Source organism: Crocodylus siamensis, chromosome 4 (assembly GCF_052110815.1).
Source record: "Crocodylus siamensis isolate JL-2025a chromosome 4, ASM5211081v1, whole genome shotgun sequence".
NCBI classification, from domain to species: domain Eukaryota; kingdom Metazoa; phylum Chordata; order Crocodylia; family Crocodylidae; genus Crocodylus; species Crocodylus siamensis.
The window spans coordinates 137,997,024-138,140,789 of record NC_143398.1 but is presented as its reverse complement, the minus strand read 5'-3'; the positions used below and the strand labels follow the sequence as shown (position 1 = coordinate 138,140,789).

The 143,766-nt window shown below is 46.0% G+C and overlaps 2 protein-coding genes and 2 pseudogenes across 2 annotated transcripts; 1 reads left to right on the top strand and 3 right to left on the bottom strand.

Moving 5' to 3' along the window:
• Positions 1-38,796: 38,796 nt before the first annotated feature.
• On the bottom strand, positions 38,797-54,312 carry AKAP3 (A-kinase anchoring protein 3). Its single transcript, XM_090041126.1, has 3 exons — positions 54,220-54,312; positions 43,368-45,596; positions 38,797-38,952 (listed from the first exon to the last, which is right to left on the bottom strand). The coding sequence occupies exons 1-3, from the start codon at positions 54,310-54,312 to the stop codon at positions 38,797-38,799; spliced, it is 2,478 nt and encodes an 825-aa protein (XP_089897252.1).
• Positions 54,313-67,446: 13,134 nt separating this feature from the next.
• On the top strand, positions 67,447-90,406 carry NDUFA9 (NADH:ubiquinone oxidoreductase subunit A9). The gene is made up of 11 exons (XM_090043888.1): positions 67,447-67,649; positions 72,061-72,234; positions 74,692-74,789; positions 74,981-75,072; positions 79,158-79,299; positions 81,246-81,348; positions 82,065-82,132; positions 82,239-82,315; positions 86,446-86,541; positions 87,406-87,472; positions 90,144-90,406. The coding sequence occupies exons 1-11, from the start codon at positions 67,589-67,591 to the stop codon at positions 90,309-90,311; spliced, it is 1,146 nt and encodes a 381-aa protein (XP_089900014.1). The 5' UTR covers positions 67,447-67,588; the 3' UTR covers positions 90,312-90,406.
• Positions 90,407-100,205: 9,799 nt separating this feature from the next.
• Positions 100,206-100,332, bottom strand: LOC149866557 (U2 spliceosomal RNA; annotated as a pseudogene).
• A 2,226-nt stretch (positions 100,333-102,558) lies between these two features.
• LOC149866556 (uncharacterized) lies at positions 102,559-121,742 on the bottom strand (annotated as a pseudogene).
• Positions 121,743-143,766: the final 22,024 nt, after the last annotated feature.

The following is a 143,766-nucleotide window of genomic DNA, read 5'->3' as shown; positions in this document are numbered from 1 at the left end:
AGCACTTTTGTAATGAACCAGTTCCTACACAACTGTACAGTTTATAAAAGACTCACACCTGGAAAATTAATTTAATTTTTCTTCCGCTCCAAACCAGAAATGTTTTTGATCAGCTTCTTTTTGTCCTGCTCAAAAATCTTCCAAGTTATTTTCCTATAAACCTGTGTAAGATCTCCATCAAAGCCACTTGCTCTCATTCCTCTGAGTAGCTCATGCATAAACTTACACCTTTTTTATTATTATTTTGGTTCTGAAATTGACTTTGGAAAAAAAAGAGTAGCTAAAATTCTTGGAGTTATTAATCTAAATCTCCTAGCTCAGGAAAGGAAAAAAAGGGGTGGGGGGAGGGGGGGCAGAGGGAGGAGGGTTGGCTCACATTTCTGTTAGAGACAATAATCAATGCCCTGACAAGCATAGATGAAAAAAAATGTGTCAAAAACCCGCTTTATATTTTAAACAGACCATGAAAGACGTTCAAATTCTTCATCTGGACAAAAAGAGTGAGTGAGAGAGAGATTTCCTGCTACCACTCAGTGAGAGGGCGCTTCACGCTTCCCTTTGGGATGTTACACGGCCAATTGTAAAGCCATGTCATGTGAACAGATGGCAGCAAAGGATCTCAGCTTTCACTGAGAATGGGTTAAAGATCTGATGCCTGGAACGGTGGGCTAGACAGGGCCCAGCAGCGGGGGCTTTCTGTCCTGTGACAGCAAGACGTCTCCAAGGCCTGCTGGGGTGGCAAGAATCCTTACACCAGCACCTCGGCAGGTTCTCAGCAGACCGGCACCAGCTAAGCCTCAGACTTGTATAGGCACTTCACATTTAAGAGCATGTCTAATCCAATCACCAGCAGATTGGAAGCTATCTGTGTACCTCCCAGATAGTTTATTCTTGTGGGCTTGAAAACAATCTTCTCCTCGTCAGCCTTCCCTGTTGTCTTCCTATCAATCTGTGTAACCAGTGGAGCTCCCCCCTCGGGCACAGGGAGCTAATCCTATTTATTCAGTCCATCAATTTAACAGCTTTAAATATTCACATCGGTTAGATGGATGCGCCCGAAACATTAGCGGCATCACTTGGTAAGTCAGAGAAGGGGGATCGGTGGGAGGCTGCCTTCCCATGCTGGCAGGAGTAGAAAAAGAAGTCATTCAAAGTGCTGAAGATGCCAGGCAGGCTCATATACACACATACACGCCTGTGCATGCATGCACACACACACACAAAAGTATACTACACATATGCAGCTCATTACCCGCCACTATCCCCAAGCACATAAATGCCAGCTTTGTTTTGCTCAGTCAGCACCCCTTTCTCTTAGCAGTTCAGCCCCTTTATACTCAGGCTTTAAAGTGAATGGTGGAACAAGCTTCTGTCCTCACCTGATCCAAACCATTCCTAAAAGCTCAAGTCCATTTAACTCTTTAGGAGCTGGTTCTTGGTGGTCTTGCTGAGTGTGTGCCTGCCTGGGCCTATGCAAGCTCCTAGCATGTAAAGCACCTCACAGTCAGAAGATCTGTGCTGCGGTCACGTAGGTGTAAATGGAAATGCAGTGTACAGGATAACAGGGAATCTGGTGCAATGGATCTTTGTTTCAAAAATGATTCTCAGCCACCCTCTTTGAATGCCTGATTAAAGTAGCCACATAATTATGAAGTGTATTTGCTAACCATGCTCCATACTCCTCCTGGTAATTCTGGCTTCACTAGATCACACGTTCAGGGGCTCTGTGCATTTCCCTGTTCCTGTCCCCTGCGACCTCTCTGTGTGACACGCTCCCACCCGCCTCTGCATCAGGGGCTGCCTATAACTCTCTCCCTTCTCCCTCGTATCTCCCTCTCCATGTGCCACCCTCCCATTATTTCCTTTGCCCTTGTATCTCCCATTCTCTCCCCTGCCAATGGCTCTGTATACACCCACATTGCCCTCCCCCAACCAGATTCACCCTATCCTTCCTTAAATCCTAGGGCTCAGTGTAATTCCCCATCTTCCTCTTGCCTTTGCTGTTCTTATTTCTTCTGTCTCTCAATCTGGCTGCAAACATCAACTCAGTGGGGAAAGTGAGGCTGTGCTATGATGTGGTGTTGTGCAGGTTGGCATGAAAGGCTGCCATCAACCAGTTCTTTGATGCCCAGAGCTAGCACAAGTGGCAGGTGGGAGGTGGGGAGGAAAGAAGCCACTGTACCTCCCATTACTTCCTCCCAGTGTTTGACTTTCCCTTGACCTCTGCACTTTAAGGACTAGGAACATTTCCCGGAGTGGGAGAACTAACTGGAAGCACCATCCAAAAGCTGTGGCATCACATTCAAACAGAGCAAGGCCACTGGGTTGATTGTCAAGCCCTGCAGACTTGGCCAGTGAAGCCAGTGGAGCTTGCTGATATACGGGAGCTGTGTAGATTCCTATTTTAGAAGTTCCAGTGTCAGCATCCTTTACTTCAAATGTGAGGGCTCTTATGTCTGCTTGCACTGGATTGGGTTAGTTTCACTGTCTTGGTGCTGGTCAGGCAGTACATTCATAAGCTGCCCTCAGTTGCCTTGCTAGAGACTCCCATAGGGTTAGAGGAATCCCAAGTGCATGTAGTTACAACAGAGGTGTGTGTTAGGGGTGTTTCCTATGCCTGCTCTACCATGGCTGGCAGATCTGAGGGGACCATTACCAGCTAGACTGGCACTTGGGCAGCTGCAGATCCCAGGGCACGGGGGATAACAGGATCAAAGAAGAGAACCGAGTAGCCCTAGGATGTTTTCTAACCATTGCTGTCTAGAGCTAGGCCTCAGCAGAAGATACAGATTGACACCATCAGCATGGAGTACTACAGAGGGAGGCTCAAAAAGGGCAATGCTGCTTCCAAATGGTCCTTGTGCCCACTCCAGTGTGCATGAGGCAGCCTTTGTCCTTTGTTAACACTGTGGACTTCTATAAGCTCTGCATGTGCCCTTATGTCTTTCAGCAGTTCTGCAGTGGGACTTTTGTCACATGTAAGACAAGCCATTCCTCTTTTGCCATAGCTTCAAATCAGCCATACAAACTAGGAATAGTCCTTCAAACCATTTCTTAGGCCAGAGCCATGGAAACTAGCAGAAAGCCAAACCTACCTCACATGCCTTGGATGCCTGCAAAACCCAGAACCATCTAGATAGATTCAAAATTAAACAGGAACCTTCACATCAATATAAAGATTGATTTGCATCCTTATGAATCCTTATCTGGTAAAAAGAGCCTTGATTCTGCTTCTGAAGACCTCCAGGTACCTTTTAAAGAGAACAGCAGAAATTCATTTTTTTAAAAAAAAGCATAAATATTTTAGACAGAAACAGGACAGCATATTACTGTGAATCAGAGAAACTTCAGCAATGCACCAAAAGTATCGCAGAGCTAATGAGATCAAGCAAGCTCCCTCTGGTTTACTAAAGCTCCACGGAAGAATTCAGCAAAGGATAAGGTCCAAAGAGTATGTTCTCTTCAGCTGACTGCATGCTGTACACCAGACGCACCCCGTGGAATCCTGAAATAATTCTTGAAGCGTGAGAATTATTTTCCCTCTAATGTTTCTCTCCCATATGAAGCCAGTGTATGTGAGCCTGATCCAAGATGCACTTGGCGTTCTTTGCATTAACCCAGGGAACTTTTGGGCCCTGGATGCCCAAAGGCAAATTTTTAAGAGTGCCTGGACAGTGAGACGCTCCCTTTACAGCAGGGGCCCCTACTAGCTATTTAATGTGGCATCCTTTCAGCTGCCACATTGTTTTATATCTTAATCCCATGAACTTGAATAGATGTTTTAAAACGTGGGAATATAAGCATTGCTATATTGGACCAGGTGAAGGTCCAGTTTAGCATCCTGCCTCACTCTGTATCCCATTGTGCAGTTCCATTTTCTGCTCTTCTTCACTGCTCCTTTAATACTCTACCAGTGCATAGCAGCAGAGACTTTGTTTCACTCATCTTTTCACATCTGGTCCCAGTAACATTTCTCTCTGTTTGTTATACCCAATTCCAAGATGGGCGCTTCATTAGACAAGGGATTCAGTGGGTTCTTGCTCATTGGTGAGTGCTTTTGTATCTTGCTCATGTTCCTAAATTAAATGATACGGGAAGCAGGGGGGAAAATCAAATTCAAGAGCCTTCTGGGCAGCTCCAATATCTGAGGTTGCATCCAGTGTGGAGCTGGGAAAAGAGAGCGACCCTGGGAATGATGGGGCATTAGAAGAGTAGAATGGAGCAGGAGTTGTGCTAGGGAAGTGACTGCACTGGAAAGGGAACCTCACAGGCAACTGGGTGGATGTCAGAGGTGAAGATTAGGAAGGAAATTGGTGGGAGCCCCAAAGAGAAAGAGAGGGGTATGGTTGATGCGAGTGGGAAGTGAAGGAAATCCAGGGAAACTGGGACAGAATGAAGTTGGTAGGCAGGAGACATGGAGGGTGGGTGAGAAACATAGCTAGGAATTCAGGAAAGGAGAATGTGGGAAGTGTGAATGTCAGGATTGAGGCTACTAAGCTCAGGCTACCCTCACCCACTAAAAGTAGATTTAATAGAGTTCATAGATCTCTAGGGTTGGGAGGGACCTATTAGATCATTGAGTCTGACTCCCTGCTCTGGGCAGGAAAGAGCGCTGGGGTCAAGTAATCCCAGCCGGGGGTTAGTGTGGTGTGGAGTAGTGTGGAGAGAACAAGGGAGAGAAAACTACTTAGTAAAAGAGCATGAGTGACTGAGTTCTGGGGTTTCACTGACATTCTTCTCTAAGAACATGAGGCTACCACAACTTACCAAGGAGGAGAATAGGATAAAACCCACCAGAGTATTGATCCTGATGTAAAAAAGAGATTATAATGAAGGCTAAAAATATTTTAGAAACAGAGCAGACTCAGACAAATGTTATTAGTCACATATCTAACACAGTCATTGCTGCATATGTTCTGTGCTACATGAGTCATGACCACATGTGAAAGCCATCAGCAAAACAAGATAATCTGATCTGGAAGGGCTAGAAACCACCTTGGGGGTGTTGTTCTGTACCCCATGTTCTCTTGGAAACCTAGGTTGAATTTGGTTTCATATGCAGAGACTAGTTCAAACTCAGAGAAACTTTGGTTTCTGTGGCTTTTGAATTAGGTCCATGGTGAACACAATAATGGAGTTGAGGCCTGTTGCATGAAGTTCAGAGTAGAGTTTTGCTCATCTTCTTACTCCTTAACATGACTCAGCTTATTTAATCATCTTGATAGTGTCATTCTTCAAGTTCTTTCAGAGATGGCCACATAGACTCCATTTGTTTTTGAGAGTAATCATATACTGAGAATGAGCAATTTTCAATTATACCAGCATAAATGTAGAGTTCCTCCAGAGATGGACTGTGCTTATGAAGCCATAGTATGGGACCAGAAATTAGGAGAATCGGTGTTATTTTTGGTTACAACACTGCTACACAGTGGGTGCGTCTACATGTTCTTTTATGCGTCTTAGTTACTATGCATTACATTTAGTACTTGGATAACCAAGCAATCAATATGCAGTAACTGGCACTACTGCACAGTAGTACCGGTGCACGGGTTTTCACAGATGCTAACCGCGCAGTAGCGTATTAGCACGGGTTTTGCGCAGCACACTACTGTGTAGTGTTATTAGGCTACTGCACATTAGCATCTTGTGTAGACGCACCCTATGTGACCATCGCTAATTTACTTAGGGTATGTGTACATGATACAATGCAGGATTTTGTAGAGATGCCCATGCTAGCTCTGACTGAGCTTGGCCTACTTCTCCACAGAGCTCACTAGGCCAGTCAGAGAGCCACACTAATGCAACTATACTGCTTCCAGTACCCAAGCCAGCTTAGGTGTGGCTAGATGGCACTGCATTGTATCAAGCACACATACCCATACATTGCTGTTCACAACATTGCTGAATGGATATCATAAGTAAGTGTTCTCTGCGTAGTCTAAATTTCATCAGTGAACATATTAGCCCAGCTGTGATATATAATTTTGATATTTTACATGAAGGGTGGCAGGATACATTTATCAGCAACTTGCTGGGACATTTGATCTGTAAAGAGCCAAAAAGGGAAGAACACCATTTACATAAACATCAGAGCTTCAAGCATTTACCAGATGTTCATTAAACACTGAAAAATCAACCCTGTCCCTCTGCTTACTTTAAGAGATCTAAGGAGATCACAGCCTAAAATCAGGCTTTGGCTATGGTAAATCACGTGATCCTGTTAGTCAAGGAGGCTATGAACTTTGGATATGGGTTGGATATAAGCTTAGCTTTGAGGTTCAGGTTGCTTTTAGAATGGCTGGTGCTGAGCTTTGTGAATAATTCTTGTGGGTTTTCAGGCAATGCAAATCTCCCATGGTCAGCTGTGCTGGCAAAATTGTTGCCACTTCAAAATTAAGCCAGAATAAAAGTGGTATAGTGAATATAGATTTCAGAACCTGAGGAAGCCAAAGGGTTGGGACTTGAGGTTCTAGTTTTGCCCCATTTCTTTTCAACATAGTCTGAAATACTGAAGTAGTTAACCATCGCCTAAAAAAATACCTTTTCTGGTTGTCAAGCCCTAACCCCTACTCCAAAACTGAAAATTGTACCACTAATAAAATCTTAACAGATACAAAGTCATAGAGCCTTAATAAATCTCTAAAGAGATTTGAAAAAAATGGATTGAGCGTAATCTATGCACAATTTTGGACCAATTCAAGACACCAATACAGTTAATGCAGTAATAATCTCTCTTATCAAGATGCAGTTTTACCAGGGCAGAAATTGTTATACTTTTTCAAATTTTGGAAAATATACTGCTGAAAGTAGCTTTGCATCTGTATAAATCCATCTAGACTAGGATTTATCAACAATTTTACCATATAAATTTCTAAATGGGCATAATTATTTTGGTTAAAATTATGTTTAGCCAAGCCTTAAATGGAAATAGTGGTAGGGAGGCTAAGGAGACATAGCTCCTTAGAGTGATCAGAGCATAGGTAAACTATGGCAGTGGCAGCAGCTGGGTTAGCAGCAGAGCGGCTGCTGTTTTTGTACTCCTACACCCCCCAAGTTGCCCAGGGCTGGTGCTCCCTTAGTTAAGCTACTAGGTAGACTGTTTACAGCTGAGACAGAAAGCCCTTACATAAGCTTGCTTTTCTATCCTATGGGCCAAATTCTCAGCTGGTGTCAGTGGGCCTGACCCCATTGCCAATTGCTTATGAATCCTATGATTTAGTCCAGCTGAGAATCCATCCTATTGTCTTGATGACAATGCTAAGCACTTCCACATGCCCTGTGCATGCTCCTAGCTCCAGTAAAGTCTGCAGCCACCCGGTAGGGAGGGAGAGGTCAAGCAGGCAGGCACTTTTGTGGCCACACAGTAATTGAACAGGAAGTTCAAGAAAGAGAATCCTTCCTGGAGCTGTATTCAGTTTTCTACCCAGTTCATCTGCCTTTGGTTATAAGTGCTTGATCTCCATAGGAAAGAGATTGTGGAGCAGCTGAGTCACATGCTCCTATTCTTGGGAAGCTGTTTTCAAGTGCTTTGATGTGAAGAGGTAAAGGTCAAATGCCCCACACCCTCCTAGCCATCCCTCAAGCACATTTAGTGCCTCACATTGCTTGAAGCAGGGTTAATCTCCTTTCCTTTCCTTCCTTCCCCACCCAGCAGACCTTGCTATCAGCTTTAAATTTAACTGGAGCAAGATCACACATACCACTGGGCTTCCCTTCTCTGAAAATAGTAAACCAAGTGTCCCTGGTTAGCTGCAGAAGAAAAGACACAGACTACAGATCCCTGATGACTGCGGTGGTTCTGCACACTACTGTGAGCCAGTACAAGCAGGCAAATTCCAAGAACATGCAGTCATCAGCAGCTCTGTGAAGACAGGAAAGTGGTTGCAAATGCTTTCTGCTTTGCACAAGAAAGAGAGAGAGATGAAACCACAGTCTGGCTGTAACCTCACTTCTGGCTTTCTGATAATCTGCTGGTTAGAAAACTTGCTGAAGCTCTGTTGTACCAGTAGCTAGGCAGATGCAAAAATAAACTGGGCAGATGCAGAGGAAGTTGTTTTGTCACTGGTTAAGTCCTGTGAAGGTACACAATAGAAACAGATACAAGAGGGAATGGAGAGAGAGATCCCTCCCCAACTCTGTCCCTTCCTCCCCCTATAGCTGGATGAATGTGGTATGCTGGGATACAAAGACTTCTTAGATCACATGATGTAACCATCCACTTCAAGCCAATGCAGAACTAGTTTGCCACAGCACTGCGCTCCTTAGGACATTAAGCAGTGAAATCTCTAGTGACTCAAGTAATGGGGCATCCACCTCATCCCTTAGGAGATTATTCTGAGCACTAAGAGACCTCATTGTTCAGAAGATTTTTCCTGATCTTTTGCCTAAATTTTCCATTTCTTAGCAACAGCCTTGTCCTCATTGGTATTTGGTATTTGTAAGCAGATGAGGAAACATGATATATTTTGTCATCAAGACAGAAAAGCTAGAGAATGAGGCTGACTCTTCTTGAACTTGAGTCTCTAGTCTAAAGTTTATCTTAGCATTGTGATAGCAGCAGATCATCCACCCTACCCAAATGTGAAAAGAAATGAAATTGAGGAGCAAAGGTGACTTTAAAGCTCCTTTGGTGTTTTAGTGTATTTTGGATCTCAGACAGGAACTGGTTTGGTTCCCAGGACAATTTAAAGCAGCCCCAGGGCTATTCTAATGTGAGCCAGTTTGTGCCCATCTTTATGCCAGGTGAGATCAGTTGGATCACAGCATGCTGTAGTTGCAACTCTGCTTTCTCTTGCATGCCCTAACCTGGGAGCTGAAGGAAGAGCTTCAGGCAGCATGGAGGTGGTACCACTTGGGAATCCCCCAGTACTAGGATATTTCCTTAGAAGCTGGTTGTGCTATGCAGCCATGTAAAGAGGCCACAGAACACAGAATCTGGACACCTCTATCAGAATAACAGATTTTATATTTTCATTATTAGGAGGATTTACTGAGATCTGGATTTGCCGCTGTAGGTGTCCTTTGAAAACTTGCCAAGTTTGTTTTAGAACCACAGATAACATGACTGTGGTATTGTGGTATTCCTTGTGCTATGCTTCCCATTCCAGCAGAGATCTCTGCATTTATATCAGCGGAGGATCCATTCCAGTGAGTTTAGGGACAGAATGAAATAAGTGAACTTTCACAACAGAACAATTAACCCAGAGGCTAATGTACCTGTGTTGTTCAGTTTCAGAATGAAAGTTTTGGTTTACATGACGCTGCTCCAGAACTTCTGGTCTTATTGCACCAAATAACTGCAAACTCTATGGTGTCTTTCAGCGAATATAAGTTACATTTGCTGTAGAAAATAATGGCTCTGACACGACATACTTCTTCTTTAATTCTCTCCATAAAAGTAGGTCCAACTTCAAGCCTTGGTTAGCGTAAGTCTTTCCTGCTTTTACTGCTGTCTATGTTTCTCTACCCAGTGCACCACAAGTGATAAATACCCTAAGTGAGACAACAGCGTGAATGTCATTATGTCTTGAATAGGGCTGGAAAATGGAAGAGTGTCTGCATTAGAAGTACAGGTACCAGTTACTATTCCAAACCTGGAACCTGTCTAGGGAGTCTTGGAGATATTCTGCAAATTTGGAAGAGGAAAACTCCATGCTTTTGTTGTACACACCACTTCTTCCCTAGGGTCTGATTCACCTGATAGACATTGTACATAGTATATTGTTTTCTCTGTCCACCTAGTCTCCATTCCACAAAGCTGCTGTGGCAAAATGAAGGGCTCCTTTAAGGATCCAAAAGGAGTTGCTTGCCCTGCTTGGCAATGAGGTGCTGCTAGGAGAAATGAGTGGATTCCTGAGTGGAGTCCCATCTGGGAACATTTAAAAAGGGCCCTATCTGAGAAGGTGGGGGGTAGTGGTGAAGGAAGTTGTTGCTACTCAGAGAAGCTGAATGACCTTTGAGGCATAAATCAAAAGGGCATTTTCTTCTGATTTTTGTTGAATGCAGTAGGTAGAGTGGTCTGAACTTTTGTGTTATAAGATGTTTTCAAATAAAGGGACCTGGTTTTGTTGAACCCTGAGAGAGGTATGGCTATGCCTGGCAATACTCCAGCTGCCAGAAGGAACACCCAGCTCAGACATCTCTCCTAGAAACCCACACAGTGCCATTAACTTTGCCGATCCCTCACTTGGGAGTGAATACATGCACACATGTGACCATACTGTTGAAGGACTGAGGCTTTATTTAGGATGTGAATTTTTAGAAAGGACCCTGGGTGCTTCCTCATCCTGCCCAGAGCTAAGTGCATTGTTAGCACTCAGCAAATAATAAATTAATGTAACAGTTCAAAAATTCTTCCACCAACCACAAATTCTTCTGTCTCTGGTGCAGTCCCAGACTGGCCAGAGTGCTGAATCAAGCATGTGAGGTGTTAGGGGGTGGTCTGTAGGTCCCCACATGCCAGATCCAGTGTCTGTTCTGGCTGGTTCAGGACTGTGCTGCATGTGCTGAGGGTGACGCCTGCCCTGGACCAGCTGGAGAAGATGCTCCATATGGCTTGCATTTCAAAACTGGCTGGAGCAGTCACTGCGGGTACCATATCTGGCATGTGGGGCTTGGGGGAAGTCCACAGTCCTGATCCAAGCCATGGGGCTTGCCTACCCTATTCATCCAGCCAACAGACCAGTCCTACACCACTCCTCCAGCCTGCAGGGCCAGATGAGTTTGATACCCCTGCTGTAAGAGAACAATTAAAAATCACATGGTAGCATTCTCATTGGCTGGGGGAGAGTGAGAGAAATAGCTGCAGAATCTTGGAGGCAGGTTTTTCCTGGATCTTTCTAAGAAGCCACTATCTTAGAAACATCTGAATACATCAAGAACCCAGTAGATAGCTTACTATTCAGTTGGTGCTGTACAGTTTGAGTTGCTGAGGACTTAATCACATCCTTGATATGTACTGTCTTTAGATACTTTTCTCTATCCCCTGCCTAAATATTCAGGGGCTGGATCTAATATGTACAGGCAGTCCTCGACTTACAATGTTTTGAGTTGTATCATTTTGCACTTACAACTTTTATAAATTGACACCCTGTTTCAACTTTCTGGTGTCAGTTTCGACTTACAACGCTTGATCTGATGCGATGCCATGCCAGCGAACAAGTTTGCTGTGTCGCTCACTTCCCTGGAGAACATCTGTCCAACCTTCCTTGGACACTTTCTTTAAGAAAGCAGACAAGGCTCCACAAAAACCTGCAGCCAAGACTCCTGAGAAGACTCCAACCAAGAGCTCTTCAAAAAGCTCAGCAAAGTCACCTCAAAGAAGGCCTTCCAAATCAATATGATTGCTATTTACAATATAAATATATTAATGTAGCTTTATTACTCATCTGTAATTGATTGAATACAAAATTCTGAAGTATTTTTGGTGAAAATAGGGTCTCGGGCCTTGGTTCAGAAACCAATACCCCATTTATAACATTGTTTCTTATGAGAAAATTGGTTCTGAGTTACAATGTTTCGACTTAAGACATGGTTTTCAGGAACCAGTTGTGTTGTAAGTCTGAGGACTGCCTGTATGCTATTGTTGTGGCATTGACAACAATATTCTCATAATTCTATACTGATGCATAAGGCATAGGGATGGTGTCTATCAGTTTCCTGTGAGTAGCATCACATCCACCAGACAAAATACTGAACCTGAGTCTCATTTCACTTGCACTGAGGTAACTGCAGCAGCTTCAGTGGAGTTACTTGCATTGTGTGTGGTCAGAATCAGCTCCATTGACACTGTTTCATCTCTGCCTAGAACACATGCTATTCTATTCCTGTTATTGTATCTCACCAACTCCAAGATCTCAGGGTTGTGGATGTGGGGGATACAATCACAAATGCAGGTCTACTGCCTTCATCAGAGAGTTTAAAATGTTATCGCCTTCCTTAGTATTTTAGAGGTTGCCCCATACTGCTTTTTGAAGAGTGTAGTATCTCATAATAGAGATAACTTCCAGTGCTTTGGGAATACACCCCCATCATGAGATTCCCAGTGTACCACAAACAGCTGGCATTATGCTTACATTTTTTTCCACATTAGGATACTGATGGTGTCACAGTTTCACAGTTTGTGAGAATATAGTCACTGAACACAGCCAACCTTGAATAGCCAAGGCCTGCTTGCTCACAAACAGGGGATTTTTTTTTTTGCTTTCTGCAAAAGTGCACCCTTTTGAATAAGGGAGTCCATTCCACTATGATGACTATGTTTACTGTGAAAGCTGAAGATGACCCCTGTGACATATAGGCTGCCAAACACTTTCTCTTACAAATGACTGGTGACTTTTATTTTTTTGGAGACAGTCTAAAAACCTGATTGTTTACAACAGGTCTCTGTGGCAGAAGCCCTTGGGCTAGAGATATGAGGCTTATTTGTTTCCAAGAATCCTGTTCAGATTGAGCTGATGTCTTGTTTGTTTTAAAATTCCCATTTCCTTTCCTCACCTGAGGTCTTTAGGAACATTCTGGCTGTCTGCCAAAAGAACAATCCGCTACAAGCATCTGAAAAGAGCAGGCCTGTGCTGTTGCCAAAGCAGCAACAAAGGTCACACTGGGCAGACCTGAGGGCTGCCTGAGCATTTATTGCAGCAGAAGGCAGAATAAAGATAATGAAACTCCTGGGCCTGACACATGGCCAGAGGAGACCACCATGTCTCTGTGGCAGCAGCCTTCTACTGCCAGTCTTGACCCTAGTGATTCCTGTAGAACAAGCAGTAGCAGTCCGTGCTGAAATACAGAAGGGTCCAGGTGCAAATCTTACCAATGAAGTGTGGTAGGTTGATCTTGCAGTAGACCAGGACAGAATTTGGTTCGCCTTTTCAGTGGAACCTGGGAAATTATATACACAGACCCTACAAGAAAATAATGCTGCAGGGCCTGACCAAACAACCCCTAACGGGGCCTCCTTGTGTGTACATTCTGTCACCCAGTGTGTGCCTTATGGATGAGCATTATGTTACCATCGGTAACAATATGATCACATTTTCCAAAGGATTCCTACCCCACTCAGTGCACAGGTGGATACACAATGGGACAGAATAAGGATAGCATAGGCAACTGTAGATCTGTCGATTCCTACCTTTTGAGTGTTTGTTTTTCAACCCATGTAGGGTGCTTGTTGCATAGCTTTCGGTATGCAATTCATGTTGTACTCAGACCCTAGTGGGCAAACACATCATAAAAGAGAGCCTTTTTCCTGTCAAAACAGCTTATTATCTAAGTAAAAACAAGAGGTGGGAGGAAAGGTATGCAAAGTGATGTGACCGCCTTCATCCAGCAAGTCAATGGCTAGCTTAGGAATAGGACCCTTGTAGTTCATTCCTAAATACAGTGCCCTTGCTGCTAGGAAATCCTGCCTTCCCAACAAAATAAAATAAAATAAAAGCAAAATCAAACCCCTGTGCATTGGTTACTAGGTTATCATGATGTTCCTGCTTTGTTGATAAACCTGAGTCCAGTTTGTAAGGTATAGATGGGTTCTGGGGGGGGGTGGGGAATGAATAGAATGATCAGATTTCTATTTGTGCAAGCCATCTGGTCTCTTTTGGATATTCAGGCTCACTGATACATATCCCTGATAACCTGGGGAAAATTATACTCTCTTTCCTTGGCCTCACTTCATGAGGCTATTAAAGATCTGAAGTCCTGGAAGTTTTTAACCTTAACCCTGATGCTCTCTGTGACCTTGGTCCTGACCCTACTCTAAGCTGGGAGAAGAAACATGCTAAAAATAAAGATGCTGGTCAGATCTCCAGCACATCTTAAACATGCAAGACAAATTCTTTTCTGTTACATTTACCTGCTGTAATATATATAAAAAAATCTTGATTTGGGCAGAGAAGGGGTGTGGTCTTCAATTTCCTTAACAAACAGGATAAAAGCTCCAGAGAGGCTGATGCTTATATGTATCCTTCAGAAATAACAGATTTATATCCAGTAGTCAGCTGTCCTACAACATTTCCCCCCAAACTGTTCACAGACACATTTCAAAATCCTGCCGAGCGGGATACAGTGTAGACTTCTACAGCACCAAAATACTAATGTTCCATTTTCAAAAGTGACTGAGGCACGTAAGATCCGCGGACTAGTAGTGTCAGGGATGTCAAACTCACTGAGCCCCCTGGGCTGGATCCAGACTGCAGAGCTCCTTGTGGGCTAGATCTGGACATGGCAGTGGTGCCCATGGGGGTTAACGCAGCTATTGCCTGCCACTGACCCATACCCGCTATTGAGCTCTGTACCCCAGATCTCAGTGGCTGGTCCCACTCCTGATTGCCTTATCCCTGAATTTCTAGCGTCTCTTGGAGCCCCACTGGCCAGACATGGCTCAGTGAGTCATAGGTGCTCATGGGCTGTACTTTGACATCCCCAATCCATGGGATTGATCCTGGTCACAGCTGAAAGAACAGAATCAGCCCCTCTATTCAGTTCCAATTCTTATTTGAATTCTAACACTTAACTACAGTAGAATCTAAGGCTATTTTGGATAATTCTTGGCTAGAAATGTGGCTCGTAGTTTAACAGTTAAGACTGTTTCTTATCAGCCACTGTATTATGGTAGACTGGCAATGTCTAAATGGTAAGAGTGAGGTTTTAACTACTTCATTAAATCAGAACCCTAAAATTAGCAAAAATTTCCCACTTACCTGTGACCCCTTGGCAGGGTTTACAGGGACAGAACTGCATGGCTCAGAGCCGGATGCCCCAGAAATTAGGAGAAAGCAGTACTTTGGAAAGACTACAGAGTGAAAAAGAGACACTTCTGTTCTCTGTTGCTAATCAAACTACTTGCAAAACGGTGCTGTCAGTTCCTTTGCTCTGCCCGAGTTTCCTGATTTTCTTTTGATCAAAATCACAAACTCAGATGGCATTTAGATAGAGATGCGTTTAGGGGTGGGTTGCACTAGAATATACAGGTATTATTATAGCGTGAAAAACAATAAAGGAAGCTAGCATGAGATCTTATGAGGTACTGAGCAGCTACAACCCAGACTCTTTATTATGCAATAATTTCCTTGCAAGCAAACACATGCCTATTATTATTATTATTGTGCTGATTGTTGATATCCCACCGACATGAACAATTTAGAGAATTCCAAGTATTATGCAGCTTTCCTGCCAGCCCAGAATAGACTGACACAGCTTCAGTCCCCTATTTAAGAAGATTAGCTGGATTTTATTTGCATAAGAATTTAAAGTGACAAAGCCACTCACCACACCCAGGAAACGATCATTAAAAATGAGTTATTGCACATTCTTCTATTGGTTGTGTCGTTAACTGTACAATGCAAAAGCAAATACCAGATTCAACAAGCTATTCCTTGAAACATGCTTTCCCTCTTCTCCAGGTTAGAACTAGTACAGTCTTAAGCTCTCATTTCCCATACCAGCAAAAATGCAAGGATCATGCATAGACAATACACAAGTGTCCTTAACTAGAACTGATCCATGAATAGCTAGCTGATATTTGCATGCCTGGCATTACCCCTGCTCAGCCTTTGCACTCTTGATTATATAGGTCTGGCTGTACATAATCCAAATAGAGATTCCAAGAAATAAGGCTACAATAATTACATTATATTACGCCTGAATCTCACCTACAGGAGAACCTCTTTATATCACTCTAGCAGTGCAAGGAACCTTTAAGTAGATGTAGCCAATTTTACACTGGAATATGTTACCCGAGCAGTATAACAGGGCCTAAGCAACAGCAAGAATTTAGGCCCACTATTTTGTCTTCAAAAGTAAGTGAAGTAGACAAAAGCAGCGGCACACAGATGTGTGTGAAGTGAGTGCAAGAAATGTGGAGAAACAGGAAAGGCTGATCTCTCCTAAGAAGCCTCTAGCTCACTCAGCACTTAGAATATCCTGTATTCGGTATTATTATGTACTGTATATCAGTATTATTTTCAGCACTTAAACTATCCTGCTGAGATCAGAGCTTTGCTGTGTTAGATGCAAGAACTAAGTGAATTTTGGTCCTCTTCCTCTGTTCAGAGCTTCCATACATGGGCCTACAAGCTCAAAGATTTGAGTCAGAGTAATCGGATGGTTTACCTGGACAAATGTTATGTTTTATGTTATAATATAACGTAATCCAGGCAGCAAGGATGTTAAAAATCACAGTGGCTTTTAATGGAACAAAGAGCAGAGATTTTTATTAGGATACTGTCTTTCTAAAAGTCATTTTAGCTGGAACACTGCATTTCCTAGGGTAGGAGGAGAAATAGAATGTTAATTTTCCTTCAACTATGAAACATGTCTTCCCTCTGCAGGCACTTATGGGCATTACTGCTTACATCACTATCCAAAATAAATCCTTAACTGTAATTTTCCAGCTACATAAGGCCAGATTTCCTGATCTGAGCATCCAACAAAATTGGTACTAATCTTCTAGTACCAAAATAAGTGGCTAGGTTCTCAAAAGGAATTTATCTAATTGGGTGGGTGGGTTGAAGGATGAAAAACATGTATGCTGAATTTCTATACTTCATCATTGTTGTCATTTTAAAGTGTTTAAAAGTGAATCGTTTTTCATGTTTCCAAACTTTTAACACATTTTTTTAAAAAAATACACTTTCATATTTAATTAAAATATTTATAAAATGGATAAAATATTTTTGTTTATAAAAACCTGGTTTGGTAAATAAATACTTTCTATAAACATGTCAGTTAGGGTTTCTTACAAACATTTGAAAATATCCAGAACAGAATGTTTTATTTTTTTAAAGCAACTTATGAGTCCTATTGACAAGTTTCTGCAAAATAAAAAGTGAAAAAAGAAAGCAAACCAAACAACCCCCACAAAGGATTATTTTTAAATAAACAAAAAAAAAATGTAGCTTGAAAAATTTCCGCCAGCTCTGGTGGTGAGCTCTTCTGAAAATCTGGGGATAGGTGTCATAGTGAGGTTCTTGGGGGGCAATCACGTTTGAACATGTGAGGTGTATTCCATCTGCTGGGTTCCTAAGTGGACTAAGGCCTTTAAGTGTGATCCTATTCTACTCTGCTCAGGTCCCTCTTTTGTAACACACCATCTTAACTCTAAGACTAAGTCACAGAAAGCAGCGAGGTGGAACAGGACGCACCTTTTTGAATTGTTTCAAAGGGATTTGAGTAGGGTGGACATAGACCACCTTTAAGTGCTTAGTAGATGGAGTAGAATCTGGCCCTTAGCCCTTATTCTGATGCCTTATAAAAAGAGAAGAGCCCTTTTGAAAGTCTGGTTACTTTAGGGATGCTGAGCACTGGAGGATCTGTCTCTGACATTTTTTAAAAAGGTAGTAGCAATAAAAACTGACTATGGTGGTAGCAACAGAGGCCTCTGCCAGGAATCGGGGCCCTCCATACACAGATAAAAAAAGGCAAAACAAAACTGGAGACAATCACAACTCACATACACAGGCCAAATCCACCCATATTTCCAGTATTCATCTGAACTTGGTACTATTTCTCCCATAAATGCCTGTGGTATCTTACATACTAACATACCAAACCCAGTGCTGTTGTTCCCATAGCCATGATGTAGTAAGAGACTATTGGTCTGATCCTGTAACTCCCTACTCACATGAATGGTCCCACTGTAGCCAAGAGATCTACCACTGTGCACAGAGGTTGCTCATATGAGTAAATATTTACAAAATAATGTGTTAGTGTGTCAGTCCTTTCCCTATTGCAAGAAGCAAATCATAAGGGTCTCCCCTTTTGACAGAACCCTAGTGACCAGATAATTGCAAGGTACCCAGATCCCTTCACAGTGTTTTCTAGGCTTGCAGTCCCAGTCAGTTAATTAGCACTGCCCAGAGCAGATCACAGCAGTACTCCACTGGTAATCTCTCTCCAGAATAAAGGCAAAATACTTGTCCTATTTGAGATAGCTATTAAGGGATTAGGGCTGGGTTATCTGGAGTCCAGACTGACTGCTCTTCCACATTCCACCATGTAACTTGATAGGGATGCTACAACAAAAGGAGACAAGAGCATTTATGGTTTTCTCAGGAGCTAGCTGTGGAACACCTTGCCCAAGGAGGGCCATTCTAATCTTCAAAGGCTAACTCTACTTCTGTTAAAAAGCCTTCTCTTAATGGTATGGCCGTCAATGCCAGACTGCACAGGGCAGTGAGAAGGGAATGACTGGAAGGAAGAATGAAGCACTAGAAGAAAAGGAAGAGGAAGAGGAAGAGAAAAAAGGGAGATAAGGACAGATGAATGGGATGGACAGAGTCCACTTTGCGAGTGGGTGAGGCAATGATATAATGCTTGTGTGGCACTTACATAGTTATGGTGATACAATTGTTGAATAGCTTGTCAAATGGCTGAGTTGTCCTGCTTTTCAGCAGGAAAGGAAACATACGCTGATTTGACCCCTCAACAACCCTAAATTATCTCAAAGGTGGTAGTGCTATAGTAGCTGTAATGGCCTAGCATGCTATGATTTCCCCATTTTAAACAGCAAATTTTGATATCTTCCATGTTGCACTACTGGTGGAACATTGTTGTAGCTGCAATAGCTCTGCATGTTGTGAAATATCCATTTTAAACAGTAGGTTTCAAAGTCTTTCACACTGAAGTTGTCTTGTAGTATTGTTGTAGCCATGATGGTCCAAACAAGACCTTGCTTTTTTATGATATAGAATTTGATACAACTCATTTCAATTAAATGTGACAGCCGAGGGAGTGGTTTCATAGTTTCATAGTTTCTAGGGTCGGAAGGGACCTGAGCAGATCATCAAGTCTGACCCCCTGCCCTGGCAGGAAAAACTACTGGGGTCAAACGACTCCAGCAAAGTGTTCATCCAGCCTCCTCTTAAAGACCCCCAGGGTAGGAGCCAGCACCCCTTCTCTTGGAAGTTGGTTCCAGATCCTAGCTGCCCTGACAGTGAAGTAGCGCCTCCTGATGTCTAGTCTGAATCTACCCTCTGCCAGCTTGTGACTGTTATTTCTTGTGAACTTGTGGTCCCTGTCTGGTTTCTGCTGCAGAGGAGGCTGCATCATCAAGTGATCACTGCAGTTAGTGTCCTTTGTGGAAGTTTTATTGAACTAAGGACTAAGCCTGGAATTTTTAAAGGGGCTAGAGGGCAAGTGGAGGTGTGTGATGGCAGAATGCTTAAAGCATCTTTCTTTGGCTTCAGAAGCCATGAGTTGTTGTGCCCAGGGCGGTGACCAGAAGACACAGCTATAAATTAATCTCTGGTCATTATGCCTGAGAGTTAATAGAGTCTGGATATGATGTTAGCCATATCACTGCCTTGTGTTCCATAAATAGGCATGCCTTTACCCTACTAGACTGATAGCTTACCAAACTGAGGTGACCTTGACCTAAGCGGAGGTGGATGCCTAATTTCCACTGACTTGCAGTGGGTGGCTGGGCATTTAACTCCTCTTTGAAAATTCCAGGCTGAATGGGCAATGACAAACCTCTCCTTCCTTGTCACAGGAAGTGGTATCCCACAAGAAGACCTAACTGGTACGTCAGCATAAGAGGAAATTGCATTTTCCTTGCCATATCTGTACCTCTTTGGGGGAAAGGAAGCTTTAGAATCTGAGGTTGCCAAACCAGAAACTAATTCACACCCTAAATTCTCTTTAGAAAGGTCCTGACTTTGCTGCATTTCTCTCTACCATATCTTGGCCATCTTGGCAAAGTGCTTGGAGACACAGGAAAGTGAAATGCTTTATTCTTGACCATGCTCCCCTAAGGCTGATAGTGATAGTATTGTTGCCTTTTGCAGGGCAGGATCCAAGCCTGTGTGATAGGGTGACCATCTGTCCTGTTTCTGCCAGGACATTCTGGGTGCATCTACATGTGCCATTAGCATGGCTGAATACACTCCAGCTCAGTCCATACCAGAGTTTATTGTTCCCAGGTGCAGTATTTATATGTGTGCCCAGGACTTCTGCATGTTAAGCCAAGGCAGTGCAGTCCCGGGTGGCAGGGTACCAATGGGCTGCTGGCTTGGGGGGGCTGGCTGGGGCACAAGGGTGTTACAGTGCAAGGCGAGCTGGCAGGCAGCCTCACACTATAGCACCCTCACGCCACAGCCAGCCCCGGTTAGTGTCTATACATGCATTGTGGCACACTAAATAACTGCCATAGGATAGTACTTGTGTTGAGCAGTACTATCCTATGGCAGAGTAATTAGTTTACTTTGGCCTAATAGCACTGCATGTTAGACAGTGATACTTCACTGCAGAAGTAATTAGTCAACTCTGCAGTGAAGTGCACGTGTAGATGCTCCCTCTTGTTTTGAATACCTGCCCTGGGCATCCCTGTGGTTTCGTGAATGGATGCTTTGTCCCATTTTCAGTGGACTGCTCAGGACTGGTGTTTAAAATGGGACTGTGCTAGTGAAAATGGGATTGTTTCACTCCCCTGCTGCTGGGCACTCCATGCCTCCTCTCGCTGTTCTCTTAGTTTTCTGTGTTTTTCAACCCACCTCACTCCTGCTCTCCATCACACAGCTGAGATCAGAGCTCAGAGAACAGGGTACCATTGTGAAACTGTAGAAATATGGTTACACTACTGTGTGAGGAATGATGGTCTTATTCTTAAGTCTTGCATCAGGGTTCAGGAAAACAGGTTTCCATTCCTAACTCTGGTAGAGCATCCTGCAGTGACAGTCAGCGATCACCTAGAGGGAAATTCTGTCTTCACTGAAGTGAATGGGAGTTTTGCTGCTGAACTCAATTCCACACTGGTGACATGTAGGGGGTGCACGTGCACACCCTGAGATTGGCTGCAATGCTGTTGGTGGCAACTGTGGGCAGTTATCAATTGCCACTCCCCCCGCCTCTGCCGCCGACACCGCTGCAGCCTCCTGTGGGCAGTCCCCACTCAGCCTGCCCTCGCTGCCGACATCACCACGGCTGCCTGCGGGTGGTCCCTGCTCACTGCCACCATGCCCCCACTGCCGATACCACCACCATCGCCTGTGGGTGGTCGCCATGCCCCCTCAGCCTTGGGAGGCATGAGAAGTTCATGCAGCTCCCTGTATTTACTTCCTTTGCCTGCTTTGCTTATTCAGACTGTAAGATCATAAACTGTCTCTTCCTATATGTTTACCATTAATTTTGGATGACTTTTAGAGCATCATTAATATCAAGAGATAACATAAAAACATAAAACAATACTGTAACTGAATAGGACTGAATGTGGGAGCTGAAGGAAGAATTTTATGCCGTAATTTTTTTTCTTAAACATCTTCTGCACACGCATTAAAAATCCTGTGCATGAATGAAATTGCTGGTTGTCTTCATCATAGGCCATAAGCCAGAAAGGAGAAATAGAAGTGCAGAGCTCTGTGACCCAGAGAGCCAGATTGGTGACTGAGAGGGCAAGGTGATTTAATGTTGAGAGCAGGTCAAAACAGAAATTTTAGCTTCAAAGCAGCACAGGGTGATTCTAAAGCCCAGCACTCACAAGTAGCACTTACCAGAGGTATCATATAAACGTAACCCTGCTGTCATTGTTCCTATTGGATAGGAAATGAGGTGAAGGCCATGACCTGAGAAAGAGAGGTCAGATGTTACAGGCTAGCAGACAAAGGAAGTGACAATGGGGAAAAGTTCTTCTTTGAAGAACTACCAGATGGTAGTTAATCTAAGTCAGAGGAGAAAGCACAGACACCAAATCTCCACAGACTCCCCGAATCTGACACTCAGACGTTACAAAGGGGATGGCTCATTCCTCCAACTGTTACAAGGGAGACCACACAGCACAGCTCATAAAGTTAATCATGGCATTGAACTGATTTAGAAAAGAAATTCTCAGGACTAAGCATTTAACCTGTGGTGTTGTTAGGTGAGTTATGGGTCCTATTTAGGAACTGGGGCCTCACGTATTCTAGGAGGACTGCATTTCTTCTTCCCTAACAACACCAAGTCCAATCCTGGTTTATAAAAATGGTTTAGAGGTTGAATTAGTGGTGTCCAAGAAATAATACTTCAGTTCAGATCAGTAACTAGTGTAAACTGGAGTATCTCCATTGACTTTAGCAGAGCTATACTGATTTGTACTGCTGAAGGTCTGTCCTAGTAAGCTGTTTTGTGCATGGAGCAATGATCCTCTACCAAGGTGCTACAGCACTCTGAGGTGCCACAAGATCTCTTTTTAAAGACTGCCACTAGGTGCCATGCAATATTAGCACTGCAAACACCTAGGCTAGGGACAGACATTCAAAAAGCCTGAGCCTGAATCAATTCAATCTTTGCAGGTTAGTCTAACCTGGCTAGGCTGAATCACTTTGTAGCTGCACAGACATCCCTGAAATGCAGGTACATGCCTACAGTGGCTCAGGTTAGAAGGTGTGGGGTGTTAGAGCAGCCTTCCCTTCCCTCTACAGTACTGAGTTGAGGGGGGCATGGCCAGGCCTCAGCAGGACACTCTGATTGGCCCAGATAGTATTTATCACCTCATTAAGAAAACAACAGGGGGACATTACCAGCTATCTGTTGATTCTGCCTGTTGATTCAGCATGGACAGTAGCCAGAAAGTGTTCTGCTAGCTAATACACAGACACCTCTCTCCTAGGCGAAGGGGAGGGGGGAATTCCTGCTGAGCAGGGTGTGGTGAGGGGAAGGGTCATGAGCAGCCTGCAGTCCCTGGTAGAGCTGCAGCCAGGGAGCAGAGGGGATGGACCAGTCCTGCTGTGGAGCAGAGAGCATGCTAGGATGCTGGGGGTGTCTGGTTTATCTTAAACCAGCAAGGGGTCTGGGACAGACATTGGATAAACTGGTTTGAGCCAAATCAGTTAAGTCTGATACTACATTCAACCAGGCTTATCCCAAACCCGTTTCAGCCATTCTCAAACTGGTTTATGTGCACTGAACATCTGTTCTGTCATAGGTGACTGGTAGGGGAGGCACAGGGATTGGCTGTCACCTCCGGCTTTCGTGGGCGGTTGCTGCTTGCCTCCCGCCCCCAGTCCCTCAGCACTGCTGGCTTCTGTGGGTGGTCGCTGCTCGTCACTACTGCAGATGCTGCTGATGCTGCCGCCAACAAACTGTGCCCCCCCGCCCCCAGTCTCAGGAGGGATGAGTCACCCATCTGTTCTATTACAGGTTTAAAACTGTTTCTGATCACTTAAACCAGTTTATGTGTAATTTCTGTCCCTAGCCTTACATATGATTCACAGGATAAACCCAGAGATTTCAAATAGGAATCCATAGTGTCAAAAACAGTCTGACCTGTTGTGCAGCAGATGAATGATTATATTATTTTTCCACAGTTAAAAAAGTGAATGAAAGCTAAGAGCTGGCATTTTCCAAGGGGCACATGGCATCTAAAAAGGTTGAGAACCACTGATAGAGAGTCAGTGAAATCCAGACTTTCTTGTAGTGCATAGGTATTTGTCAGGGATTTCACTGGCTCTAGGATGTCCCCCCACGTTACTGAACATGGGGAACATTCCCCTTAGGCATGGTACATGTTGGAAATGAATTCAGGAACTATGTAAGCTGGCTAGATGGAAAGGAGATGGTCCTCACAACTAATTGTATGGGAAGCAGATGGGGCAAAGGGTAGGGCACAGACTTCAGGGTCTGTGAAGACCTGCATTCTTCTCTTTTCTCATAATTCTACTCAGATTATGACTGTCCCTGACAACTTCTCTACATCTTTTGTTTCTCTGGAATTATATTTTCTCTTTCATAAAGAGACACCCCAGAGTCACAAAAGGGCTCTCCCAGGGCTAGGACAGCAGCAGCAGTCTGGACAAGGGCTGAAAGGCCTTGTTGGAATTCTGTGAGGCTAGGACCTGCTCACAGTCTACTAGGGCTCCAACCATGGGGCTGTGTTTTGTGAACATAAAGCTCCAGTTCAGTGTTAGGGATACAACGAGTTCATCCCTATTCAGCAAAGCACTCAACTGTGTGAAAAAAATCCCACTGAAGCCCATGTGGATTAACCATGTGCTTAAAGTCCTGCTTCAATGCTGTGGTCAATCTAGTCCTGACTTCAGGAGTCACTGTAAGGGGCAGATCCTCCACTGTGATGCCTACTGCAGTCCAGACCTGAATTTGGTCTTTCAACACAGTACCCTCCTTTTTTAAGAGCTACAAATACTTTACGTCATGCAATGACCTTTGCTTATGTTGAGCTCTAGCACCTTGAACTCTCATGCCATTATCAGATTTATGGCCTTCATTGTTAAATTAGGAAAATGGGGTGCCTAGCACCTTGTGGCCCTGGCAGTAATCTATGCACATGTGTTCACCTTCAAGCTATGTTGCTTTGCACATCCGGCATATAAAATAGCCCAGCCACAAGCTTCATGGTTATAACTTCCCACAGAATGGTAGGTTTGGAAGAGACCTCAAAGGTCAACTAGTCCAACCGCCTACACAGATGCAGGATGTTCTATCTCTAAACCATCCTGGATAAATGGTTATTCAGACTCTTTTTAGTAACCTCCAAGGATGGAGATTCCACAGCTTCTCTGGGCAACTTGTTCCACTGTCTATAACTCTTACAGCTAGGAGAGAAGGTGTTTTTTAGAGTGAATTCAGATATAGGGTAGAAAAACCTCTGCATTTACTTGAACACACTTACCCCTGGAACCAGTGTAAAATGTCTGAACTCAGAGGGGTCAATGTGTTCCAAAGCCACACACTGCCTTGCAGCTAAACCAATCATCCAGCAAAGCTAAGTGACTGTTAGGGGTAGGGGCTCTATATGTGTGTGTGTGTATGTGTGGGAGGGGGTGGTAAGTCTGAACCAGCAGAGAAACTGTTGACAGCCTGTTGGCACATTTGCTGCTGCAGTCTCCTGAGAATAAGAAGTTTTGCCTCATCTCTTCTTACTGGCATTAATTGTACATGGCAAAGTGTTTTCATGTATTAAATGTGCATAGCAAACACAGGAAGGGAAAGCACATATCATTCATGTTGAACTTTCCTCTGCCCTTTCATAGAACCTTACACTCACAAATGAGTCTGAATGAACAGGGCATGTCTTTTCTTTCTCTCTAGGCCCTTAGGTTTAATCAATGGTTTTCACTCTGTAGAACTTGCAGACTTTTAATGGGACAGGGCACTTTTCATTGTAACAGGATGTGAAGAGTCATTATTTGCTGCAAAATGGTCACAAGACCCCATCATTTTAGAACTACTGCAGTAAAACTGAGTCCAATGAGAGCTTTGAAACTCACAACTTAAATGATAATTTCTGTCACAATTTCAAGTGCTTTTCTTATGGCAAAGCCTTTTGGAAGGAGGAGGCAGAGAACAGAGATAAATCAGAAAGAGAGGGCTAGGTTTTGGTGGGCTCAAGGAGATGTCCTCAGTGCTTCATTTCTAGGATCTATGGGTACAGAGCAAGGGTAGATGAGTGGCAGTTACTTCCTCAGCAGCATGGGTAAATGCCCTGCCACCCTGTTACACGTTTATCCTTTGGGACCTTGGCAATTCTCTTGGGACTGCTGTGCCCCAGTTCTGTCTCTGCAAAATGGGAAAGTGACTCTTTCTTCCAATCCTTGTCCATTTTATCTTGTTAAATGAAGAGCTTTGGTGGGGGATTCTCTCTTCTAGTGTATTTCTATGGTTCCCAGCATAGTGCATGCTACTTCAGTACAAAATAACAATGGTGCCATAATTCCAGCACAGGGGAGGGAAAGGCTCTTTCACTCTTCACCTCCTGGACGCCTTTGTGCAGAAGTCAGACTTGCTCTCACTTCAGTTTGTCAGTTATTTTTCTTAGCAGCCGAACCTACTTTGAACTGAAGCTACAGACTTGTGAAAAGGAGGTGGGGGTGGGGAGAGAGAGGTGTTAAAGCACTGGGACCGGGCACCTTACACTCACGTAATTCCTAGAAATGCTGTATATCAGCTTCAAAGGTCCTGAGCAGTCAGCTGGTTTTCAGACCAGCCCATTTCCTTTGCACAAGGCAGCCAGTGATGTCTTTCTTGCCACAGTTGGTGCCTACGTTTCCTCGCATTACAACGCCCACAGCCTTGATCAGGTGCAGTGGTTTAGGTGTAGAGTATACAGTGCACCTTCAGACACCATTTTAAGGACAGTGTGGGGTGAAATCTGGTCCCATTGACATCAGTGGGAGATTCGTCTTGCTTTTCTAATCCTAAAGCAGGAGGGAAGAAAATGCTAGAGGTGCTACTAGAAAAGACAATCAGAGGCGGATAACCCCGAACACCAGATTCCTCTGAAGTTCTAGACACAGTCAGAACTTGCCTTAAGAAAACTTTCTCTCTTTCCTCTATCAGAAGGCAGGGTAGAGTTGCACATTAGAACCTAACCGAGTCAGAGATGGAGAAGCTTTCTGAAGTGACAGCTCACTTGCTATGAAGATGCTGTGAAGCATCTGATCTGGTCAATAACACCAAACAATTTTATTTTAGGCAAATAAAGTTTCTGAAAGTAAAAAAAAAAAATCCTCAGAAGTGTGACTGAATTTTTAAGAAAAACAATGAACATAAAACATCTGGAAACAAAAAAATACTACTGAATGTCTTAAACAATTTTTTTTATTAGGTCTATAGATAATTAGATATTATAAATACTTCTATAATTAGATCATTGGATGCCAGTAATAATTTATTCGGAAACAAAAAATTAAGGCTGTTAAGTTGTATCTATTGTGCTCTTTGCTCAAATCCTACTGCCTTTGCGGTAATTCTGCTTCATTTTTTCCACTGAGTGAAATCCTGACCCTGTGGGAGTTTTGTCCCTGATATGAATGGGGTCAAGATTTCAGACCTTAACAAACATTCCCAGTGCTCTTTGCTTGACTAATTCAGTCAAATAGTTTTCCATGATAATGTGAAAATGTTTCATGTTCATTTGTGATGCCAACACATTTGAGACTTCCAAGAAAAAATTCAGAGGCTCCAAAATAAGCCCTGTGAAACAGTTTCCCATACGTCTTGATGGATTTCCTACTTGAATCCCAAGACTTCAAGAAATCCCTATTTTCCTGTGTCCTCATCCTTTCTAATGAGGTCCATTTACTAATTCTCAGAAGTTGCATCCAAAATTCAGGAGATGGTTGTGATGTGACCTGGCCATTCTCTCCTCATTCCTGACTCTCTGCTACCCTCGTGTGGTCATTTCCTGTAACTCATTCTATGTCAAAGACTTTCTTTTTAAAATTTCCAGTAGTTTTTCATATCTTTGCTGCATTATTAAACCCAAATTTCCTGTTTAGGTCAAAGGAATAAAGCCTAGAATTAGCAAGATATGTGCCTAACAACAGGCATGTAAGTATCCCCATTGATTTCTATGGAACTACTGTATTTTTATTTAAGGGCTCAGGCTTAAGTACCATGTTGATTTGGGCCCTACATTGATACTTATTGTGGTCGTTTATTAGATATCCGTAACAAAAGCGTGCGCTTCTTTCTTTAAAAAAAAAATATTTTAAGAAATGAAAAGGGAAGACCAAAGAATTTAGAAAGTTCTTCAGTAGAATTATGAGTTGATATTGAACATATTAAATGACATAATAATAATAATTGGTGTTACAATTGCACTTTATGTCCCCAGCTGATACCAGGGCCCTATTGTTATAGGTCCTTCTAAACTGTTCTAGGTTCTTAGTTCCTGCTTCCAAGAACTAAGGGCTCCCATACACGTGCAGGGAGGCTGCTCCAACATGCTATAATAACAGTGCGTTGGAGTGAGTCTGCTGGAGCAGGCTAATTACCGTGCTCCAACATACTCAAGTGTCATGTGTATCAGTGTCCCCATGCTGAAAAATGGCAGCAGAGGTGCTTTCACTAACACTCTTTTGATGACCTTTAGTTAAAGCACCCCCACCACCATTTTTCAGTGTGGGGACACTGATACACGTGATGCTCCAGGCGCTTTAATTAGCATAGGTCTTAGAGCCACACAAATTAAAGTGTCGTCATCCCCCCCACCTCCTGGAGCATGTCTGTAAACACCTTTGGGGTCCCACCAATTAGATGCCTAAGTCGAGTTGGTGCCTAAATGCCTAAATGCAGTCCTATTCCACCTTGTTGGAGTCCCTGAATGGAAAAGGGGGGTAGGTTTACTCAGTTTTTTAAGGCCTAGTCTTAAAGCTAAGATGCCAGTTTATATAAAAGGGAGCACCTTACCAGTCTTTCAGGAACTTCAGGAGATGGAAGAGGGTCATACTTAGGTGCCTAAGTCCAGCTAGGCATTGAATAGGGGGAGTAGGATCTGGCTCTATGTTTGGAAGGGAAGACAGTGGCAAAGAGAAGTAAAGTAATCCAAGGTCATACAGCAACTCAGAGGTGAGGTCTGCAAGCCAATTGTAGTTCTGCTGAGTCCCTGTCCAATGCCTAGTACGTTGGAGCCGTCTCCCTGCATGTGTATAGGAGCCCTTAGACTGGAGATTAACTCATTCAGCATTTCTGAATGAATTATTCTCAAAGGCGCCACACTGCCCTGCCTTTTGCCTGACTTCAGACTAACCTGGCTAACAACCTCTCTCTTTACTCATGGAAAAAAATTTCAGAAAGGAACCACAGTTTTAAAGAAAAACATATCTTCATGTTTGTAATTTTTTCTTATTTCAAAGATACCCTTCTACCCAGAAACTGCCGGAGAAATTCAGTTCACACACTGGTAAGGAATGTGTAAAATTAATACCAAGTGAGAAATAGCAAGTGTTTGTTTATTAACTCTCCACCTTTTTGGATAAGAACAAGCATTTCCTTTAAAAATCCAGGGAATCGTTTGCAAATGTATATTAAATTTAGAACTATTTTGATTCACAATGCATCTTTTTTCTTGTTTTTAGCTTTTCAAGGTTTTAAAGATACATATTTTTGTAATTTAGTATCAATAATCTCTCTGTATGTTGCACATGAAATATAGCCCATATTGTTTAAAATAAATTGCTATATCATTGAGTCCAAATTATAGAAGACCCAGGATAGCAGAAATCTGTAAATAAAAGTTAATCTAAAGAGATTTCTGCTATTTAGGGAATACATTTACTCCAAAACAGCTTATATGTCATCCTAGATAAATAGGAGACTTTCAGCCCAAATTACTTACTTTGAATTAAGAGCACAATTAACCAAGAGCACAAGGAAGCAGAAAAGGGTGTCATAAGAGATGGCAGCGTGCATGTCTGACAATTTGCACACAACTGAATACAAAATGGTGGCCAATCTCTACAGAAAGTTTAGTCCTCAGATATTCAGAGTTGTAGTGCATTGAACGCAGAACCAAAATAGGTGGACACAAAAGGAGAATTTGGTACCAATGGATCTCAAATTTACCTGCAGTTTATTCTGAGGCCCAACTCTGCAATTTTATCTAAACTTAATCAGAATCTAGATTCAAACTACCTTCACAGCTGACCCTTAATCCAAATAACTGGAATGCATGTCATGTAAACAAATATTAGTATTCATTTTTGTACTTTTTTCTACTGCCAACCGAGTAAGTTTCAGGAATATTAAACCAGCAATCAACTTAAGACATTAGTTGACAGCATGCAGTGTTCATAATTTTAAAAAAGGCCTTGTTCCTGGAAAGATTTGTTCCCCTGTATAGCTTTGTAATTGGTAAATAGTCCCACTGAAGTCAGTGCTAATGGCCCTCACTTGGTATCAATAAAATCTTTTGACTTTGAGATGTCTTCATTCGTAGAGTTACTTCCTGCATAAAGTGCTGAAAGCTTGGGATTTTTAAAATTAGACTTTATAAGCACGAAGGAAAGTATTATAAGGCACATTGTATGGTAGGAACTGAGGGGCCTGGGCAGATGGGCCAGATGATGTCATAGATCTTTTCCAGTTCTACTTCCTATGAATATTTGCCTTATTCTTACATCCCTGCTTTTAGCCCCATTGTGTTTTAGACTAGAGATTTTTTTTTCCCCTCAGAAGGAAAGAAATTACTTCTTTTTCATTTTAGACAAGATCTGGCAAGTGAATTCTTGTTACTAGTCAAAAAATGTCTTGGAAAAAGAAGAACACAGGACCCGTGTTTAGCAAAATGATTTGCATAAGCTGTACGCTTGGTTCTTAGAGTTGGAACTGTTCTAACCTATGACAAATTCCTCTGCCTGGGCTGCCTTCCAAAATCATTTTCATCTCCCCTGGCAAGTGAACTGAGGTCTGCATTCTGCACTAATTAATGACCTTCAGGAGAAGGCCATCGGTTGAAATGCTGACACACTTTGCACACACTTTATTTGTGAGAAGGGACACTGAGCCTCTTTAATGGTGCCTCCAGTCCTTTCTGCTCTGCAAAATTTTAAGCAGAGAACAAAAAGGCTAGAGCTATTTTTTATTAAATATCTGAATTGCTATTATGCTACATACATTAAAAAAAATGAATAGGTCCCAAGCAGGATTACAGAGCCAGCTTCATCAGGTCCTCAGATGCTGTAAATTGACATGGGTTGCTTCAGTGCAGCTGTGCAGATAGGTCCTAGCCTAGGTGAGGATCAGGTTTGGTAAATTGCTCCATTTCCAAAGTTGCAAATGCTTGCCCTGGTGTCCAGCCAATAGCCTGATCTGATCTGAGGTGGACAGACCACGGAGAAGTAGCACGTTGATCGGGCTATAAAATACTTCATGGGAGATGCTCTGACCCAAGAACCTATTTCGGGGAGATTGCTGTATTTGAGTTCTCAGCTGTGAATCCTCTTCTAGAGTTAGGCATTTAAGCCAGGTCAGTCCTTGCTCACAAAATGTAACCAAGTTGAGACACTGCCCCCCAGCTTTTTCTATCCAAAGACTAAAGGGATTCATGCCTCACTTGAGATGGAAGAGATCTGGATTCAAATCCCTTCTATATCTGTTTTAGGGTCTCCTGTTTCTTAGAAGTCCCTATCCACTGAGTTATTGGACACTTGGGGAGAAGGTAGTTAGATCTCTCACCCTCTCTCCTGTTGGAGCTGTTCTCTCTTGTATTAAATATTTAAATATGAATTAGAGAGTAAGATGGTGAAAAAGTGAGAGTTTGACTCTGTGGCCCAGTGGTTAGGATACCCACCTGGCTAATGGGAGGGGTAGGTTCCCATCCTTTGAGATGAAAGGGGGAGGCTTTTCCTTGGCCTGTGTTATTCATGGAGTCTGGTCTAATAGGTGTGGTCACAAAACCACATAACAGATCCAGCTCTGCTGCTGAAGTGGAGGGATGTTTAGTCTATGCCTTGCTGTTAAGGATTGGGGTGGTTATGTACCCATGTAGGAACAGGCAGTCAGGGGGGCAGGTAGGGAACTTAAGAACCTCCAAGCTTAGGCAGCAGCTGGGTGGGGGGTTTGAATTAAGCATCAACGTCTTTCATAGATCTAGCCCTGAATAGCCTTACCTCCATTCCCACAGTCCAGCCTCCTGTTGCAAGTGAGATTGGACAAAAAAGGAGGAACAGGAAGATCTCTGTAAAGGAAGATGTCCCTATCTTTCTCTCCCTTGCCTCTTCCTTGCCCTCTGTGTGCTCCTGTAGGTGTGGCAGAGCAGAATTGTGCCAATTCCATTGTCCATTGTAGCCAGTTCTGTTGTCCAAGGGACTCTGTAGTTACAGGGGTGGACATGAGATTTGTCCCCCCCAAAAAGAAACTATACTGCTGAAGAAGTATTCCGTTTGCCCCAGAATAAGGTAGTTCAACTGAATTTTCTTTGATCCCTATATCTGAAGTCTTCAGAAGCACAAGCTCTCCACTATATTTCTGTTTCCCTGGGTATGCGGGACAATTCAGCCTTGTGCTTGTCCCTAAAGAGTACTTACTGTGTTCAACACAAGGCACGTGCTTGAAAAGAAAAGCACCATGAATTCTTACATGGCCTTGTATTATCGTCCACGTGCTCTGTCACTGGAGGACAAATGGTCCACTGAAACACTGCGGGCCTGGAAGTTCTACATACCAGCAGATGCAAGCAGAATGCCATAGGGAAATAAGAAACACATTGTATGGGATGTTAAAAGGCTTACAGCTATGGAATAGCTGCCTGAAATCCTAATGAATTTCCCCAATGCATATGCAATCGAAATACAAAACGAGCTGCACATCAGGATATAAAACCACGGAACTAGGTACAATCTCTAAAGAGAGCCATAGAGTGAAGCTACTGACAGCAGTGCTTAAAATCCTACTGATCCAGCATTTGGCCTGTTGAAAAGTTTCCAAGCTTATGATTTTCTATGGAATGAAGGAAGTCCCCCAGGGATTCTATTTTTATTTTATCCCTCCTGTTCACCACTCAAATAAGCTGGTGATTATTTTGTTAATGGCTAATGCAACCCAGGCTGATACTGACACAGATATTGACAGTAAATTTAATATTCTTGTGCAGTGGTTGAAAAGAAGTATTTAAAGGGAATTGATCAAATAGACTAAATGCAGGCTCTGATCTGGTTGCATGTTAAAGGGAGATATTGTCAAGCACTGAAAAGAAGTGGGGGGAAATCCTCCTGGGTGGAGGATACTCTCTGCATTAATCTCCCTGGTTATTCTGGGAATTGAAGGTCTGATTCTTCCACAGGACTTGCCTCTGGAATTAACCTTTGCAGAGCTGGGCATCTTAGGGCAGAGAAATATGGAAGGACAGCTTAGGGAAAAAGTAATTCTCCTTGGATCAGGTTTGGTACAGCCTCATAGTTGATTCCTGAAAGTTACAGGAGCTGGAGGAGACAATGACCACATGGCTCCAATGGTACCTGGTAAGTGGAGTAGGGAGGGAGTTCTTGAGTCAGCCCAGAAACCTGTCAAACCATATGAGAGCAATACAGTCTGGAGGCAGAATACCTGCTGTTTCAGGGATAGGGGGTGGATCCCCTCAAATGTAACTAGGGAACCTCTGCAATGGGATCCTCATAGGATCCTCTGTTCTAAGGGTCCTCTTTGCATCCCCTACAGGAAGAGGTGGCTCTGGCACGGATGAGGACAAAATATGTATGTCAACACACATTGGAGTCTTTAGCATTTACTTCCTTGCAGGGTGAATGCAGACTCAACCACACTGCAGTGGTACTGAATTCTCCAGGACTAGGGACAGACATTACACATAAACTGGTTTAAGTGATCAGAAGCTGGTTTAAGCCTGTAACAGAACAGATGTTCAGTGCACATAAACCAGTTTCAAAATGGCCAAAACTGGTTTGAGATAAATCTGGCTGAATGTAGTATCAGACTTAACTGATTTGGGTCAAACCAGTTTATGCAATGTCTGTCCCAGACCCCTTTCTGATTTAAGATAAACCAAACATCCCCAGCATCTCGGCATGCTCTCTGGGCTGGGTGGGGCTCTCTGTTCCAGCCACAGGGCTGACCCCACCCCTGCAGGGACCAGCCCTAGCAGAGACACAGGCCCGCACTGCCGCTTTAAGGCAAAGTGAGCAGGGAGGGAGTTAATTCTTCCCTCCTTCCCCCACTGCAGCTGGGATCAGCCTGTCTGCCAGGGAGCAGAGGGGAGGGGGCTGCAGTGGTGGCCCCTGGAGCTGGCAGACCCCAGCTGCAGGGAAGCAATGAAGGGAGAAATTTACCCTTCTCCCTGCCCCTTTCAGCTTAACAGGACCATACTGGGTTGGTTGTCCTGCAGGGTGGGGATGGGGGCTCTGTTCCATGCTGGGGGAACTCTTCCTTCTCCTCCTCCTCCCAGGGTGGGGAGGGGGACTCTATGCGGTGCTGGATAGGGACTCTTCCTCCTCCTCCCCTTCCCCCCCTGCCACTGCGGGGTTGGGGGCTCCATGCAATGCTGCCTGCCCCAGAGCGGCGGTGGGGGGGAGGGGGAAGCTCTGTTCCATGCTGTGGGGAACACTTCCCCTCCATTTCCTCCTCCCATAGGACCAGTGGGAGTGCACAGCTCAGCTGGGCAGGGTGTGGGTGTGTGGGATGTGAGGGAGGGTGGGGGGTGTAGGGGCCCCCACACACTTTGCACATGCCATGCAGGCCTCGCTTCCTTGCTGCAGCAGCAGGTGGGGAGGTCAGGGTGCTCATACTCTGCTCCCTGAGCCTGAGCCTGTCCTTGCAGCAGGAGAAGCCTCACACTGGAGCCAGCTGCTTCCCCCAGTCCCCGATGTGCAGGGCCCCACACTCTGCCAGGAGCGGAGGGAGCCTCGCCCCCTGCTTCCCCACAGAGTCCAGCATGGGTGTCCTCGTGCGAGTGTGCAGCTGTAGGAGTGGTGCGGCACTCCACTTCAGCTCAGCTTCCCTGTGGAAGGGAGGGCTTCTCTAGTGCCCCCGGGCTTCTGGCTTGAGCCACTGCAGGCATGTACCAAATGTCTATTCACTTGCAAACAAGTTCACTCTCTGCAGGTTAGACTAACCTGCAAAGACTGAACCAATTCAGGCTCAGGCTGTTTGAATATCTGTTCCTAGCCCAGAAACCTCCTACATTAAAGATTAATACTCTTTCTTGCCTGCACAGCTCTGAGTTGTCACTAGGGGGCCGGTGAGCAGGGGCATGCTAAGGCTCTATCACTGCTGTGCAGAGGGGCAGGGAGCTAGGAATGATGCATCCTGGGATGTTAGAGGACGGGAAATTGCTCATTTTATATCTGTGGGGGAGACTGAAGGTAGCTAACATGAGCTAGGTAGCATATCCCAGAGTTAATCCTTGCCTGACGTGGTGTAACTTTGAGATGCTCAAGAGGCACTTAGCATGAGTTAACAAGATTCAGTGTGCAGATGCTTGCAGTTTAAGTGCCTCTAGTATGGTTTAAACGCAACGTGTAATTTCATTCTGAGAACCAGTATGATAGTACAGGCAGTCCTCGATTCACAACATTTCGCGTTACAATGTTTTACACTTACATTTATAAATGTAAATGACACCCTGTTTCAACTTTCTGATGTCATTTTCGACTTTACAATGCTTGATTTGATGCAACTCCATGCAAGTGAACAAATTCACTGCGTCACCCATCTACCTGGAGAACATCTGTCCAACCTCCCTTGGACACTTTCTTTAAGAAAGCAGACAAGGCTCCAGAAAAACCTGCAGCCAAGACTCCTGAGAAGACTCCAGCCAAGAGCTCTTCAAAAAGTTCAGCGAAGTCACATCAAAGAAGTCCTTCCAAATCAGTATGATTGCTATTTACAATATAAATACATTAATGTAGCTGTATTACTCATCTATAATTGATTGAGAACAAAATTCTGAAGTATTTTTGGTGAAAGTAGAGTATCGGGCCTTGGTTGGACTTTTTGAGGGGTTTGGGGGTTTTTTGAAGGGTTCTTTGAAGGGTTCTTGTTTCTTATGAGAACATTGGTTCCGAGTTACAACATTTCGACTGAAGATGCAGTTTTCAGGAACTAATTGTGTCATAAGTCCGAGGACTGCTTGTAAACAAAAATTATAAGTGACTACTCTACTTTTATCCTTAAGAGAATGGCGGTAACATGGAGACAAAAAGGGGACAGAAACACTAGGAGTTCCAGGATTTGTCAGCACAGATAAAGTTGAAGTCGGAGATCTGCCCGAGCATAGCAGTCACTGGAGGCTTATACATGAATACCATAATGCAATTCCATGCACTATTTCTAGCTTCTAAACATATAAACTAAATGTCATTTTCAGAAATATCTTTTCTTCTCCCTGTCTAGCAGTGAGATTTCTTTTTGCCTTTTGCAGGAACAGAGTTTTTCATTCTGTCAGCAGCACATTCACAAGCTCCTTCCACAAGCTCATATCCAGATGCAGGACCACTTCATAAAATGTCTTGTGTCAGCTGGCAGAAGCAGTGAGAACATTTATATTTACTGCATGCATGTGGGTGATCTACGATCCTGTAGCAATCCTATTTGTGCTTGCTTTATATGCATATAAAACCAATATAAGACCATAACATATAGAGCAAGAGGTCATGTTACAAACAGAAAGATCAGCTTGATTTTCTTGGCTTACATTAGCAATTTTTCTTTCCCTTTTTTAAAAAGCCCCTGGTTATTTTCCCTACCAGCTCTTGACATTCCTGTGCAATTATTCATTTGCATTGGAAAACTGAAGTTATTATTTCTCAAAAGAGCACATGTAGTCCAACAAGTCTGTCTCATAATTCTGTTCAAAGAATGACGGTCACAAAGTAAACCAATCCTTTCTCATCTGCCCGCTGTTGGAACTATTTTCCCATCCAAGGGAAGCTTAGAGGACCTCACAGATTTAACTACATCATATGCTGAAATTGGATCACCAGCTGTAGTCTGGCAGATGAAGTGGATCTGTGTGGTCCTCCAGCTGTACAGAATGCTTTTACTAATGAAACTTTTTCTGCTCAGTATGAAGGGAATCTTGTTATCTGATGGCGTTTTCTTGCATTTCAGTATCATGGACATATGAAAATAATCTGATGTTAATAACACCAGTAAAAATATGGGACAGCTCCATGAGCTAGGACTAGAATCATTCATTGGGTTGCATTGACAGACCCCAGGCTATGGGCTCCCAGTGACGGAAAGCATGCCATCCATGAAGGTATAAGGCACATCACTCTCCTGCTAAGGAAAAAAGGGCTGGCAAATTCTCCCCGGAAAAAGAGAAAGGCTAACAAGGCTGGTTGCAAATCAGGCCACTCAAGATCTGTGCGGAGTTTTAAAGCTGCCCTCTTTTGTGACAGCCATAACTCCAATACAGCTGCCCCTTAGTGTACAGAGCATGAATTTGGCTCGCTGACTTCAGCTGAGTCATTCCAGATTTATAACAAAGAAACTGAGAGTATTTGGGGCTGGTATGCATTTCACTACAGCACTGATTCAGTATTTGTTAGGGTACAAGAAATAGAGGGAAGCATGGGCGACTGGTGCCTCCTAAGTCTGGGGGGCACCTGCAGAAGCTGCCGGCTGTGGCAGGGACGGGGCTGGCGAGCAACCACAGAAGCTGTCGCTGGCGTTGGCAGCAGGTACATCCCTGTCAGGGGGGCATGCGCCCCCAATGTACCCTTCCTACCAGTCACCTATTGAGGGAAGTCAGTGGAAGTTCCCAGTTCTCTGGCCTATTTCTTAGAAGAAGTACCAAGTAATACAGTTATGTGACCTCTTCTACATATGCAGGAAAAGTCTGATCTTGGATTCCCCCTGTACGGGCAAGAAGCAGGCTCCCAGCTGCTGGGGTCACACAGAGCCAGGACTGAGAGACTGCACACCTGACGGGGCTCCCAGTACTGGCTGTGCCTTGCACGCAGCTGGGACTGAGAGCCCTGTCAGTTGTGGGACTCTTAGTCCTGGCTGCAAATGTAGCATACCTGGGACTGAAAGCTCCATGTTGGCTGGGGTTTCATGCACCCCCAAGCCCTGGGGATCATGGCAGCTGCAATCCCCAAAGCTTGGGGGTTATACGCTGGGCATAGTGCACCTCTGCAGCTGGGAGCCCTGTTGCCTGACAGGTTCCCAGGCACAAGGAAGACACTATTACATGTGTGTAAATTAAAGATCAATAGTAACCAGCTATAAAGTTAGTCCATATTTTTTAGGTCTAACTTTATAGCTGGCTGCCGCTTTTTATCATGTGATAGCTACTTTACATGTGTAGTTGGTCTTAAGGTACTTGCACAATTAACCAGTTAGTTGTGCAATACCTGTAACATGTAGAGGGAGCCAAGAATGAATATTTAAATGTTTTTACAGCACTAAAAACAGATGGTTAATTTCTACTCTCAAGTGAATGGGTGTAAATCCTGATGAAAGCTGATGACTACCTAACTAGTACGTAAGTTCATTCTGCTATTAGTTGCATTTTCTTGCACCATAAATTCTACTACATAATTTATGTACTACACGCATTTCTTTCCTGCCTTGATGTTTACTACTCTTATGCATTTGCAAACTGTTCTCTTTAGTCATCTCTTAGCCAACCTAAATATATTTAACTGTTTTCTTAAAAACCAATCCCTCTACTTCCCTGGTTATTTTGTTCCTCTTTTCAGAAGTCATCCCAAATTTTCCATCTCCTTTGGGTGAAGATGTGTTTAGAACTAAATTCACCATGCCAGGCATGGGCATTATGGAGCTGTGCAGTCAGGGACTATTGTATCCCTGCTCCTTGACATAATTCCTCTTAACACAGTATGGGCCTTGATGCTGTTTTCCTGGATTCTGCTTTGTATTTGTGCTTCAGATTTTTTTTTTTTTGCTCCTGTCTGACATTTTTCCATGTTCAGCTGCATTTGCTATTATCTATCCTTACTCCTGACCTCTTGATAATGGGTTTTCTGCCCTCAAAGGTATCTTTTCTCTTTCCTCAATTAATATCATCTCTGAATTTCAGTGTCATGCTATTTTCTCCCTCTTCCTGACCATTAATAAAAATATTATATAAAACCAGGCCGAACTTCCAATTTCTGTGGTATCCTATTGCATGCTTTGCACACCTTTCCATGATTTTGCAAATGCAATTGCCACTGATGCAATGATTTATATATAAATACGTAGTGTCACAGGGATGTTAAAACTAGGCTACTAACTGGCTTGTGTGTGGGGGAATTAAGCATAGTAACTACCCAGCTCTGACAAAAATTATCCCCAAATGCATTGAAAACTCTTATTTAATTGCCCTCCTTTACATCAGAGTCTGATTTAAAAGGGTGTGTGAGCAGAACTGGAATTTTTACAGTTGTAATAACCTGTGAGGTTTAACATTGTACTTATGGAGACCATCAAAAGGGAATTTTGCAATTGATTTTTTCCCAACAGACTTCTGTAGGTATTTTATTATTTTTATTCATATGTTTGCCCAGCAGGAGTCAGTATAACTGATAATAGCATCTCCTACAAATCAGTGATAGGTAGGTGAGCCTGATCCAGTGGAGCTGGGATGGTTGTTGCTGGTGTGGTTGAGAGAAGAGATGGCCCTGCTCACAGGTTACTAAGCAGCCAGTCCAGCACTGGCATTCGAGTAATGTTTCCCAGTGCTTCTTCTAGTTGCTTCTCCTTCTCATACTTCAGCACAGCCTGAATAATTTCCCCCACGCTATATCCCTTCTCCATGGCTATTGAGGACAATTGCTGAATCTGCACAAAGGATAAATAAAATAAAATACAAATGATGACATAAATCTTTCTTTAAAGGACCAATTCTGGGCTGAGGCTATTGGAGGTTCCTCTTGTTCACCTACTTCTGCACTCACCCCTGAAATGTACGATATCTCACAATAATGGCCAAGTGTTACAAGAGGCTGACTTAAATATTGATGATGAAAAGAGGCAAAGAGCCCTAATTTGGTTAGGTCATTGGTAAGTGGGGACATGATAATCATTCACACAATACTAAAAAAATGCTAATGTATTAATTAGTGTAATACACAGGGGCAAAATCACTGGGTGAATTGAGAGAAAGCTAATGAAGAGAAAATTTAGGTCGGACATCAAAAAAATATTAGCTGCTACTTGTAACAGATGTCCAAAATCCTACTCTTGTTACACACTTATTTTGAATGAGGCTTACTCTTTCTGAGATGAACAGGGCTTGACCTAAAACAAAATGCCATGGGCTATGGAACTAAGTGTTGAATTTAGAGCACAGTTGTTCAAGAATGGCTTACATTCATAGCACAACAGAAGAGCAGGGCTGAAAGGGACCTCTACAGGTCATCTAATCCAGTACCCTGTTGAACATAGGATCACTCCTGTCTAAGCCATTTTAAGAAAGCGTTTCTTGGCACCTATCACTCTTGAAAAACAATTTGGCTTCCTTTTTTGTATATCTTATTTAAGAAAAGGAGAACAAATTGTGTTCTGAGAGTCAAGGACAGCATAGTAGACCACTGAAGAAGGAAATTACTATGGTTCTGGAGATAGGCTGTTCTTAGATTGACCTTCTCCAAGTACCTCCCAGTTTCTGGCAAGTCATTCTAAGTCTGATTTTTATTTATTGATTGATTTTTTTAGCATTTAGAAAATCAAAGGTACATGAAAATGTGCCACATGTTATACTCTGAAAAGTGTCTTTACCCAAACCACTCAGCTATCTTCTAGGTACTTAAGGATTTTCTTCCATGCAGTCCATGCCCACATAGACTATTGATGGCAAACATCAGCAACACAGTAGTCCTTGACTTCAGGAAAGCCGACTTTGACAAGCTCAGAAGGCTTGTCAGTGAGGCCCTAAGGAAACATGACCCCAGGGAGAGGGGAGTTCAAGAAGAGTGGTTGCTCCTCATGGGATCGATCCTCAGTGCACAAGCTAATTCTATTCTATCTCAGAGGAAAGGCAGCAGGAGGACACAGCAGCCCCCCTGGCTCTCCAGGGACCTAGCAGACCTCCTGAGGCTAAAAAGAAAGGCCTACAAAGGATGGAGGATGAGATTCACCTCCAAGGAGGAATATTCTGCACTGGTCCAGTCCTGCTGGGAGCAAACCAGGAAAGCCAAGGCTGCAACTGAACTCCAACTAGCTTCAAGCATCAAGGACAATAAAAAGTCCTTTTTCAGATATGTGGGGAGCCAGAGGAAAAGCAAGGGCAACATTGGACCCCTGCTGAACCAGATGGGGCAACTGACAACTGACGCCCAGGAAAAAGCCAACCTATTAAATGGGTGCTCTGCATTGGTCTTTCATCAGTCCCATGGGATGCCCATGCCCACTATGGGACAGGGAGGTCTGGGTGAGGGAGATCCCCTGCCCTCCATTAATGCTGACCTCGTGAATGAACATCTTGAGGGGCTGGATACCTTCAAGTCAGCCGGCTCTGACAATCTATACCTCAGGGTACTCAAGGAGCTGGCGAGCATCATAGCCTAGTCCCTGGCACGGATCTTTGAAAACTCCTGGCGCTCTGGTGTAGTACCCAAAAACTGGAAGAAGGCCAATGCAGTGCCTATCTTCAAGAAAGCGAGGAAAGTGGATCCAGCTAACTATAGGCCCATCAGCCTGACTTCTATCCTGGGGAAGATCTTAGAAAAGTTTATTAAAGAGGCCATCCTTAATGAACTGGCCAACACCAACATCCTAAGGGATAGCCAGCATGGGTTTGTTGCGGGTAGGTCTTGCTTGACCAATCTCATTTCCTTCTATGACCAGGTGACCTATCACTGGACAAGGGAAAAGAGATTGATGTCATTTATCTTGACTTGAAAAAAGCCTTCGATCTGGTATCCCATGATCACCTCTTGGCGATCCAAGCAATTGTGGCCTTGGGTCCACCACGATCCACTGGCTGGGAAATTGGCTCCGTGGTCGGACCCAGAGGGTGGTAATAGAGGGAAGTCACTTAGCATGGTGTCCCGTAACCATTGGGGTCCCCCAAGGCTCTGTCCTTGGACCCATGTTGTTCAACATATTCATTAATGATGTGGACATTGGAGTCAGAAGCGGACTGGCCTAGTTCACCGATGACACCAAACTTTGAGGCAAAGCATCCATACCAGAAGACAGGCAGATGACCCAAGCTGACCTGAACAGGCTCAGCAAATGGGTGGACGAGAACCTGATGGTGTTTAACACTGAAAAATGCAAGATTCTCCACCTTGGGAGACAAAACCTGCAGCATCCTTATAGGCTCGGCAGTGCTACACTGGCTAGCACTATGGAAGAAAGAGACTTGGGGGTCATCATTGACCACAAGATGAACATGAGCCTGCAATGTGATGCTGCGGCTAGTAAAGCAACTAAAATGCTGGCTTGCATCCATAGACGCTTCTCAAGCAAAACCCGGGACGTCATTCTCCCCTTGTACTCGGCCTTGGTGAGGCCGCAGCTGAAGCACTGCATCCAATTTTGGGCTCCACAATTCAAAAAGGATGTGGAGAAGCTTGAGAGAGTCCAGAGGAGAGCCATGCACATGATCAGGTCAGGAAGACAGACCTTACGACAACAGGCTGAGAGCCATGGGGCTCTTTAGCCTGGAAAAGCGCAGGCTCAGGGGTGATCTGATGGCCACCTATAAGTTTATCGGGGTGACCACCAGTATCTGGGGGAACGTCTGTTCACCAGAGTGCCCCAAGGGATGACGAGGTCGAACGGTCACAAACTCCTGCAAGACCGTTTCAGGCTGGACATAAGGAAGAATTTCTTTACTGTCCGAGCCCCCAAGGTCTGGAACAGTCTGCCAGCGGAGGTGGTTCAAGCACCTACATTGAACACCTTCAGGAGTAAACTGGATGCTTATCTTGCTGGGATCCTATGACCCCAGCTGACTTCCTGCCCTTTGGGCGGGGGGCTGGACTCGATGATCTTCTGAGGTCCCTTCTAGCGCTAATGTCTATGAGATCTATGAAATCTATACAATCATAGTCACTTCCAGGAAAAAAGAAAATCCCTTTTCATTCCTTATTTATGTTTTTAAAACCACCATGAAGAAAACAGAAATAAAATGCCAAAAAGCAAGACTGAGACAAAAAAAATCTTACTCAAAGGAAGTGTCTGGAAATTCAGTGGTAAGCAGGAAGCTAAGCACTAACTTGTCATGCTGCAGTATCACAACAGGTGGAGGAACACCCATAGTTTGAAGGCTATGGAAAACAACAATAGAGCAGAATTTGTGGAAGTAATTTGTACAATATGTGCTTGTTTATGGGCATGAACTGGGAATGTCTCTCCTGGATTTTCTTAGGTTCTTGGTCTAGTTTCTAGTGAGGGAAGTGAAGCCCTCCCATTGCCTTCAATGGGTTATGGATTCGTATGCTTTCAAGACTGGGGAAAATTTGTACCTCAGCCTGAGCTTTGTGGCACTGGACCCAAAATGGAAAATGAAACAACATTACAGTCCCAGCTTAATAACATAAATTAAGAAAATGAAACCTGAAGCAAGACCTGTTACTATTGACCTCTATAAACCTGGCTTCTGACCCTGTGGATTTGGTTGAATCTGTGAAATGACCCAAGTAATACGTATTTCTGTTTTTAAATACCCTGTGTGTATAAAGCAAAATTTCACAGCAACCTGAAAATGAAACTAAGTACACAAATTCTGAAACTGATTTTCATTGCTCACACGGACAGAAATACAAAAAGTAAACAGAGCAAATACAGTGAAAAGTAATTTGGGTTTTAAACTCTTTTGGTGTTAAGAATGGGCCAAGTTTTTAATAAGAGAGATAACAATGGTGTGTATACAATCTGTAACTTTTATGTTGTTAGCACCCTTCTATAAGATGGATTTAGCATGAAAAGTTTATTTCACAAAATAATATTTCCCACTATTAAGAGTGTAAAAGGGAAATGTTGGAAACAAAGTGGTGTGGTCTATTTAAAGTAGACTAATTAAAGTAGCAGAGAGTGCACTGTAAAGAAAAGCTGTGCTCTGACCAGTGATGAGCTACTGCCATCAGTACTATATTGAATACTAGTCTAGACAGAGAAAATGTCAAAAATTCAGCTTTTCTTAGCAACTAAACTTGTGTCTTCTGCAGGATAATAGAAAACAGAAGTATTTAAATGCCACCATGTTCTAATGTCCCTGACCATTCTCCAGTTGCTGCATTACATACCTTATTCAGGAACTCATCATCTTCATCCAAGAAGTATAATACTGGCACATTTGTCTGAGAGGCAGCTACCCACTGGAGGATGGAATAAAGCTGTTTCTTATGGATGTTGTCGGGGGGATTCTGATTCATTACTATCACTTTGCGACCAGAAGCACTGTCTTCTCCTGACCCCCAAGCAGCATCAGCTGCCCCTGGACTCCTAGAATCCATACCTCCCATGCCATCTTCGCCATTCCCTATCTCTGCTAGAGCAGACTCAGGGTTGCTATATTTGGCTATCATAAGACACAACTTTGTGACTGTATCAACCAAGCTATCAATAAATTGTCCGCTGCTCCCCTCTTTTCCACTTAGGTCAAACTGATTGGTAATCATTTTTGTCAGTCCAGAAATAGCATCCTCACAGGACTGTTCAGTTTCTGAATGGACAGAAGAGGCATGTCCCTCAGAACTTTTTCCAGGATCCCTGTTTGGTTCATCCATTGTTGAATTTCCTGGCTGTCCTTCTAATTTGCAGCCAGACTCATTGATTAACTTCTGGATTAGCATTAATATGACACTAGACATGTCATTTTCAGGTTTCTGCTTTTGAAGATCTGATTTTTCAGAATCTGATTCATCAGGTTGGGCTGATGGATCTTGATCATTTGCTGAAGATAGCCTGAACTTCATGTCACCACCTTTGTCCTGGGACTGCTGAGAGAAGAATCCAAATGCAGTGGTACCTGCTTTGTTAGGATTGCTGCCTTCAGCCAAAGCCTTGCCTGTGTTCTCCTGTTGGATTAAGTGATATTGTATTAACAATAGGGCAGTCACAATCAAGTCTTTTGCCCATGAGTCTGCTGAGATTTTAGTCATATCTTGAATTTCTGAACTAAAGGGTATGTTTTCATGTGGTTTATTTCTGGCCTGGCTTGTTGAAGGTTGGAATTTTGAACATAGGTTGCATTTGTTTTTATTTTCATGCCACAGAGTTAGCCCCTGCTTAATGATGTGGTTACCTATCGTTTCTGCACAGGTCTTTTCCTTTTCTTTGGTCACTGTTTCAGTTTTTGTTGCTGCAAACCTCAAGTTCTGAGACTTTGCATCTGCTGTTTCTGAGCCTGACTTCATAGATGCGTATGTAAGGCTTTGAGACTGGGCCTTATCACCTGATGTTTTTTGCACAATTAAAGTGGTATGCAAATGATTCAGCATTGCTTGTACAATTTCTGCAGCCTTGTGACTTCCTTGGTTGAAGAGAGTACGCTTCACTGCTGAAACAAAATCTGAGTCAGTCATAAGTGTCCCTGTGACATTATGTAAATTTTTCATGCAGGAGTCTATTAAGTCTGAAACAACCTCTTTAGAATGCTTCAGTAACACCTTCTTCAGCACCATACAAGCTATGCTTGAATCACTTGCTTGAATTTTCATGGTCTTCATAACTGTGACCATCATGTCTGAAACCACATTATTTGCATATACCAGTATCCCTTTGCTTAGAGAATTCGTAAATTCGTCTTGGCCAAAGCGCTTTTTATGATGGCATTGTTTCTGGTCATTGAACAATGACCCCCTTTCATGACAAAACTCATTTCTATTGGAAGACTGTTGGTTTACTTCTTTATAAAATAATGTTTTCTTCTTGGAAGATGAATTGTCTTCATACTTGGTTTCTTTCAAATTAACATTCATTTGATCTGAATTCTCTGATGGGTTGTTTTTACCTTCCTCAGTGCCTACTCCAATAGACTTGTGGCCTGGTTCTCCAAAAGTGGCAAAAAGTGACTTGTTTATGCACTGATCAGCACCATCTGACGTCTCGTTAATCTCTTTATGTGCCATTGAAATGACAAGGTTAGACAGTCTACTGACACAAAGAGAAAGCTTGTCGGCATCTTGCTGGGCCTCTGCAGAAGCAAGTTCGCCTTCAGTATCTTTTGGCTCCTTTTTATTCAAGGTATTTTTCATTTCCAAATGAAACTCTGGTGACCCACTGTTGGATCTGATGTCCATGCATAATTGCTTGTCATAGACACTAAAACCACCTGGTGAGGGCGCATTGCCTGGTTGGAGGCTGTGTCCACCCAAGGAAGGTTCCCTTGCAGTTTCCTCAGCATTTTGTCTGCCAGTAGAGTTCAGCACATCCTGGATTCCAAGTGCACATCTTTCAAGGTCTTTACGGAGCCAAGTCAAGATTTTGAGTGGATCAGCTGCAGCTTGTTTGAAAAGTTTTGCTGAATCAGTCTAAGGATTAAAACAAAATAGATATTTACAATGGTTAATTTCCCCAGTAGCTGGGTTCTTACAGTACAGAGCCTGTCAAAATTTTAGCAGTTATATGTAAAGGTCTGATGTAGCTTTTTCTGCCCTTTTTTATATCAAAATATGAGTAATTGCATAGCAAGTGCCAGTAATACTACACTGGAGGACTGAAGGGGGATCTGGTTAATGCCTGATATATGGCCTAGTAGCTAGGGCACTTTGGTGAGAAGTGGAAGATGCAAGTTCAAACTATTTATGGATAAGATAGGTCTAGAACCTGGGTCCCCTGCTCCTTGGATGAGTCCTCCTACTCTGCTATTAGGCTAAAGCATAAAATTGTCCTCCTGCCCACCTGGGATTTTGCCCAGTTATGTTTTTGATATTCACCTGGTCTTACACATTTATCTAGGTGAGCTTACAGAACTGTGTACTTTTCTAGCTAGGGCAGTACTACTGAGCATGCGCAGGAGCCATCTGGGCACTTGTGCAATGCTTGCGCATGCACGCTGCCCGCAATAAAATCACAAAAATGGCACTTACACTTGCAAGTGCCATTTAGGTGAGTAAAGTCAAGTAAGAACTACCCTGCACTTTTAATGCAGACTCACCTAATGATGTGAATAAAAAAGACTCTTGGTGAATTGGGAAAGAGTCTGATCAGCGACAGTATTTGGAAGGAGTCTGGCCTCTTTCCCTGTGTAGATTGAAAAAAGCCTATGACAAGGCCTCATGGGTGTTTTAATGACTGTGCACAGAGATGGTACAAAGCATAGTTAGATTTGACTTTAATGTCATTCACATGATTCATCAAGAAATATTTCCCGTGCCTATTAAAGACTGGGAGACTGCTTTTTAGTTTTAGTCTTCTGGCAGCGTTGACAAGCATGTTTGCTGTCAGGGAATGGCAACAGAATGAAGAGTAGTAAACCTGACCTGTTCTCATTTCTCCTTCCTTCTGAAATGTACTTACTCTGTAGTGTGTGTCTGATGCCACATTCCAGTAGCTGGCTCACTCATGATAAGGATTCTTAGTAGTGTCACCAGTGTCACAAACCAGTCTGTTTGTGGAGCTGAAGGACTAATGTTCTAGTCACAGCTCCAAAGGCAATTTGTCTAGCAGTGGTCTGTACTGTAGGGATTTCTTAACTACTTTTCCCTGGGGCTCAAGAACAAAATGTTCCCAGCCACAGTGAATAGTCAGGAAGTTCTTCCATTAGTCTATTTTGATATCTCCTCAGATTCAAAGCAAGGAGCCTACTGTGGATCTGAAAGCTTCCCATATAGAGAGTGAAGGAAATACACAGCAGTTGTATTCATGCTGCTGTTCACTTAGTAACAATACTTTTGTCATGTCAGCATAACATGCTTAACTCTGGTAATTACTCTCAAGCAATCCACCACTGTTGTGCATGGATTTTTTTTCACAGCAACAAGGGAGAAAAAAATTGTTTAACATAGGAATATGTTATTATAAAACCATGAGACTTGGCAAAGGGATTCAGGGACAAGGCTTGTATCTCCAACTATATTTATCTCACTTTTAAAATTACCCAACAATCTGCATCTGCAAGCCTAACTTAACTTTGTGATTTTACTCATGAGTCAGTCTCATTGACAGGAATGTGATTATTTACATGAGTAAACATATGCGGGCCATTGTTCAGAGACCTAGCTTTCATTTTGATAGTATCCCTTTAATACCTGGGCAATAGGTATAAGTAGAAGTGCCACAGGTGTTCACTTCTTCCTTTGGACCAGCTAGCACAGGTTTCTAGCAGCGGTATGTCCTGGGGAAATCCCCTCCAGACTGTAGACTTTGGCCTACGAAGAGCCTGCACCTGAAGAATCTCTCCAGATTTAGCACTAGGTCCAGATTTAGCACAGTGCTGGTTTGAAGAGCATATCAGGAGTCTGGTTAGTGCCATATCCACTGTAGATGTGGTCAGTAGAAGTAGTTGGTGTTGAGTTTCAGTGACTTGTTCTAAGGGGCTCCCCACTCCCCTGCTACATCACAGGGCATGTCTTCATGGGGAATTAATGTGGCTGAATATACTTTGGTTCAATTTGAGCTGGAGTAAACTAATCCTGACATCACTGTCTATACATGCATTTAAGCACAGTAATATACTGCACTGCTGGATACCACTTTTACAGACAGGATTATCCAGAAGCACAGTAAAATAGTCTCCTGCACCCTAATTGCTGTGCATATGTAGATGGTGATGCTTTACTGCATAGCAAATTAGTTGGCTGAGCAATAAAGCATCTTTTGTAGACATGCCCACAGTATACTCTACCACTGGCCCATCTCATTCACATTAGGGCTGTGTGAAGTTTTGGGTGCTGATTTGATTCAGAGGAGATTCGACCTGATTCGGTGGCCAAATCTCTGAATCCAAACAGAATCAAGGGACCAATACAAAGATCTGAATCGATTCAAAGTTCTCCAAATCTTCAGAAAAGATTCAGAGAACTTTGATGATTCAGGCAGTCCCTGCCTGCTGCAGCAGGCAGCTGGAGCTGGACTCAGAGCTGGAAAGTCGGGGGGGGGGGGGGAGGGGACCATGGGAGGACCCTTTCCAGGCCCCATCCCATGCCCGCTCCCCCAAGCCCCCCCCCATGGCTGTCCCACCCACCCAACTCCCAGTGCTTTAAAAAAAAGCTATAATTACTGGGCATTGCTGGGGGAGGTGATACCCTCTGGCCCCCCACTGGCCCATGGTGCATGGGGGGCTCTGCATGGGCCCCCCAGCCCCCCGAGGGGGGACCTGGTGACTATCTATAAACTTACTAGGGGGGACTAGAAGGGTTTGGGGGAGACACTGTTTCCCCTGGCGCCCCCTGGCATGACAAGGAACAAGGGACACAAATTGTTGGAGAGTAGGTTTAGATTAGACATCTGCAAGAACTACTTCACAGTTAGGGCGGCTAGGGGCTGGAACCAACTTCCAAGGGAAGTGGTGCTGGCTCCTACCCTGGGGATCTTTAAGAAGAGGCTTGATGCCTACCTGGCTGGACTCATTTGAGTCCAGTTTTTTTTTTTCCTCCAGCCCAGGTAGGACTTGAAGATCTACAAGGTCCTTTCCGACCCTACTTCTATGATTCTATGATATAAATATTCCCACACAGCTACACATACATATGTGTATATATGTACAAAACCATTTCTTCCTCTTATCCCTTCTCCTCTTGGGTCTCCTTTCATACACACCCGCATTCCTCCCTTCCTCTTTGGACCACTTGCCTTTCTGCTCCATGATTTCCTAAGTACTATAAGCTCACAGGCATATAACCTATACCAACATTAAAATAAAGATTAAATGAAAAGAAAACTACTCCAGGTTTGTGCATCTTTCATCCTTCTGCCTCCCCTCATTAGCCCTCATCTCCGTTACTGTTAGTTTAATTCCACAATGAAAAGTTCCAGTATGTTCACATCTACTATATCTAGTTTCATTCCAAACAGATTGAAACCTAGTAAACTGATTCATTATAGAAAGAGCTTTGCAACAGCCTGCTGGTTTCATGTTGATCTTTGCCTGTAACATTATTTAGAGAGTCAAATGAACCTGAAACTGTCAGCAAAATGGAAGGTGTACAACCCCACTAAGTCTAAATGGTTAGAAAATGTATGTGGAGTCAATCTAATGAAAGCCAAGAACAACAACAACTTTCACTATGATTTTTGCTTTCTGCTTTTGAATGTGCCACAAATTCTCTGTGGATCCATTTCTGTCAACCTTATACACACTGAAAAATATCTTATTCTGTAAATATTGGTAATTCTGGTGAATTCCTAGCTCTTGCACCCAGGAAATGTATCTTCTGAGTCTAACTCAGAGTAAGTCTGGTGAGTTCAGTGGAGTTAGTTTGGATTTACTCAAATAAGGAATAACGCCCATTATCACAAGATGAATGAATTTAGAGTTCCACCAGTGAAACCAATAACAGACATATTTATATTTGTTCATAAATGTAAATATTTATTCTCCTGAATAGGAATCTTTTAGTATTTATGTACTGTGCAGTAAGTATGGTGACTTACACCAACTTGAGTGTAAATTTTATATCTGCACCATGCTGGTATCAAATTTACATCTGATTAATTACTGGGCAGTAATGCATGCATAAATGCGTTACTGCACAGTAACATTGTGTGTCCCAAGTCTGTCCACACACACAGTGTTAATGTGCTGTAATGCCTGCACATGTAGATTCTGGCCTATTCCTGCTTACTTACTATGCAGTCAATTTAGGCTGCTGTAAATACATGTGTAAACATGCCCTGGGTGCATTTACCCATGCATTGAATCCAGGACCAGTTTACTTGCAAGTAGACTACTCAGGAGTAAACAGTCCTGGACAGGCATCTACATGTGCAAGGATGTGGAAACAGATTTTGCTGCTCCTAGCTGCAAACTGCTACCCTTTCCTGCGGCCCTACAATGGGCCCCTGCCGCTTGAGTCTCCAGCTGCACCTGACAGCAGCCTGCAGCCATCTTCAAAAGGCAGCCTCACTCCTTGCTCCCTGGCCAACCGCTTTTCTGGTTCTGGGCCAGCATGCAGCGACTGCCTCCCCATGCCATGCATGCTCTAGACCCAGCCCTTGGCAACAATACTCAGTGTCCAGGCTCCTGCTGGCCACGGTGCTGGCCCTGATAGCCCCAGCCACTGAGGCTCCAGGCGAGCTGCACACCTGCCAGTGGAAGTCAAGGCATCTGCTGTGAGAGGCACTGGCTGACCACTTTCTCTTGCACTCCCTGCTGCAGCCCGCCTGGACAGCCACCCACAGACCCCATCGTCTACCCTCAGCACCATGCTCACTGCAGACAGTTCTCAGGAAAACACTTTCTTGCCTTCACAACAAACAGATCTCCCCTTCCCACTCAACAAGAGAGCCCGTCTGCCCTCCCTCCCCAGCAACAGAGCCCCTCCACCACCCACCCCCTCCACCACCAATAAAACACCCTCTTCCCAGTGCAAGCTATTTACAACAAGTGAAGTGCTGTGGTTGTGTGCATGCACTCCCAGGGTGGGTGGCCATAGGGTGGGGGCACCTAAGGGGGCAGAGCCTGAGGACACACAGCCAGCACCCTGGCCTCTGGCTGCTCTCTCATGGGTGCACATGCTGCAGTGAGCCTGGTGGGCAGGGGGCTCACCCAGGGAAAATGATGATGGCTCATCCTGTAGTGCAGGTGGCTCCCCCTCCAGAAGCTGGCTGCCAGGGCTGTCAGTCCTGGCCCTGCTGCAGGCAACTCTGGCTCCATGCCCTCATGGTGCCAGGATGAGTGGTGGGCCTGGACCCAGGCGGGGGGGGGCTGGGTGGTAGCGGACCCAGGGCAGGGGCCAGGGCAGGGGCTCCAGCTCAGTGGAGGTGATTCTGGACCTCTACGTAGACCTATGAGGGGTCCCTGCTGCTGGGTGGGGGCCAGCTGCCGGGGGGTAGGCAGGGCTGTGATTGGGGGCAGGGTAGTGAGTGGCACAATGGCACCCAACAGAGCCAGGATGGTGTCTAGCACCAGATGGCTCTCCTCTGTGGCCTCCACTGCCTTGGCTATGGGTGCAATCTGGTCCCTCAGGGCCTCCATGTGGTCCTGCTCCAGGGCCAGTAGTTGTGCCCTGAATTCCCATGTGTCCTAATGAGCAATGTCCTCTACCCACCACCTGTCCTGGTGGGTGATGTCCTCCACCCTCCACATCCATGCATCCCCAAGCTGATCCTCCATGGCTGTCACCAGCTGGGCCAGGAGGAGGTTCCAACCCTGGGTCCTCCTCCTGCAGAGCTGGTGCATCTGCAGGGCCCTGGCCATGGGTGGCAGTGACCCTGAGGCTTCATCCTGGCTGTCAACTGCAGCCTCTTCCCTGCATTCAGGTGGAAGGTCTGCAGAGTCATGAGAAAGAAGCTGATTGTGAGAGTTTGCAACATTCCTGAGATAAGATGTTCTGTACTAGGGGCCCATGCACTACCTGCTCAAATCAGGAGTTGTGCATGCATGGGTGCCAATGAACCATAGTAAATCAGCCAGGCAGGAGTAGGCCTAGGTGACCGCTGGCCAAGCCGCCTGTTCCCACTTGCATTCCCCAGGGGCCAGCTGGCTGTTGAGTGCTGCCTGCAGGTAGTCTGACTCCCTCACCCCATTCCCATGCCAGGACAAACCTGAATCTTGGCAGCACCTTCTGCCTTGGGTTCAGAACCTGATCCCCACCCTTCCTCTTCTGCGGGCTAGCCTGTCTCTTGTGCTGCCACCAAGCCCATGACACCAAGCCCATGACACCTAGGCAAGCCCATGCTCCCACCTTCCCTACAGGGGTCCTTCTCCAGGGAGGCATCCCAGGGCCAGATTCCCCCTGCCCAGCTGCTCTGTGCCCCAAGCATGCCTCCCAGTATGTGTCTCAGGCACTGCATGAGGAGATGTTTGTGCAGACTGAGGATGCCTGACCCACTATGCCTTGCTTCTGCTGATGCCATGGTGCCCCAGATGCACCTGCCATGGTGCCCTGGGCCCCTGGCATGGGACTCTGAGCTTTGATGGTATGGGGGGCAAGTCCAAGTTCCTCTACAACCTCAGCTGCCATGTGGAGGGCTACCTGTGGCTGCACTACACATCCATTTCCCCCACAGTCAAGAAGGACATTGCCACCAGCATCAATGCATTCCTCAGCATGTGAGAGGCCCACGCCCATCTAGCTTTGGGGGCACAGGCTGCTCAATAAAGTTTTGTACTGTCTCCTGCCTCCCTGCTTCTTGTGGGGGAGGGAACCAGGGGGCCAGGGGATTGTGGCCTGGCTGGGCAGAGGGGAGGGGAGGGCCCAGGCCGGAGGCCAGGGGCTGGGGGCCAGGGGCAGGGGTTGGGCCACGGAAGGCCTTCCCTCAGTGCCAGGCTTACTACGTGGGCATAGCTGGCATGCCTGGTGGCTCTGGTTAGTTCTGGCTGGCAGCGATGGCATGTGGCTGGGGGAGGGGAGATCAGTGGGACAGGCTGCAGGTCGCTCAAGGAGCCCTCCCCCCAGTGACACATCACTGTGGCTGCCAGGCCAGAGTGGGGGCTTGGACAGGCCACCTGTGGTGGAGTACACAGCACAGTTAAGGCCTGAGTCCTGGGGCACAAGGATGTTAGTCAGCTGCTGCATAAAGGGCATGGACTTGTGGGCACTCCCCAACTGAGAGTTGTGCCTACAAGACCTTGACAATTATGTGTGACTGCTGCGCCAACCAGTTGTGCCAGTGCCCCCACATCCAGCTTGGCAGCCCCTTCTAAACATACACATTGGAATGCCTGCCCTGCATGAACTGCTGCTGCACCTCCACCTTTCCCCACAGCACCACAAGGTTGACAGTCTCCTCTGCCAATTGAGGCCCTGGGTAGTGGGTTGTGGCATCAGAGATGATGCCATTGGGCCTCCTACACCAGGTCTCTGGGCCTCCGTGTGGCTGTCCCTGTACTGCTGGTCTTGGGCAGCTCTCTGCAGGACCCAGCTCAGGGACAAGACATGGTACTAGCAGCTGCATGGTGCAGCCATGCCCCACAGCACCTGCAGGGTCTGGGCAGGATGCTGGGGGTTGGCTGTGGGCAGCTGAGCTGGCCCTAGTGGCTAGGAGCTGCCTGCAGCTGGACTGGGGTGCTGGCAAGCTGCCACAGGTAGCCTGTGGCCTGTGCAGGGGGAGCAGAGATCAACAGTCACCCCAGGTTCCCTGCTTTTGTGTTCCGGGGCTCAAAATGCCTACAGGTTTTTAAGGGCCTAAGGCTGAGGCAGGCCTAGAGCCAGTCCAGCCCTGGGGCAGGAGAGGCTCCCAACCCCAGGGCCCTAGGGCTGAGCTAAGGCTGTCCCCCCTAGTGGCAGGACTGACTGGGAGCAAATTTGCTCTTGGTCAACATCTATATGTGCATTACTGTGCAGTAACTACTCGTGAGTAAATTTGCTACTTGCATTTGTGGGTAGCAAATTTACTCATAAGGAATGAAGTTTACTGCACATGTGTAGACACTCATGTTCACTGTGCAGTAAATTACACTGCTGAGCAGTAAAGCGTTTCATGTAGATGCACCCACTGTCTTCTTTTTAATGGTCTTGAGATTTCCCTGCTCAAGCTCGCCTTTGTTCTGAAATTCTGCTTTCTGTTAGCTGTTCCTGAAGCTCCTATTTCAGAGCCCTGCAGATGGTTTTTAAATCATTCCAATGAAGTTATATTTGTTTTTACTTCAATCTTAAATAGGATAATACAGTCCTAGGCACCTAGTGTATTAGTAAAGCTTCTATTTTTTTTAACTCGAGAAGAATATGTGTTGTTTTATATATGATGATGCACCACACCATCTGCACCCCACTTTTCAAAACTCTAGATCTACTCATGATGAAAGATACAGAATATACAGTTCAAAGGAGTCTAAATTTGGGATATACCATTGCAAACATTAGTTTTAAATAAAACTAATTGCACAGCAGAGCACCCTGTTTACAAACAAATTCTCTGGTGAACTGAATATAAACACACAGAGACAATTCACTTTTCATAGTTTGTGTTGTGCTTTTGTTAGCAATTTCTCTTTCCTGTTCTTTTAAGGAAAATAAATGTATAAAATATGAAAAGTAAACATTTTCTTACTGTCCAGTTTTGTTCATTTTCATGTCCGGGTAAATAATGCTCCACTTTACAGAGTCCCCTTTGGCTCTGTATCCAGTCAATGTTATCTGCCATCTATGGTAAAACAAAAAGAAATCTAATTATAGATTACAGAAAAGTAAGGCTGGAAGGGACCTCCAGAGGTCATCTAGTCCAATCCCTTGCTTAAGCCAGTATGAACCTTATCCAAGCCATTCCATATAAGTGATTGTCCAATGTATTCCTAAAACTACATCATTAATCCCATCACACAACACACAACTACACACATTGCCTAGGATTATCAAAATCACCCTAACCTACCACAAACAAAGTAGGGGGAAAAGGACTATGGTGTCCCACCACTGCAAGGGCAGAGAGAAGGATGAATGTGTATAATGCAAGGACAATGAGTGAAGAACTATAGACATCTTAGGTGTATGATTTGAGAATGAATAAAATTTTCACACAGAAACCAAAATTTCAACATGGCAGTCGTCACTTAGAGAGGCTTTTGCATAGAGGATTACACATATCAAACAATACTGTTTGACAGCTGTTGAGAGCTTGAGCGTGTTGAGAGGTGCCTTGAACTCCTTTAAAAAGTCTGAAAGGGGATCCCACTGTTAGATAATAAGCCAGGATTTTGAAGAATAAGATTGCAAATTTTGAAAATCTATGCAAAGGAATATATTCCATAAACTTCCCAAAAGAGCAAAAAGTTCCAGTCCAACCCTTTGCTTCAAAATACCTCTCCCAACATTTTCAGAACTGAACATAAACAAATATAAAATACAAAAACTCACTTTTTTCTAGGTCATGTTCTGAAACTTGGGGAAAGTCTGAACAAATAATGATTTGTCCTTATAGTGTTGAAGAACTGCTCCTATAGGCAGCCATGTAAAATCAGAACCTAAAATAGAGAAAAAATATATCCGATTTTAAAATATATTTCAAAAGTGGCAATATTAACCTCTGGTTTATATCCAGCTTGCAAAATAATTTGCAGGACTACAAGTATCTCCATATGCATGAGATGAAGAAATTAAAAATCATTGTGCAATGGTGTCATCATGTTAAAGTTTTATTTTATGCCAGAAATAAAATCTGAGGCATATGGAGGAAAGAAAGAAACGGAAGCATTTCAGGACAAAATACCTAACCTTTCAAATCCTCTTACTGCAGTGTAAATAAAACAAATTCAAATATTGTGGTTATTAAAATTGTAGAAAGATATGAACATAGTTTAGATGTCAGTTATCAGTTGGATATTGTCAGAGTGCTATGTACTACATGGCTGTAGATTTGCCGCCTTATTTCTTGTAATGGAGGTAGCCTACTGAAATGAACACAATATAGTCATGGTCAAGCATCCTAAAAACAAGCTCTGAGAGATGCCTTTAATCTGAATATCTAATTATGCAAAATCAATTATTAGGCTTATTTCACATGTTAATCGCATCCCACACATCAAATGCCAAAGGCCTCAGCTGTGTTCAACTAGTTTCAAAATGCCCAGCTTACACCTTACAGTATTTCTAAGAGCATTATCCACTTTCAACACAAAATCTTGCATCACCATAATATTCTGATGAAGCATAACGTAAATTAAATTGAGTTGCAAAATAACTAAAAGGACACTGTACTCTCAGTGGGTACCTCTACACGTGAAATTATAAGGTGCAATAAACTCCAGCACAGTTTGCACTGGATTATATTGATCCTGGGTGCAGCACTTACACATGCGCCTGGGACTGCAGAACCTTGAGCTTGGGCGGAACAGCCCTAGCTGGCAGGGGGCCTTTGGGGTTAGCCTGCCAACCTAGGGCTGCTCTGGCCTGATTCAGTGTGCTGTGGTAGGGCTGGCTCAGCAATGAGGGTGCTACAATGAAGGGCTATCCAACAGGCAGCCCTGTGCTGTAGCACCCTCATGCCCCAGCTAGTCCTGGTCACTGTCTACAAGTGTGTTGCAGCAGAATAAATAAGGTATACATAGTAGGATATCACTTGTGTTGGGCAGTATGATCCAATGGTGGCTTTAATTAGTTTACTCTGGCCTAATAGCACTGCATAAGTAGATGCTGATGCTCATTAGTCAGATCCGCAATAAACGTCTTGTGTAGATGCTCCCAGTGTTATTCATTATGAGTGACTGAGATGGGTTCATAACTCTTTTACACATCTGTCCTATCAAGACTGTGTGCTTAATTTTATACACAGTGGGTACATCTACATGTGCCATTAAGGTCAGAAATGGACATCTGCACATGTGCTCAGAAGCACAGCAGTTTGAGCTGGGGCAGAGCAGCCCCAGGCTGGCAGCAGGCTTGGGGGCAGTGGGGGTGGAGATCAGCCCCAGGCTTTGGTGGCAATGTCAGGCAGTGGAGGGGCTGGCTGGGGGATGAGAGTCCTGCAACTGTGGAGTCATGTAGCTGACTCCCTGAGCCTGTCCTCCCCGGCTCAAACTGCTGTGGTCCTGGACAATGTCCACACATGCATTTCAGCACAGTAAATGACTCTGCCATAGGATAGTACTGTCCCAATGGCGGAGTTAATTAATTTACTGTGTCCTAATACTGGCACATGTATAGATGCTTTACTGCAGAGCTAATTAATCAACTCTGCAATAAAGCACACATGTAGATGCACCCAGTGAGATGTTCTACTGAGTTCAACCTCCAGCATGTAAGGTTAAGCATATGCAAACATCTCCTTGGAAAATTCCATTCTGTTGTATTTCAACCAATAAAGCTTCTTTTTTTATGTATCTGAGGATGCCACAGAAACTCATCTTCTGCACTAGCAAGTGACAGGATTCAGGTGAAGTTTGCCACAAAGTAAACACAAACAGTTTCCACTGTATCATTGGTTTCAATTATATCACATATCCCTTCACAATCTATATTACAAATAGATGAATTAGAGATCCATTGTCCAATTCTTGTTTATATTCCTCATTATGTTTATCTACTACTGTTTCAAATGGCCAACTAAGATTATAATCACCAGAAGTAGTGAAAGAAAGAAAAACTGTTACTTTGTGTATCTGATGTTTTATTCATAGCCACTTCCTGTACTTTCTCATTTTCATGAATTTTACAAAGTGCAACAGATGGGCAAAAACATTTAGAATGGTTGGAAAAACTTGCTTAAAAAACCACAAAAATGGTCATGGAGACTCAGTGACAGCTGTGATCCTCAAAATAACTTTTATCTTAAGTTGTTTGAAAAGAGCTATGTTTCAAGTTGACTGTGTCCCTAAACCAAAAAAAAAAAAAAAAGTTTGGGGGCATTATTCACTCTTTGAGTTGCATTAAATGAACACTGGCCATGAGCCAGTGGTGGTAGAAAGCCTGTCCTGGTTGAGTGAAAGTGGAATGGAAGCCCAGTGCTGTCAGCTATATGTGTAAAGCTGGTTAGGGCAGATCTAGCTAAGAAGCAGATGGGAACAGGACACCCAGAAGATGCTGTGATCTAATAGAGCTATGACATTATGCATATTCAAACAGTTTGATCCTGGTCCACCCCCCAGTGTCATTATCTGACTAACCAGAGGGCAATGTACTTAAGATTCACATAGCATAGACAACAGAAAGATGTGAGTTTTGCTAATCATGTTCAGCAATGTTTAACTTAGATGCCAGACTAGATTTATCAAGCCTGCAGGAAAATTTAAGTTATATCTCCTTCCAGCAGCCTATATCTTTGAGCTGCAGATAGGGTAGTTTGTTGTTGCTCCCTGATCACCTTGGAATTTTCATGGGAAAGATGTGGCTTTTCAAACCTGGAGCAGAGGAGGTGCTGCTCCAGCACGTCTCACCTTCACTCTGTACTTGCTTTGTGCTGGGCTTCTCCTAGTCCAATAACAGAAAAAGGGTATGCACCCTGCACATTAAGCTATTAAATTTCCTACATCATGGCTCCCAGTGCCTATGCTGAATATCAGGTTCCATGAACATAAACTGTGGACTGAATTCAGCTTGCTACAGCTCTCAGTTTAGTGTTAGGTCAATTAAAAGCAGGACTTTACATGGGTGCTAAAATGTTTTGTTTAAATAGGACAGTTCTTCCCAAAGTTGGGGATAATTTTTGTTACCACTTTCCTGAGCAGAAAGAAGCAAGGAGACACTTCTGCTATTACAGTGCCAAATGGGTGGAGGGGTGGGGGGACAATTCAAAGTATTATGAAAGTGGTCAAAAATTACATGTAACTGTAAAAATAAGGGAAGCTGCAGAGTTGGGATCATATCCTAAAAAATATACTATCTGGAGTGGAGAAAGGAACAATTCTATATATTTGAAGGGCTTAGCCCATCTGCCTGTCAGTAACGTTCTTGGAGAACTCTGACTGATTGTCTCCCCATACTGTTGGGAGCATGGGGTTGGATGCAGGGCGGGGGGTGAGGGGCCGGATGTACAGCCAGGGGGGTAGCAAATGCCCAGACATGGAGTGGTGGCAGCGTGGGGCAGGGGGAGCAGGACAGTGGTGGGGAATCTGGCTGGACAATGGGGTGGGGGGAGGAGCGCAGGGCTGGACACAAAGCAGTGGGGGAGGGGTGCACGGTCAGAGGCAGAGTGGCAGCAGCATGGGCTGCTGGCTGAAGGTGGTGGCGGCTGTGTGCAAGCTTCCCTTCCTCCCACCCCACCCCATCATTCTTTACAAGCAATTCACTAGTAATAATATAATAAGAGCAAGTTTTATATAATGCATCAGACCTTAAAATGGTTTACACATGACATACAATTATCTCAAATGTTTTACAAATGGGGAAACTGTGGAACAAGAGAGAAAGACTGAGGGACCTGGACCTCTTCAGCCTCTGCAAAAGAAGGCTGAGAGATGGTCTCGTGGCCGCCTACAAATTCATTAGTGGGATGCAGCAAGGGATCAGAGATGCTTTGTTCACTAGGGCACCTCTTGGGGTAACAAAGAACAATGGTCACAAACTGACAGAGAGCAGATTTAGGCTAGACATCAGGAACAACTTCTTCATGGTAAGGGTGGCCAAAATTTGGAATGGGCTTCCAAGGGAGGTGGTGCTCTCCCCTACCTTGGGGGTCTTTAAGAGAAGACTGGATAGGCATCTGGCTGGGGTCCTCTGACCTCAGCATGCTTTCCTACCTAGGCACCCAGAGAGTGGTGGTGGATGGGTCATTTTCAACATGGAGGGATGTGGGCACCTGGGGAGGAACAACCGGCACCATACCTACAGCCTGGGGAACTCCCTTCTTGTCAGTACAGAGGCAGAGAAGGATTTTGGAGTCATCGTTGACTCCAAGATGAACATGGGCCGGCAGTGTGGGGATGCAGTCAGGAAGGCCAACTGCACCTTGTCATGCATCCACAGATGCATCTCAAGCAGGTCCAAGGGGGTGATACTCCCCATCTATGCGGCACTGGTCAGGCCGCAGCTGGAGTACTGCATACAGTTCTGGGAACTGCACTTCAGGGCAGATATGGACAACATGGACAGGGTCCAGAAGAGGGCCATTCGCACGATCAGGGGGCAGCAGGGCAGGCCCTACGAGGAGAGGCTACGGGACCTGAACCTGTTCAGCCTCCTCAAGAGAAGGCTGAGGGGGGATCTAGTGGCCTGTTACAAACTAGTCAGAGGGGACCAGCAGGCATTGGGGGAGCCCCTGTTTCCTCGAGCACTGCCAGGAGTGGCCAGGAACAACGGTCACAAGCTGGCAGAGGGTAGGTTTAGGCTAGATGTCAGGAGGTGCTACTTCATGGTCAGGGCGGCTAGGATCTGGAACCAACTTTCAAAAGAAGTGGTGCTGGCCCCTACCCTGGGGGTCTTTAGGAGGAGGCTAGAGGAACACCTTGCCGGGGTCGTTTGACCCCAGTACTCTTTCCTGCCATGGCAGGGGGTCAGAGTTGATGATCTGCTCAGGTCCCTTCCAACCCTAGAAACTATGAAACTGATCAACATCAGGTAAGCAGCTCCGTAAGTAACAATAGAAGAGCAATGTTAAAAGCATCCCAATATTCAGATCTCCACAGAATAAGGCCATCATCCCCTTATTTTAAAAAAAAAGGAAACCCTTCTGTCTGGTATCCAAGGATTTTTTAATTGAAATGTGAAATGTTAATAATTCGGGGAAGTAATTATACCTCTTGTATGAGAAACCACAAGCAGATGTCTTTCTGAATGGATAGTAATCCTGTTGTTTCAATATTCTTGTGTGGACATGAACACATGTGTAGCACATGAATCCTACTTTGTGATGCACCATAGTCCATCCTTTTAGCCATGAGCCCAAACTGTTTGACCTTTTTAGCAGAGTAGCTGAGAAAAGAAAGGAGCAAGGAGGAAAGAGAGAGACATATCCTATCCCAGTGCAAAAATCAAATTAGGATCCTGGAGAGCTTTGGGACTATGTGGAAGGGACGCCTCAGCAGGGAATAGTTATATGCTAGTTTATTGCTTTTAAAATCATTGAGACATCTATGTTGATATGAAGGTTGATGAGCCAGAAGAAGAGGAACCTGTAGGGCGTAATGTCTAATTCTTTCCCCTGTACTTCCACTGAGTACACCATCCATCATTTCCTTGGTAGGAGTAGGCCTATACTGTATTGCTCCATATTGTTGTTTAAGCTGTCACATTGCCAAAACTTACGGAATTAAAGACCCAGTGAGACTTTCCTACCTCTGCACCATCAAAACGGAGGGCCCAGAAGGATCTCAAAGGACAAGCTGAGCAACTAAGCTGTTTGGATGTTTTTGCAAGGCAGGATCTATGCTCTTAGCCTCCTCTTGCCAGAATGCAGAGTTACATCACAATGCCCTGTGAGGGGGCATCATTGTTCCTATAGCAACAGTAACACCACAAGGAGGAAATCAAGAGTAGATGGGCTAATGGAAAATGAGGCATGCCATCTATATCTGGTTCCCACACCTCCAGTGTGCAAAGATAGAAGCTGCAATAAGGCTACCTCCTACCTGGGGAAGGGTGAAGGTGGGCAGAAACATAGCAGCAATGTGGGTTTTTTGGTTTTTTTTATTAGAACCTTGCATACCTCAGGTGATCATAACAAGGCTGCTTATTGCTGCCTGTTCCTTCTTTATCTGTGTTTCATATATAGTAAATTCTTTCCCACTCCATTCCCACCCTCCCAGGCCTTTTTAAATAAGCCCAGATCCTGTTGCTCTTAAGCCACACAAATAACCCTACTGAATTTGTTATGCAACGTGTTGTCTTATCAAGGCAAATGGGACATATGTATCACTTTGTAGCCTCTTTTATGAAGAATATCACTAATAACTGAGCATACTATTTGAACAAACAAATCTGCTTCTACAACAAGTTTGTGATATTCGAAAGCATTATTTTATGGATGGTGAATGTGAGGCACAGAGCTGGGAGGCAACTTTCAGGAAGTCAGTGGAAAATCCAGAAATAGAACCATAGTTTCATAGTTTCTAGGGTCAGAAGGGACCTGAGCAGATCATCTAGTCCAACCCCCAGCCATGGCAGGAAATAATACTGCGGTCAAATGACCCCAGCAAGATGTTCACCCAACCTCCTCTTAAAAACCCCCGGAGTAGGAGCCAGCACCACTTCTCTTGGAAGTTGGTTCCAGATCCTAGCCACCCTGACCGTGAAAAAGTAGCGCCTCCTGATATCTAGCCTAAACCTGCCCTCTGCCAGCTTGTGACCATTATTCCTGGTCACTCTTGGCAGTGCACAGAGGAACAGTGACTCCCCCAATGCCGGCTGATCCCCCCTGACTAATTTATAACAGGCCACTAGATTCCCCCTCAGCCTTCTCTTTTGGAGGCTGAACAGGTTCAGGTCCTGTAGCCTCTCCTCATAGGGCCTGCCCTGTTGCCCCCGATCATGCGAGTGGCCCTCCTCTGGACCTTCTCCATGCTGTCCACATCCCTCTTGAAGTGCGGCACCCAGAACTGGACGCAGCACTCCAACTGCGGCCTAACCAATGCCGCATAGATGGGAGGATCACCTCTTTGGACCTGCTTGAGATGCATCTGTGGATGCATGACAAGGTATGGTTGGCCTTCCTGAGTGCCTCCCCACACTGCCAGCCCATGTTCATCTTGGAGTCAATTATGACTCCAAGATCCTTTTCTGCCTCCGTGCTGACAAGAGGGGAGTTCCCCAACCTGTAGGTATGGTGCCGGTTGCTCCTCCCGAGGTGCATCACCTTGCACTTGTCTGTGTTGAATTCCATCCTATTCACATCTGCCCACCCTTGTAGCCTGTCTAGAACTGATTGAAGCCTGATGCTTCCTTCTAGTGTGCCCACATCCCTCCACATCTTAGTGTCATCAGCAAATTTGAACAGGGTGCTTTTTACCCCCTCGTCCAAATCACTGATGAAGATGTTGAACAGCGCGGGCCCAAGGACCGAGCCCTGCGGAACCCCACTGCCCACGTCCTTCCAGGTTGAGAAGGACCCATCCACCACCACCCTCTGGGTGCGGCCCACCAGCCAGTTGGCAACCCATTTGACTGTGTGGGCGTTGACACCACAGTTCCCCAGTTTATTAATGAGAAGGGGGCGAGAGACAGTGTCGAATGCCTTCCGGAAGTCCAGGAAGACTATGTCCACTGCTACCCCTGCATCTAATGATCTGGTTATCTGGTCATAGAAGGCCACCAGGTTGGTCTGACAGGACCTGCCACTGATGAACCCATGTTGGTTGCCCCTAAGCATGCAGTCCCCTGCTGGCCCCTCATGGATGTGTGCCAGCACAATTTTCTCAAACAGCTTGCCTAGGATTGAGGTAAGACTAACTGGCCTATAGTTTCCTGGGTCCTCCTTCTTCCCCTTTTTGAAGATGGGAACCACGTTGGCCCTCTTCCAGTCCTCTGGGACCACACCAGAGCACCACAGGTGCTCATAAAGCCGTGCCGGGGTCCTGCAATGACCTCGGTCAATTCCTTTAGGACTCTCGGGTGGAGATTGTCCGGGCCGGCTGACTTGAACATGTCCAGCCCCTCCAGAAGCCCCCTAACTAGTTCCTCGCTAACCTTTGGCCCAGGTGTGCCTCCCCTGGGGCCTGAGGGTGGCCCAGCAGGGAGGTGGCTGTTCTGGTCCCTACTTAGGAAGACAGAGGCAAAGAAATCGTTAAACATGTTAGCTTTGTCATCTGGTATGACGACCATATTTCCCAAGGCGTCTTGCAAGGGCCCCATGTTACCCAGGACCTTCTTTTTACCCCCTGTGTATTTAAAAAAGGACTTCTTATTGTCCTGAATCTGAGAAGCTAGTCCTAATTCCACCTTTGCCTTGGCCTTCCTAACTGCCCCCCTACAACACCGAGCGACTGCAGAATACTCATCCCTGGTAATGGCCCCTTTTTTCCATTGGGTATATGCCTCCTTTTTAGCAAGGAGACATTCCCAGATGCTTTTGGTGAGCCATGGAGGCTTGTGTGTTCTCCTGCTCCCTTTGATCCCTTTGAAGGTTGGGATTACCTTCCTTTGAGCTTGGAGGATTGCCTCCTTAAGGAGCAACCACTCTTCTTGGACATCTGGCTCTCCTCCCCTCTGGGACCTCAGCGCATCCCCAACTATCCTCCTTAGCTTGTTGAAGTTTGCCCTCCTAAAGTCTAGGGCTGCTGCCTTACTGAATGCTTTTGCCACCTTGCGCTGGATGGTAAATTCCAGCAGGCGACGATCGCTGTCGCTGAAGTGGTCGAGCACCCGCAGGCCCCTCACTAGGTCATCACCTGTGGCCAGCATTAGGTCCAACAAAGTGTCCCCCCTGGTGGGGCTGTGCACCTCCTGGGTTAGAGTGCAGGACCTCCATCTATCTAAGAAGCTACGTGAGTGGTCAAACCTGGCTGACTGCTCCTTCCAGCAGATATCCGGGAAGTTCAGGCCCCCCATCACTACCACATCTTTAGCCTTCACTACCTCTGTGAGCTGACCTAAGAATTCCTGGTCAAGCTCTTCTCCCTGGATGGGAGGTCTGTATCTCTGCAGTTAACCAGTATCTCTGCAGTTGCTTTTGCATGGCATGGGAGAAAACAAATCAAGATCAGGTCTCTGCAGGAAAATTTCTCCTGCCTAGGCTAAGGCAAAGACAATAGGGCAGCATGAGAATTAGAACCTAAGGGGGAGGAAGGTAAAAGATGAGAGTGAACAGTTACTTGGGAACTTAATGTAGGTCCAACTAGTTGTGTAGGTTAAATGAATGGTACTCAGTATTTTTAAAATCTGTTTCTATATATGTGCCTAAAATACAGATATGTGCCTAAAACACACATACATACACATCTATTTACATGCCTTACACACTTGTACATACACATCATACATTTCTGAGCTGAAATGAAGTTATTTTCTGGTTATCCTCTGTAACTTGCTGTAGTTTTCTCCTGAACATGCACTGGGTGCATCTACACATCCACCCAACTGTGCAGTTGTTACTGCGTAGTCATTTATTACTTGCTTTAGCATATACTAAATATGCTAACAGTTGTTACTGCGCAGTCCTGGCAGTGCATGGGTCATTTCTGTCAAACTACTGAGCAGTAGCATGTTGCTACTATGCATCAGTTTCAGGGTCACTGTTCATGCCTGCCAATGCTATGTTTCCATAGTGATGAGCTACGTTGCTGTAGCTCATTGCTATGGGAACGTAGCATCTCACGTACATGTGCCCATTATCACATTTATTGTTGTAGGATCAGTTCCTGAAGCTTTTACTCATACCAGGTAGAAGTTGTACTGGTTGACTGGGATTTGTGTGAACAATGACTATTTATGTCAGATCCTGAACCACTCTCGCACTGCCAAATTATAAGGTTGAATGATACGGTGCTGGGAGCTGGATCTGGCCACTCTCAACCAAATTTGGTTGAGCACCCCTGTTCTAGCCCATTTACTATCTTGCTCCTGCCCATCTCTTGCTACTGTGAAATCCTTCTGTGTTTTCAAAATGATTGGACTGCTCTGAGTTCATGATTTGAAACAATTGTAAGCAAGTATGAGAGCTCACTGTAGTGAATTCAGTAAGATTACAAAAGACAGGTTATTTGGCTACAACACAGCTAAGTAGCAAAGGTGGGATAAGGGAAGCTCTCCTGACATATTCAACACATTCAGAGCACTTTATGTAGGGCTGAGATACTACATTCACAACCATACTCATGAGGGAGAAAAAAGACTAGAAGAAACCAACTGGAGAAGGGTGATTGCATAAGGAATCTAGGCACTGTTGGATAGCCAAGGGAGACAGAAAACATGTACAATTTATATAGCTGAGGGTTTACTGATGTTTTCCTGACTAGTTCTAGGGATCTGTAGTGGGTTATGTGCATGGCCTAAATCAGGGCTAGACCATTCATAATGTTTATTGGGTTCAGTAAAGACAGTCAGGCCTGAATGAGAAGAACTAAATGACTTTTATTGTGGAACAGTGGCAGGCTAGTCTCTGCAGTGCCCTGGTCCCTACCCAACCAACTACTCTTCAGTCAACCAAGGGGTCATCTCCCAAATCCCAGCTTCCTGAGCTTTCCACTTGAGAGATTCTTTCTGAATTATAATGCCATTGTGACGGTCTCAGTTTGACAAATGTCTATCCTTTTGCCTAATGAGCTGAGCTGGGCACAGTGACCAGGGGCTAAGGAAAGGCAGGACTGGCCCCAGTTCAATAGCCTGGGGAAGTGGATGCCTTGCACCAAGTTAAATAGTTAACACATGTTAAAGAGTTAACATGTGTTAAGCAGAGGCCTGGGGGAAGGGGGCATAATGGGGAGGGGGCTGAAGTAAACACTGACCAGGAAGGCAGTGAGGCTGAAGTTGGTTCCTTATTCCCAGTTCCTTATTCCTGGTTCCTGTTTCATTTTTCAAAGCTAATTTTTACACAAGTCAAGATTGTTATTAATAAATTAGATGTGCTAAAGAGTTAGAATTTCATCAGAAGTATATGTTTACTAATAAAAATGTACTGCCTGACCTGAAGTTTGGTTTTCAAGTGCCAGCCTGCCAAGTGCCAGCCCTCAGGGCCTGCGTGCTAAACATTGCCATCAGTAAGGAGCTGCATTTGGGCTGGGATTATGTGGGAAAACCTGCTTTGGGTCACAACACATCTCTGCCACCAGGGAACTCTCCTTAAAAAAACTGCAGAGTCCTGCTGTACCCAAAGCTCAGTTTTTGAGTGCCGATAGGCCTGTGTAAAAAATACATTGCCTCAAATAAGGAGCTGGGTTTTGGATCCCAGCCCAAACTCAGCTCCTTCGTCATGGAAATGCAGCTAGCACACAGGTCTGTGGGGCTGCCAGTTAGCAGGCCGGCACTTGAAAGCTGTGCTTTAGGTCAGGCCACACTTCTTCAGGACAGTCTGCTGGTGATGAAACATTTGTTTTGGAGTGATCTGAAAAAGATTTTGCCAGATAATCCCAGCCGAAACTCAGCTCCTTATTTGGGACTATGTCTAGCCCAGGCCCAGGTGGAGGGGTGTCAGTTGGCAGCCAGGCATGTGAAAATGGAGCTTTGCATCAGGCAGCAGCCCTGGCCAGGCTTCTTCAGGAGAGTCTCCTGGTAGCAGAAATGTATGGTTGGAGGTGATGCAGAACGGGTTTTCATCCATAATCCCAGCCCAAAAGCAGATCCTTATTTGGGAGACTGTACACTGCAGGCTGGCATGTGAAAACCAAGCTTAGGGTCAGGCTAGGACCTGCCCCGACTTCTTTGGGAGAGTCCCATGGGCATAGAGGCATTTGGTTTGTGGTGAGCGGAAGTGGGTTTTACCCCACAAGTCCGGCCCAAACTCAGCTCCTTATTCGAGGCACTCCATTGCACCCAGGGCTGGGGCTGGCAGGCCGGCATGTGAAAACCCAGCTTGAGCCCGGCACCGTCCTGGCCGCCTTCTCCAGAAGAGCCGTCCCGAAAGCAGTGGCTTGGGGTGATCCAGAAAGGATTTTGCCCCCATGATCGCAGCCTAACCTCAGCTCTTTACTCAGGGCCGAGCGCGCCGTTATTTACATGCGTATTGGCGAAGGCGCAGTTCTGACGAGAGTCCAACGGCTCTCCGGCGTGTCCCAGCCACTGCGAAAGCCGCAAAGCGCGCAAAGGTTAGTGGTGAGGAAGGGACCGGGGAGGAACAAGGAGCAAGGCGCAAGGCGGGAAGGGCCGGGGGGCGTGTCCTGGGAGTGGAGGGGCGGGGCCGTTCGGAACCATGGCAACCAGCTCGCACAAGCTAACCCCCAGCTCCCGGGCTCGGATTGGCCACGCTGCGGGGTCATGAAAACGTCCTTCACCCTGAGATCGGTGCATGCGCAGTTCGGGGGTGGTCCCCTAAGGGGAAAGCGGGTACTTCCGTATTGCCGACTTCTGGCTAAGTTTGTCCCCCCGCGGTGTCCATCGGCCGCGGAGGCTTGCGGGAGGAGAAGATGGCGGCCCTGGCTCGCTGCGCCCGGGCTCCCCGTGTCCTCCTGGCGCTCCCAAGGGCGGGTGAGTGTCCGCGGCCTCTGGCCTGGCTCGGGGCCCGTCCGGCAGGTGGGGGCGGAGATGTCGCCCGGCTCGCGCTTTGCCGCTGCCGCCCGGGGCGGTTGGGTGGGCCCCGCAGTAGGAGGCGGGGCGGTCCCGGGTCATTTTGCCCGCCTGGGTCCAGGAGCTTCTCGGAGCCCGCGAGCGCGTCCTGCCGCTCGCTCCCGAGCCCTGCTGGCGCCCCTCACTCCCAGCCTACAGCTCCAACCCCTGTCCCTGCTGGTGCCCTACACCCCTGACTGCATCTACCTCCCTCCCTGTAACCTGGTGTCCTCCCCCCCCAACCTACCCCCCTCCCCTGCTGGAGGGGTAAGCATCACTCTTCTCCTCACCACCACACACCTTGTCTGTAGCGGCTGGGGGCACAGATCCACCTGATCACCAGGGATCCTAGTTTTCCATCGTGGATTTCTCCTTTTAGCAGAGAAACCTACAGATTCCTTGCTTTTGCAAAGAGCTCTGCATGCTGGTAGAGCTCCAGCCTACAAGAGCTGTTTGCAAACAGGGCGGGAAGCCCCCAGCCCTGCCCCGAGGGGGAGGGGGAAGGGCAGGGCCTGAGGCTGTCACACATCTACAGCTCTGTTCAGCTCAGCTTCACTCTTTGCTTTTGGTGCCTGAGGTAAGTGCAGGGGTCTGGGGGTCCCTCTGGCAGGGCAGAGGGGGTGTGGGTCATGGCTGGGGGGGCCAGGAGCTGGCCCCACCCCCACCCAAGCTGGCAGCAGGAGTGGGGGAGTCAGCTTTATGCTGCTTCTGCTGCAGCTGCCTGATGTTGGGGACAGAGCTGCAGACTTGGGTCCCTGACCTCATAGTCCTGGCAGCTGGGGACCTTGTCCAGCAGGGCCGGGGGTCAGGGGCTGTGGGTGGGGGCAAGAGGCACGAGCAGGGCGGGACCTGTTATGGGGGCAATGAGGGGCACCTGCAGGGTTGGGATGACTTTGGGGGCAAGTGAGGGGTACCAGCAGGACTCAGGGGTTGTTCAGGGGATATATGAGGGCCACCAGTAGGGCTGGGGGGGGGGGCTGCAGGGGGCTTTTAATTTTAATGGATTTTTGGGGTTTTTATCAGAGAACTTGTGATTATTTTTTTTTTTTGTCAGAGAATTTGTGATTGTTTTTATCAAAGAAAACCAGGATTCCTGCTGATCACTCTTGCCTCCAATTGCCCAAGCCCCAAGCTGGGACAAGCCAGGAAGTACTGGGAAACCAGAGGCAGAGCAAAATCCCAGGCATTTACTGATATTAAAAAAAAACACCTGGATGGAGATGGGGGTGGAAAACACCAAAAGGGGACATGTCCAGGAAAACCTAAAGATGGTAACCCTAGTTAGTGAGCTCAGTCAGTCCGCCTCAACCGCTGGGTCTGTTTTTAGCCTAGGTATTAGTTATTTTATAAATAGTCTCTTCCCTCCTTGTCAGGTGGATTTGATTTAAATCAAGTCAATTTAAATTGTGATTTAAATCACTGGTCAGGAAGCCTCAATTATATCATTGCTTTTTGCAAAAGTGCATTGTTGTTGCTTGACATTCTCTATTCATTTAACTTCTTGAAAGTTTGCACTTTTAGAGAGAGGTATAAGGGCTTGCCTCTATGTATACAAACTTGCAAAGAGACAAGAGGGCTGATGGGTAGGTAATTGGGTCTGGTGTGTCTCATCTCCACATACTGCTGTTAACACGGATGTTATCTTTGGAGAGACAAATCCACAGTTTGAGAAGTGAAACGAAGCATTGCGGAGATGCTTAATAGGGTCTTCTAGACTAAGCACTGAGTCCCATTGGGTAGAGTGGGTTTCTTTAATCTCTACTAATCTATAGAGGAGCCTCTGAGAACCCTATAAGGCTGGACCCTAATAGAACCCATGCCCTGTTGTGACCTATTTATAAAACTTTTCTACAAAGATTACATGAATATATCGTCTCAAATACATAATAGAAGTTATAATTTCTATTCTGTCATGATATCTTTGAACTTGAACATATCTTAAATTAAAGCTATACATAGGTTTATTTTTTATAAAAAGCATGTTAACAAAAATAATATGATTAAGTAAAAAAAAAATGATTTCAATAAAAAAAAATTGGGTTATTTTTAACTTTAAAAAAATCATTTATTTTTATTCCCCCTGCCGCCTTGGATATATATATATGCTGTTGTATACAGCAAGCAGTTGTCTATACTTCAGCTATCAGTATAGTGGAAGTATAAATTTTCTAGTGTAGACTGGGGACTTTGACTGGGCTGTACCAATGCTTCTGCTGGGACCAAAGCTGGAGGTTCCTGACTAGAGGGTCTTGCCCCTCCACTCAGGTTTAGATCAATTCTTGTATTTTCTCTCAGGAAGAAATTTTTCCCCATGGTCAGATTGTTACGGACTGTGGGGGTTTTTGCATTCCTCTGTAGCTGGGGGCGTGGTCCTGTACCCAGGACCTCTTGCATGCATATTGACATCATTTTATAGAAGCCAGACATTGGCTGCTGTGGTTCCCCTGCTTTACCTGAGGTAGGTTTTGGTGTTAGGCCTAGGTTGATGGGACTCTTACGTAGAATTTAGATGATGGTTGTATGGGATGGTTTAGATAGGCATGATCCTGCCTTGGGCAGAAGGTTGGACTAGACCTCTGCAGCTCCCTTTCAGCCCTACTTCTTTACAACTAATTTGCAAAAGCTTGTTGTTGACAAAAATCAGGAGCCATGTGTCTTCAAGTTAGTTGTATACATCTCATCAGTAGTTCTCTTGCAGTTTGGAGAGTTGAATGCTTTCTGTTCATCTAGTTAGAGAACACGCACTTTTAGGTTCTTAAGGTTTGTTGCAGTTTTATGAAGTTTAACTTGGGTAAGTGTTTGTGAGGTACTTTAAGAAGGGCTTAGAAAATCTAATTTTTGGTGGCACTTAAAAGACTTTCCCTGATGAGAGGGAAAGCATAACACTAGAGAGTTCTACAGTGTGTATGTTTTCTTAGAAACTGCTGAACAAACTGTTGCTCCTAGTGACCTCAGCTGGAATTTCACGGGCTTAGTACTTTTGAAATCAAGCCTTGGTTTTTAGCCCTTAAAGTTGCAAAGGTAGGGGCTACATAGTGTTCTGAATGTGAGCCGGTCTTCCCGTATTTGCAGGCGGAGCACTTGTGGCTCAGCCAAACAGCAGTGAGAGGAAGTTTAAATGCCATTATAATACTTTGGGCAGCAGTAATACTGTCAAAATCCATTTTCTCCTGTGCTGCTTCAGAAAGTTAAGCAAACATGGGCAATAGATGAACTCTGAAAATACCTAAAATAGAGCTGAAAGAGATGCAGTCATTCCCCTCTGCACTCGCCTCTGAGCCCTCCAGTCCCCCCAAGAGGTTCTGGAGGAAAGGAAATGTGGGTTGAGAGACATCTCTTCCCATCAGCTAATAGGAAGAGAGCTTCAATTTGACTCAGTGCTTCCTAATTGGATTTTGATTTGGTTGTTGTATTCTTTTAGTGTTTGTATAGTGCTAGTACTTGAGAGTCCTATTTGCTGTTGTAGGTAACGTACAACTGCAGAACAAAAAGTAGTCCATGTCTCAGATCTTACACGCAAAATATGAAGACAAGAAACAACAGGTGTTTCCTTGTACTTCCCCCACTTAGTCTCATGTATGAGACTGTATTGGTCAATGTGGTGAGCAGTGGTATCAGTGTCAGAGTGACTAAGCTATTGTCAGTCTTTTTGTGGGAAGAATAGGAAAAGAATTCTAAGGAAGAATTTAAAAGATAATGAAGTAGCTTTGTGAATATTTGTAAGGATCTTGCTTGTGTATCTTGAATCTGCATGTTGACAGTTTCTGATGGTTTGTTTGTGCTAGCCTCAACAAATGTACAGCCTGTCACTGTGACTTGCGTGCAGTTGATTAATTTCTTACTATCCTATTCCAGGAAGGAAAAAAACAAGCACAGGGGACAAAAAGAGTTAATTTGGAAAATCTTTCCTAAGCAGGGTAGCAACATAGTGGGTCTGCTGGTTCGCTGTAGATTAGGAGGGAAAAACATTCTCTTCTGGGTCCCTACCAGAATTGCCTTTTCTGTTTATAGTAGTACCTTGAATATCCCTCTGTTAACCCCTTTTTTGCCTATCTTAGCATGAGCTTTGCTACACTTATTTTATTCCCCTGCAACTTTCTCTCTGCTTCCAAACCCACTTCTTTTCTGACTATTCCTAACTTCCCTGAAATATTTTGTCTTGACGTGAGGTAAAGCATGGGAAACTTGAACGGGGGTTAGTTTCTTTGTAAATGTTGCATTTTATTACCCTCAAAAAAAGCTATCACTTAAAAGCCAGCTTAGCGTCAACTGCATCTCTCAAGTAATACCTCTTGAAGTGTGTTTATCTGCTCTCTGTCTTTATATGTTTCAGGTTCTAGGGTTTCTGCATTATCTGCATCCGCATCACCTGTCCTGCAGCAGCACCACCATGTGCATTATGCTGTGCTCCCTCATGGAAGAAGCGGCCGTTCCTCTGTTAGTGGAATTGTGGCTACAGTCTTTGGGGCCACAGGGTTTCTGGGGCGATACATTGTCAACCGCCTAGGTAATGTTCTCATGAATAACTGTCGCAAGTGCAGACACACATCCAAATTAGGGACATGTTTAAGCCTGCACAGTTAAAATAGAAATCTGAGCATTGGAACTTAAGAATGGAACAGTGCAGGATTGTTTCTAGTGTTTAATATATGGGATAATTAGGGTAGGGCTGATCCTTCCTCAGGCAGGGGGTGGGACTAGATGACTTCTGGAGGTCTCTTCCAGCCCTACTTCTCTATAACTATATGACAGTTAGTGAGAACTTGTTTGTTTTCACAAGACCTCTGGTTATGAGCAAGGAGGTACAGAAGAATTCCAAGACATTTTAAAGTTAATAGGAATAATGGCTGGAGGAGAATTGTGAGTTCAAAGATTAGGTGGAGCTTATGATCAGTTCTTATTAGAGGTACACTGATATATCAGTCTGATATCAGATCGGTACTGATATAAAGAAAATTGTATATATTGGATGTCAGTCCAATGCATCCAATAATTTGGCCAATAAACGTCTGTGCTGCGCGCAGCTTCAGCACGGAGCAGAGCCAGAAGTGTGGAGAGCTGCCTTCAGCTGGTAAATTGGAAAGGGGGGGGCCAGATCAATGTCCCCCACAGTGAGGGAGGGGGCAGGGGCAGGCGCTGCCCAGGCAGGGTGGGTGTGGGATGGAGTCATGGCTTGTGGGGTGGGGACAGCTTCCACTACTGCTTGCACCCTGCAGGAGTGGGGGGGGCATGTGCCCCCAGATCTGCGTGGCACAGGGCAGGCAACAGCTGCAGGGTGGAGTCGGCACCGCATGGGGCTCTTCGCGCTAGGGGCTGGGCGCGAAGCGGCTCTGGCGGTGCTAGGAGGAGGCTGCAGCCACCTTAGATTTCACTGCAGCTCCACTCCCAGCCCTGCGCTGTTGCCTGGCACAGCGCCGGATGAATGCCCCACTTCCACCCAAGTGCTGGGAAAAGCTGTGGCTATGGTGGTGGGGGGCTGGGAGCGGAGCCCAAGCAAAATTTAGGGTGGCTGCAGCCTCCTCCCAGCGCCACCAGAGCCCGCTCCAAGCCCAGCCCCCGGCAAGAATAGTTCCACACAGCGCTGACTCCAACTCCACCCTGCAGTTGCTGCCAGCCCCACACAGATGCAGGGTGCACACGTTGCACCCCCCATGCCCTCCCTGGGTGCAGGCTGCCCCTGCCCCATCCCTCACTGTAAGGGGCCTTGATCTGCCCCCTTCCCAAACTCTCCTTCCCTCCTTCCTCCCCTTCCACCACACCGGACTTACTAGCTGGAGGCAGCTGTATTGGAAATCGGATCAGCGTCAACCGATATGCCTCTTTAAATATCAGCTGTTGGTATCAACCCCCAAAATCTCTATCAGTGCACCCATAATTCTTATGCTTTCAGTGTTATCCTTAAGGGCTAGAAATAGATATTTCCTAATGAAGTGGATCAGCAGTGCCATGATGTGTTGCAGAACAGCTGATCTGCTTCATTTGGCTAAACTTTAAATCACCCCTCTCCTGGCCTTGACAGTGTGGGACAAGGAGCAGTGTGATTTCCTTGCCTTCCCCACTCAGCTAGACCTGTCCCCCTGCAATCCTGGCAGAATGGTCTAGCTGACTGGGGAAGGGATGTTCCCTACTAAGCCAGACTTGCTCTTGAAATCAGGGGGGGTATGAGCCTGGTTGAGCAGGGAACCCTAACTTCCCTGCTTACAGAAAAACACCCCTGATTCTGTACCCAGAATGGCTGGAGAATATAAGTTGCTCAGGCTGCTCTTAATAGACGTCTGTCACAATAAAGCAGCGGAATCTATTATTACTCTGTGTTGCATCACTGATTTTCCTTTGACATGATGCGACAAAGGGTAGCAACATCTATTCATTAGCTCACCATTTGTGTCTCCATAAAACTTTTTTATGACACAAATGAGATGTCAGGTGATGGCCGTTTTCACCCATTGTGTGTGTGTATGTATATTATTTGCAGGTATTTTTTTGAAGTAATATGCTTTAATTTTCATTTAAACAGGAACCATTTTAAAATTGTCCCTTCTGATTTACATTTTCAAGCAATATTCCTCTTAGTTTTTAGGAAATATGAATTGACCATTGTGCAAGTCATAAATATCCTTAGGTACAACTGCTAGTTAATAGTATGATTAACTGCTAGTTAATAGTATGATTATAGCAAATAAGCCATGCATGGTAAATGATTGCCCAGTTTTTTTTCTCTTGCAGTCAGTGACTTCTGTAAATCTAAACAAAGAGGTGACCTATAATAAATTCACACCAGCTATAATTTTTATAACTGGCCATTGATAAACTTATCTTTATGCTACTACTAGCTCCTGAGAAATTTTGTTTGTTTATTGTTCCAACTTGAGTTGAAACAAGAGGTGCGATGCATTCACAACAGTACCTCTTTGAAGTTATGTAATTGTATGAAAAAAATCAAACTTTTTTTTGGAACATTTAGGCCGTATTGGATCCCACATAATCCTACCCTATCGCTGTGATCCATATTACCTCATGTATCTTCGCCCAATGGGTGACCTGGGACAAATCGTGTTCTTGGTAAGTCTTTTGGCTTTGGCTTTAGTAGTGGTATTACATTTGGTTTATTCTCGGCAGTCTATTAAGAATTCATTAAGTGAGATCTGTGGTTGTTTAAATTCTGCATGGAAGATGAACAAGAATGCTTTCTTTAATTAATGTGCATTTGTATGCTGTTTCATCTCTTTCCCACTTTCATGCTCTGATTACAGGAATGGGACTGCAAGGACAAAGACACTATCCAAAGAGCCGTGGAAAACAGCAATGTGGTCATTAATCTTGTTGGAAGAGATTGGGAAACAAAGTAATTTTCTTCTTTGTCTCTGTTTGGATAGATTCCTAACAGGTATTGGGGATTGTAGCAGCACATATGCAATACATGATTACTATGGTATTATTTTACCCATCTATATTTAAAAAAAAAAAAAGACTGCAGTCTTTTATGTAACAGTTCTTCTGTTTCTTCAAATAGTTAGCAGGGCTCTTGAGGATAAGCTGTGGTACACTGAATGTTCTTTCCATAGTTAAAGGTACATGAGTTGTGTTACTGAGAGAGACCTTTACTCCAGAGGGACACGTTTACTGAAAAATAAGGCCTTTTGGCCAGATATTGCTTGCAGAAACCTATCTTCTGGCCCACAGTGCTGTTTGTGGTTCTTGGCCAGGCCCTGCATGCCATATGTAGTGTTCATAGCATGCACTGGCACAAGCCCTGGCCCTGCGCACTGCATAGTACATCCAGGTCACATACTGGAGTGGGCTAACAGACTGGCACTGTGCTACACCACCCCTGTGTGCTGGGTCCAGGAATGGTTTGGATTGGGCCCATAGACAGGCCACATATTCTTTGCGTGCCCTGGCCTTGTGTGGTGCGTATAGGGGCCAACGCATACTGTTTGCAGGGCTGGTCTGGGGCACATGTTGATTTCAGGCTGTGGGGGCTGGTCTGTTGGCCCAATTAGGCCCTGTAACAGAGTGCGAAAGCTCTTCCTGGTGCTACTTCCTTCTCAGATAACAGGAGCTAATTACAAAGAAAATTGTCAGCCAGGGGGAAAAGCATAGGCTAGAAGGGCTTATTGCAGAGTGGGTTACCTTGCAATAGTCCAGTAAGTTTGAATTTGGGAAGGGAGACAATACACTCCTGTAGCACCTAGGCAGCAGCAGCAGTAAGCTACCATGGGATCAAGCCAACAAGCTTAATCAGAAAGTGCCTGTGGGAAGCTGGGGAGGTCACCTGCCCAGAAAAGGTTAGGTCCTAGGAGATACAGGCCTAGGGCTGAGCCAGAGCAGTCAGTCTGGCCCTGCAAGCCAGAAGGGAAAGAGCTCCTAAGCTGAGAGGCTACAGAGGACTGCCTGGAGGCCTCCTGAACATACAGGGGTCCTGCAAGTAGGGCAGGGGAATATGACCGGAGTGGGGTAGTTTGTGGTATAGCTGGAAAGCTTATAATTTTGTTTATAGTTTAAATTGCTGGACTGTGTGGGACTAAAAAGGGGAAATGTAGAGGTTCCAGAGTGCCAGTGTGGCACATGGGGCTCTGGCTTTACCAGAGCAGGATGCAAACTTCAGCATAGCCCAGGAGGGGCTGAGATAGGGCTAGAGAGCCCACAGCGCAGAGCGGAGTGGCAAACTGGGGCCAGGAGCCCAAATCCTGACAAGAGCCTGTGAAAGGCAAATAGGGCCAGGGAACCCAGAGCCTAGGAGGGGCAGAGATAAGAGCCCAGGAAGTGGGGGACAAGGGCTGGAGCCCAAGAAGCCAGACCTGGTGTAGTGAGTAGGCAGAAAAGTGTCACCTAGAGGAAGGTGGGGGGAAGCCAAAAAGGCTGAGGCCCTTGCAGGAGACTGGAGGCTTGAGGTGGCGTCGTGGTTTGGGGCAAGCTAAGTGATGACTGGAAACACCTGCGAGGGATGAGCATGGCTGTATGGGAGGTTCAGAGGCTGTGATTAGCCTATAGGGCCATGGGTGCCTTGAGGCATGTGGGCCAGGAGGGCCACCTAATGGGAGAGATTGTTATGATCAGCAGAGTCAGAGAGAGAGAGGAGGTCCAGTGGTGAGAACGGATTAGGACTTGCTCTAACACTTGTGGGCAGCTTCCCTCTTCAAACTCTTAATAAGAACAAGGCATAGCAGATGAGAAGTAAAGGGATGGTATCTTAGAGACTGACCTGGGTAGGAACTGCATGGCCACTAGGAGGCATCACAGCCCCCATGGTGTCCTGTCCTGTTACGGGCCCACAAATCAGTCCCATGCCACTTCTCTGGCTCATGGGGCTAGGTGAGCTTGATACCCTTTCTTTCAAAATCCTAATATATGTTGGCACTTGTGGCACTTAAGACAGTAAGCGTAGATTAACATTTGTAGTTCAAGAGTGTTCATAGGACTTGCAGCAGATGGAGAGCTGGGTATTCAAATTAAAAATGCTGCTCTGATCCAGAGTTAAATTTTGGCCTAGCATAAGTTCTGATCAGGTTTTTCCTATTCCTTTGTCAGTGGTGGACAAAATGGCAGATCTGGACAGTGGCTGGTCATGGAGACCCCAGGACATGGCCTTCCAGACTGGCAATTATCTACTCCTAGTTACTTTTGACTCTAGGTCAGTGGTGGACAAAATGGCAGAATGACGTGGTAGGGGCTGCTGGGAAATGGAGTCTACCATGAGCCCTATCCACTGTGGGCTGGACTTTGCCTGCTTCTGCTCTAGACAGACCTGCTGTGTAGCTTTTGAGGGACATGCCTAATGCACTAAGTTGACTGTCACGTTTAGTTTATAAAGGCACTGTCTCACTCTCCTTTTTTTCTGCAAAAAAAATCATTTTAGCCCTTTATGCTGTTTAAGTCTACTGTCTACTTGCTTCAAAGAACATTTATCTCTCATTCGAGGCATTTAATAGGGTCCATATTATTTAATATTTTATTTTTTAAATCAGTGGGGCCCTGGCCCTGACTGTTACAATTAATGAATAGCTCACATGCTTTTAGCTGAAAAATTGGGATTGATGTAGGAGCCTGCCTGGTAATGTTCTATGGCGTGGGTTGTACGTGAGGTCAGACTGACTATCATAATGACTTTAAAATCTATTTGACTCTCCCTTCTGAATCTTTGTGTTAAATTGTGTTTTCTGGCATACTGTTTGTATCCAGTCTTACCTGCATATCCATGTTGTTTGCATGCTCATTAGTTCCCAAAGACATAATGTTCATCCTTGTGTTGTTGTTTTTTTAATGAGTAGGGCAAGTATAATTTCCTAGAATTGTCCAGCACCAGATTACGTCTAGATTGTTTGAAAGTAACTTTTTGATGGTGTTGTTTTTCAATGATCTGTAGAGTTCTAGCAAACGGGAAGAGAGAGGCATTTGACCAAGATGTCTGGCATCCAGAGACAGATGTAAATGGAAGGTCTGAGTGCTTCTACCAATAGCCTCTTAGAATAAGAAGTCAAATCTTTCCTTTTTCAGCTTTTGTATAACTGGGAGGCTGCTGGAGTTCTTGCACAAACCAACTACAGATGCTTCCTCAGCCTAACAACAGGTGTTTGTACCCAAAAGCTTGCAAAGAAGAATTTTTACAACTATTTTAGTTGGTCTAATAAAAGACTTGAGATTTACCCAAAGAACCTTGTCTGCCTGTGTCCTTAAACCAACATGGTTACAACCTATACCTCTGCTAGATTATAGTGCATCAGCCTGTCTTGCAAGAATTGGCAAAGGTGCTCCTGTCTTGCTTAGTCAATAGGCATTTGATAAATTTGAAACCTTGCCTCAGTTTGTTCTGCTTCTCAGTGAATAGTGTCAAGCCTGTCTCTGAAGCTGCTCAGATTTTCCTGAGTAGTAGCTTAATGAATCTGACTGTTCTTGCCAGGTTGGGTGCTGCCCACAGATTTTAAACAGATGTCAGTTTTTACTACACCTTCTCCAATGCTACAGTTTGCAGAAAACTGGGCAGCAGTGAAGGCACTGGAGTTAGATGGCTTTCAAAAGATTTACACACTTAATTGAAAGGTAGCTTTCCAAAAGGGGCTAGAAACATGTTTTTAAAGGGAAGTTTATCTTCTGCTGAAATGGATAGTGCTCACTTGGAGAAAGTTTCAGGATTGTTGTAGCCTGTTGTGTGTTAAATGTATTTTTCAAGCTGTGCATTAGTCTAACTATAGTGAAAGGAAGACTACATGGTATGTTTGCCTTTACTGTACTGTCTTGCCACGTCTGAGCTGCATTCTATGTTTTTAATCTACTGACAGTTGCTTAGTTAAAGATGTTTTTTGATTAATAGTAGTGTAACAGGCTTCTGCAACGTGGTCAGGAAATGCTCAACAGTGAGCCATATAACACGTGTGGCTGGTTTTGAGCATCTTAAAGTAATGTCACACTTTTTTTTTTTTTAAATTTTAGAAACTTCAGTTTTGAAGACATATATGTAAATATTCCTAGAGATATTGCCCGGATAAGCAGGGAAGCTGGTGTAGAAAAGTTTATTCATATCTCTCACCTGAATGCTGACATGAACAGTCCTTCCAAGTACCTTAGGAATAAAGTAAGTCTGAAGTCTGTTTACATAATTTATTCAGAGGGCTGAAAAGTTTCATTTGTCAGATCTGTTTGAAGAACATCTATTTGATTGTCTTCCACTTCTGAATCCTTCTGTTAAATTGTGTTTTCTGGCATACTGTTTGTATCCAGTGTTAGCTGTGTATCCCTATTGTTTGAAGAACATTGAAATATAACTAGTGGGAGGCAGTTCCTTAACAGAAAATTCCTAAAGGGTGGCTTCCACCCAATGAATGAGGGCCTGCTGTAGCAGTTAATGCGTATATAAAAATCTACTTTGGTCTTCATGTGAGTTCCAAGGAGAAATGAGAGGAATTAGACTTCTAATATAACTTCCTTTGCAAGTATCCCTCATCTCCGCGACTACTGTCACAAAGAGAAAGGGACAGGTTTGATCAACAAAAATAGGCTGGGATTTGGGAACAGACATAAAGGTTGGGAGTAGTGTAGCACAAGAACAGAGAAGTTGGTAGGCATCCTGAAGGAGGTGGGGGGGGGAGTGAAGGATGGAAGAACTTCAACAGTGTGGCCTTGCATTGATCGTATCATTGAATTTACTGTATGTACGTGAATTGAAGATGACTTTGAATTGAAGGATGACCTCCCAATAATTAGATTCCAGAAATGGAAAATATAAATTTGTTATAATTTTTCATGCATTGAATCTAATTATTGGAGGGTTTTCTTAAATTTGTCCCCCCAGACCCACTGTGGGGGGTGGGGCAGGAGGTAGAGAGCCACACGGTAGGGGAGTCAAGTAGCTTGACTCCTTACTTCTTTCTCCCTACTGCCTCTATCTATCTCCTACCTCTCCCCAGCACCTGAACCTCTATGCTGCCTGTCTTTTCCCAGCTTCTGCTTATCCAGTGTCCTGAGACATGGAACATATGGTCGCTGTGGCCCTGCCTGGCTATGCAGCAGCAGTTGTGGTGATGCCAGCTCCGAGCCATAGCTGCTGCCACTGCTGCTGCATGGCTAGGACAGCAGCCAAAGTAATCATGTGTTTGGGCCCCCTGTTGCAGTTGTGGGGAGGGGGAAACTGGGGCAGAGGCTGTGAAGGGCAGGTGGTAGGGGCAGAGGAGTGGCTGTAGCTCTGACTGAGCCTGGGTGAGGCCAGAGTCAGCTTCAGCTTGCCCCTCCTCCCATGCCTCACTTGAATTCAAGACAAGGATTCCGCCCCCCCTTGTGAAGTGGGGGGGAACTGTCTTGTATTCCAGTAAATTCAGTAATTATAAGCTCTCTTTCTTATAACACAGTTATCCATAGAAGAACTTGATCTCTTTCCCTTATTACGAGGTACTGATTTTTTTCTGTTCCCTTCTTTTGCGATGACTTCTGTCCCACCTTGAGGGTTCCTTTTCTTTTTTTTTTTAAATTGCTAGGCTTTTTGTGGCCTTTCTTACAATACTACAACAGTTTAAAACCCGGGACCAAAGTACAATGGTTTGGCCTTATTATATAGGTCAGTCAGACGTTTGAAGACAGGTCGCTGAAACTGAATTTAAACTGTGTGCGTGTGTTAATTGTCAACTATTTGGATAGTTTAATGGGGGCCTAAGTCCCCTGACTTGTTTCAGAACTTGGTCTTAAACAGTAGTGGATGGCAGAAAATTGAAACTTTAACTGTGTAGCTGTAGATATTTGTTTTATTGCCAATGAAGATGTAAGCTCTGTGATTTACTTTTGAATTTAGTAATAAACTGCCTGTTGTGCTTTTGTGACTTGCCCTGAGAACTGTGCATTGATGTCATTCATCATGGCCAGTGACTAAATGAAATAGCATTGTAGCATAATGTCAGAAGTTAGCAGCTGGAATGTTGTGAAGGAATGCCATGTTATGAAGTAACAACACTGTATATCACTCCAGGCTGCTTAGAGTGGGTTTAATTCATGAGACATTGTGTCATTTTGTTCCTGTTGGTTTATTAACAGGCTGTTGGAGAAATGGTAGTGAGGGAGGAATTTCCAGATGCCATCATTATGAAGCCCTCTGAGATGTTTGGAAGAGAAGACCGATTTTTGAATTATTATGCAAGTATGCATTCTTACAGTAAAACTATGTGTTCTGTATAACTGCCCCTAGGGGGACCAAGAAGGAAGAAGGGAGCCATATCTCTCTTAAAAAGAATTGGTACATTTGTATTAAAACTTTTCTGCATTTTTTCATGCTAACATGATTTATGGCAACTAATAAAACTGCACCTGTTTATTTATAATGATGGCCTGTATGCATCTGGAAAAATATTCAGAGTTTCTAGCTGTTAAAATGACATTATGCTTTTAAGACTTTCTGTTCTCATCTGGAGTTTCTGAGAGAGAGCCAGTTCAGTTTACAGGCTCTGTATGGCCAGAGCATTCCTAATTACCAGTACAGGACTGGAGAATCTTAGCTGAGTTTTATTTATGGCTTATGCATGAGCAAGAATTAAGATTTTGCAGCCAGTTTAGGAATTTGGCTACTGATGTGTAGGTTGGAAGTGAGTCTATGTCCCTCTCCCAACGCTGCATGGGCTCTGCACTGCTAATCAGAACAAACAGTAATAACATTTATTACTCTAGTCAAACATAAAACTGAAGGTATGCTGTGAGCTTATCAGTTGACCTAAGCGCCATGTATTAAAGAGTAGATCCAGGCAATAGGAAGACTTTGGATTTTTTTTAACTTGCTGTGAAGCAAAATGTAATTATTTGCCCTACAGTTAAATTAATTAATTCCATTCAGAAAAGCTACAGATATATTTTCTTCACTAGACATGCGCAGTTTTGGTGGTGTGCCTCTTATTTCTTTTGGCAAGAAGACAGAGAAGCAACCTGTATATGTAAGTGCTCATTAAAGAAAATCTCTTGCTTTCAGATCAATTGTTGGAAATGCATATTTGCTTTTTTAAATTTACTGTTCCCCAAACTCACATTTATTTCTCGCAGGTGGTTGATGTAGCCAAGGCAATTATTAATGCAATTAAGGATCCTGATTCTAAAGGAAAAACATACGCATTGACCGGGTAGGTTATTTTTTCTGTTTCTAGTTGCACTGAAAACAGCACTACAGTTATCTTTTACTGGACAGCACATGTCCAAGAAAATAAAAGTTCTGTTTATCCATCCCATTATGCATACTGTTTGAATCTGAGCAAGTTCCACCCCCATTTTATAATAAAATGGCTGAATTTTTTTTCTTGCCTGCTCCCGCCTCCCTTCCCCTCTCCCCCCCATTCTTATTCCAGTTTGTTTTTTTGTTTGTATCGGGTATTATGAACATATAGAGAAATGGGAGGTTTTACCATGTAGAACTCACAGTTTTAATACTTCAGAGAGAGAAGAAAGGCTAATAGCATACAGGCAAATAGGATTCAGCATGTTATCTTGTGGATTTTATCTCTTGTCTTTCTGATTTATGGTACTCTTAATGCAGGCAGCATTTCTTATAATCACTAACTCTCATTATACAGACCAAATAACATAATCTGTGTATACTGTCAAGGGTGTCTTTCAAAGGAAGTGGAGTAACTTTAAATAGGAGCTTTTATACATTATTTTAATTAAAATACTTGAATAACACTGCAATAAGTATAATTTAACATCTCACTTTAAATTTACAAATCCTGGTCAGTTATGAATTCCTCCTTGAAAATTAACAAATGTGTTGGTTATCAGCTCCATTTTGAATTTCTTGATGAAGTAGTGATAGCTCATTTTCTCTTTATTTTTAAATGATTATGGTTGTGTTTGGCATTTAACAGTAACATCAGGGAGAGCCTAGTAGGGTAACGAATTGGGCAGTGGTTTAGTGGGAAAAGTGGAAATATGCTAGGGAAAAATAAGATTGCTGACGAGGCTTAGAACAAAATTAAGTACAATATATGTTGAGATTGGTGCAGTTTACTGTTTTAAGGGAAAATGAAACAAAAGAGTATGTGGGTTTACAAAGCACTCTCCTGAAAAGCTGCACAATGTCATTCTAAAAAAAATGATTAGCAGCCTAGGGTTGGGAATTAAAAAGCCTATTTATGACTTCTTTGCTTTGCCATATTCATTACTTTATCACATTTATTACCATATAAGCTCTCCAAGGTTATGTGCATAGGTCACTGAGAGTTAGTCTTTTGATTTTATGATGTCATTCTCCATGATGCTACAGCTGAGCCCTCAAACACAGGTATTCGAGAACAACAGTGTCCTAGCAGCCAGGCTGTCTGTCTGGAACCAACCTGAACTGTCATGCTACCTGAAGATTATGCTTAACTTTTCAAAATGGTAGTGCAAGAGGAAGATTGACACAATAGACACAAGAAAGTAGCAGATTTGAAAGATTGCTCAGGCAGCAGGAACACAGGGGATTTTACCTTGGTATTGGAAGTACAGGGAGTAATCAAGAGGGCAAGCTCTGTTGCATGCACTTCAGCTTTAGCCAACAAGTCCTATTAGACTAGAAAAAATATGTTGGACTACAGCACTGTGGCCCAGTAGGAGCAACTGACCCAACTTTGGGAGGGAGTAAGCTAGCTAGATGACAGGCTTTCTAGATGAATGCAGAGAGCAGTCAGCTAACCCCCCAAACATATTTTAACACTTCCAAAGTCTAAGATCTTGGCTTTCTGTCAGATGCCATGAGTTCAGTGCCCAGATTTCAGAGGCAGGAATTTGATAGGGTGTCAAATTTTTTCTGCAAAGAATTCGGAGGTTCAAGAACCAGCAATATCTGAGGTGCCTTTTAATAAGCAGTTCTTGAAGCTGAAGTTCAGGTCACTTTTGGAAAAGCACAGGAAAGCCATCTTGTGATCTTTTGACTGACTAAAGCTTCACAAGACCTCCTATAGAAGCAACTGACAACTATTTCAAGTTGTTCAACAATGTTGTGAAATAAAGTGCTAAACTTGTAAAAACAAATATTTTCTAATACTTTCCTCACTTTATGGGATGTGTGTTTAAATTGTGACAGGCAAGTGATGTTATAAATGCTCCTGAACACCTAAAGAGTTTGTCCATCCTGTTGTTTAATACCTTGTTTTCTTCTTTGCTCCTTACGTCTCAACTCTGGTCTGTATTGTTTATCTCATTGGTTTGTTATGTATTGTTCTTTCAACTATAGGCCCTTCAGGTAGTCACTTCCTGCATGATTATATTGTGCCTAATACAGTAAAGACCTAGTCTGATTATTTCATAGGCATTGCTGCAACTAAATGTTTAATAGGTAAATGAGAAGAATGGAAAAGCAAGGAACAGTAAAGAAAAAAAGTGCTGAAGCTGTAGTGTACTTTAATGTCCTCACCCAGAAATCTACAGTATTAGATCAAATGATTTTTAAGCCATCAAAATAGAATATGGTTTATGCAGGTTGAATCTGATACTAATTTAGAAAGTGGGAAGCTTGGTAAAAAGCTTTAAGAAGAATTTGATTTACAGCTTGATTTATTTGTAAGAAGTAATGATAGAATTCTGGCAAATTTGACACAAATTGTTGACATTTAGCATTTTATCTGCTGCAGCAAGAGCATAGAATTTATGTGGCTTTATAAGAATGCATTGTACAGGAACCACTGGCTTGAAATCCATGTCAGTTGCCATGACTACAAATCCAGGTGAAATCAGTGGGAGTGGCAGGTAAAGAATCCTAATGGATTGATTGTAGTCCATGTCATTTGGCTGAGTGTGGTGGGCTATCCTTGGGTAGAGAGAGGTAGTTAGCCATGTTAGTTTGACGTCAATCAGAAGGCAGGATAGATGTATACTTTTATAGATTAGCTAAATGGGATGAGAGAGATTGAAAGTGTGTGTGTGTGCATGCGCACGTGTACAGGCTTTTGTGAACCCAAGTTCATTTCATCAGATGCTGTGAAAGGACAGTGTAGAATAGATCTGTGCAAGAAACTTGCTCAGGTATGCTTGGATATCATCTTTCTTACCAGATACAAGCAAATTGATATACTCAGAGAGCAGTCAGCTAACCCCCCAAACATATTTTAACAGTTTCAAAGTCTAAGATCTTGGCTTTCTGTCGGATGCCACAAGTTCAGTGCCCAGATTTCAGAGACAGGAATTTGATAGGGTGTTAAATTTTTTCTGCAAAGAATTCGGAGGTTCAAGAACCAGCAATATCTGAGGTGCCTTTTAATAAGCAGTTGATGCCCCAGAACACTGCTGACCTGTGAGAGAGTATTTTGCCTTCCAGGCCAGCTGATTAAAGCCCTGGGGTTTAGGACACAGCGGGCCAGATCCTATTCACTTGCTAGGCCTCTCAATGGCAGTTAAGCAGGTAAAGACCCCGATCCCTTCCTCTCTGCTAAGCAGAGTGGAATAGGATCACACTTAAGTTCCTAAGTACCTGACAAAAAAGTTGATTCAAAAGATTGGTTGGTCCTCTTCATCGCTGCTTGTGATCTAGTTGTAAAGCTAGGGTGGTGGTGGTAGTATTATAAAAGTAGGTGTATTGAATGGGTTTTTTTTTTCTCAGGGACTTGGGGGTGGAATAAGTTTGCAGTTAGGTGCAACAAATAGATGGAATGGGATCTGACCATAAGTACTTTAGTTCAGTCTTACTTCACGCTGCTCCAGGAACTTGCTTTTGTAATGAGCCTATATCTTCGCTTGAAGGCTGAAGTCCCAGAAACAGTAAGGGGAAGAGAAGAACTACCTCATCTTTTGCATTAATAGATTTTCAGGGATTCAGGCAGGGTGGAACAGGGTTGTGTTTACATGGCTTAGTATAGAGTAGAAGTCTAGTGGATGGAATAGGATCTAGCTCAGCAAACGCAAATCAGTCCTAACGTCAGAAAACTGTACTAGGTCCATTTTTACCCATGGTAAGTTTATTGAAGACAATGGCTTTGCACTGATGGTTATGTTTAGTTCAGTGTTGCTAAGCTACTTTTGTTAATAAAATGTGTGAAGAAATGTATGAATCATCTTGCTCTGTTCGATGCTTGTTCTTTTCACTTAACTCGCACCTTTTTCTGTTTCAAACCACACAGTATCTTCTTTCAATCATCATGTTTGCTTTTATACTGTCCTCTTAAAATTAGTGATGAAAATGAGATTTTGGTACATTGGATCATCTACATAAATGCTTGCAGTAAGAGGCAGAAAGGCATAAAACCACCTACCTTACCTATTTACTCAACTTCTCTTTTTTAAGGCCTCATCGATACCTTCTTTATGACCTGGTAGAATATATTTTTGCGCTTACTTACAGACCGTATAATCCCTATCCACTTCCACGTCCCATCTATCAGTAAGTAGATTCCTTCCTTTGCTTAGATGGCCCAACTGTTATAGTATAGGAGTGTAAAGAGTGACTGGTTAAATACTGTTATAGGCTCCATGTGTGGAATTGAAGACTGACTTTCCTTAAACACTTGTGAGATATTATAACTGTTGTGCTTTGCCAAAAATTCATTCATGGAGTCCATTTGATTGTGGTTGTCTTTTAAGGTAACTTTCTACGTTGCATGTTCACTGCATAATTATTGAATAGCCTCCTCTGTGGTAAATCAGAACAAAGCGAAGTCTCCCTTTGTTTAGTCAGTCATTCAGTACCAAAGTGAATTAACTTTTAGCACAATGGAGACATGAGGGAGTAAACTGGAATCTTTCCTGCCCTTGAGCTCTGTCAAGTGCTGTTAGCTCATTCTACAGCAACAAACCTTTCTCTGCTCCCTTTGGAAACAGTGGGATTGACTTGGGATAACTATGGGTGCAAATTGGTCTGCAGAAGCATCATTACCATATAACTGATGAAAGAAAGGACTCAGCTTAAGTCTCCATGCACTGGTTCAGTTTGCAGGACCAGCTTTTAGAAAAGTTGCAAAGAAACTTGATTTTGAGCAAGGATAAACATATAATGTTATATTTTAGCATTTAATTTTAATATTTTCTCATGTGGTTTTTTTTAAAACTTTCTTCACTCCCACACAGTGACCCTTGCTTGTCATTCTTAACCGTCTAAAGTGGAGTTCCTGGTTAGAAAAGCTAAATGCAGGATAGACTCTTGCTAATTTCATTGATAAATTAAGTCTGAAAAGTTCATTTGTGTTTTCTTTTGTGCATCTGCATAGGATGATAATACCTGCATTTAAACTGCTCTTTTTGCTTACAGTTTAATTGTCAGGTTCTCTGAGATGAATCCATTTAAACCCTGGATAACAAGAGACAAAGTGGATCGGGTAGGTGTGGGGCATGTCCATTGGAGAAAACTGTCTTCAGGAAAGTGTTAAAAGCGTTATTTGTTACATTTGTTAGCAACCCATGGAACAAGAGGAATGTGTTGCGAAATAGGGGCAAGCTGAGACTTCTGAAGGTGGGTTGAGGAGTAGCTTACATTGCTGTTGAACTGGGAGGACAGGAATGAACAGGGTTGGCATTTCTGTCTCAAAACATAAGGAAGGTGCTACAATCTGCCGGAAGCAGTGTGGGAGGAGTGTCGGAGATGGGTGTGACTGGATGGGAAGGCTAGTCCAAATAGATACGTGGGGTGCAGCTGACTTCTGCTTTAGAGGTTTATCCACCTGGTTGCAGCAACTGAGCTTTTGTTTTCCTTATTTTTATATTCTTTCTTGCATCATACTTAAACTTATATCAGTCTTTTCTGCAATACGTTGCAGATGCTTTAAAAAAAAAAAAGTCTTTTATAGTGGGAGAGGACCGTTGACTTAAACACAGCACCATCTGAACATAAGAACTCAGGGTGAACTCTTTCAGCATTGGGCATGACCGAAATTCTAACTTAACATTGAAATCCAAGATATTCTGGCCCATAAGCAAAATATTGCTTTGCATTCAAAAAACACCTCTAAAAGAGATGGGGTTGGTCAAGTGGCTATTGCTTTAAACTTGTTGCAGCTGTAAGCATGGCTTTCAGCCAGCGTTAATAAACCAAAGCCAAGGTACTCCATTTGCAGGTTAGCCACTGTGTGTTTACACCTTTTGTATGTGTGGGTTCCAATTTTTGGCTAGCATCTGTCTTAATTAAAGGCGGAATGGTTGTGGGGGTGGGGAGGGGAGGATATAAGACGCCTAGGATCCTCTTCCGAGATCTTTTCACTGTGTGACCTTGACAAAGTTGCTTTCATCTGTGAAACAAAAACCTGCTTCTTATCCTCTTTGGAAACTACTCTCATATCTTTAGGTGTAGCTTTACCTCTTCTGTTCATGAGCTAGTCCAGAGCATACTCCAAATGACTTTTTCCCCTCAAAAAAGCTTCCCTATGTTGGTTTGTAGAGTCTGCATTCATTCAGCTCAGAGGCATGCCACTTTGAGCTCAGTTGGTTAAATTACTTCTGGTGCCCTTGTGGCCACACCAGAGCAGGATGCCTACAGCATTGGTGTTTATCCAAATTTAGCCTTTATCTGTTCTCCTGTTTTGAGGTGAGCAGCTGCAGCAGCCAAGCTTCATTAGTGTTTGATGCTGCAGTTGCTGCATTAGGGGGCTGAGCAAGAGCGGAGGTGCATTTTAATGCTGGGTTTTAGAGCTGTGGTGCAGTTGATGGGAGGCTGAAGTGCTACAGCAGATAAAGTGAATGTGAATGGTGCATACTGTGTTATGGTCATGTTGGTGAACAGCAGAGTTAAAAATGCTGATCTTAAATAGGGTTTTAATGTATTTAGCTGTGAGCAGCAGTCATACCCAGGGGTGCCCTTGCTTTAGCGCTAATCAACCCCAGAGTCGCTAAACTAACAGAATGTCTTTATTTGTTTGTGACCTTAAGTTCAAACTCAGGTATGATCTGGGAAATTAAATATTGGGAAGAGGTAGAACAGGGCCATTCAACCTCTGAGCTGCCAGGGACCATGTGTACCTCAACCGCCATCATGCCATATAAGTCAGTGATGTGCCACATGAGTTCTCTGAGCCCTTGCCTGCCTGCCCCCAGCAGAAGTGCAGAGAGCAGTGTTTCCCCCCCCCGCCTTCCCCCTCCAGCTCACATTGCACAGATGCAGTGCACGGCCTCCCATGTTACAGGCAATTCCTACTGTTCTGGACCAGTGCCTCTACTCTGCACAGTCTCTTCCTACTTGCCATCTAGGCACAGGCTCCCTCAGCATTGAGGGTAGGCAGCAGAAGCTGGAGGAGGGAGGGGAAGCTCAGAGACTCTGGTAGCAGTGGAAGAGGAAAAGGGAAGAGTGGCACCTAGATTAGGAGCCCTGATGGTGCACATAAGCCCCTTGGGGGCCACATGTGGCCTGCAGTCTGCCAGTTAGCCAGTGGTGTTATAGAATACTCTTAACAGCCCTGTACTTGAGTAATTAGGTTTGAACCCAAAGCACTGGGGAGCTTTGGTTTGACACGGGTTTTCATCAGCCCTTAGAGGTGGAACCCGGCAGCTAAATACTAGTAGATTATATCGGTAACAGAATGAGCACAGGGCTGTAAGCTCAATAAAAAGTCCCAAACTGGTTGTTTGATGTTATTTCTCTGTCAAAGTGCAAGAGAAAAGCTTTCAACCCAGATATGCTCTTGTGAATGCAAGTTCAGCATTATTTTAGTTCTTGTGGGTAAGGCACATGATATACTGCGATATGCCACATGATTCTTTCCTAGGGGAACTATCTTATGTCAGCAGCATTTGCTAAAGGGGATTTTGCAAATTAAGATCCACCTGGCTAAAGCTGAATCTCTTAGGATTTAGTGATACTGTGGCAATTGTAGCAAACTGCATGCGACTCACTGAAGTTCGTTTCCAGTGCTGTGATCCATACCAGTTTATTTCCTAAGAGAATAAGGAGAGCTCAGTAATATTTAGTACATGAATGATCAATTTCCTGTAATAGCTAAATAATGATATAGGTCTGTCTATTCTGTCTGGCAAACTTGTTCTTATTGCTTTCTTTTAAAGTTTCATACAACAGACAAGAAGCTCCCTGATCTTGCGTTGGAGGACTTGGGCATTCAACCAACTCAGTTAGAAGAAAAGGCAATTGAAGTTCTGCGCCGTTACCGCAGATTTCGCTGGTTGGAAGCTGATGTGGCGGAAGCAAAACCAGCAAAGACAGTTCCTGTCTAACACTTCCTGCTTAGATGGCCATTGTGCCAACTGGCTTTGTTTGGAAACTTGTGTACATATGGAATAAAATCCCTATGTTAATCATGTATATTTTATTTCCTCTGTGTCACTTTCAAGTTTTTCAATGGTGAAAAAAAATCTTAGTTGTATGTAAATCTCCTTTAAGTCTAATTTAATCCAATTTATATGATATTCTTGTTTAGCTTGTGAACATTAAATGTTTGTTTGGGCTCAAGGGGGTCTTAATCCAGTCAGCTCCTTCTTACCACCTGAAAGCTACAGATCAGTGGGCTTTTAATAAACACTGTCTTAGTATAACATAGCCCAGGCTATTTCAGAGTCCTTTCATCATTTTTGACACTTGCCGTCCATTGGAACACAGAATCTCCCATTTTAAGACCATATTTTCAGTTGTCTGCAACTTCAAAATTGTGTTTGCCCCGTTTAATTATTTAACAGCTGTCTGTGTTTGAGTTTTCTGTGCCAGGGACCTGCTTCATGCTGAGTTGTTTTGGTATAGTTCAGCCAAAATGGTTGGTTGGTTGGTTTGTTTTTGGGCCTTACCTTGAAGTTTTGGGGTGCTCATGTTCTGGAGAAGAGACTTGAAATATGACAGAGGAAATGACACTTGTCTCAGGAATGTGTGTGTTCCTGGTCTTGTAGCAAACCTTTTGAAAAGCAGTTTGCACATGCCCAGAGAGTAGAAATTTGTCATCTAATTTCCTGATGCTGGGAAAGGGGTATGGGGAGCTAAGGAGAAAGATGGGGGGAAAAAGAGGGTCTGAAATTTGATAAGAAGTGTGTGGCAAGTTGGTAGCAATAGGGACTGTGATTTGGGGTGGGGGATGGTGACTGGAGACAGGAATGAGGGACAGAAGGAACTATTCTAGCCAACCAAGGAGTCTGGAAGTTGAGTGGGGACTGAGCTGAGAAGTAGCTTTAGCTAGGTGAGGACAATGGAGCTGCCAAGAGAAGCCAGAATGGAGAAGAGTTTGGAGGTAGAGTGTAGAAGGGGTTATGTTTTATCTGTGCCCACTAGGACATGCTTGCTGTCACAACCTGGAACAGAACCCAAAATCTCCAAGTGTCCTCATTCCTCTTTTGTCAACAACAGTTTTTGAAAACCCCCTCGATTGCTTATCCACACAGAGGACATCCACCTATTCCTGCTATCATTTACCTTGCAACAGACGTTCAAAAGTCTACATGGTGAGTCTGAAACTTCTAATGCTAATGGCTATGTGGTTATCAAAATGATGTCAGATGGTAGAATTTGCTTTTATAGTAAAAAAAAAAAAAAAAAACCTAGAAAATCTTGCACAAACTTGTCCAAACTTCATATTTAAGGCCAAGTAACTCATAGTGAATATTCAATGTTAAGTGCCTGAAACCTGATTTTTTTCAGAGCTCCTAGGATATAATGCTTTCAGGGACTACAGTTGCTTGTATGAGAGCTCAGCAAGAATGAGAACTTCATGTTCTCATTGCCTTTTAAGTTGTATTCTCTTGTTTGTTATAAGAGAACAGAATAATTTATAAAACAGCATGAGTGGCCTTGAGGCTTTGATGGGAAGGGTGGCATACAAATTAAATAAGGTTTGGCCATCAGAAAACTCACGAGTGACCAATGTATGAAAAATGTGGAAAAATTCTCCAGTATCACACAGGAGCACAGTGTGGAAACCAGGATATAATTGCTTTGTCCTGAGTTAGCAATCATTTACCTTTTCCAAGTGGGTCTTTCCTCTCCCTACAACCCACTGCTGCATAAGACTAGTTCATAACTCTTACTCACCAGGAGGTTAAATTTTAAGATTGTACAGGGAATCTCAATTCTGACACTCCTAGACTTTTGAGCCTTTGATTCTGTGACCTCAGTGATCTAATGGGAGGCAGGGGGGATAAGTATATGTACTCAGTTTGGGGCTTTTGCTTTTTGCTTCTGAACAGCCATGCATCCATAATTTTGTGGCTAGGAAGGCTCTTTGCAACCAAAATTCAGCAAAATCATAATCCTCAGGTTGTATTCATGTGTCTTTGAATATTAGTTTCATAGTTTGTAGGGTTGGAAGGGACCTGAGCAGTTCATCAAGTCCGACCCCCTGCCATGGCAGGAAAGAGTACTGGGGTCAAATGACACCAGCAAGGTGTTCATCTAGCCTCCTTTTAAAGAACCCTAGGGTAGGAGCCAGCACCACTTCACTTGAAAGTTGGTTCCAGATCCTAGCTGCCCTGACCGTGAAGTAGCGCCTTCTGCTATCTACCCTAAATCTACCCTCTGCCAGCTTGTGACTGTTATTTCTTGTCACTCCTGGTAGTGCTCGGGGGAACAGGGATTTTCCCAATGTCTGCTGGTCCCCCCCTTACTGGTTTGTAAACGGCCGCTAGATCCCCCCCCTCAGCCTTCTCTTGTGGAGGCTGAACAGGTTCTGGTCCCTTAGCCTCTCCTCATAGGGGCTGCCCTGCTGCCCCCTGATCATGTGAGTGGCCCTCCTCTGGACCCTCTCCATGTTGTCCACATCCCTCCTGAAGTGCGGCGCCCAAAACTGGACGCAGTACTCCAACTGCAACCTGACCAGTGTCGCGTAGAAGGGGAGGATCACCTCCTTGTACCTACTTGAGATGCATCTGTGGAGGCATGACGAGGTGCGGTTGGCCTTCCTGACCGCGTCCCCACACTGCCGGCCCATGTTCATCTTGTCATCAATGATGACTCCAAGATCTGTTTTTGCCTCTGCACTGATGAGGAGGGAGTTCCCCAGCCTGTAGGTATGGTGCTGGTTCTTCCTCCCTAGGTGCATCATCTTGTATTTGTCAGTGTTGAAGCCCATCCTGTTCTCATCTGCCCACCCCTGTAACCTGTCTAGGTCCGATTCAGCCTATTCCTCCCTTCTAGTGTGAATATAGGGGAGGGTCTCACTTTTCTGAAGTACTTTGATTCTAGAGAGGGTCTTGGTGCCAAAGTGTTTACTAAATTAAACAGGTCTGATGTGACAAAGGGGTGAGTGGGCTAAGTTCTAACCTGCACTTCTTGTTGTGGGGGCTCAGCGTGAGCAGGCTTTGCTGTAAATAACTTTGTAAGCAGGATACCTTTTACCCTTTTCACCCCAGGGGCAGATGGTGTCCCAGCCTCCTGCGTAGGGTTTGGGATTGAGTGTGTGGTCGGGGGGCACAAAGGTAAGAAAGGTTTATTGACTTAACAAACACACAACTACACGTAAATAACAAAACAAGGACAGATGATAATAATTTGCAATAGCAACTCAGCAGTCCCCTCTGCCTGCTGTACGACAAGTTTCTTTTCTGCAAAGCTCAGCGAAGTCAGGTTTCCCTGATCGGTGCTGTCCAAGGGGTACCGGGAAGGACCCTAGTATTCAGTCCTCAGGCTCCTTGAGATCCACAGGCCCACTGATCCAGGTCAGCAGCTAATTAGTAGTCTCTTTCACAGAGCTGTATCTTCCTTCTAAATGATTTCTGGATGTGCCAGCCATTTTATAACTTTTGAGCTATGCTAATAACTTACAGCTATCCAGATTCTCCCATTATAATTATTCTTAGGACTGACCAATAGCAGTACAAGCCTTGCATTCTTCTGATAAGGTAAATTTTAACTACGCCACAAAGCTTACCACTACTTCTACAAGGCCTTGCTAAATTTACTAGGCCTTACTACATCTTTGACTTTAACCAGGCTTTTAACAACAACATATAGCTTAATATCTGAACAAATGACAGAAAAATACTTGGTCTAATCTTCACAGCATTCAGCAAGCACCTTAGACACAATTTTCAGCTGTCACAGATGGTTCTCTGGTTGGTTTTCCATGATGCCGTGTTTCATTATATTGTTTGAGTGTTCAGGCTAGTTTTGTAACTGATTTGTTGCAAGTGTGGCTGGCCGGGTCCAAGGATAAAAATGAGGCTCTGAGAGACCTGGTGAAAAGGATCGTCCCAAGGCAGACAGGGAGGAGGCCCCTTGGACAAATAAGGTAGAAGAGTCTGTGGAAGGACAGGGGGAACTGGAGTGACACAATAAATCATAAACAATGAGGGTTGGAAGGGACCTCAGGAGGGCATCTGGTCCAACCCCCTGCTCAGAGCAAGACCAGCCCCAACTTGAAAACCTCCAAGGGTGAAGATTGCACAACTTCTCTTGGATAGCCTGTTTTGAAGTAGTCCTGTTGTGCTGTTTGGCCCATTGACTCTCTGACCCCTCCTTGAAGAAGAAAACACCACCACCTTCCCAGGAGTTGAGCAAACAGGAGTTTTCAGAGACGGGGTTGCTTTGCAACACTTGGGAAGCCAGGGACTGAGAAGAACTAGGGTCTCCAAGCCAGAGATTTGCCCCATGTGACTCCATGTTAGGGCTGGCTATGGGGGGGGACAGACGGAGGGATGGTCCTCTTGGGAGAGGGAGACTGAACAAGGCTGGTTCTGGAGAAGGCCCAAGCAAGAGCCTTCCCCTTGCTCTCAAAAGGGGCATTGATCCTGCCCATCAGTCTTTCTCCTATAATTTGCATTATTCCATAGTTTAAATTATCATTGCTGTCTCATTCACCACTTATTTACTACCTAGCTTATAGTTTTCAGGTTGTCTCTGTTTATTGAATTTGGAGTAATGTTTCCGAAGATGTATCTAGCACAGTGCCTATGAACCATGTGGAAAAAATGAGGAAGAGATGGCATATAATTCACCCTGCCTCTGTGTATTTGCAGTAGAACAGGTGGGCAGTTATTTAGGCTGGAGGGCCACTTAATGATGTTTGGTGAGCTGTCAAGGGCTGCAAGGGTACACACCTTGTTAAATTACCAAGCCCTGCCCCTTGACAGGTGCCCCACCCCCTGGTTGCTATCTTGGGGCAGAAGTCCTGCCCCTGACTTTGTTACCAGAAATCTTTCCTGTTGCATGGTCCATGATATAAAAAAGCTCACCCACCCAACACTAAACCTTGTCCTGCTTGCCACCATGTTGGTCCCAGGATGCTCTGTCCCTTGCATCTTGACTAGGAAACACTGCCCCTGCACAGGGCCTGCCCCTGGGGCTCCATAAGTTCTGCCCTCTAAGTCATGAGGCATTGGCATGACCTATCAGGTAGCAAGGAGTTGTGACCCCTCTAACAACCTGCCCCGTCACCCTCAACCAGTCAGGGAGGGGTGGGGGAAGTTGGACATCTCCAAGAACAGTGCCAAACCAATTAATTTGAGGGCTGTACACACAAAATCTTCCATAAATCATTTTAACAAAGCGATAAAAAAAATCACATACTAAAAATCAAGCATCTACTATAACATTTTAATTTTATTTCACAAAATATTTTGTCTTTGATTTGTGTGTGTTTGAGTAGCATATATACAGGTGATCATATAGTAGCTCAAAATAAAGTCTTACTCGTGTGTGGGTGGGTATGGTAGAGTGGGTGGTTGTGGCGGCGTGTGGGTATGGTGGGGTGTGTGGAAGGTGTGTATGTCAGGGCTGTGGGTGTATGTGGAGGGCAGTCCAAGTGCTAGATCCTAGGCTGGGGTAGGGGGAGGGAGAGGGAGGTGCTTTTAACAGAGCTGCAGGTGCAGTCTACCCCCTGCCCTGCGCAGCCCACAGCTGCTCGCTAGCACTTTCCATGGGACCAAACCCTGCCTGCTCCAACCTGCAACCACCCTGGTCCTGGCAGAGTGGGTGAAAGGTGGCCGGGAGCTGAAGCCAGAGCCCCATGTTCTGGGGCATGAGCTCAGGCTGCAGCTTCCCCCCACCTACTGCCTAGAGCGCTGCAGCAGGGACAGGAGGAAGAACCACTGAAAGTGGGTCCCAGGTGTTGAGGTTCCCTGGATGGCTGCAGTGGTGGCAGCAACAGCCCTGCTGTGAAGCTGTGCACTCTTGCCTGGGTTGGGGCTGGAGCCAGGGCTGGGACCCTCCAGATGGTGAGAGCCCAGAGCATGCTGCCCTGGGCGGAAGCAGGCGGGGCTCAGACCCATGCAGAGTGCAGCAGGACAGTCATGGGCTGGATACAATTAATGCTGGGTGCCTGCCTGTGGGCTGGACCCAATCAGTTCTGGCCCACACTCTGTATTTTGCCCACCTCTGCAGTAGAACATTCAACTACCATAGGCAGCATAGCACTGTCTAGAGCTAGTGCATTAACCTGGGAGTCTGCAGAGCTGTGTTCTGTTCCCGGCTCTCCCATTAGTACAGTATACGAGTGTGGGCAGGTCTGTCAATCTTTGTACCGCCATTTCCCCTCCCTTTAAAATAAGGACATTGACAGTCCCTTTGTAATGCTGTCTAATGCCTTGGAAGAGACTTAAGCAGGTATTAGGCAATTATTTTGGGGATTGGAGGTCAAGGTGGAGAAAGTAAAGGTAAACGTGAAAGCAAACAAATGTTAAAGAAGGCTGGAAGATGAATCTCTCTAGGGCCTAGAAATGTCAAAGAAATCTTATAAAATGTGGTGCCAAATACAACAGTCATGTCTCTGAAAAGCCACATGCAAAGGCACTGATCTCCAGAATGTTTTATTATTTCCAGTGCAATGTGTATACTTCCTGTGCCTCCCTGGATTGGGCCCTTTGTGAAGGGATCTGTTTCTTGTCAAGAACGTACTATTTGGTACCATGGCTAGTTGTAATAACAGAGTGCAAGGTACTGATTCTGCTTTCATTACTTTTAGTCAGAGAAGGACAGTGTAGTGTTTTGGGCAGGTGAGTGGCGCTGGCTAAAGTAAGAATTTCCTGTGTCAGGACAAGGGAAGATCCATAGGAGAAATACTGATTTTTGGGAAAGTCAGTGAAGAGAGTAGTTTGTCTGTTTGTAGTTGTGTTTATTTCACTAATTATTCTGGAAAGTTCATTTGGGATTGGCTTAGGTCTTGTGGGGACAAAGTTGTTCCCATGGTAGAATACTCGTATACTGGCTCTTGGCTCACAACAAATTGTTATAGCTAAACCACAGACTTTGCTACCCCCAGTGCTTTCGGTAAGGGCATTTGAAAATCAATGAATCCTGTTGAACCTTGTTGAAAAAAACACAAAGCAATTAAAGTGAGATTGTGGTGACGGGTTAAAAGAGATCTTTGGAACAGTGGCCACAGGAGGTCACTAGTGGAGCAGAAAGTACCTATGGCCTCTGTAAAGTTTAGTTTTTCCTTTACCAGACTGCCAAATATTTCAGCATGGTGCTTTCTGTGCGGATTGTGCTGGCTGCTGAAGAATGTCTTGGATTTGAAAAGTTGTCTATGTTATTCAGCTATGAAGTTGGTGTAGTGAAAAATATCTCAAACAAATTCTTAACTCCTTATGTCTTGCCTTTTATGACATATATGGCTTGGAGTTGGATCCCTGCAGTTTAGCACTAAGCTTCTCTCTGTGGTCTTGTTCACTGTCGCAGCTTTTTGCTTTGCCTGTACAGCAGGGGTCAACAACCCCTGGCATGTGTGCCAGAGCATGACATGCAAAGACATTTTGCTTGGCACTCATGCCTTGGGGTGGATAACAGGAAAAGGGCCTGGGTTGTGCGGTCACAACAAGGATCAGGCCTCTCACAACTCCCCCACCATCCACCTGGAAGCATTCATGTGCTTGCTGCTAGAAACAAATTGGGCCAGGGCTTCACAGACCTCAGTGCAGTGGTTTGCAGCCTCCTGGCTGCCCGCCACGATCAGCCTGGGTTCTGGCTAGACCCTTGCTGTCTCCACAGAGCCTGGGCTGCTCGCAGCAAGTGGCAGGGAGGCAGCAAACCACTGCTCTTGCATGGTCTCTGGAGCCCTGCCCCACCTTGTTGCTGGTAGCAGGTGCACACGTGCCTCAGGGCAGATGGCAAAGAAGGGGCTGGGGCTGCACTGCTACAACAAAGATTGGGCCCCTTGCAGTTTCCCTGCCATCTACCCTGGCATATCAACATCTTACAAGTTGATGTGCTGGGTTTGGGCGATTTTTGGCATGCGGTCCAAAAACATTGCCAACCCCTCCTAGAGTCATCTGGGTTTATGGAAACTCTTCCCTCTGTTTAGCCCTTAGCCTTGAGTTGCTGTGAGATTTAGCAGAGGGTGAAAGCTCCCAAGCCTCCCCCTCCTGCTTGGTTGGAGAGCCTGGAAATCTGTTACAGTTACACAGGCCGGCATCTTCTTGCTGCATGTAACCTGTGTGAAGAGAAAGGCATTGTCATGAGGCATACGGGGTGGTGGTGGTATAGCTAGGGTTGGGAATGTCCTGCATTTCTCTCCGAAGACATGAAAGCACTGTGAAAGCAGTCAGGGATATGAACTGCACAAAGGTGGCAATATTGCTGTAGAAAGCAGGGTAGTCTCATTGAGGAGGATAAATATTGAACAAGTGGGTGGTGATGACAAATGAAGTTTGTGGTTACAGCTCAGACTAGAACAATAGCCTTTATCTTCTCATCTCACACCTCATTTGTATTATGGTAGTGGCAAGGAGCTTTAGCTGTGGGCCATTGTTGCAGAAATCTGCTATGGTTCGTTTCTCAGGAGGCGGAAAAAAACTCTCAGTCACAGACACACTCCATTAGCAACACAAAAGGTATATATTTGCAAATAGGGTCAGAGAGAGAAGACAAAAGACCACACTCTCTGCCCGCGGGGAACACTTCTCAGCAGGCTTTTATCCCCTCTCTCCTGAGCACGTGTACAGAAGCAGGAACTCTTACAACTCATTTCTGGTTCATACAAACATATATGAAATGACGTCACGTCATACATCGCATGTGTATTATAATTAACTACTTAAGTATGCGGGGCGGGTAGGCTTATATGTATTAGCTGATTGCGCTTGCTCAGAAAGTACTTTAGGTTGCAAAAAGTTCAAATTCAAGGACAAAATAGCAATTATTCTTATCTAGCCTAAGAAATTAGCCTAAGAAATGTGGGAGCCATGAAAGAAAGTGTGATTTAGTGTAACAAAGAGATAGTAAATTTGCAGAACAAAGAGAGAGTGATACCTTAATACAAAGAGCCCTTAGTAGCTTTTTTTTTCTTCAATCTCCAACCCCCCCTCTTCCACCAAGGAGACAAGGAGAGCTAGCAGCTGTGCTGTTCTAACAACACTATTGATAATGCATTTTTAATAATATTTCTAACACCGTCATGCTGGATGCTGTCCAGACCAAAAACAAAGAGGAATCCCTGCCCTAACAAACTTCCAAACCAAGTGGCCTCAAGACCTTTGCACACCTTAATAAAATGAAGCAGGTGCCTTCATGTGGACTGAATTCTAGATGAAGAAAATACTTTTCTAATTTTAGATGAGAAAATTCTTTTCTAATTATTCTTTTCTAATTTTTTTTAAAACCTTGTTTGGGTTCCTCCTTTATCTTTGCACCTGACTAATAAAATGAAGTCAGACCTTACACCAGATGTAAACCACCACAGAAATTCTATGTAGCATAATAACTAGGAAATCATGTTTGACTAATTCCAGAAAACGTGTAAAGCACCAATAGAAAAAATCCTATTGATTTGGGGTTGAAAATGGAAAAACTGAGAGCAAGTTATTAGTGTGAATAGACAACTGTGTGGCTTGGTCTACATAAGTAAGAAAAATGTGTAACCTTTTCAGTGAGCTGCAGTATCAGCAGGCCCATAGATAACCTGTTGCACTTAAAAGCAGGTTTTTAAACCTAGTGCATTAATAATTGACACAGCTTGAGGTGCAGTTTCCCTTTTAGAGGGAACCATCACTTTTATTATTTTATGGCATGGGTCAGAAGAAAACAGACATTTACCTTTGATTCAGTTTCAGTTTAATCTGTGCAGCTTAGACTAACCTGCAGAGAGTCTCTGCAGGGCTTTTTGACTGCCTGTACTTAACCCTAATTTAGCCTATGACTTGGACTCTGCTCTGGGAATTCCCCCTTGGTTTTTTTTTGGTTTTTTTTTTGTTTATTTTTGGTTTTTTTGCACCGGTCCTGGAAGCACAGCAATACCAGGTCAATGCATGGAGTGGATGGAGCAAGCTCCGGTTCCACCACCCAACACCAAAAAGAATCTGCTTAATATAGACCTCCTGTGGAGGACATACCAGAGGGCGGGGAAAGGCTGCAGGGCCTGCCCTTGACTCTAGCTCCTGCTCTCCCTCTTTGTGGCTCTGGGTCCCTCGGCTCTCATCTCTGCTCCTCCTCCAGTGGCCTGGCCGCTAGACTTGGGGTGTCTTATGTGGCAGAAAGCCACCTTGGTTTCTCCCCAAAAATCTCTGCCCTGTGACACTGTGACTAAAATCTCTGGGCTGCAACCATTTGATTAGGGTGGGCCCTGCACACAGGGGACTGTACCCTCAGCCTGTCTATTTAGGTAACTTGAGCTGGCTGCAGTCCTGAGGGAGGGGGGAAACCTGCTCCTTCTGCCTACGTGATTGGCATCAGCCACCTGGGTGAGGGGCATCTACCTGGGGAGCTGGAATCTGCCCGGTAACAGGTGATGTATTTCAAATTGGTTGGCTGACCTCCACTGGACCAAGTGAATGAGGTCACAGGGGCTATGTAAGTTAAGGGGGGAAGGAGGCGGTCTCTCTCTTTGGCCATGAGGTGAAGCAGCAGCCATGCGGGGGACACAGAGGAGCTTTACCATCTGAAACTAGCTCTCTCACCCCAAAACTCATGGGCAAGGAACTGCCTGCCCCCAAAGGGAAACTTCACCTGCCTTTGGAAGATGCTTGTGAGTAAGCTACTCAATCTGATTAGATATTTAGCTGGCAGTAACACAGATGCGTAATCAAAAGGCTACCTCAGCCACACTGTTTGCTCTTTAGGATTTCTAAGATATTGCTCAATCCTGTACCCTAGTTTACCCTACCCTTTGTAATCAATAAAGTTCTCCTTTTTGACTGGTATGGGAGACTTATTGAGGGGTGGGTCTAAATTATGCCTAAGAGACCCCTTAGGTCTGCGGACTAAGGGAGACTTTACTTTTTGCCCCCTGACTTGGGGAAGTGCCCGAAATGCCTGTACTGGGTCGAGTACCCTTTGGACTATTAGGCCTGTGTTTCCTCGAGGACACAGGGCCGAGACAGTCCCTTCTCGGAGTGGTGGCGGAGACGTTACCCCCAGACTAGCAAGTGTGCTCCGGGAGAGGGGTCGGCCAAGCATAAGGCGCCCCTAGGGAGGCAGTCGGAGCCTGGAAGGTGGTCGAGCGCAGGGAGGTGGGCGGCTGAATGCAGGAGCGCCCCCCTACTGGCCCGCCACATCTTATTCCTGGACGTGCACCCCTGTGAGGTGGATGTCTCTGTATGTACCCAGATTGGTAGCAAGAAGATAGGAGAGGGACTATATTTTCCCTGAGAGGCTGGGTAGCCTGGACACTCGCCTAGGAAATGGAAGGTTCTGGGTTCTAGAAAACCCTTCACCAACTGGAGAGCTGAACCTGAGTCTTTCCAATTTCCCATCCTGCTGTAACCACTACTCCCCAAGGAGCAGAGATTCAGATGTCAAGAGCAGAGGTCCCAGGGGAAGAGCCACATATATGCCTGATGTGTTCAGAGGCTGGAAGGGGAAGTCCTGGAGCTGGGGCCTACAGGTATTGAGCTTCTTCTACCTCGAAGTAGGAAGTGTGAATCCTCGTGCTTGGTTTCATACAACCCCTGGTGTTAGACACTCCTTTGCATGTTCTAAGGAGGTGCTGGGTTGGATCCTGATCAGGGGGAAGTGGGCTTCTGGTGAAGTATGTATTTATTTACTAGGCTGCTTCTAGGAGGAGCCCTGGGTTATGTGGGCTGCTAACAAACTCATCCAGGATCCCCTGCTCATCATTTGTGGTGGGTCACTTCAGTCACAGGGTGGTGTTTCTCGCCTTTGGTTGGAGGACTGGAACTTGACAGAAATGGGATACAGCATCCACTTTGGCACTAGAGAGATGAAACCCTGAAACAAAGGGACCTAGAGCTTGACTTGTCAATCCAATCTGGCCCAGCCAAATATCCCACTGCATAACAGGAAGTGAAGCACACTTCACACAGAGCAGGATGCAAAATACTTTAAGGAACAGGCAACTCCTCTGTGTCCTGTGATGAGACCCAGGAAATTATGAGCAGCCCCATTAGTGCTTTGCCTGAAGCAGAGAGTGCTTCTCCTGTTGTTATGGGAAGGCAGAAAGAGAGGGGTTGGTGGAGGAAGGCTCTAGCAGGAGCCCCTCAGGATCTCTTCTCCAGTGAAATAATACTTGGGAATCCAAGATTGGCCAATGCCACCAAGAGGCAGCCACCCAGCATCACTTTCAGGGCTGGAGTCCTGTCACCAGCAGAACTCTGATCTTCAGGTGCAGGCAGAACCAGGGGGTAGGTAATCAGTCGCTCTAATGTTAGGGGTTCTGTTACCTTCTCTGTTCAGGGGCAGTACAGATCCTGACAGCAACTCCAGCGTCATGCACTGTATCAAGTAATTCCTCACAGATTCCCCTGCGTTTTCATGGCTAGCCCCAAACTGTCCCTTAAAGATTTTTCCTTCCCATATTGATTCCTATATCTGTAATGCTTTGGGGGATTGCTTCCTTCCCAAATCCACTATCTTGGTGAATGAACACCTGAACCTTAGGAGTGGCACATGACCTCAAAAGACAATGCCACTCTGTCAGGCTCAGGGATGCGTTTTCCACAATATTCAATGACTTCTGCAACCACTGGGCCAGGTTCCTCATGTTTGCCTGACCAAGTGCCTTTCCCAAGGCAGCCAGATCCAATCCACCGAGGGCGATTCTGATTTGGGTGGTCTGTCTGGGATTCCTGTGGGCATCTCTAGTGATGGAGGTCCCTGTGACTGCATCTAAATCGGCCACTGGATCACTCCCTTTTTCAGCCTTGAGGGTTTCTGGGGATGGTGAAGAGTTTGTGGACTCCTCAGGACCCTCCCAGCTATCCCCTTTCCAAAACTCTCCTGGGTAGAAGGGAATATCTGGGTCCCAGCATTGGTCCTCCTGGATCACAGCTGGAAATTTGGAGGTTGCAATCCTGGAGTTCCTTTTTTCAACCAGTTAATGGTGGCAATACAGGGGCTATGGTTTACTTTTGCACCCTTCTTGGCCGAATCCTTTGCCAGTGTTTTAACTAGACGTCACAAGGCCTCTCAGCTGGCCTTTTCCTGACCCAGTGTCTCCACTTGCTGCATCTGGCTTTTGTTAATTTTTAGCAGGTTCTCATTTTCTATTTCTAAATTTTGGTACAGCTCTTTTAGGGTTTGGTTGCTTGTTTCTAATTGAACTTATCTATCTTGCAGATCATGCAAATGGGCTTTTAGGTTTTTGAGCTCAGAGACCCTTTCAGAATTTTCTTGGGTTGCAGTTTCTACTGCATGCCACAGCAGCCATACTAAGGCACCATGCCACCTCTGGCCCTAGGGATTTTCACAGAGGCAGTAGTCTTCAAATTGCTGCTTCAGATCACCAATAGAGACACCTGGGACACAGAAGTTCTCCTTCCATAGGCTAAGCCCACCTTTCAAGATTTCTTTATGGAGGGAGGGGACATCCTTACTCCTAACACACATGATGTCCTGTTTTCTCGCCCCAGTCTTAGGGGTCCTAGTCTTGAACAACTTGAAAATAGCTCCTAAATAAACACAAACAACAACTGCACAAACAATTACAAATACACACACCCACAATAAAAGCTTTCATCTAAAACCAATTCCTGGGGCTGTCAGTTTCCTTAAGCCCTCACACTCCTAACTCTTCACAGGAATTCTACAAAGCACAAACTTGGACAATGCCCAATTCAGTCCCCACTACAGGCAACTACTAACAGCAACAATAGCAACAACAGTACAGTATCTCTGTAGACAACCCTACCAAATGCAACAACAGTCCCTGCTACATGCAGGCGACTCACAACACCAATAGCACTTCAAGCCCATCAGTTTCCTTAGGCCCTCACGCCCCCAACTGACTTACAACAACAATAGCAGCCCCTGTAGGTGACTTGACAATGAACTTAATGTCTTAACACACACACACAGGATGCACACAAGCACATTAGCTCGCTTAACTCACACTACTCACTCATGCTTATTCCCTCTAACAACTGCAATATGCCCACATACTCCACCAAATAAATGTTGATTTGACAAGCAAGATCAATGCTTGGGATCTCAATATCACGCTGTTAGGCAGGAGGGTGCGACACAAAATTATATACACAGACTTGAACTGCATATACAAAACTACCAGTCCGTATACATATACACACACACAAACATGCACTTCAGTGGCTGTGTGTTAATACTAGGGGGTGCTTGGTGATTAGGGGGCACTTGGGGCCCTGGATGGAGGTGGCAGTGATGGCGGAGAGTGTGGGGATCAGAGCTTGGATGCCGAGAGGCAGTGGAGCTGGGAGGCAAAGGGCAGAGCCAGGGCCAAAGCTGGGAGGAGAACAGAGAGCCAGAAGTGGTGGAGACCTGAGAGGAGGTAAGTCAGGGTTAGGAGAGGAGCTTGGAAGCAGGTCGGGGGTTAGAAGAGAGCTGGGAAGCAGTAGAGAGTGAAGAGAAGCTGGAAGGTAAGTTGGGGGAGAGAGCTGGGAGGTAGTGGAGAGGGAAGTTGGGGGTTAAAAGAGGAGTTGGGAGGCAAGCCGGAGGGAAGAGTGGAGAGCTGGGAGGTAGCAGACAACAGAGGAGCAGAGCCAGGAGGCAAGCTGTGGGGAGAGTGGAGAGCTCAGAGGTGGTGGAGAAGCAGAGCTGGGAGGAGCAAAATCCATAGGCAAGCCACAGGGAGAGTGGAGAGCCAGGAGGCGGTGGAGAGCGGAGAAGCAGAGCCAGGAGGCAAGTCAGGGGTTAAAAGAGGAACTTGGAGGCAAACGGGGACAGCGGAGAGCTGGGAGGCAGTGGAGAGCAGAGAAGCAGAGCTGGGAGGAACAGAGCCAGGAGGCAAGTTGGGGATCTAAAAGAGGAGCTGGGAGGCAAGCTGGGGGAGGGGAGAGCGGAGAGCCAGGAGGTGGTGGAAAGCAGACCAGCAGAGCCAGGAAGCAAGCCAGGGGGAGAGCTGGGAAGCGGCGGAGAGCAGAGAAGCAGAGCCAGGAGGCAAGTCAGGGGTTAAAAGAGGAGCTGGGAGGCAAGCCAGGGGTGGATAGCTGAGAGAGATGGGAGTTAGAAATGGGGGCTGGAAGGGGGGAGCCTGGGGTGTGGATCGCAACAAGACAAAAACCACCTCAGGGTCCTGAATATCAATTTTATTAGACAGGCAATGCAATATACATACCACAAAGTTATTGGTTCACACGCTCACTCACACAATGGTAGCAGGAGAGGAAAGGCTTAGAGGAATTGAAGTCAGGGTCTATAGAAACAGAACTCGGGTCCCTTGCTTGGAGGGAAGATGTGGGTGATAGTTACCTATCCTAGGCTGAGAGTTGATCCTTGATGGCCTATTGAAGTCTTCAGAGGGAGTCACCAGCAGGGCCTCTGGGTGGATAAGTGGCGTGATGTAGTGCTGGTCTGGATGGAGAGGGCATCCGAAAGAAGTCATATTCTACCACCCCTTTTGTAGGGGTGGGCTACCCATGACTCCAATAGGGAGGACATGCCCAGGCAAGGGCCAGTCCTGCTCAGATGCGGATGTGCAGTTCCAGGCATCCTCATTGTCCAGTGTAGTACAATGGTGGACTGGTTTCAGGTTTCTGTTCTGTCCTTTGCTTCTATGTTGCTGCCTTATTGGAGGGTCTTTATCTTTCAAATGTTGGGGTTTGTCCTCTGCTTCTTGTTTCAGGGAGAGTCAATGCAAGGAGGTGGTAGGGTTGTTAAGCTGATGGTCCAGTCATTCAGTAGGGGCTATATTTAGGCCTGCTACTGTTGTCTCAAGCACTCTCATTTTATCTCATTCATCCAGGGAACCAATTTACCTAGGAGGGGTAGGCATGAGTCACAGTTACAACAGAATTACAGTAGGGTCTGTCCAGGCATAGGATACAAGATGGAGACTTGACAATACAAGAAGGAGACTTGACATTTCTTTGCTAACTTACAAGAACAGGCCTGAATTATATAATATCACTATAAGACAGTAAAAAATGATAGTAAGAATAGTGATCACACAATATAAAACAGTAAAAATCAATACCAAAATAACAGAATATTATTTACAATGATACATGGACAATATAAAAGGGGCTTGTTACAGTAATGGAATACAAGACCTTATCCTATGTTCTTAACTATGATTTATCACAACTACTTATAAGGAATTGAGAGGGCAAAGAGAAAGTCAGAAATGGTTGGAGAAGGGAGGGGAATGTATTTCTCAGTAAAACAAACAAACAAACAAAACCTTGGGGTTTTGCTGCATGTTCTGCTCCTAATAGCTTCTAATGATAGAAATTCCATTTGTTGCTTGGTCTAGTGTTTAACTACCTGTTCAGTTGGAAAGCTTCTCCTATGACCTACCCTACATTTCTTTGGCTGAAGGTTGTTTTTGCTCTGTCTCTAGGGGACATGGAGAACAATTCTCTATCTTCCTGTTTCTAGAAGTCGTTTATATATATATTTTTAAATTGTTATGGTGCTTTCTCACACTCTTCTTTTCTCTAGAAACTCAATGCTTTTGGTCTTTCCCCATAAGCCATTTATTTCATATCCCTTGATCATTTTTGTTGCTCTCCACTGGATTCTCTCCAACTGGTCCATACTCCTCTGAGAGAGTCTTGTTTTGAGTTGGGGGTTGGACTAGATGACCTCCTGAGGTCCATTCCAATCCTAATTTTCTGTGATTCTATAATTCTGTGATAGCACCTAGTACTTGTCCTTACTGACTTGCATACTATTTTTTTAGATCATTTCTACAATTGGTCTAGATCAGGGGTTCCCAAAGTTTTTACGCCGTGGCCTGGCTGCCTGACGGGTAAGAATAACTCCACCCCTGGGTGGGGGTGTGGGCCAAACCCTATGCTACCATGGGCTCTGCAGGAGGAGCTGCAGCCTCTCTGCCTGGCTCTGGGGGTGGGGGGCATGGTTTGCCAGTCTGCAACCACTTCTGGTCCAGCAGCTAACCATGCTGTGGACTGACAGCCGACCTGCCACGGCCCAGCACCAGGCTGCAGCCCGGGGATTGAGAACTCTGGTCTAGATAATTTTCAATTTTTTTTCCCCCAAAATGACTATAGTCCTTCCCAGTTTAGTACTGTCTACATATTGAATTAGTTAGTCCTCTTCCATCCATCATTCAAATCACAAATAAAAATATTGAATAGTATGGGATCCAGAGAAAGTCCTGAGAAAACCAACCTGATAGTTCCTTTCAGTTGGGCAGTGAGCCATAGATAATATCAGATTAGTACCGATATAAAGAAAATTGGCTGCATCAGAAATCTGCCTGATGGGACTGATAAATGCCTGTGCTGCACGCAGCTGCAGCGTGGCACTCAGGAAGCAAGGAGCAGAGCTGGCAGCTTGGAGAGCTGCCTCCAGCTGGTAAGTCTGGTGTGGTGGAAGGGGAGGGGGGAGGGAAGAGGTGTGGGGGGGCGTTGAGGGAGAGGGCAGAGGCAGGCGCTGCCCAACTGGGGCAGGGTGGGCATGGGACAGAGCCACAGCTTATGGGAGGGGGGTGGCTCCTGCCGCTGCTTGCACCTGCTCCAATCCCAGCCCTCACTGAGAAGAGCCCTGTGCAGCTCTGGCTCCTGCCCACAGCTGCAGCCCACCTGCTCCACCTCATGCTAATCTAGGGGCACATGCCCCACCCCCTGTACATCCCCTGGGTGCAAACAGTGGTGGGAGCTGCCCCACCCACCCCCATGCCCACCCTGCCCTGGCTGGGCAACACCTGCCCCTGCCCCTGCCCTGGCCCTCTCCCTCACTGCAGGGTGTGTTGATCTCCCCCCACCTTCCCTTCCCCCCTTCCCTTCCACCACACGGACTTACCAGCTGGAGGCAGCTGTACCGGAAATTGGATTGGTATTGGCTGATATGTCTCCTTAAATATCGGGTATTGGTATTCGCTCCCAAAATCTGTTGGTGCACCCCTAATAGATAACTACTTTTTGAGTATTGTTTTCCAACCAGCTGTGTACTCACCTTAGAGGAGTTTCATCAAGACGACTTTCCCTAATTCTTTGTAGGAATGTCATGTGTTACATTGTCAAAGCTTTACTGCAGCCAACACATACCACATACACTGCTTCTCGACAATCTTCTATGCTTGTTACCCTGTCATACAAGGAGGTTAGTTTTATTTAAAATGTCTCATTCTTGACAAGTTCAAATTGCATGTTACTGTAGATTGTTTGCTCATTTGTTCCAATACCTTCCAGGAATTGAAGTTGGGCTGACTGCTTTGTAGTTCCTTGGGTCCATCTTGTTTCCCCTTTTAAAGGCAGGCTTCTGTGTTTGCCCTTTTCCAATCTTCTGGAACCTCATCAGTCCTCCATAGTTTCTAAAAGATAATAATCACTAATGACTCTGAAATTTCTTCAGCCATTTTGATCAGGCTAGGATGAAGTTCAGAAAACTTCTACCTTTCCTAATAACCAGTCCCTTCTCATTCTAGCCTGAGCACTTGCCTTTTTCCCACTGGGCCTGGCTATATTAGCCATCTGATCACAGCTAATCATTATATTGAAGACTGAAGTAAAAAAGGTGTTAAACATAGGTCTTCTCAATATAATCTCTTACTAGCTTTCTCACTACAATGAACAGTGGACCAAAACTTTCCTCAGAATTCCTCTAATTTTTAATGTTTTTACCTGATGTTGTTGTTGTCCTTTATGTCCCTTGCTAGTTGCATCTCATGTTGTACCTTGGCCTTTCTTATTTTTATCCATGCAGGCTCATTGTATTCTTTTATGCTCCTCCTTAGTAATGTGTCCTGGTTTCCACTTTATTACGCTTCCTTCATAAATTTCAGGTTCTAAAGTCTAGCCAAATTGGTGCCATCTTTTTTTTGCATTGGAATAGTTTGAACTCATAGGCACCCACGTGTGCATGGAGGTTTGGTTCCCCAGGAACAATTAGCAGTGGTGCCGCTAGCTGTCCCTGGGGAACACCTGTGCCATGTGCCCTCTGGCACATGGCAGGTTACCCCAGGTGGGGCATGGGAGGCTGGGGCCAGTGTCAGCCAGCACTGTGCTGGCCCCAGCAGCCTTACTTGGGTTTGTGGGGGCCTCCAGAGCTACAGCAACAGCAATCCTGCTGTGCGGAGCCTGGCAGGCAGTGAAGCTTGGCTCCAGGTGGCCAGGCTCCAGGAGCGGCGCGCATTGCCCCTGTGTGTGCTGCCTTGCTTTTTTTTTTTTCCTGTAGGTTTTTTTGACCCCTGGATATCCAAGGGTCAACCCCCACCCCTCCATGCCGCTCTCTTGCAGTGCGGAGAACAACTGAATGTGCAGTATGTGTCTGCGGTGCCACATACCGCACAGATGCACTCATCTGGACATGGCCATAGACTTCATATTGCCACCTCTCCTGAATTCCTTTTTTCCACTAAACTTGCCTCTCATGGGATACTACCTGCCAATTCTGAGTTTTTTTACGTCAACTTTCTTGATGTCAGTTTTCTTTATTTTGGTGCTCTCCTGCATAAGAATGTTTCCTCCTCAGCATTTGGAGCAGGTCCAACATACTAGGCTAAGTAGATCTGTGTCTAAAATCTACAAGTTGCTTTAAGGAATGAGATACTCTGAAGACTGGGGATAAAATGGCTAAGATTAATTGCACTGGGTACAATACATCTGGCTCTGAAGAGCACTTTTTTGTGTTCTCAGGGGCAGAGTTAAGGGCATTTGAGGAACCTTGACTCTGAATTCCCAGATTTTCAAATGCTTGTTTTTTAAATGCATCCTAAATTTTCAGTTCCTTTGCTTTGATGCCCTACAAGATTTTTTTTTAATGCAACTGATCTTTCTTTTCAGCCTTTGGTTTTATCTTGATGACATTTTGTGTCAAGCAAATAGTATTCCTTCCTATACCAACCACTTTTGTGGCTTGAAGAGAGGTAGGGACTGAAATCCTCTGTTACACCTGCCAGCTTTCCTTAGTGCTAAACACCAGTGGCTGGACTTCAGCGGCTCCTCACACAAAAGGCAAAAATCACCACTCAAGGGGATTCTGAGACTCGGCAAAGTTACCTATTACTTATTAGCCAGTAGGGCTGTGCTGATTCAATTCGGAGGAGGTTTGGCCTGATTTGGTGGCTGAATCTCCAAATCTGAATCAAATCAGGGGTCCAATAAAAAGGTCCAAACCAGTTAAAAGCTCTCCAAATCTTCGGAAAAGATTAGGAAAGCTTCGATGATTCGGACAGTTCCCACCGGCTGCAGCAGAGAGCTGGAGCCGGTAAATAGGGAGTGGGGGAGGGGGGACTGGAAATTCTGGGGGGGACCCCTGCCTATTCCCCCAGCCTCTCTCATGGCTGCCCTGCTCACCCAAGCTCCTAGCACTTTCAAAAAAAGCTGGGACTCACCAGGTGCTGCCGGTCGGGGGGGGGGTGATCCCCACTGCCCCATGGTGCAGGGGGGGCTCTGCCATGAGCCCTGTCCTCCCCAGCTCCATCCCGTTTAAGAAAAAAAATTATAGAAACCCTGGGACTTACTGGCTCCTGCAGCAGCCTTGGGGTTTCGAGAGGCTTGTGCAGAGCCCCCCACATGGCATGGGGGTAGTGGGGGGTGCAGCAGGGATTGCCCCCTGCCAGAAGGAACTGGTGAATCTGGAGTTTTTTCTCACTTTTTTTCTTTAAAGAGCCAGAGCTGGGGCGGGTGAGACAGCCATGCAGGGGCTGGGAGAGTGGCCAGGGGTTAGGTGGCTTGTGCAGAGCCCCCCATGCAGTGGGGGGCAGCGGGGATTGCTGAGTTGGGGCTTTTTTTTTCAAAGTGCTGGGAGCTGGGGCGGGTGGGGCAGCCATTGCCAGGCTGGGAGACGGGATGGGGAATGGGCCTGGCTGATCTAGAGATTCGGCAGCAGCCAACTCTCCATGTCAGATTCAGCCAAATTGATTCAGAATAGTCTCTCACCACCTCGCTGCTGGCTTTGAAACTCTAAAGTTTAGTTTCAAAACGTTTCGACTAGCCTCATTTTGTTTCGAGGCTCTTTCGAAGCCCTTCATTTCAATTCAGTTCTACTGTTTTGAGCTTGAAAGGAGTCAAAACAGTGTCAAATCGAAACAGCCGGCAAAATTTTTCACAGACCTAGTAAAGAGCGTAGGGCTGGCTCTGTGAAAGCCTGGTACTGATCTTCTGTCCTCTGCCATCCTGCTTCTACTCAGGACAAGGTAGTATGCTGGGATTTGGGTGGCAGTGCCTGGCCCTGGGGCTCCCTGGAATGGGCTGAGAATCCTTGGGCCTGTGCCCCTGCACTGGGGTTTGTCACGGACTCTGTGTCAGGTCTGTGGGGCGATTTTGTGATGGGCTGGTGGAGGCATGGACCCAATACTAGAGTGGCCCATTGTCAGGTCTGGTGCAAGATTTCTTCCAGTCAGGCCGCGACTCATGGATGAACATGATCTGAATACAGATAAATGATTGCAGTAGTCTGTCACATGTGCCTTATGTGCAACAAAGGTAAATTTAGGTTGAGCTAAGAATATTTTACAAGCAAGTGTACAGAGGATCCAAGGTTTCTGGAACTTGGTGTCTGGGAACTGGTCTTATGAGTTTCTGGTTTTGCATCCTGTACTGAGATAGGCAGTGTAAGTGCTCCTCACAATCTACATTTTACACATACATTTGGTTTCCCCAGACAAGTTGGGAAATAGTGATGCTACATGTTATTATGTGCAGGTGTGCTGTTGTACATTTTGGGCATGTTTAAGTATATTTTTTGTAATAATAGGAGTCAGGGTTCCTCTTTACACAAGGGATTCTGTAGCAGCATTTAAACAGCACAATACATTTTGACAGTGTAATTAAGTACCTTTGTAGAGGCTGGGGTTAGAGGGCATTTTCATCACCAAATTTATCTTGATGACATTCTGAACCATGTTGAATAGCCAGGAGTTGAACCTGATTTTATGTCAAAAGCCCGTGTGCAGGGTTTATAAAAGCTAATCCAAGTAATGGGATAAAAACCCATAGTCTTTATTTAACCCAGTCCAGCCTGTAGATGATTTCTTGTTCTTTAGTTTCCTATTCAAGTTTTTTAAACCAGTTTGACAGATTCATTACAGCAACTTTCAAATACTCAATTTTTCAGTTCTTTCAGTATTTGGGGATGTAGATTTCCAGGCCTTCCTGCCCCTGTTCCCTCCCCCCACTCCTGCCTCACCATTTGAACAGCATTCTGCTCTCTCATCCTACTTTTGCTCCTGCGCACAGTACTGCTCTTACTGAAAACTGAGAAATATTATTCATTTGCCTTCTAGGCCACACCTACTTTATCTTTAATTTATATCCCAGCCTCTTCCCTTACTTTTCTTTTTCATTTGCAAAATTAAAGAACTTTTCCTGTTTGGTTTACTCAGCCTTCCTCCCAGTGGTTCTCACTTTATTTTTTCCAAGACACAGCTATCTTTTCTGATCACATTCTTTGCCCTGTTCTCTGCTTGCACCTTGCACCCTTTTGATATAGTGTTTATTCATTCACTTAGATGCTGATTAGATTACAAATAAAGTGCTAAAGAAGAAGAATCAAGGCAGTACCCTCAGGACTTATATATGCACAGTAAAGGAGACAAAATACTATTAAACTCACATTAATGGGGTGAGTATGGCTGCTCAGGTATGTCTTCCTAAGTAACTTCAGTGTATGCACTCTGGTCTGACCCTCCCACTCTTATCTATGGCTAAATTATATCCTGAGATGAATGACTGAGGTTCTCATCAAGCCAGTGCACTTGTGTAGTCCTGACCTTGGCCCTTAGTGATCATAGTTGTATTGAAAACAACAAAGCCAGTTAAAATGACCCTGAGGATCTTCCCTTTGCCATTGTGAACAGCCAGGGCCAAATGTTGCTGTTTACCAGTGGAAATCCAGGTAATTTCACAGAGAGGCCATTGATATTACTTGGGGTTGATAATTAGCCACACAATTAGTCAGGGTCTAAAGTACAGGATGGGCCATCAGAACAAATCATGACAGCAGAAGATCCTGGGGCAGATCTAGGCAAGGGATGGATGCAAGAAGAGTGGAATTAATCTTTTCCTTGGCTCCTGGCCTTGTGGCCTGACCTCTGTGCTCAGCCAGAAATCCAGAGAATTCCTTCCCAGCCCTCCCAGAAGATTTCTTCACACAAAGCACAGGGTGTCCCTACCTCCAGGATCCCATGTCAGATGTAGGGGTGGTATAAATAGCGGGATGCCCTTCACAGCTTTCACCCTAGTCGTGGTCACTACTGAGGTGCCTGTCCATGACAATGTTCAGGTCCCTGTTTGAGGGCATTCATGGGTAGTATGTTTGAGGCCAGGCACCAAATAGGTGAAGGGCAGTACGTGTGGACAGAACACTGGCTGTGCTGTTGCTACTTTCAGCATATAAGCTATAGTATCTGAAAGTAGAAAATGTAATTTCTCTTCATTGTTGACAGTAAAGTTAGGTCACAGTAACCATATGGGGTGCATCCAGACATGCAGGCATGTGCGGTTTGCGGCACCCCAAACCTCTTTGTGGCACCACGAAACCACATGTGGTGAATGCTAAAACTGGGATTTCCCAGTAGCAACCCCCACAAAAAAACAACCGGGCAAAGCAGGCTAAACTAGTGTGGACCAGAGCAAATAGAGGCTTGGTCCTCCAGGGAGATGCTCTGGCTACCGGACAGAGCATTTTTATTCTCTGTTTGCTGGAGCAGCAAGGGCACATACTGCATGGCATGCTGGAGCAATCAGAAGCCTGGCAGGGTTTGCAGCTGCCTGCTGCTGAGTCTGCCTGGCACCCAGGTCCTGTCCTGCATCCACACAGGCACCTAAGGCTTGCCTTATGGTTGGGCATGTGGGGCAGTTGTGCCACTACTCCAGATGCTGAGCCACCCAGGCTTCAGCTGCAGGCACCACAGAGTGGCAGGAATCTCCTGAGTCTGCTGCTGGGATCATGGTCGACCATGGTGAAGCACGTGGGGAGACCCAGATCCAGATCTGCCAGGCACTGGGGACTCAGCTGGAAGCCCAAGAAGGTGACTGGCCTTCTGGTAATTTCAGGCCCTGAAGCCAAACTGCAGCAGTTTATCCAAGGGCACTTCAATGAACACATTTACCAGGCAACTGCTGCCCAGATGGCTGAGTGTGAGCACAGCAAAATGTGGCAGCAGTGCCGTACCAAGGCCAGGGCATTGCACAGACAGTTTCAGCCCATGCATGATGCCAACCTATGCTCAGGGGCGGGGCAATCCACCATGCCCCACTATGAGGAGCTGGCCTGCATCCTTAGTTCTACAGCCAAAGAGCCCTCCCACTGCTCCTTCACCACCAGGGGAGGAGCGGAGCAGAGCCTGTGGCAGCCAGCCCAGTGATCTGGTTGGAGTCCCCAGAGGCAAGGACCTCTTCAAGGTCTGCAGCACCACTGCTGCCCAGCCCTGCTGGGAACCACAGTGAGGAAGGACATACACCACAGACAAAACCTTCTGCCACAGCCAGGCCCAAGACGAGGCCAGAACTGCAGGTTGCCCAGCTCCTGCCTAACAGCAGTGGGAGTGGGGAGGAGCCCAAGAAGCAGCCCAGGATATTGAGCAGATTGGAAGAGGCCACACCCTGGCAGCCTTGGCACCAGGCCTCACCCTCATTGGAGGCCAGGTCTGGCTCTAGGTCTACCCTCTATAGCCCAGAGCCCAAGAACCACAGTCTCCCGGCTAAGGCGACTGCCTGTCACCCAGGCCTGGTAAGTCCCACATGGTGCATAGGGAAGCAGAAGCCTCTCCCCACCACCCCACTTAGTTTCCCTTTTCCCTTGGGCCACTCCTCCTTGTGCCCTGCATGCACCCCAGTCCTGTCTTCACCATCTCCCTCACTCTTTCCTGACCCTAACTCCTCAGCCATGCAGGGGCTTCCTTCCCCTCTTGCCAGCACTCCCAGCTGGATGGAGCTGGTCCTGATAGCAGGGCAGAGGTGGTGGCATTGCCAGGGCCAGGGCCATGTACCTATTGGGCTGCAGGTCTGCACCCACTGGAGCTGGGGTCTCAGGACTGGGGGTTGTGGAGCACCACATAAATCCCAGTAGTGGGAGAACCTGGGTGGTGCAGGCTGGGGTGGCTGTAATGCTTGTCCCTGGGAGGATCCCTCCAGGTGGGGCCCTGCAGAGGCCTCAGGCAAGCAGAAGGGCCCTTTGGGTAGCAGGCTACCTAGACACGCAACGGGAGGGGATGGGCACACCCCAGCATGGCTGAGGTCCTTGTCAGGGTGCTAGGTGCACATCACTCTGGCTTGGGGGCCATTGCCTGGCTCTGCACCCAAGAGTGAGGCTACTCCCTAGGATCCTTACCAAGGCCTGTTCTTGCTCCACACCGTATTGCTTTAGCTGAAGGTGTCCCTCTGTTTGCTTTCTCTATAGGCAGCTTATCTGCCAGGGGAGGGGCCAGCACCCAGGAACTGCCCACACACCTTATGTCCCATGAGGGCCATCTGAATGCACTGCCTGCACTGGATCGACATGCATGGTCAGAAAGCATCCAGGAGGAGCTGCTTCTGGCAGAGTGGGTGCACCTCTGAGAGGCGTAGAACTTCCGCCAGCATGTCCTGGCTGAGCTCTGTCACTTCCACTGTGACCAGGCCCTTGCCCAGGAGGAGGTGTGGGCTGGGAGGGTTGCCCTGGTGGTGGTGATCAGGGAGGGAGTAGCCCAGCTGGGGGGTTTTAAGGCCTGGCTCAAGAAAGATGTAGCTGGAATGATCTAGGTGGGGAGGATCCTGCTTTGAGCAGGGGGTTGGACTAGACCTCCTGAGGTCCTTTCCAACCCTAATATTCTATGATTGTATTTGGCTGGCTGCTGATTCAGCTGGCACCCCAAAAGGCCCCCCAGACCCACTGCAGCCACCAAGAGGCATTGCTCCTGCCTTCCCCCTTCCTGGTTCTGGGCCTACCTGTAGCGGCCGCCCCCAAAGAGAAGCACCTACCCTCTCCAGAGTAACCAGGGCCCCAACCACATTTGTGTGGTCCCTGCACATGGGGACCACACGGGTGGTCACACACAGGGCTAAGGCCAGGTGCAGGGCCAAGAGGCAGCCAATCCCTGATTCCATCCTCTCTTTGCCTCCTCCCTTGGTGTTGCCCCCACCTCAAAGTACCTTTTTTTTTCTGTCTGGTGCTCATGTAAATAGTTTCTCTGTATTTCTGGGTTTGAATGGGTTTGTGCATGGGTGGGCCTGGGTGAATGGTGGTGTGGCTGTGGAGGGCTGCATGTGAGGTCCTGTTGGAATGTTGAGTAGTTGATGGTGGAGAAGTTTCAGAAAGAAGAAGGGGGAATAAAGTTGCTTTTTTGTTTTCACTACAGCCACACTACCTGTGTCGTTGTGGTCCTGGCAGCAGGTAGAGATGGAGGGCCCTGGGCAGGTGGCTTGGAGCAGGTGGTGAGAAGGGTGGGAGGGGGCCTACAGGTGGGTGGTGATGGCCTCACAAACTCTGGCTCCTGCGTGCCACTGTTGGAGGGGGTGTTCCTCATCTGTGACACTGCTCCTAACTATCCAGTTCTGCTGAGGCTGTCGCTGGATGTGCCTTGATACATGGCAAGCCTCCTCCATCCACTAGGGCTCAAAGACCTTTCCCCAGGACTTGCATACATTATGCAGGACACATGCCACAGTGATGATGTGAGATATGTGCTGTGGTGCAGCCTCCAGGCGACTGGTGAGGCTCCGCCAGCACCTGTTCAGCTGGCCAAATGCCCACTTGATGGTGCATCAGCAGTGGGTGAAGGCCTCATTGTAATACTACTGTCAGGCATCCAGGAGCCCAGGGAAGAGGTGCATCAGCCAGGGGAGAAGCAGGTATGCAGCATCTGCCATGATCACTGTGGGGATGGCAGCATCCCTGATAATTAGGTCCTGGATCCCTAGGACAAAGGTCTGTGCCTCCATCAGTCCTAGGAGGGAGGAGTAGCACAGCACGTGGGCATCATGGGCACTCTCAGCCCGCCCAGTCTAAATGTGGGTGAAGTGGCTGTGATGGTCTACAACTGCTTCAGGTACCCTGAGTGGACATTATGGTGATAGGTGTACTGCCACCCTCCCCCAGGGGGGCAGAGGATGAAGATATGGATCCCATTGAGTGCCCCAACACAGTTGGGGAACCCAAGGGCCCCAAATGCTGCCACAACCTTGCTGGGATTGGCCAGCCAGTGACCTGGTTGGGCAGGATGTCTGGGATGCCCAACAAACATCCAGGGTAGCTTGGCCAGCAGTGGATTTACCCACCCTAAAGGAGTTAGTCACAGACCTGAGGCTGGTAGATATGGCTAGCCTGAGGATTGCTATGGCCACGTGCTTCTCTGAGGTGAGGGCAGGTGCATCACCATGTCCTGGTGCTTGATGTTTGGAGCCAGATAGGCCACCAGGTGCACAAATGTGCCCCTTGACATTCTGAAGGTCTCTACCATCACCCAGTGTCCATCATCCCATGTGGGGAGGACTACATGCTCCCACCAGTGTTTACTGGTGGCCCAGGCGCAGCAGCAGATGTTGGGGGGTGATGACAGGTCCAGGCTAGCAGTGTGTGGGCAGAGACCAGCAGCAGGGGCTGGTGGGATGGGCTCAGTCTTCCCCAGGAGGGGCAGCTGGTAGTTTCAGGCCTGAGCCAGGTAGCAGACTCTTGCCCTGGACTGGGCTTCCTCCTGACAGCTGGCCCAGAAGTTCAGGTGGGTCTGCTGAAGTGCCCATACCACAGCCCAGGTAGCCATGTGGTCCCTGTCCATGGCCAGCAGGCAGGCAGCCATAACACTGCAGGTATGAGGGGGTGGATGCTGTTGCAGGTGGCAGCAGACCTCAGCCAGGTTGCAGTCTCTGCTGCCAGACTGCTGCAGTGGCTACAGGGGCCACTGTAGGTCAGAGCTGCTGCAGTAGTTCAGCTGGCACAAGGGACTTGTGTCCTCAGACACCAACTGGCCTGAAAAGCTTCTGAAGGCAGGTAGCTCTGAGCTGCTCACCAGCCGCCAGCTCCCCCTGGCTGAAGAACTGGGAGAAGCTGGGTAAGGGCATTTGCCCAAAGCAACACAATCTGTCCCACAACACAGTACACTTTCTGGCTTTCTGCCAAGAATGGTTGCTCCAGAAATAAGCCAGAAAACTAGTTTTGCTAATTTCCCTTTTTTTTGAGGGGTAGGTTTCATCTCATTGCTTTATTTTCTTGTTTCAGTAAGCTCTTATTTTTATTCTCACTGGTCGTATCCAGACAACTGCTCATTTGCCAGTTGTGGCACCTCAAAGCAGTTTGAGATGCCGCAAGAGGAACGCTAAGAGCAAAAAATGTTCCCTGTGCTGCATATTTGCAGTGCGGGCTCTAAATTTGATACCAGGAAGAGTGTGTGTGTGTGTGTGTGTGTGTGTGTGTAAATGCCAGAAAAAAGTAGCACAGGGCATGAGCCTCCTTCCTGGTCAAGTACAGGGCCTACTTGCCCAGGGCCAGGAGGTGGTTGACCACGGGGTACCAGGACTTGGTGGGGCCATGGATGGGGTGACCAAAAACAAAAAGGTTGGGGTTGAAATTCAACCAGAACCTCAGGAGGAGGTTTTGGAGGTGGAGGGGCTGCAGCCTGGTGCACTTGATGATTATGTGCTCCAGGGTCTCCCTCTGCCCACAGAAGGGGCAAGAGACCTGGGTGTCTGTGAAGCTTGCCACATGCATGCCGATGGTGACTGCTCCATGGAGGAGTTGCCAGCTTAGGTCCCTGGTGGCTCTTGGGTGGAGTACAGACACAGCCACTGGGGTGCCCCAGCCATGCCTTCACCAAGCAGGTCCTGCCACTTGGTGTCTGGGTGGAACATGAGGGTGCTATGATGGATCATGCAGCACATAAGTGTGTAGAGGTGGCGGTGATGGACAGTGAAAAAGAGGACCAGTTTGGTGTCTCCCAGCTGGCTCAGGTGGTAGAGCAGGGAATGCCAAAAGGCTGAGCAAGGTGCCAGCCCCGTGACAAACTCGGGTGGGCTGGAGGACATGGGGGAAGAGTGGATGGAAGGGGGTGGGGATTGCCTTTACTCAGAACCTGGTCAAAGGCAAGGGAGTCAGGAGGTAGGGCAGATTTTGCCTCCTGGACCAAACCACATGTTGCACGTGTTGTGGGTAGAACCATGCACTGGGCCAGTGCAGCAGGGTCCACCCACTCCTACATATCATAGTCCTGGAGGTCTCTGATATGGGTGACACCAGCCAGGATCAACCTCTGTTGCAACTGGGGTGCCTCTGCTGCCAGCACCTCCAGAGGAGAGGCTTGATGAGCAGGTCAGCACCCTGGGCAAGTGTTGCAGGGGACCTGGAGGCAGAGACCAGCCTCTAGGCCCAGAGGTGGTCCTGGCAGCCTTTGCAGTTCCTGTAGGGAGAAGTCTCACAGGCCTAGGAGCTGCCAGTTATGTGAGAACTCCCAGAAGTGTTGGAGTAAGGCATGCCCCAGATGGTCCTATGCCATGTGGCTGCTGACACCATATAGCAATCATTGCAGGGCCAGAAGGTGAAATGTCAGCACCTGGCTGTGCAGGGAAACCAGGCCCTGGCCGCCCTTCCACAAGGGGAGGCTTAGGACCTCTACAACAACCCGGTGCCGTCCTGGCCAGAAAAACTCCAGGGTCAGTCTCTGGAGCCTTTGCCAGGACCTCAGGGGGCACAGGGAGGGTGTGTAAATGGTGCCAGAGCATGGACATGACCAACTGGTTCAGCACCAGCACTCTCCCACGCAGAGAAACCAGGAGCCTGCCCATGCCCGGAGCTGCTCCATCACCTTTGCCTCTAGCAGATGCCAGTTCTCTGACAGGAGAGGTTTGCAGGGGACAGGTGGACCCCAAGTAGAGCAGCAAGCCCATGCTCCAGTAGATCCCGCAGAGCGTGGATGGGAGTGAGCCCACCTGCCACCTGTCACCCACTGCCAGGCCAAAGCTCTTGACCTAGTTGACCCAGGCAGAGGAGGCTGCTGAGTACAAGGTATGCCACCCACCTCCGCAGGCGGATGAGGAAGGACTCCAGGTCCAAGGCATACAGCTGTCCTGACACACCCCTCTCCTGAATGGGATGGGCTCTGTCAGGGTCCAGTTGAGCTTGACCAAACTCTGCAGAGGCATACAGCATCTGGAGAGCTCACATGAACCAGGGCCTGAAGGTAAAGGCCCACAATGTGTCTGTGAGGTACCCATGATCCCCTCTGTCAAATGCCTTCTCCTAGTCCAGGGGTAGGAGGGCTAAAGACAGGCCCTCCCAGCACGCTAACTCCAAGAGGTCATGAAACAGGTACAGGTTGTTGAAGATGGAACAACCAGGCACCATGTACCTTTGATTGGGATGGATCACATTTGTCAGAACAGATTGCAGGCACAGAGAGATGGCCTTCACTGCCACCTTGTAGTCCATGCAGAGGAGGGACATGGCACGCTATTTCCTCAGGTTGTGGGGATCCCACTTCTTTGGCATGAGGATCAGCATGGTCCTCTGGCATGACAGGGAAAGTTTCCCCACTTCCCTCAGATTCAGCCCAGACTGCAGTAAAGTCTGGGCCGAGGACATCCCAGAAGGCCTGGTAGAGCTCTGTGGTCAGACAGAGGGAAGCTGAAAACTCAGCCAGAGTGAGAGGAGCCTCCAGCTGGTCCTAGTCTCCTGCGCTGACCTGCAGGAGTCCCTCCCACTGCGTCTGACAAGCTTCAGAGTCTGTTGGATCCAGGGAGAAGAGCTCTTCATAGAAGGCCCGTGCTTGCCGGCTCACCTTACCTAGATCCATGAGGGGGGTTCCGTCACCTGCCAGAAGGCAGGTGATGTACTTCTTGGCTCCCCACCTCCTCTCCAGGGCATAGAAGTGGGAGCCGCAGTACATCTCCCGAAGGAGCTGGACATGCGAGCAGACAAACACACCACAGGTGCAGTGGTCATCCAGAGCATGAAGCTCTTTCTGCCTCTCCTGACCCTCTCTTTTCTGCAGAGGGATGGGTTGGTTGGGTCACTGGCCAGGTGCCTCTCTAGCTCCAACACTTCCTGCTCGAGCTGCTCCTGGACTGCTTCCCTCTGGTGGGTGTGCCCCTGAGTGTAGCTGTGGCAAAAGAACCAGATGCTCACCTTCCCCACATCCCACCATTTCCAAGCTTCTGACAAGCATCCCATTTCCAGAACTCCTGGAAGGCATCCCTGAAGCCCACATCCTCCAGCAGATTGACACCGAAATGCCAACAAGCCAACCCTGGACAGCCAGGCCCTAGCATGGCCTGGGGTCAGACAAGGTGGTGATTGCTGAAAGGGGTCGGCTGGATGACAGAGTAGGTGGCCCAGGCCAAGTGTGGCAGAGAAATATAAACCCGGTCCAACTGGGAGTGGCATACCTGCTCCTCAACCACCCTCACATAGGTGAAGGCAGGGGGGTCAACAGGGTGATAGGCATGCCAGATGTCCACCAGGGAGTAGTCAGTCAGGATCTCCCCAAGGACAGCCATGGTAGCCTGGTTACACTCCCTGCCCAACCAGTCCTGCGCATCTGGGGCATCCTGGAGAAGGGGTGTCCTTCCTCAGGACTCACCGGGGTGAGCCCCAGGATCCCTGTTTCCCCCAGATTATCAGAGGTGAGGTGCAGGCTCCATTGCTAGACCTTCCCCAGGGTTTGAAGCTCAAGGAGTAGGGCCCAATTAGGGATATAGGGAGGGATGGAGCTGAGGACCACCCAGGTTCCCAGGTCTTCTAGGGGCTTGAGGGGGACTTACCCTTCACCATGAAGGTGAAGCTCACTGAACTACAGCCCCACAGGAAAAAAACTGGGAGGGCTATGCTTGGGGAATGTGGGGGAGGGGGAACACACACACAAGAACTAGGGAGACTTGAGCTGGCTTACTCAGTCATACAACAAACACCAGGGCAGGGGGAGTGGACCACAGGACTTACCAGAGAAGGGCAAAAACATACAGGGAAGGAAGCTAAGGCAGATGTAAGAGACAGCTGGAGTAGTGGAGGGGCTTTTGTTGGTTGAAGATCAGTCCAGGAGCCCCTCAGTAGGGCTTTGTGAAGCTTTGGGTGCTGATTTGATTCGGAGGAGATTTGGCCTGATTTGGTGGTCGAATCTGAATTGAAATCAGGGGACCAACAAAAAGGTCCGAATCGATTTGAAGATCTCCAAATCTTTGGAAAAGATTCACAGAGCTTCGATGATTTGGAAAGTCCCTGCCCATTGCAACAGGGAGGTGGAGCTAGACTCAGGCCTGGTAAGTAGGGGGTGGGGGAAGCAGGGGCTGGAGACAGGGGAAGGAGACCATGACGGGGGACCCCTGCCAGGCCCCATCTCCCACCCACTCCCTCAGCCCTTCCATGGCTGCCCTGCCCGCCCCAGCTCCTGGTGCTTTAAAAAAAAGCCCCACTCACTGGGTGCTGCCCAGCGGGGCGTGATCCATGTTTCCTGCCACTGCCCCACACCATGTGGCAGAACTCCCCCAATTCCCTTTGCTCCCCCAGCCCCCCCATGGCTGCCCCACCTGCCCCAGCTCTGGCCCTTTAAGGAAAAAAAGAAAAGAAAAACCCCAGGACTCTCTGCTCCTACAGTGACCTCAGAACTTTGGGGGGTTCTTGCAGAGCTGCCCAGGTGGTGCAGGGGCAGTGGGAAATTGCCCCCCTGCCCAGCAGCACCTGGCGAGTTGGGTTTTTTTTTTTTTTTAAATGCCGGGAGCTAGGGCAGGAGGGGCAGCCACTGCCAGCTGGGAGAGTGGGCAGGGGATGGAGCCTGTGTGATTCGGAGATTTGGCAAAATCAGTTCAGGACAGTGATTCAAATCACTGTCCCCCGAATTGGCCAAATCCAAATCCAGAACGAATACTAGCTGGTTTGCACAAGCCTACCCCTCAGGCCTCCAGCCAGGCACTCAGCAGCAGAACAACAGGCAGGAAAACAGCAGGATTAGATACAGAGAGGCAGCTGTGGGTGAGTGCAGGAGCAAGCAGATAATTAGGGAGTAATCCAGTGTAGGTGTGGTGTTGAGTGGTGCAGCAGGGAATCTCCCTCTTCCCTGAGAGAGGGCAGCAGCAGCAGCGGTGGTGGAAGTAGCCGTCCAGTTCAGCCACTCAGGATGTGCTTCAGGTAAAAATGGAGGTGAAGGCATGGAGTGGCCTGCCAAGGCAACTGGGGCAGGCAAGGCACCTTTAGGCTCTGGCAGTGATGGTGGAAGAGGGCCCCACAGGTAGTGCAGTTTCCCTCCCCAGGCTGTTCCCTGACTGTGGCTTGGCGGTGGGCTGCACAGCAGGCTGGAACAGAAGTGCAGAAGCTGGGGTGCTGGGACCTTCCCTGAGGTGGGGCAGCGGCTTGCAGCAGAGGACCCTGCCCCCATGGGGGAGGCAGCAACAGCAGTAACTCAGGGCAGGAAGGGGTGTGGGCAACTTAGCAACAGCAGACTGGGACAGGATGGGGTGTGGCCAGTTTCTTCCCAGAAGCTCCTGAGAGAGTAGCCCTAAGTTGCTTGCCAGGGCAGCTTACTAGGAGGAGCTGGGCAGAATCAGTCTGCTCCAAGTGGCACAACTTGCCTCACACCAAAGTGCATGTGCAGGCACAGGTACTGAGGCAGAAATCTCCAGCACAAATTTGTGCCGCTGCTATTTGAGCTGCTACAAATGCATGTACCTGCATTTGTGGACGCACCCACTGTATTTCACAAATCTTCCATGACAGCATAATCTGCACATAAAAAATTATCTTTACTTCTTTTTAAAGACTATTCAGGAAGATAATAAATTAGACTGGGTTTTTGCCTGCTCATGCTCCTTCCCCTCCCCTCCCCATTATTTTACCAAGAAGGTAAAATAAGGATCCATTTGCTAGACACAAGTTTATTCTGTCTTGTTTCTTTAAATGATAAAGATTAAGATTTTTAATAGAAAGATGGAACCAACTTTTTTAGGACAAGTGCTCCAACATGCCCTTCAGGCTAGCTTTATGTATCATAAAAGTAAAAGCAATGCTTAGAATTAATTCTTTTTTTTTTTTCATTTGCAGGTTGAGTTTAAAAAGGATGTGCCACTCATACACAGAAACTGTTTCAATTTCCTATTTTTATGTCTGTTGTACTTAAGGGAAAATTACATTGCCTGTTTGTTGCTTTTTATTGGATTCTGAGTCTAGTTTCTGCACTTTGATAAGATGAATACATCTGGCATGAGGGATACCTGGTTTTCTTTTTATATAAATGTGATGGAAATAACAGGATAGAATCTTCTTCAGTTCCACTGGGCTTGTGTTTAAATAGGAGTCTTTTCTTGCAACTGTTTGAGTTTCAAGTCAGTTTGGTTTGTGTTTGTCAGGGATCTCCCTGCTTGTCTGTTCAGTAAATTTTGTTTCAATTGTACCTCCCCAGTGTGGTCTTTTTTTAAGGTTTCTGCCCTGCAGTTTCAGTGATGTGTATGGGTGTGTTGGTGACATGGATGACTGGTGCCTCCGGAGTCTGCAGGAGGCACCCACAGAAGCCGGTAGCAGCATCAATGGCAGGGACAGGGCTGGCAAGCAGCCACAGAAGCTGCTGGCAGCAGGGATAGGGATGGCAAGTACCTGGGGAGGCTGCCGGTGGTCCATCCTGTCTTGCTATTCAGCTTGTGCATCTTGTGCTCTGTAGAAGAGCAGCCTGTAAATGCCTTGTTTGAAAACTATGTAACTTCCAGAACTTTGGAGTTTGGTGGGTCTCACCATCTCAGTTTTTAAATCTCTTGGAGTAACAAGAGCACAGAGCATCCAAGTATGCCCTGTGACCTTCATGTCATCATTGAGAGGATTCACTCTTTCAAGATGAACCCTAACCAAGCTCTCAGCACTTTGTGGACTATGTTTGGGCCCCACCTTCAGTTAGGATGCCAAATACTGCCCATACAGCAGTCGTTTTGGAGGAACAGAATGAGGTCATTAGGGAGGAATTGAGAGGCTGAGGGCTGTGCACCCAAGTATTCCCTTCAAACCCAAAGGTGAGGAATGGAACTCTGAGTCCAGGAGGGAACAGGGACAAGACATGTTCTGCAAAATAAAATCCCTGTGCAATGGTCTGATTTTTTGCTCAAATGTAATCTACTTCAAACCAACCCATAACACTGGTATTCACTTTTAGTTTAGGTGGTAGCTGAGTAAATTTCAGCCTAAGTCCTGCTGTTAACATGTCATTCCCTTTTTTGGATCCAGCCTTGAATATTGTAGTGATTATCAGCACTCTAAAACATTCCAATATAGCAGCCAGATAGCTGGTAGAAAAGGCCCCATCATGAGGAGAAGTTCAGATCCAAGAATGGGGAATCTATCCAACAAGCAGACTGTATAGACCAGGGCCCTGAGGATGGGTATGCAAACCAAGAATTAAAGCTTTGCCACTGACTTGCTGTGCAACTGTGACGAAGTGATTTCACCTCTCTGGGACTTATTTTACTCAAACATTCTTCCTTCACAAAGACAGGGTAGTTCTGTCCTGCCTCTATCCTGTAGGTAATCCCTGTGTTCTTTTAATTGTAGCAAAACCCCCAGTTTTTTTTTCTTTTTTTTGTTAATTTTAAAATGCATTCCCTCCCATCTGCAACTCTTTCTGACTTTTTCTCTCCCTCTCTATTCCATATAGATAAGTATGAGTAAGTTAAGACATAGGATAAGCTTTAGCATTTTTGTAGCAAGTTTTATTTTTGTCTCTTTCCTTCTTTGATCCACTGTTTTATATGGTATAATTATTGTGTTTATACTGTTTTACTGGTTTTGCTATTGATACTATATGATTTAGGCCTACATGTGTAAGTTAGCTTAAGTAATGTCAAGTTATGTCAAGTTTCCATTTTGTATGTCAAGCTTCCATCTTGTGTCCTCTACCTGGGTGTAACCTATGACTCCTGTCTAACCAGTCACATGTAAATTGGTTCCTGAATGAATGAGGATGAATGAGTGTGCTTGAGATGCAATGGGAGCAGGCCTCTACTGAATAATCAACTCAACAAACAGACTATTGCCTTCCATTGACTTGCCCAGGAACCACGGAGCCAGCATTTGAAAGACAAAGACCCTACAGAGATCGGCCAACCCACTATTACAACACAGGCACCTGGAACTGAATGTCCTTGCCTAGAGTGCACGTGCTCAGTACACCATGGTTGACCCTTGCCTGGGCATGCCCCTGCCACTAGGGTCATAGAAGGTCTGCCCCTATAAAAAGGGGTAGTGAAGATGGACCTAGTGGGATGCCCTCTCCATGTTGACCAGCTTCACACCACACCGCCTATCCACCCAGAGGCCTGCTGACAGCCCTCTCTGGACAACACCTTGCTGGAGAAGACCCTGACTGGCCATTGAGGATCAACTAACAGCCCAGGATAGGTAGCTGTCACCCACCTTCCTTCCCCAAGCAAAGGACCTGGACTCTGTCCCTACACACTTTGACTTCAATCCTTCTATCAAGCCTTTTTCTCTGCTGCTACCATTGTGTAGGTGTGTATGTGAGTGCTTTGTGTGTGTGTGTGTGTGTGTGTGTGTGTGTGTGTGTGGGAACCAATAACTTTGTGGAGCTGTGTAGCGTGTTGTCTATTTAATAAATCTGTTATTTTGAAACCCTAAGTTGGATTTTTGTCTTATTGACCTTCCGACCCTCCTTGATTTTCTGGCTATCTCCCAGGTTTCTGCCTCTGTTTCCTGGCTGTCTCCTCCTTGCCATTGGGCTTTTCCCCTTGCTTCCACCTTGGCACCAGGTGACCCTGAGTAACCCTGGGGCACATTAACCTTAAATCTTTGACCTTTGATTCCTCCTCTCATAGTCACCAAGCACCCTAGGTACACCAAGTACCCCAAGCACAAACATACACATCACACCAACCAAGTCAGGAACTCACCTGTGTGTATGTGTAGGCGTGTGGTGTGTGTGTGTGAAGTGGCAAATATATATATCTTTATATCTCATTGTGTGTTTGGTGTATGAATTAGTAAGTTGTGTATGTGTATTGGGTGAATGGGTATTGACAGTTGATTTTTGTCTAACTTTTGGTTTGTATAGTGTGTAGGTGCTTGAATTGGTGATGGGTGTGCATATGCTTAGACTGGTAATCTTGGATGTGTATGTGCCTGAGTTGGTAGAGTGTGTGTGTGCACTTAGTGATTTTTTTTTGTGTGTGTGTGTGTATGTGCAATTGTGTCACACCTTCCCATCTAACAGCGCAATTTTGAGATCCTGAGAGTTGGCCTGGCCCTACAGGACAACATAAATAATGCCATGTCAGCATTATGCCATTCCTTCCACCACTGCAACATGAACTTCTTCCTAAGCAGAGGTGTCTGTAAAGAAAATAAATACTTGGCCTGATATAATACTCTCATACAATCTTTCCCACCACCCTCTACCCATAGATAATAATAGGATTTAGGCTGGACCTCCATGCATGTACTTTAGAGTCCCTCACTAAAATTGGGGTCATATTGTGTTAGGCACTATCTTTTAACTTTTTAGTCCTTTCTCCCCAAATATATAGCAAGGTGTCAGTGGTGGGGTTTCAAAACTGAAAGGCAGAAGATGGGCCAGGATAGTCTCTTGGCTTCCTTTTTTTTTTTGCTCATCACTCTATCTTATTTCCTCCTTTACTTAGATAGCAATCTCTTTGGGGCAGGGCTCATCTTTTTGTTCACAGAATCATAAGATTGTGGAAAAGGAGGGCTGGAAAGGACCTCAGGAGGTCATCTAGTCCTGCTTCCTGCTCAAGACAGGATCATCCCTGGATAAACAATTCTGGACAAGTGTTTTTCCAAACTATTCTTAACAATTTTGGTAACAACATTCACACACACCTGTCAGGATAGTGTATGTATTTACTTATTCATTCAATTTATAATGACTGAAATATCAAAAACACCCTTTAACTTGCCACAGGTAAAACAGATGGATGAGGGCCCTGTCAAAGCCCTGCCACTGCATAGGGACTGTGGTTGTTAAAATATACTCAAAAGATCCAGCTGTACATGGAATGGTGACCTGGTTCATACCAAGGTGTTGTGGTAGGACAGCTAATATTAAAAAAAATATAAAGTAAAATTTCAAAAATACTGAAGTTTTAGATTTTTTTTAAACAAAAAATTGTACAAGATATGTGTGAAAACTGTAACTTTTTCACAGGAAAATATGAACAATGCTGATTAAAAAAAACCAAAACATTGTATGACTAGCTGGCTTAATTCACTTGTGCCTTTTACATAAGGCTCTGTTAGATAGTGAAGTTAATTGCCATTCCAGGCACAAGTAAATGGAGTGTGGCTGACATCACTATTAGCTCTGTTAAAATCATGGAGCCTGCCTGCCATGCTTAATTTGAAGCATTGGTCAAGCTCTGTAATGTAGATAGAATGCTCGTATGTAAGACCACTGAACATATATACATTAGAACTGTGCAATATTTTAATAATAAAATGGCCTGGTATTGGGTGGCAGGGCAAACCAGATTCATTGTAGGAATCCATACACTTCACACACATTTTTAGCAAGCTCTAACAGTTTTTCAGGGAAGGAGGTGGTTTTGTTGGATTTTTTTCTGCCTTAAAAATCTTTATTATTTAACTTTACACTTCCCCTTCAGAGAAGCTGATTTTGTAGAAGTGTACATGGTCCCTGCCTTAGCCTTATTTCCTTCAGGATTTTCATGAATACATGTAAGAAAATCCTCTCTTTGTCTCTTTGACCTAGAGTTTTTGACTTTACAAGTAAAATCTATTGAGCAATTGCACACTGACTGGTTTTGAAAGGATGGATCCTGGTTTTATAGGGCTTACAACTGGCTTCATGGAATGATGTTTCTCTGCATTTGTAGTAGATAACGATTAATCAGGCTAAACTTTAGAAACTGTAGGCAGAGAAACAAGGTCAGCTGCATATTTGTGTTGAAGCTCATGACACATACAGCTGTTCTATTTGCGACTGGTAGAAAGTCTTTCTACTTACCCAAAAAGAAGAGCACATAGATATTCAAAAGCTTCCTTGTGGAAGGAAAACGGCTTTTCTGCGAGAAGGTTCTACCTGGTAGAAGCAGGGAGATCTCTTCCCTCCCATGCTAATTTGAACAGCTGCATGCTTCTTTTGGGGATTGAGGACACCCAGTATCCCATAGTCTGCTCTCCTTCCCTTCCTCTTAGGAAGAGGGGTTGAGAAAAAGCACTGGTTCACTGACAGTGCACCCTGGGGTGAGATTTCTTGGCACTCAGCTGATTGTTTTGGGGGGGGAGGGGACACATTCTTCTGAGGCAGGAACTCTCCTGGAGCCCTGGGAAAGTTCCCATTGCTAGAAAAATCTTCCAGCTGGTGCACCCCAATAAGAGGCATGTGGGGGGCTAGGCCAGGGGACAATTCTCCTGTGCAAAGGCCCTTGCATTTAGGTACCTTTGCAGCTGCAGGAACATTTCCCCTGACCTCCCTACACACCCACCTCCTGGTGGAACAAGAGGCATGTTGGGGGTAGGAGACCTGTGTGCTACTTTTGTAAAGTTACCTGGGCTCAGGCAACTTTGAAGCTGCAAGTAATTCCTTGGGATAGAGAATAGGCTCTGGGAGGCTGTCTCCCTGTCTGGCTCCTGCATTTTACATGCTGCCCCTGATACCCAGCTGGATAGTGGAGACAGGAATTGCAAAGCTCCCAGGGTCAATAACTAGGGCTGGGAAAGCTACCCCCATCCCAGTTCAGAGCCTTAAAGACTTCAAATGCCATGAATGCTAACTCAGTTGGGCAGCACACATGGCAATTTAAAAGCTGGGGAACTAGGACCCAGCGTTGAGGAACCTGTCCCTGGCCTCTTTCCCTGCATCTTTGGTTTTAAATCATGCCATGTGCAGGCTAGATAGAAGCCAAAGATCTATGTATTGACAACCTGCCCCCTCCCAGAAAGGGGAGAGGACAGGCTGTTATGTAATAGACTCCTATAAGGGTGGGTGTGCCCAAAGAAACAGCTCTTTAATGCCTCTTAGCAGGCATGTGCTGTGTATGCTTCAGTTTCTGAGCTATTTTTCGGAGAAATTCATAGTGATAAAACTGAACATCTGTATATGCCCACTGCAAATTTTGGCTCATGCCTTGACTGTCGATGTGGGAACAGATGGGAGGGGAGGGGGGAGTTCTGACTGCTGAGATTTGTGTTAGATCATAAATTTTGTGTCAGAGTTGAGTGATCCATAATCTAGTCTAGAGTTCCAGTTGTTGTGAGGGGCGAAGACTTAATTTTAAAAGGTCAGTATGAAGATTTCCCTTCTTCCTCTGTGCCAGTTCACCAGCTAACTAAAGCTGTCCAGAGAATACACAGGACTGATCTTCCACTTTCAAGGTATTCCAAGATTTTTAAAATCTGTTTTCAGTCTCGTTAAAAATGTTTTGAGAGAGAATATTTAGGGTAAAATAATTTGGATGGATCAAAATTTTTGACAAGATCAAAGTGTTTCATTTTGATTTCACCTGTTTTATTTGATATTTTAATACAAAAAATAAGATGAAGGAATTGCATCTGTTGGGAATCTTCTGTCAACATGATTTTAATAAAAAGTGCCGTTTTCCAAAAAATCTGAATTTCACATGAGTAAATTTGAATTGAAGGAAAATTTAAACAATAAGTTCCCTGCATCTACAGAAAACAAGTAGCAAAATGTACTGTGCTGGAGAGTTAGCAAGAAAATTGGTGAGTTGAGAAATTCCATTTTGTTTATCCTCAAATGCATATTTTCTATAAATTGCTTCCTGTAAAAAACAAAAATAAACAAAAATAAAATAAAACAAACAAAAAACCTCCCTGAACTTTTATTTTCATCACAATTAGAAATGAAGGGGATTTCCAGTTTCTAACCAGTTCCTATAGAAAGTTGTTTTGAAAAACTGAAATGTGGTATTGCAAAATTTTGAGAAGGCAGACAGAATGTATTAGGACTGTCAGCAGTATTCATAGGAAAATAGAGCTGAAGAAAGCCCACCAAGTGATCTAGTCCAGGCAGTCAAGGCATGTAAGAAATAACATATTTATTAGGTTTTATTACTAACTCAGAACAAACTACATTATTAACAGGTAAAAAGGTTTCTAATCCTTTTGAAAAACTTGGATCTACTTCCAAATGAAACTGGACTAATCTGTAGTTTCACTATGAAATTATGTGTAACTATGGTGTTACAGGTTACCTTTAAATAAGTTTAAAGTCACTTAAAATGGGAGCACATTAAAGTGTGCTAAGATGCTTATAAAGTACCGAGCACAATTTAAAGTTATTCCACTTCAGGTGGGTGTTATCGCCGAGCCATTTTATATAGCTTGAGCTAGGATATTGTTAACCTGCCACATGGAGATAAAGTGACCAAGTTGTAGTCATCCAGCATCCCAGGATGCAGAGCTCCCAACTCCTCTATCCCTGACAAAGTTTTCACCCTCCTAAGTTCTACTGGTCAGGCGGTAGTCCTACCCCAAGCCAACACCCCAACCCACCCTGACACAACACTGTTAGCTCCTTGGACCTCAGAAGGCCCAATCTAGGCCCCTGGGATGAAGGCCAGGAATATGGCCCTCCCCTCAGAGGCCTAAGCCTTTGCCCCACATCCATGCAGCTCTCTAGGCAGAAATGTTTTGGGGAGGAGGGGTAGGGAGGACTCTTGCATTCCTGGGGGAAGAGAGGAAAGGGCTGCCTAGCACCAAGCCTGGCACTCATATGGAACCTGGAGAGCCATGGTTCTCTTGGGTCCATGCTGCACTGTTAATCCTCAATGGCTCTGCATTGGGACTAGAGCCACCAAGCAGCAAGAACAAGAAACCTAGGGAGGCATGCTTCCCCAGACGCCATGCTTTCACTTCACTTAATCCCCCTGAGCTCCCAGAGAAGAAATAGAGTCCTGGATCCTGGCTATGCCTCTGTTCACCAGGTTCTCTAATGGCAAGTCACAGTTACGCAGATCAGAGATGGCATTGAGTCTTAATCTGCGACTGTTCTGAAACTGTACTAAATTTAACATTGCTGAATATTCCACATATGTTGAATGTCTTAAAGGTAACCTACACAAGCACCCAAGCACCTATACAAGTTTCCCAAGGCTCTGATGAACTCAGGCAAGCACTTTATTTCTAGCAACAACAGGCTCTCAGCCAGTTCTCTGAACTTTCACTAGAAGATAGTTGAAGTAATAATGCCAAACAAAAATCAGTGGGCTTCTCTACACATGGCCCTTTTAAGTGGGATTAATCTAAAATTGCCATTTTAAAGGTGCATTAAGGGTGCATGTTCACACGTGCTAAGCATTAAAAATTAATTGTGGATAAATGCATGAGTGAAAGAGTGAATGTGTATTTCAAGCTGCGAAAGCATCCTTGAGAGCAGGAAGATAAGAAGAACAAACAAACCATCTACAAGCAGATCAGACAACCTTGTCTTCCTGTTTCAGGATGTTTTAAATTAAAGTAACTCCTCACTACCCATCCCACCCATCTGCATACCTAAGCCACGAGGTATGTGACTAGAGCCAGCTCAATGACAACAAAGTGATTGGCTGAGGGGGTTGCCAGGGGCACTGCATCAGTCTGCATAAACGAAGTATATAAAAAGACAGTGAAGACCAGGCCCCAACAATGTTGTATGCCATTCACATCCCATCGGGAGAATCCCTCCTATAACATCATCGTTTCTAGAGGCACTGCAACTACCCATTGTGACTGAACCTGAACACCAGTGGATTGGCCTGTGTGTATGTATGTGCGAGTATAAATTATTTTAATGTACCATTGCTTTTCCCCACTTGATCTGTGTGTGTCACTCAGTAAAAACCTTGGTTGCTGTACCTGCATGTTCGTCTTTCATCCAACACTATCTGGTGGAGAATGCGGGCCCTATTTAGTCTTTTGGGGTGACCGTGGACAAACTGGGAGGACCTCCCCTTGGTTGTGAGGGAAGGATACCTTTCAACAGGAAGGTCGGGCATTTAAGCTGTCCTAGGGAGGACAACTGTTGGTGGGTCTGGAGGAAGGTGTCCCCGTGACCAAGTTAAGAGAGTCTCCCTTGAGGGGGAGTGTCGCAGAGCACTCAGGTACCCTGCGCCTGAGAGCAGAAATGGCTCGGGAGAGGCCCCTAGTGGCAAGAAAAGGGAGGCCCAGCTGCCAGTTACCAGGGTAGCCAGAGTCACAGGTGCCGGTTGCTAGGGCAACTGGTGGGGAGCCAGCTGACAGGAAGGGGCAGGGGTTGGCCCTTCTTAAGCCCAGGCATGAGGCCAGGAGAGCAGTTCCCCTCTGGCAGCCAAGGGAGGGGGAGCTCGGCCAGTGCAAACAGAGGGGAGAAGCCCGATTGCATGAGCTTCCACCGATTGCTGCTATGGGTTGGAGTATTTTCTGGTAGGGATTGTATGTTGTTTTGGCTGGACTGTTTAGTTTTTTATGTTATAGCCCAGGGGCTTTGTGTTTTTGTGTTTGCTGTTTGAACGGAGGACCAGGTGAGGCTATTAGGCATTGGAGGAGGCCTCATAGGGGCTCCATGGTAGCATGGGGACCCTGGCACCAGAGAGGGTGCAGCATTTGGGGTACATTGACCCCAGCCCCAGAGCAAGGTGGCAGTGAGAATCCCCAGAGCAAGTGGGGCATTTAGGAGCCCGGAGACAGGGCTGTGAGGAGTGGGAAGCCCCAGAGCAAGGGGGGCAGCAAGCAGCCCCTGAGAGAAGGCAAAGACAGGGCCAAATCACAGGAGGGCCCAGGTTGAATATCATGTTAGTACCATCTGCGAGGCTTGGGCTACGGTGTAGGGAAGGAAAAGGAGCCGCAGATAGCGCCCCCTGGCACCAGGGGGCATAAAGTGGGCAGCCTCCTGCTAATTACAGTCAATTAGGCAACCAAGATCAAGGCATGGCAGGTGAGTAAACAGGCAGTTGGCCCATAACAGGAGGGTGGAGCCACCAAGAGAAAGTCTCCAGTAGCAATACTCCTGTCACAGGGAGACCATTGTTTAAAGAGTCTCCCTTACAGGGGAGACCACTGTTTAGAGGGACAAGTATCCCCATTGTTTTTTAAATGTTTAAGAAAAGGTCTGGGTCTAACCAGTGAAGGAGACATCCGAGTGGACTGTTAAGGAAGAACTCTCAAGTTTAGAGAAAGAAGTATTACAGGGAGGACCATCTCCTTGGAAGAAAGATGAGTGCTTCCTCTGCCCCCCACTCCCTGGGTTCACTTTCTCCCATCTTAACAGCCAGTTTGAGAAGTACTGTTTGTATAGTCACCTATCTGCACAAAAACAGCACAGGGATGCATTGTGGCTTTTATGGCAGGCTGTTAAAAAGGCAGTTGGAGAGAAGTCTGATTGAGCAGCTACAAACAAACTGTTAGAGGAACAAATTAGAAATTTAAGGGAAAAATATGAGCAGGTGGAATTGTCAAATCAGATCTTTAAGGGCCTCTTTAGAAATTGGAAAAGAAAAATGAGGAGCTTTTTGAAAAATTAGAAGAATAGAGGGAAGAGATAAAGCTCTTTAGACAAAATAAAGGACATAAGGAGACTTTACAGCCATTAGGAAAAATCATGACCAAAGAGAAGGCAGTAAAGGTCAATCATAGTTTCATAGATGTTAGGGTTGGAAGGGACCTATTAGATCATCGAGTCTGACACTGTGCCCTGGGCAGAAATGAGTCCTGGGGTCAGATGAACCCAGCTAGGTGTCTGTCCAGTCTCCTTTTAAATACCTCTAAGGAAGGGGACAACACCACCTCCCTTGGAAGCTTATTCCATATTTTGGCAACCCTCACTGTAAAGAATTTTTTCCTGATGTCCAGTCTGAATTTGCTCTCTTTCAATTTGTGGCCACTATTTCTAGTTAACCTGACAGATGCCCTGGTGAACATTGTATCCCCTATTTCTTGCTGCTGCCCCCAATGAGTTTGTAGGTGGCCATGAGATCACCTCTCAGCCTCCTCTTGCAGAGGCTGAAGAGGTTCAGATCTCCCGAATGGTCCATACAGGGTTTTTTCTGTAGGCCTTTGACCAGATGAGTAGCCCTCCTGTGAACCCTCTCCAGGCCATCCACATCCCTCCTGAAGTGCGGTGCCTAGGACACAGTGCACCAGCTGTGGCCTGACCAAAGCCTCATAGAGGGGAACTATCACTTCCCTAGACCTGTTTGTGATGCACCCCCTTATGCAAGAAAGAGTGTGGTTAGCTTTACTTATTACCTCATCACAATGGTGACTCATGTTCATTTTGGAGTCAACTCCAACTCTGAGATCCCTTTTCACAGTTGTCCTACTTAGAATGGTCCCTCCCAGGCTATAGGAGTGTTGATGATTCTTCTTCCCCATGTGCAACACATAACACTTATCTTGTTAAACTGCATCCTATTCTGTTTGGCTCATTTCCCTAGCCTACCCAAATCAGCCTAGATTTGCTCCCTGCCATCTAGTTTGTGTACCGCCCCCCATAGTTTCGTGTCATCAGAAAACTTGGACAGGGCGCTTTCTACTTCCTTGTCCAAGTCATTAATGAAGACATTGAATAGTACCAGTCCCAGGACAGAGCCTTGGGGGACTCCGCAGCCTACATTTCTCCAGGTAGAAACCAACCTGTCCACCACCGCTCTCTGGGTATGTCCCATAAGCCAATTTTCTACCCACTGGACTGTGTAATAATCTACATGGTACCTGTTTAGTTTATTTATAAGAATTGGGTATGATGCTGCTTCAAAGGCATTTTAAAATCTAAGTAAATAACTACTACCTCTATTCCTTCATCCAAGCATTTTGTGACCTTGTCATAAAATGAAACCAGGTTAGTCAGGTAGGATCTGCCTGCTATGAACCCATGCTGATTGCTCCTTAGCATAATTTACCCACTGGTCCCCCACAAATGTGATCCTTAACAATTTTTTCAAATGGCTTGCCAAGGATAGAGGTGAGACTAACAGCCTATGGTTACTCCGTTCCTTCTTCCTCCCCTTTTTGAAAATAGGGACCACATTGCCCCTTTTCCTGTCCTCCAGGACCTGTCCTGAGTGCCATGAGTGCTCAAACAGTTGTGCCAGCGGCTGCACTATGACTCCAGATAATTCCCTAAGTACCGTAGGATGAAGATCATCAGGGCCTGTTGACTTAAATACATTCAACCCCTCCAGGTGCCTCTTTACCAGGTCTGCATAAACAGTTGGTGGGTTGGTCTCTATACTGGGCTTACCTGTTACCAGTTGCCCTAGTTCATCCTGAAGGGGCCCTAGGTTCTCCTGTACCTTCTTTTTGCTTGCTATGTACTTAAAGAAAGACTTTTTGTTATCCTTAACTTTTGCTGCCAACCTAAGCTCCATTTCCGCTTTGGGTCTCCTCACTGTTTCTCTGCAAGCTCGAGCTAAGCAAGTATACTCCTCCTTGGTGGCAGCCCCCTGCTTCCACAGCTTGTAGGCCTCTTTTTTTTCCCTCCAGGCTCTCCTGGATTTCCCTGCTCAACCAACGGGGTTTCTTTGCTTTTTTCCCTCCTTTTATGTGTACTGGGGTGGTCCTTTTATGTGCCTGCAGGATTAGTCCCTTGATAAACGCCCACCCTTCCTGGACTCCCATCTCTCCAAGGTTTTTACCAGTCAGTCCCTCCCTAACTAATCTCCTGAGGTTGTTGAAGTTGGCCTTCCTGAAGTCTAGCACTTCCCCTAGGTTACCTTGCACTTGCAGATCCACCACCAAGTCATCCCCTTGTGGCCAGTTCCAAGTCTAGTAAGGCATTTCCCTTGGTGGGAACACATACCTCCTGTGATAGGTGAAAGTCCTGTAAGGAGGTTAGAAACTTTCATGAAAGATGCATTGCCACTATCAGTAAACATAAAAAAGAATTGAAAGAATGGACTTTACAAGTGGCAACTATCATCTGTGGGGATGTGGATTGGGACCTGGATGCTTTATTTAATCTCAATGAACTTTGGAACAGCAAAATTTGGGACAATGATTCCAGTCTTCATCCATTGGGACCCTCAGCTTGTCCATCCCTCTATCCAGAACTTCCAAGAGAAATTGAAAAAGAAGTCCCTATGCCAATGGATGCAGTAACCAAAGTGTCAGTTAAGCGAGACACTCAGGGGAACTAACAAAACACTACAGAAGTTATAGTGCCGGTGAGTGGCGCCAGTTTGGCTGCCATGGCTAAAAACTTAGGACCAGCAAACATTAAGAATTTGAGCCAAAGTCTTCAAAAATCAGTGGGGATTGTTAATAGTGAAAATCTAACCTCACAGGAATGGCAGTGGCTCCTGAGAGCATGTGGCTCTCTCAAGGTTATAGTAGCAGTAGACTGAGACCCCCAAGATAGAGGAATTCTTCAAGCAATAGAGGAGTTAGGAAGAGGGACAGGGTGGAGGATAATTAAAATGCAGTATGGAGCTAATGAGCAGCATCTGTTAGGCTCCAGAGCTGCAGTGAAAGCCCGCTGCACCCCCGAAGCCCCCCCGAAATCCCCCAGCAGCCGCGAGGCTCCCCACCGATCCCCAGCACAGCCAGAGGCTAACAGGGCCCGTGGTGGGAGGGGGTTAACCCCTGAGTGAGTGGGAGGAGGTGGCTGAGTGGAGCCAGACTAGGTCAAGCCCCACCCAGGCCCCTACTTGGGCCAGCTCCCCAGGGAGGGAGAGAGGTGGGGAGGTACTCACCAGTCCCCCTCCAGTAGGGCAGGGCCCCCCAAATCCCAGGCAGGGCCCCCCCTTGCCCGAAAGCAGCTTCCCCAATGGTGGGCCCACTGCGCATTCGTGCAGTTTAAAAGGACCTGCCAACAGCAAAAAAAGCCCCAGTTAGGCTCTGGAGTAGCGAGAGACATGCAGATGAAAGCCCACCATCCCCCCACTCCCCAAAGCCCCCCAGAAACCCCCCAGCAGCTGCAGAGCCCCCCACTGACCCCAAGCACAGCTGGAGGCAAGCAGGTCCCATGGTGGGAGGGAGTTAACCCCTCACTGAGTGGGAGGAGGCGGCTGAGTGGAACCGGCCCAGGTCAAGCCCTGCCCAGGCTCCTACTTTGTGCAGCCCTCCAGGGAGCCACGTGAACAGGCTGCGCAAACAGGTGTGCTTGCCTGCTGGTGTGTGAGTTAGCGCGGAGTTTGCACAGGAGGGTGCACAGGAGGGCCCAAGACCCTGCCTGTGAACCCCCCAGGGTAGATAGTCCCAGGCATAGCCAGTCTACCAGAGGCATGACACGGATGGGCACATGTCGCACCCCGAGGGTCCCCTCAAGCTCTGTGGCCCCACCCCGGCACTCAGAGACAGCTACCCAGACGGAGCCCATGGTTCCGGGATCCACGCAGACAGAGCCGCTGGCTCTTGGCTGCGGGGGCTGCCTGTCACTTTTTCAGGCTCTGGGGCCCTGGAGCATGGCCACCTCCCTTTGTGGGGTCTGTTCCCTACTGGGGTCTCTGGCACGCCAGCTGGAGGAGCTCCAGGCAACTCTCCAGAGACTGCGTGTCATCAGGGACTGCAAGCAGGAGATTGACTCCTACTGCCAGGCCCTTCTCCCCCAGGAGGTGGAGGGTAGACCACGGTCTCCCTCCAGGACAAGGGAGGACTCTGAGACCTCTCATTCTGTCCAGTCAGGGGCGCGGACCAAGGTGGTCAAGGGCCCTAAGGCCCGCCGCACCAAGGCCCCTGTCCTGCTGGAGTTTAGCAACAGGTACTCACCTCTTGCTGGTCCAGCAGAGCCTGCTGAGTTGCCAGCTCCCACAGGCATCACAGGCTCAACTGCAGCTACCGGCCCCGCTCTCCCCAAGACAAAAAATAAGGTGTTTGTTGTGGGAGACTCCATTCTGAGGGGGACTAAGGGGGCAATCTGCCACCCCGATCCCTTAGCCCGGGAAGTCTGCTGCTCCCCAGGGGCCCGCATCTGGGACATTGCGGAGAAGATCCCTAAACTCTTCCAGCCCACAGACTCTTCCAGCTCTCTATCCTATGCTCCTTATTCATGTGGGCACCAATGACATGACTCAGAGCACTCCCAGCTGGATCATGAGGCGCTTCAGGGATTTGGGGGAAGGGCTAAAGAGTCTGGGGGCACAGGTGGTGTTCTTGTCGATCCTCCCAGGGAGAGGAGGATCCACATAGTCAACCAAAGACTGTAGTGCTGGTGTCATCAGGAAGGCTTTGGCTTCCCTGACCACAGCCCACTTTTTGGCAAGAGAGGCAGTGAGCTGCTGGGAAGAGATGGCCTCCACCACTCTCCCCAGGGGAGGAGGCTCTTCTCAGCCAGACTGGCTGACCTGTTCCACCGGGCTTTAAACTAAGCCCATTGGGGTACAGGAGGTCTACCACCACTGCTGGCCTGCTCAGCAACCCTTGCAAAGCCAGCAGGCCAAAGCACTTAAGGGAGCCCACCCCTGCCCCAGCCCTGGTATAATCTGTGGGCAAGGCAAGAGCCCCTAGGGAGACACTTGCCTGCCTGTACACAAATACCAGGGGCTTGGGGAACAAGCAGGAAGAACTTGCCCTCCTGCTTAATGCAAATAATTATGATGTCATAGGGATAATGGAGACGTGGTGGGACTCCACCCATGACTGGACCATGTGTATTGATGGCTATACCCTGTACATGAGAGATCGTGTAGACAAAAGGGGCAGGGGTGTAGCTCTCTATGTTAGGGAAAGCTACACATCCCTGCAAGCTGATCTTGGCAACCACGGTGGATGACTGGAGACCCTCTGGGTTAAAATCCGTAGGGAACACGGCACAGGGGACACAACGGTGGGAGTCTACTACAGACCTCCCACCCAAAGTCAAGAGCTTGACCAGGAGTTTGCCCAGGAACTGGCTGAAGCCGCATGCTCCAGGACCATGGTTGTCATGGGTGACTTCAATTACTTGGACATCTCATCGGAGGATCACTCAGCAAAATCTGAGTGGTTGCAAAGCTTCCTCCCATGTGTGGATGACCTCTACATGACTCAAGAAGTCTATGGGCCAATGAGAAACAAAGTGCTGCTCGACCTGGTACTGGCAACTGGGGATGACCTAATCAGTGACCTAGTGACCAGTGGGAAGCTGGGTGACAGCAACCATGAGCTGATCACCTTCACCATCTGCCGTAAAGCTGGCAAGTCAGTCAGCAACACAGAAGTCCTTGACTTCAGAAAAGCCAACTTTAACAAGCTCAGGAGACTGGTCAGTGAGGCCCTAAGGGACCATGACCCCAGGGGGAGGAGAGTTCAAGAAGAGTGGTTGCTCCTCAAGGGAGCAATCCTCAATGCACAAGCTAAGTCTATTCCATCTTGGAGGAAAGGCAGCAAGAGGGCACAGCAGCTCCCCTGGCTCTCCAGGGACCCGGCAGACCTCCTGAGGTGGAAAAGAAAGGCCTACAAAGGGTGGAGGATGGGATTCACCTCCAAGGAGGATTATTTTGCACTGATCTGGTCCTGCAGGGAGCAAACCAGGAAAGCCAAGGCTGCAACTGAACTCCAACTAACTTCAAGCATCAAGGATAATAAAAAGTCCTTTTTCAGATATGTGGGGAGCCGGAGGAAAAGCAAGGGCGACATTGGACCCCTGCTGAACCAGATGAACACCTTGAGAAGCTGGATATCTTCAAGTCAGCCGGCCCTGACAGTCTACACCCCAGGGTACTCAAGGAGCTAGCAAGCATCATAGCCCAGCCACTGGCACAGATCTTTGAAAACTCCTGGTGTTCTGGTGTAGTGCCTGAAGAGTGGAAGAAGGCCAATGTGGTGCCTGTCTTCAAGAAAGGGAGGAAAGTGGATCTGGCTAACTATAGGCCTATCAGCCTGACTTCTATCGTGGGGAAGATCTTAGAAAAATGTATTAAGGAGCCCATCCTTGGCCGACGCCAACATCCTAAGGGAAAGCCAGCACAGGTTTATTGTAGGTAGGTCTTGCTTGACCAATCTCATTTCCTTCTATGACCAGGTGACCTATCACCTGGACAAGGGAGAAAAGATTGATGTCATATATCTTGACTTGAAAAAAGCCTTCGATCTGGTATCCCATGATCACCTCTTGGTGAAACTGGCCAATTGTGTCCTTGGGTCCACCACGATCTGCTGGTTGGGAAATTGGCTCTGTGGTCAGACCCAGAGGGTAGTAATTGAAGGAAGTCACTCATCATGGTGTCCTGTGACCAGTGAGGTCCCCCAAGGCTCTGTCCCTGGACCCATATTGTTCAACATCTTCATTAATGATGTGGACATTGGAGTCAGAAGCAGACTGGTCAAGTTCGCCAATGACACCGAACTTTGGGGCAAAGCATCCACACCAGAAGACAGGCAAGTGATCCAGGCTGATCTGGACAGGCTCAGCAAATGGGCGGACAAGAACCTGATGGTGTTTAACACCAAAAAACGCAAGGTTCTCCACTTTGGGAAGAAAAACCTGCAGCATCCTTACAGGCTTGGCAGTGCTACACCAGCTAGCACTATGGAAGAAAGAGACTTGGGGGTCATCATTGACCACAAGATGAACATGAGCCTGCAATGCGATGCTGCGGCTAGTAAAGCGACCAAAACACTGGCTTGCATCCATAGATGTTTCTCAAGCAAATCCTGGGACATCATTCTCCCCTTGTACTTGGCCTTGGTGAGGCCGCAGCTGGAGTACTGCATCCAGTTTTGGGCTCCACAATTCAAAAAGGATGTGGAAAAGCTTGAGAGAGTCCAGAGAAGAGCCACACGCATGATCAGAGATCAGAGGTCAGAGGTCAGGAAAACAGACCTTATGATGACAGGCTGAGACCCATGGGTATTTTTAGCCTGGAAAATCACAGGCTCAGGGGTGATCTGATGGCCACCTATAAATTTTATCAGGGGTGACCACCAGTATTTGGGGGAATGTTTGTTCGACAGAGCACCCCAGGGGATGACGAGGTTGAATGGTCATAAACTACTACAATACCATTTTAGGCTGGACATAAGGAAGAATTTCTTTACTGTCCGAGCCCCCAAGGTCTGGAACAGCCTGCCATCGGAAGTGGTTCAAGCACCTACACTGAACACCTTCAAGAGCAAATTGGATGCTTATCTTGCTGGGATCCTATGGGCAGTGGACTGGACTTGATGATCTTCTGAGTTCTTTTCCAGCCCTAATGTCAATGAAATCTATGAAATCCTGGGGAACCTGTCACTGATTACATAATCAGTTTTGTGTTAGGAATATTGTCAGGAAAAGAGTTCCCACTCACTAGACACAGGCAGCCAGCTAGAGCATTTACAGACATCCAATATCCACCGGGATTCTAGAAAGAAATCCAAAAAGGGAATCACAAACCAGTCATTAGCATGATAGGTACATTACAAGTAGTGGAATGGTATACGCTGGGAGAAGTTCTACAGAGGGCCCAGGATACAGAGCAGTTAGTAGGAAAACCAGCTGGTGGAGTATTGGCAGCTTGCACCCTGTACATTGGGCCTATTACAACAACTTCCCAAGTAACTTATACCAATGAAAATGCATACCCACGGGATCGCATGATTTGGGAGGAAGAGGTTACAGATCAGATCTGAAATATGGAAATTGAAATGAGCAAGTTGGGGGAGAGAGAAATATCAGAGGAACAGTATGGAAATAGCTGATGGAGAAGGGGGAGTCTCAGGAAAGGTAGGATAAAAAACCATTGTCAGAGCTGATTGAGCATATGATTGAGTTAGGCAGAGAACCAGTGAAAGGATCCGGCACTGCAATCTAGAGGGCAGTAGCAGTTGCTAGTACTCCCCCCTGCCTCAGTAGGGAGGTCCCCACAACAGAATCCCCAGACAGGATCCTAGTCTGTAGGAAAAGTTAAGTGATTTACCCTGGGTCCCAGGGGGTAGAGCCCGTATACCTGTTATGGTGGGAAATCAGGGATCAGCAAAAGCTTTAATGAGCACTGGAGCAGCAGTGAGTGTTTTTGGTTGCAGGTGGGAGTTTCATAGATTCATAGATTACAGCATCATAAGGGACCCAGTGGATCATTGTGTCTAACCCCCTGCCCCTGGCAGGAAAGAGGACTGAGGTCAAACAACCCCAGCCAGGTGACTGTCAAGCCTTCTCTTGAAGACCTCCAAGTTGGGTGATAGGACCACCTCTCTTGGAAGCCCATTCCAGACTCTGGACACCCTTACTGTAAAAAATGTCTTCCTAATGTCTAACCTAAATCTACTCTGCACTAGTTTGCACCCATTATTCCTAGTTACTCCCTGGAGTGCTCTGTTAAAAAGCACATCCCCAATTCCCTGCAGTCCTCCCCTGATAAATTTATAGGCGGTTATAAGATCACCCCTCAGCCATCTTTCATAAAGGCTGAAGAGATCCAGATCCCTCAACGTCTCCTCATGGGGTCTTTCACTGAGACCACTAATCATGTGAGTGGCCCTCCTCTGAACCCTCTCCAGATTCTCCGTGTCCCTCTTGAAGTGTGGCACCCAAAACTGGACATAGTATTCCAACTGCAGCCTTACTAATGCCGCATAGAGGGGGAGCATCACCTCCCTCGATCTGTTGGTCATGCATCTGCTAATACATGACAAGGTGCAATTGGCTTTGTTAATGGTCTCATTACACTGCCGGCTCATGTTCATCTT

What these genes read in the sequence shown, in the direction of transcription:
- AKAP3 (XM_090041126.1), bottom strand. Translation starts at nt 54,312, where the DNA reads ATGGCAGATAACATTGACTGGATACAGAGCCAAAGGGGACTCTGTAAA. An exon ending in AAAATGAACAAAACTGGACA is followed by an intron (nt 45,597 to 54,219) that starts GTAAGAAAATGT and finishes TTTAATCCTTAG; the next exon opens with ACTGATTCAGCAAAACTTTT. An exon ending in ATGATGAGTTCCTGAATAAG is followed by an intron (nt 38,953 to 43,367) that starts GTATGTAATGCA and finishes TCCTTTGTGCAG; the next exon opens with ATTCAGCAATTGTCCTCAAT.
- NDUFA9 (XM_090043888.1), top strand. Translation starts at nt 67,589, where the DNA reads ATGGCGGCCCTGGCTCGCTGCGCCCGGGCTCCCCGTGTCCTCCTGGCG. An exon ending in CTTCCACGTCCCATCTATCA is followed by an intron (nt 86,542 to 87,405) that starts GTAAGTAGATTC and finishes TTTTGCTTACAG; the next exon opens with TTTAATTGTCAGGTTCTCTG. An exon ending in CAAGAGACAAAGTGGATCGG is followed by an intron (nt 87,473 to 90,143) that starts GTAGGTGTGGGG and finishes TTTCTTTTAAAG; the next exon opens with TTTCATACAACAGACAAGAA.